Here is a 118,711-nt window from a genome sequence, read left to right as displayed (position 1 = left end):
GAGCAGAATTTTGATCTATTTCGTCTTTTATTATTCAAACACGTCTGCATAATTGTGTGTTTGCATGCACGTATGCCGCTGTGTAATGGAACATTTGTGCATTCAAATTCCTGTTTCTGATTCCTGTTTAATGATGCATGTTGTCTGTCAGGATCAGCTGGAACTCTGCGTTCTGTCTGCTTGAGTGCTGATTGGATCCCAGTTGAATGTAGTGATGCTGCCCTTGACTCTGTCCAGGCATGAGGCCACTCATGACACAGCCAGCCTTCACACTCCGCCGTCCTCACTTTAATATTAATTAGAACTGTTTGTTTTTTTTCACATGCATGCACCATGACTGAGACACACAGCTTCCCCCTCTGTTCCTAAAAATACTGCAGCACAGAAAACATCTTCAGAGAACTCAGACTCAGTTAGTGGAAAGGCATCACGGATGACAGACTACTGATTTACAGCAGCACTAAAATCAGCTCATAAAGTTCTCAGTTTTGCAAATTCACTTCACTGCTTCAACATTTATTAACACAAAGCGTCTTCAGTTTTGCATTTCTCGAGACTTACCTTCATTTTCAACAAAATATCTCATGTTTCCTACAGATTTTTGGGGTTGTAATTCTAAAACACAGTGTAATATTTCCCCCCGCAGCTCATTCACTTTGGATTTGCTTTAGGCTCTTTTTAATATCTGTGTTCCTTCACTGGCAGGCAAACAGTGTAAAATCTGTAGACCAGCAACTTTTAAACATAAATCAATAATGCGAGCATCTTTGTTGAGCTGGAGATGTAAAAGGCAATAATGTTAATGGATTGAGTACAGAGTTGCATAAGCACAAGCATGGTCAAGGCAGTTTTTAAAGTCTTTAACGAACGCTGCAGTCAATCAGTGCCACCGAGGCTCTGATGTGAGATTTAAGCAGCCAGCAAAGGAAAAAAATGGACAGAGGGGAGAGAGAAATAAGATAGAACGGTGCTCAGGGTTAGCTCCAGAGCCTCTTCCTCTCTCACTCTTTTTGCTCCTCTTCTCAATACTATGCATGGTTACCATGGAAACACACTTGCGGCGCTGGAGTCGTGAGGCCAGTCAGCTGAGATACCACGTCTGGTAAACAATCCTGCAAAACCAAAGCGAACATTGTCGGGCATGTGTCAGAGTTTGTCAGATCGCGTCGGCATCAGATAAAAGGTCGCGCATGGCAGGAAGGTGACCAGGGGTGGAAGTGAAACAGCGGATGTGACACACTTAAACTTTTCCTGGAGCACGTTTTATTCCACTGACAGATACAGCTTGGGCCTGTTCAATCGACTACACTGGGGACATTAGGACCTGACACCCATTAGAAACTGCAGTCAAAGCTTAATAGTATATTATTCAGTCATGCTGGAATACAAAAGAAAACAGGTCATACAGATACATAAAATTGTATGAATTTTCATGGGTTAGATAGCAAAATGTCCCAGTAAGTAAAGCTTATTTTGAAAAAATATCGCCACACATTTGTCAAGCAAAGTTTCACAAAACACAATAAACCTGCAGCTTAAAATGAAGACAAAACCAAAAAGTTCCCTCAACATCCACAGGCACAGCGACCGACACACTCGTCCAGTTACTTTTTAGTTGCTATTTATTGGGAGCTTGTTCATGCTTTGTCCAGTGAAAACCTAGATCTAGTAGAAAATACCATGAAAAAAGTGTATCTGTAACATTTCATGAAATAGTTTCCAGATACTTCTTGGTGACAGCTGAAAGTAGATTGTGTTAAACAGCACATTCAGTATTTAGTAGTAAATAGAATTTCATGGAATGTGACTCCTCCTGCATCATGAGTAATCAGATTTTTAAATGTTCCACTTAATGTCTGAAAATATATTTTGGATGATTAGACGAGCCTAGTGAAGATAATCTGTCTGTCATGTTGGCCTTAAAATGTTTTTCTGTGTGGATTCATTGAAGCACCAAGTACCATGGACGCCACCCCAATATTCAAATATACTCAAAACACCCCCTGATATGTAATTAAGCAACCATGCACTGCTGTTTAAAAATAATCCACAGCAAGTATAGTTACAATCATAATTAAATTTAAATCAGTATTACTAGCAGTTCTAGTACTACTTGTGTTGTTGAAGCTGCTGCTTGAAGTCTGTGGTTAAGTTTAATAATTTCTACTAAAAAGGGGAAAACCAGAATGTAATATGAGTGTTACTGGGATACACCTTGTTTCAGCATCTTTTATATATCCTCTCACTGACTTATTCAGCTGGACTAAACCACTGGTGCATGAGGACACTGCACACATACATACTGTCTTTTAGAAATGAATATCTACACCTCGTGCAGTGTGCTTTGGAGACCAATACATTTTGACAATATACAGCCCCAGAAACCATGCTGCATTTTAGAAAACACAAATTACCCCCCTTTTCCTTCTCAAACGTGGACCAGACAGGAAAGATAACATGGCTCTGGGCTCCACAGTGGACTCTTCTGCTTGAGAAAGAAGACATATGTGACTTATCCAGGTAGGACGACATCCACTGTAAATGTGTTAGCAGAGCTTAGTGGACCGTCAAACAGCTGATAGCTTGAGGTAGTGGCCCAATTGCTTATTTCTATGCCATGCTTTCTGTAAAACTGACTTCCGTGGCTGCCAAGAAGTGCAGGCCAATGAATCCTGTATTGCACAACATAACAACATGGATTACAATCTCTATCACAGGACCAGTAATGCTGACTGTAAATTAAGACAACCTGCACTGCTGTGTGTGCATGAGTCACCTCATCAGCACACAAACCCCATGAACTCTTACATTTACATCACAAAAACCCTGAATGCCAATAAAATGATTCTAATCGAGCGTATGTAAGTCCATTTATCATTCAGCAACCACAGTTATACATGAAACACACACCTTGTGCTGTTTCTAATTATCATACTGCAGGCAAAAACTATGCAAATGCCCCGCAATGCTTTGATGCACTGTAGAAAAGGCAGGGTTCTCTATTTAGCCCTGCCTTCTAAAAATATAGAAAGATGCCTAAAAGAACTAACCAGCAGATTCTAAAGACAACACTTGAAAGGCAGAGTGTCCTGAATAATCGTTTGATAAGTGAGTCAAAGTCACGCAGACCTTGACCCACCTAAAAGAAAAAGGTGTGCACAGATCAAGGAAACACCTACGAAAAGGAGCCTTAAAGCAGACGAAGCACATCACAGACACAGCTGACAAGAGATGCCAGAGCAGTTCCCCCGAAAAAAAGATTTTAAAAAAGAGTAGAAAAAGAAGCATTCAGCAAAAATGTAGTCTAAGATTAGATCCATTAGCAGTTAGTGTCGTAGCCCCAGAGCCTTTAAGTAGTGGCATCATGACAACCCCATTTGTCTCTGGCACCACAAACATGAGCCACACTAGAAGGAGAAAGAAATGAAAGCCTCTGGCAGCAAGTCAGAAATATCACAGCGGTTAATAATTGTTTGGCAGTGAAGTTTGAAAAGAACTATTTCTGACCAGACACCTGGATGAGGTTAGTTAGAAATACAAGCAGACATGGATCCAGTCAGCCTCACCAATCATCTGTTTACCTTCATGTTGGACCTCTGATGAATTCATGGCCGCATCCGTCCAATACAAGAGGATCCAAACAAATATGTTTGGTACAGTCCATCCATCCATCCATCTATAAGTCTGCCCATCCATCCATCCATCCATCCATCCATCCATCCATCCGTCCATCCATCCGTCCATCCATCCATCCTTCCATCCGTCCATCTGTCCATCCATTCGTCCATCCATCCATTCATCCATCTGTCATCCGTCCATCCATCCATGCATCCATCCATCCATCCATCCGTCCATCTATAAGTCTGCCCATCCATCCATCCATTCGTCCATCAATCCATTCATCCATCTGTCATCCGTCCATCCATCCATGCATCCATCCATCCATCCATCCGTCCATCTATAAGTCTGCCCATCCATCCATCCATTCGTCCATCAATCCATCTATAAGTCTACCCATCCATCCGTCCATCCATCCATCCTTCCATCCATCCGTCCATCTATAAGTCTGCCCATCCATCCATCATCCCTCCATCCATCCATCCATCCATCCATCCATCTATAAGTCTGCCCATCCATCGATCCATCCATCCATCCATCCATAAGTCTGTCCGTATATCCTTCTGTCCATCCATCCATCCGTTCATCCGTCTGTCATCCATCCATCCATCCATCCATCATCCCTCCATCCATCCATCTATAAGTCTGCCCATCCATCCATCCATCCATAAGTCTGTCTGTACATCCTTCCGTCCATCCATCCATCCATCCGTTTTTCCATCCGTCCATCCGTCCGTCCATCTATACGTCTGTCCGTCCATCCATCCATCCATCCATCCATCCATCCATCCATCCATCCATCCATCCATCCATCCATCCATCCATCCATCCATCCATCCATCCATCCATCCATCTGTTGTCTATCCACCCATCCATCCATCAGTCTGTCCATCCCTCTGTCCATCGTCTATCCATTTGTCCATCCAGTTTTCTAGCCATCATTTGTCTATCCATCCATCCATGGTTAGCAGCTAACCAGGTCATTCCAAACATCCGTCTCCACATCAGTGCTTTCCATTTCCTCCTGGGGACATCTGAAGGAGTTCCCAGGCCAGATGAGAAACCCCCATCTCCTTCTGGGGATCCCGAGGTCTTCTCCCAGTTTGACATCACCCAAAACCCCCCAAACGAAGTCACCTTGGAGGCATCCCGCTCAGAACCTGAACCGCCTCCTTTCGATGCCTCAGAACAGTGACTTTATTTTGAGCTCTCTGAGGCTGAGGAAACCATTTTCAGCCAGTTTAAATGCACAATCACACCGTCACTACTCAGAGCTAATGACTAAAGGTGAGGACTGGAATGAAGACTGACTCAAAAATTAGCTGCACCTTGATATCCATGAACATCACAGAGAGCATTGAGGAACAAATAGCTTGTACCAATGTTGCTTGAAGCTTATTCTCCTGCGGTATCCTCCAAAAGGTTCCAGAAGACATGTGATTCCTATTTATTTTATAAACCCAACCTATCTGCCATTTACAATCACCAGAAAGTCAGACAAGGTTGCCTCAGAAACACTTGAGACATCCTCGTGACGAAGCATCCTTAAAGCAAATAACTTGATTTTCTGTACATAGAACGTGTCAGTTTCATTGGTACTAATTCATGAACCATTTCCTGTTCTGTGCTGTATCTTCTTCAGTCCAGTGCTCTCTGTTTCCCCCTATCTCAGCTCACAGGTAGCTTAAGGCAATTAATTGGATCAAATTTGCAAGGGTAAAAATGGGGAAAAAAAACTTCTTTGCCAGAACTAATTGAAGGTGAGTCAGGAAATTTACTCGTCTCCTGATTTCTTCCTCACTTGCTTTAATATTTGCAATATTCTGTTCTTGTTTTTCTCTCTTCCAATCTGCTGACTTCATTTAGTTTGGGGAAATTAGCACATCGAAGAAATGCAGGCTGGACCAGATTTAGGGCTGGATCTTTCCTGGTTGAGCTTTTGGGGGCTTTTAAAAGTGTTGTACCTTCCAGATGATGGTGAAAATTAGGTCTTTTCATGTGAGAAATCTTTACTAATGGTTCCTGGTGCAGTCCACAGCTGTAGTCTTGTGTGCTATGCAGTGCAGGGTATTATGTGAGGGAGCACATGACTCCTCCCAACAGCAGCGATAGATAACACATTTGTAAAGCATCATGCCAAGACAAGCCCCTGTGCTACTGCTTCACACTACAGGCACTGATAATGAGAAAATATTAATAAGAGTCTCGGCACCAGAGCAGCCTTTGGAGCTAATAGTCCTCCACCGACAGTGAAAAAAGAGAGAGATTGAGAGAGACTGAGTTAATGAGCTGAAGTGCACATGTGTGTTTGCATGTGTCTGGCTTTTGTGAGGAGGCAAAAATAAAGAAAAGAGAAAAAAGCAAGTGAGAAATGAGGAGGGGAAGAGTGTTAATTGAGTATGATCACACCTTCAACACATCCCTTCATGAGAAGCAGGCAGAAGCATCCTCCCTGCTGTCCACACATTCAGAACATCCTCACGGCCTTTTCCCCACAGTTTGATTCACAAACTGCGGGGAAATTCTCCTCCCGACCCGTCTACAGCTTCAAATGCAAATAGAAATGGAAAACTTGCAATGAAGGTAAGAATGAAGAGGAAGTAAGAAAGGAGGTAGCTGTTGATAAGAATGGGCTGCGATCAACCTGACCCATTTCAATGTATGCCTGGAGCGGATGAATATTTCATCGCTGTAACGGAGAAAAATGCCACAAATCATTGCTCAAGCCAGTTGTTGCTTTTAGCATAGATGTTTTTAGTGAATAATTGAGATCTGTCAAGAACTGTTCATACAGCAATGCCCTGATTCCTTTTCCTATGCATCAGTTCATACTTTATACATAGGAAGTGTGAATTCAGACTTATAAAAGCATGTTTGCCATGTCCTCCTAGACCTTTAATAAAATGAAAGGAATATAAAACGTATATATAATATAAAAAAGATATGCCACAGATGTCCATCTCTCTGATAAGATAAGATAAGATAAGATAACTTTATTGATCCCTCAAAGGGAAACGTTACACGCTACAGCAGCTGGATACAGATGAGGCATGAAAGAAGCAGGACAAGAATTACAAAAGTACAATAAGACTGAAAATAAAGAGATCATAATTAAGACAATGTGATGCCAAGTTAGATTTTCAAAAGCATGTTTGTCTGCGTTTATAAAAAAAGAATGCAATATGGAATTATAAAGGCCTCCCTGATATGACTCTGATGCTCATGTCTCTGCTAGGAGAACATGATTAAACTTTACTGATCCCTCACTGGGAAAATTTACAAGTTACAGCAGCTGGACAGAGATGAGGCATAAAAGAAACAGGACAAGAGTCAGACAAGTACAATAAGACCAAAAATAAAGACATAATTAAGGTGTAATAAAGACAATTTAGTAGTGTGTGTCTAAATCCTAGGACTTTATATAAATGAAAGTAATGTGGAATTATATGGGCCTGTGTGGTAACAGAATAGAATAGAATAGAATAGAATTTCCTTATTGCCATTGCAGATGCACAAGATAAATACCTGTTTATGCACTTAAATCCTAAGAAGATATAATAAAGGCAGAATAAAGACACTGGAGGAGGCATGATGGATTTACATGTGGACGTGTAACTTCCTACTTGATGTGTGATTGGCATGATGTTGACTTGATGATTCATTCAGTTATATAGGAACAATAATTTGGTATTTATAAGAGCAGAGCACTTCATAAAGGTAAGTGGTGTGTCTGCAGGTACTCAGTCCACCCAGGAGGAAGCCAGCTGTGGAGGCAGATGCCCACTGCAGTTAAACTGTATTACTCTACGCAGAGGTCTATGCATCCTCCACCTCCCTCCCTCCCTCTCCCTCATCCTCTCTCTCTCTCTCTCTCTAGCCCTCATCCTCTCTCTCTCTCAGTCATCCTCTCCCGCCGTGGTGCTGAGCCTGCGACGTTGGATGGAAAAAAAAAACTAAAAACTAAAAACCGCCCTCTCCGCTCCAGCCAACGGACGCATAATTTGGAAGAGGAATAACTCAAGGTACTGTACCAGAAAAACTCATTCTCATCTTAACGTATAAACATCTACCGGGAAAAAATGATATTTTAATGCAGGGGAGCCTTCATGTGATAAATTTTTATGCAACCGCGAGAAGGCACCTGCAGCAGCGACTCTTCACGGTGCAACAGAAGCCCAGATGGTCGCTTCTTTCGGGGCATGGAAGCATGATTTTCATCCCGGTCTGAGCAGTACATGCTGATATTACGTGAGTGGAATTAGATTTATTTTTTAGTGCACATTTTCCTCGGTATTCCACAGTTGTTGCTGTGCATCAACGCGCTGTTTTCCTTCGGGTCTCAGAGAGAAGTGATTCAAATCTGTGCTCGTAGGTTGAAAGTGTCACGAAGCCGAGGATGCTGTTTCATTTGATTCTTATTTCTGTGATTTTTGGATCCTGCGGAGACAGGATGGCCGGAGTGGACGCCATGGACAGATGTGGAGAGAAGGGATTTAGTATCGAGGGAGGAATCAAGCAGGGGATAAACTGGTGATGCATGCGCGCATGTGTGTGTGTGTGTGTGTGTGTGTGTGTGTGTGTGTGTGTGTGTGTGTGTGTGTGTGTGTGTGTGTGTGTGTGTGTGTGTGTGTGTGTGTGTGTTTTCTCTTTTTTTGGAGTGTAAACGGGGTTGAGCTTTCCAGCAGTGCTGACTAGTCTGCTGCTGCTGCTGCACCACGGGCGCCACTTCTTCACCTGCAATCAGAGCTTTTGGTGTAAGCTGCCTTTTGTTCTACTGTGCTCGTGCGTGTGCGTATACATGTGTGTGTGTGTGTGTGTGTGTGTGTGTGTGTGTGTGTGTGTGTGTGTGTGTGTGTGTGTGTGTGTGTGTGTGTGTGTGGGAGAGAGCAAGAGAGAGATTTCCTACCAGCAGCAGCAGCAACAGTGTCCGACTACTGACCGACGGACCACACAGATTCCTTCGCCCACACATTTGGGGCTGCCAGGCACGAGAAAAGCAGCATCTCACAAGCATCATTTATCACCACGTTGCTTCCACTGGTCCACACGCAGTGGAAGCTCCTGCATGCCAGTGACCGGAGCTCCAGCACCAGGGACATCGGTCTGATTGTGCTGACCAAGCGCAAAATGCTGGCTTTGGTGATCTGTCAGCTTCACGTGTGGAACCTGAATGGGTCTGAGATCAGATAAGAGCGTGATGGAACACCATTCTGCATGGAGAGTGGAAGTGCACGATGCAAAGAGGCACCACTGTGGTTCACTTGTGTGATTAGAGGGCAGTAGGATTAAACAGCATCTAGATGGCATGTTTCCTGTTTGTTTTAGCCTGTGTGTGATCAATAGTGAGTAAGGGCTTCATCGGGTTCTCCTCAGAATGACAGAGAGGTGTATTGGTTTGCTAAGTAGGTGGATTCCTGTTTATTCCATGTAGTAAATTAGCTTTCATTTGTGTCAACAGGCAGAACCTTTTCTGGTCTGACCCCATTAGTCAGCGGCCACACCCACTCCAAATAAGCACAAACCTACATAAAACCAAACTGTATTTGCCTCACATTATTTCATTCTTCCACAATTCCTGTCTCCACCCGCTGCCCTTCCTTCATCCCATCATTCCTGATGTTCCCTCCGAAGGAATGATGAGCATTCTCCAATCAATTGCAATCACAGATCAGTGGTGTACCGGGGAAAAAAGAAAGAGGAGAAGTGGAAATCAGCAGGGGAGGCAGGCCGGGAGACCTAAATAATGACCACCTACCAGCCGAAGCTGCTGCCTTGTTGCTCTGAAATCTTCACTTCAGCAGAATACCGCTGAACTTCGCTGGCCGGGTTTCAGAGAATCCATGGGGCTGTCTGTTGGGCTCCATCTCAAGAGGTGATGGATGTTACACCGGTAGAAATCTGAAGTGCAGTTTTCTTCCTCCTTGCTTGCTCTTGTCTGAAAATGATGCAAACTGATATTGTGCAGGTTGCTGTGCATAAAATGAGATAAAGACGCTGGTGGAGGGCTGGATGGAGGCCAGATGGGTGGGAGTTTCCACGGCGGTTGAAATGTTAATGAGGACAGCCATCAGTGCTGTTATATTTACCTGACCTCAGCGCACGGAGACGTCAAGACACTTAAGGCTCCACAGACCTAATTAATTCACCTTCACTTGGATCCAGGTCAGACGGTGGATGGTTCTGACGGAAGTGCTGCTAGAGTAAATGCCCGACAGCTAGATGAGGTTTGGAGGATGTTCTGTAGAGGCAGCAGAATACCAGGACTGCAAACTTCCTCAGAGACATGGAGAAGAGGAGCAGTAAACATTGGAGCTGAATGGTCATGTGTAATGTGTGTCTGTGGTGGAATAGTAGAACACATGACTGGAGGAGTGACTGACTGAATCACGTGTTACTCTGTGTCGCTATTAACAGCCCACTTGGCTGAGTTATTGCCATTAGCGACTCCACAGAAATACAGCGTCGAATGCTCAGTCCTTGATCAGAAAAAAACAGAAATGGCTGCTTTTCTACACACAAAAGATTAAATTTAGAAAAAATCTAACTATAAAAAGAATGAATCACACCTAATTATGCTAAAATGCATGCATGAAAATGCTGATTGGGCCTTTAGCTGACATTGTAATTGCGATTATAAATAACCTCATGCATTATTCTTTTTCTGGGCTTTTTTTCATCCACACTTATTGTCGATCTAAGGACAGGAGAGGCTTCCTAAAGTCTGAGGAACTGTGTAAATATAAACCTCTGTACACATTTGTCTACAGAAAGCATGAAAATTTCAGTGCCAACCCCCCCAAACTGTTCAAATCGATGGCATTACACTGTGTGCTCACCATGTTCTAATCCAAAGACTCTATTCCAGAAAATCAGGACTGTCAGCTCGCTGGCACACAATCGGCAACCTCAGATCTTTAGCTCCACCTCTGCTGGCCTGCCTTCCCCAGCCACGCCCTCCAAATCGATTTCTGGATCCATCAGGAAGGATTATGCAAAGATCCTGAGAGGGATAACCCTTGGGAGACATTCACACTTGCTCACTCCTCCACAGCACAGTCTTGGCCATAGCACACTGCGCTCTCTTTCAGCCTACCAGCTGTTGCAGTGCTCCGTGCAATCAATACGACAGTCATGTTTCACAACAACCGTCACTCCTTCACTGCCAGGAACCTGTGGGAGGTCCCCCTGGGCGAGAGACTGAGAGACGGAGAGACGGCGGTTCGCTGACGAGGCTTCTGAAATGCCGGCGACAGATTGGAGAAATCTGGATGCAGTTTCATTCGCTGTACATCTGCGGGGTGTGAATGTGTTGATAGGGGGAAACCTTTGTTTGGGAGGAAGAGACGTGAAAGGAGTGCAGAGAGCTGAGACAGACGGAAGCTGGGAGGTAGGACAAATAAGGGGACGTGTAATAAAGAGTATTAGAGAACATGAGACATACACCACCGTTCAAAGGTTTATAGACACCCAGGCAATCTCATGTTTACCATGAAAACTCCCACTTTTATCCATGTGCTAACATAACTACACAAGGGTTTTCTAATCATGAATGAGCCTTTCAGCACCATTAGCTAACACAATGTAGCATTAGAACACAGGAGTGATGGTTGCTGGAAATGTTCCTCTGTACCCCTATGGAGATATTCCATTAAAAATCAGACATTTCCAGCTTGAATAGTCATTTACCACATTAACAATGTCTACACTGGATTTATCATTCATTTAATGCTATCTTCATTGAAAAAAACTGCTTTTCTTTCAACAATAAGGACATTTTCTAAGTGAGCCCAAACTTTTGAACAATAGTGCATTTCATGGAATACATATAAGAAGAAAGGACGAGGATGAGGAGTGAGTAATGAGAAGTTGGTGAAGCAGCTCCTCGGCAGCACTTTATCCCCCAAATGACAGCGACTTTCAGCTCCAAGCATGTGTCAGATCTGTCAGGGTAAGCAACAGAATGTTCTTCCTGAAACGTAAAAACAACGCTTCATTCGTGTCAGGTGAATCGGCAGGTTGCACGGATTTTCCAGTTTCTCATCACTTTCATGCACACATGCAGATCCTGTGGGGACTTCTAACCGTCTTTAGCTAATCCAGATTCCTCTGTTCAGTAAAGCCTTTCTTTCAGTCATCTGATTATGCTGCATTTCCTCCTAATGGAGTCACAACTAAGGGTTTTATGACTGTAATTGCACTGACAAACTGCTGCAGTGTGACCTGACACTGACAGAATGCTTCTGACGGGGAATAGCTGTCGAGTAGGAACAGGAGGCTGAAGCGATGCGAGGCTGCATGAGGGAAGGTGTCGGTTCTCTTGTGGTGGAAGCTAAAACGAGTGTGTGAGCGCTTTGATGGTTGTGTGGAAAACCAAGCTTCTCGGATTGTTGACCGCTGCATGGGCTACACTGGCAAACAGTCCTGCTTTTTACATTGCCAAGGAAGGCTGCGTAATTATGTGACAGTGTTGGTCTGTCTGTCTGTCTGTCTGTCTGTCTGTCTGCAACATTACTCAAAAACACACTAACGGATTTGGACGAAATTTTCAGGGAAGCTCAGAAATTACACAAGCACCAAGTGATCAGATTCTGGCAGTGATGCAGCTTATAGTCTGGATCCACAGATTTGTTAAAGATTTTTGTATCATTGCCAGATAGCAGCACATCGTCACTGTAACCATGACAACCAGGGAACGCTACATCAGCTGATTGTGATCCTACTACAGATCCACCTCTGAGGACCACGAATGTTTATAAAACTGTAACTGTGAATAATTCCTACTTTTTAAAGACTATTTTAATAGTTTGAAGACATTTTAAAGTAATTTTGACCCATTTTTAGTAATTCTTTTAACCCTTCTCAGCCATCCTAGACAATTAACTCATTTTGGACAGGATTTGAACAGTTAAGGAGGATTTTTTGAGTAAGTTCTGGACAAATTTGAGTAATTTCTAGTCATTTTGTATCTATTTGGGGTCATGTTTGACAAATTTTAACAACATTTAGAGAATTTTTTTTATGAGGTCAAATTTGAGTCATTTCGGACGTGTTTTCGTTGTTTTTAGTCATTTCTTGAACCCTTCTAAACTATCCTAGGTGTATAACTCATTTTGGACAGATTGTGAAATAGGATTTTTTGAGCAAGTTTTGGACAAATTTCTAATAATGGATAAAAAAATAGATAAAATGATGGGAAAAGTCCAAGCTTCAGCCATTTAGTGCCATTTTCCTGAATGGCAGAGCAAAGTCGTGTCTGACACCATAGAATGTAAACGTCCTGAATGTAACAGTGCTGTTTTTGTTGCTGGTTTGAGCAGAGATATTTGTGTTGAAGTGTTGCATCGTACAGTGACAGACTTAAAAAGCAGGACAAATGTGGAGATTTGTTAAAGATTTCTGTATCGTTGCGGCGTCACTGTAACCATGACAGCAGTCGTCCCTCGCCATATCGCGGTCTCACTGTGTTATGGATTTTTAAATTGTATCTAATTTTGTAATGCAGATTTTTCACTATATTGTGGTATTTTGTGGTATAGAGGTATTTTTTTACATATATATTTTTTGTTTTAATTATTATTGTGGTAAAAAAAGCATTTCCTATCCTAAAAATTTGAAAACAATATAAAAAAAATAATAGTTTAAAAATATTTAAAGAATATTAAATCTAAATAAAATGTACAGTGTACAGCACCGGGCTCTGATTGGCTGACCGATCGTAGCATCAGCCTCCTCTGTCTCCTGTGTGTAGCGGCATTCGACATCTCACCTTATCCCTTTCACATCGACACTGGATCTGCGCATAGTGTTGCTCTGCAGTGTTGTGTTTTTGTGAAATACAGGGAGGGTTTATAAAGCCTTAAAATATACATAAACAGTAAAATAAATATTATGTCGCTACTTCACGGGGGGTTCTGGAACCTAACCCTCGACAGACCAGGGACCACTGAACAAGTGAACACTACATCAGCTGATTGTGATCCTACTGCCAATCCACCTCTGAGGACTTATCAGGACTTATCCATCAGAAATGATCAAAGGAACAACTGATTAAATTGTGGGGGTGTTTCTGAGTACCATCAATTCCTGCCACCCGCTACATATTTAGGCCACATGATCCGGTATCCGTACATAACATACACATGCAGAACACACGCCTGTGCTCAGCTCAAGGCCATTTTGCTTGTGGGTACATCTATATTAAATGGCGCTGTGATTTCTGATCTTCAGTAACTAATAAACAAATGCTGTATTTCTGACGATGCCATGTGGGGAATGAGCAGCCTTGGAGGAGGACTGCACTGTCTAAGGGCCTTTCTTGTTCTTGACATTTTGTCTCTTATATGGTGCAAAGTCTGTGAGGCATTTCAGCTCCAGCTGCACTGCTACACAAACACGTGACACGCCAACACGCCTCCCAACATGGCGGTCTGTTTAAACTGCAGAACTCTCCCTCTGCTGTGCCGGTGCAGCTGCTGCTCTGCACCACGGTGCTGCTGAATGCCCACCACCTCGTCATCCACCTGCAGGCTCCGACTGGGAGGAGGAGATTTACTCATCGCTCCCCAATATCTCTGCAAAACAAATTCTGCAAGGAGGTCAGAGCTTTGATGCCAAACTCGAACTCTGCTCTTCTTTCCATAAATAAAGATTTCAAATGTGAGTCGATCAAAGTGAAGATCAAAGCTCCAAATGCGTGCAACTCCGAATTAATTCACCAATTCCAAAAAAACAACAATCCGCCCACAGTAAGTGAGTAATGTTTAGCTTCTCCTGTAAATAAGCTGATTCTACTCAGAACTTTGTGCTGTGGTCACATAGTACAGTCAAGTGCTTGCTTTACAAAGGAAAAATTAATTTAACGAGTTTGATCTTCAACAAAACCGAGCGTTTGAACGCATTTCATAATCTCCCAAGGAGGAAGAAGGAGCTGGAAATGACTCATACAATATGCAGCTGTTAGGAGGCTATTTTCAGTCTCTGGCAGTGAACTATACTCAAATACAGAACGGACTTTCAGCACACTGTGATATGAAATCGTTTAACTAATAAGTCTTAATCGAATCACCGTCTAGAGAAAGACATAATTGACAAATAAATGTGTAGGAGTGAGCAGCATTTCTTTCAGTTTGAATAAGCAATTACAGCCATTTGAAATGTATTATTAGTGATTATGAGAATAATTAAGGCCTGAATGGTGAAATTAAAGTACACAACTAAAAGTGAGCGCATCAAATTTATTATAAAATTTGATTGAATTAAAACTGAAGACCAGATCTTAGTAAAAACCTGAAGAAAATGACATGTATGTAGAGCGGAGCAGCTTCTACAGAAACCTGCATGCGTAATAGAAGCGGTGCATGTTATGTACATGCGTGTTTTTCTCTGTGTAGTGTGTATGTGTTTGTGCATGTACTGTATGTGTGTTAAGTAAGGACACCATCTGCCATCGTCTTCGCTCTGTGCCAACCCCCCACCCCTATTAACCCACAGCCACGCTCACAGAAACCTCTCAGAGTTTGATGACGGAAACAAACAGAGAAATATTTCACTGTGGATATCTGAGTGTGAGAAAGAGGCCGAGGAGTGGGAGTGATGCAGAGAGCGCTCTAATGGTTGAACGGTGATGGATAAAAAGCACAAAGACGGAGTGCAGGAACTAAGTTGTGGTGTTTCTAGTTGAGATTTCCACGTCTGGCGTGTTAATTTTGCATTAGATGACTGCTTCACACACTCTCCTGTATGCCACACACACAAATATAGAAATACGATTACGCACACATACTTGCACACAAGTGGATTTTGGAATAATGCCGTGTTTTTTTTGTTTTTTTTCCTCAACTGCCCTAGATTCATTTGGCATCTGTGCTGCACACTCATCTCTCTCCCTCTCTCTGTTGTTATCACTCTGCTTTTCCTCTTACTCACACACAAACTGACACTCACCATCGGCCTCTTTCTTCTGGCCTGCCTCCTTCTCTCCCTCCTCCCCCTACTCTCCCCCTCTCCTTCTCCATCTTTCCCTCTCACTCTCCCTCTCTTAGTAGCGACTGCTAAGATCTGGGTATAAATATTTTAGCTCTGTCACCCATTCTGCATCTGCAGCTTCACAGAGAGACAGAATCTCCAGTCCCTTTGTGTGTGTCTGTGTGTGTTTGTGTGTGTTTGTTTGTGTGTGTGTTTGTGTTTGTCTGTGCTTTGGCACAGTAGAGTTATAAGCAGTGTTGGGCACGTCACTTTAAAAAAGTAATTAGTTACAGTTACTTGTTACTTCTCCAAACAAGTAACTGAGTTAGTAATTGAGTTACTCCACTATGAAAGTAACTAGTTACCAGGGAAAGTAAGTATTACGTTACTTTTTTATTTTAAGTTTAGAAACAAAGAATTTGTACACCCCCCCCCCCTGTCTATCAAGTATAGCCACGCCCCCTGGCTCCGCCAACTTTAACGATTTATTTAAAATTCAGTATTGATTTATTTTAAGATCGGCCACCTGATCTCTCATTTTGACCATGAAAACTAACGGGGGAAAAATCCTGAGCTGTAGAACGTCAGTCTATCAAATTTTATTTTTTCCAAAAATTAATTGGGGTCTATGGAGCAAAAGCTTTTTGGAGCCAACCCTAGCGGACGGTGTGATATTGCAAGTTTTTGACACTTCCAGGTTGGCTTCAATTCTGGAACCAGATGCTACGTCCATCTATATATACAGTCTATGATTATTCCCATCACTGGTTATAAGAATACGTTGTGATGTGTTGCTTTGAAGCATCTGTTTGCACTTCAATTTGCACCGCAGAACGGCAAAATTGCAATGTCTTGGCCACAAAATATATCTGGAATCCTGTATTTTATAGTGTTTTTTTCTTCTTTCATATTCATATGAGGGCTGCACAGTGAATCAGTGGTTAGCGCTGTCACCTTGCAGTTAGAAGGTCCCACGTTCACGTCCCGGCCTTCCTGGGATCTTTCTGCATGGAGTCTCCATGTTCTCCTGCTGGGTTCTCCAGGTTCTCCAGCTTCCTCCCACAGTCTAGAAACATGCTGAGGTTAACTGGTGATTCTAAATAGTCTGTAGGTGTGAATGTGAGTGTGGTTATTTGTCTCTATGTGTAGTCCTGTAATAGACTGTTACCTGTCCAGGTGAACCTTCACCCTAAAGCTACATGTCCACTGGATCTGTTTTCCTGCATGCAAACACGCTACATCTAAAAATCACCCGCTTGGTGGGCGGACACCAGCTGGTCACATGACAGCCCTTCAGACTTTCTCTTTTGTTATGAAAGTACTTCAGTGAAAAGTGTTTCTGAAAGCATTTGAGGGGAGAAATAATCCGCAGAATCTGTCCTGGTTTCAGTTCAGCGACGGCTCATTTAGACGTTTGATGAAAGTTTCACGATGCATCCGACGTCCGCACTCTGGTTTGAATTTACATGAAATAGAAGTTGGTCTACTTTATGCAAATGGACTCCGGGAAAATGCACTGGATCACAGCTGGAAATGCACCGCATGCAGCATGGTGCGCTTCACATAGACAATGAATGGGATGATGACCTTTAGTCAGCTGGGATAGACTCCAGCCCCCAACCACTATGATGAGGATTAAAAGGTGTATAGATAATGGATGAATGGATGATGGATGGATGGATGGATGGATTAATGATGGATGGATGGATGATGGATGGATGGATGATTGTTGGATGGATGAATGGACGGATGGATGGATGGATTAATGATGGATGGATGATGGATGGATGGATATATAATGGATGGATGGATGGATGGATATATAATGGATAGATGGATGGATGGATGGATGGATATATAATGGATGATGGATGGATGGATGAATGATGGATGGATGATGGATGGATGGATATATAATGGATGATGGATGGATGGATGGATGGATGGATGAATGATGGATGGATGATGGATGGATGGATATATAATGATGGATGGCTGGATGGATGGATATATAATGGATGGATGGTTGGATGGATGGATATATAATGGATGGATGGATGGATGGATGGATGGATGATGGATGGATGGATGGATGGATGAATGATGGATGGATGGATGATGGATGGATGGATATTTAATGGATGATGGATGGATGGATGGATGATTGATGGATGGATGGCTGGATGGATAGATGAATTTTTATATGGAACAGATTGGAGGTGGAGCTTAAGCAACATCCAAGCATGAGTCACTTTAAAAAGCAGAACAAAAATCTGGTTTCCATGAAGTAGAGAGAGGAGGGGCTTTGACATCACTGATGATTTAATATTTATTTACTTTTATTTTTATTTTCTATTTTATTTGTAAATAACTGTGGGGTATTGCGTGACTGATGGGTCTGAGGAAATAAGCTCATGATGGGTTATTACTTTTTGCTTTGCTTGTTTGTTTTATTGTAGTTTTGAATATTTACCATTCATTCATTCATTCATTCATAAAGATGCACAGGATGTAAAAAATGCAGCACTTCTTTTTACTGTCATTTTGCTTCATATCCACCAAAAAAATCTATCTTAAACCAAAATTTTAAAACAGCACACCTGAATCGTAGACACATGAAGATGTCAGATGTGACAGCAGTTTGTAAGAAGATCTGAACTTACAACTAATGTTGGAATTATTTTGTCTTTTGTTGTAGATGCCATGTAATGAATTCAGAATTATTGTTATTCCTGGGTAAAGCTGCATTTTGTTGCACAAATCTGCAGTTTTTCATCGTAACACAAAAAGTCAAACATCTCAGCGACAGACGAGTGAGTATATTTTTCACCTTAAATCTACATTAACTTCTTCTGTTTCATTAAACACAGCAGAACCCAGTGTGTGGAACACCTGTGTGTGACTGTGGGCAGAATCATTTTAGATTATTCCAGGTTAGAGATTAGATGTGAGCTGCAGCCTGCAGACTCCAACAGCTCTGGGCTTCCCTGCTGATTTCTTAATATGATAAAACCTTGACTGTGTGTTCGCTTCATTCATATCTGAAAGAGGAAAGAGCAATGTTATTTTTCTGATATTTTCAAATGCTCAGTCAGGTTTTCAGGCTCACAGTCACAAACCATGGAGACAGAACTGCAGAAGGAAGCTGTCGGCTCGACGTCATCGACAGTCAAACAGATTCTCCTTCTCCCCTCGGTCAATAGAAATATTGATCACATGCTCAGTGAAGACGAGCCGAGGGAAGTTACAATTCTCCTCTTACTGCTTTGTTTCTCTGGTGTGTAGCTGAATCACACAGACACTCTGCAGGCCCAGAACACAACCAGACACGAGCTGCAAAACATATAACAAGCCGAAGCCAAATGCACACAGAAACACAATGACACACACATACAAACACACACACCCTCCATCTTTCACCCCCCAGGTTTCAAATGATTTCACAAATACTCAGCACTTATTAATCCAGCAGCCAGGCAACAAAGCTCAGACAAGGTGTGTGTGTGTGTGGTTTGTATGCAGAAATTAGCATATTTTCTTTATTTGTCGGTGAAAGTCTGTGATTATTTACTTACTCTACAGTATTTGTGTAAACAGCTCCTGTAAACTAAAGATAGTTGTTGGAATGTGAAGGCGTTGCAGCCGAGGGACGAGCAGAGTCAGGAAGGCAAACTTCTGAGGCATGAATTCATTTTTCTCTTCTTTAATTTAACCGACTGTAGTAATAGCGGGAGCCGTATTTAATGGAAGCTTTATTCTATCATTCTAAAGTTTTCTGTTTCTGTTTTGGTCCAAAGCAAGCAGTTCTGTCTACTATATGCTGTTTTATTAGATGGAACTGTTTGTTGACTTGGGGCTGCACAGTGGAACAGTGGTTAGCACTTTCGCCTTGCAGCAAGAAGATCCCCAGTTCAAATCTCGGCCTGGGCCTGGGATCTTTCTGCATGGAGTTTGCATGTTCTCCCTGTGCATGCGTGGGTTTTCTCCGGGTACTCCGGCTTCCTCCCACAGTCCAAAAGCATGCTGAGGTTAATTGGTTACTCTAAATTGTCTGTAGGTGTGAATGTGAGTGTGATTGTGTGTCTGTATATGTAGACTGGTGACCTGTCCAGGGTGTCCCCTGCCTTCACCTGAGTCAGCTGGGATAGACTCCAGCACCCCCCATGATCCTAGTGAGGATAAAGCGGTGTATAGAGAATGGATGGATGGATGTTTGTTGACTTCATGTTTGCTGTGGGGCCTTATTTAAAGTAACACACTCTCTCAGGTAGGGAAGGGGCAGGTACAGAACAGTGTGAAAGAAAGAATGTTTCTATATCGGCCTGGGTCATTCCAGAACTGGAGGACATTTGGGATTCAAAATGTTTGAAAAATAAACCTTCTCTTCTCCAGTTTTCTGCTTCATATTCATCAATAATAGGTATTGATTGGCTCAGCTTTCACATCAATGGTAGCATTTTTACCTCAGCCAGGAGGTAATGTAATCACCAGGGTTTGTTTGTCTGTCTGTCCGTCTCGGTCTCTGTCTCTGTGTGTGTGTGTGTGTGTGTGCGCGCGCGCGTGTGTTTGCGCGTGTGCCCGCGCGCGCGTGTGTGTTTGTCTGTTAACAGCATAACTCAAAAAGTCATGGACGGATTTTCACCAAATTTTTACAGGATGTCCGGAAGAACAAAAGTAATAATCGATTAGATTTTGGAGGTGATCCGGATCACCGTCTGGATCCAGGATTTTTTTGAAGGTCGAAGGACAATTGCGAGGCCATCTCTCAATTGTACAGACAGAGGTCGCTGGATCGATCCCAGGCGACGGCCGAATTCCGCGCGGCCGGTTCGACCTGCCCTCGCGAGTCGGGACCGACGGAACGCAGCGGCGTCGACGCGTACGGTACCGTCATGTGCGCGCGCAACGCTACCGTCACGTGCGTGCGGCGGCGCCGCCGTCAAAACACTGTGCTGTTACACTGTACATGCATGTTATGCTTTGTGCACAAACTGTTAAAACTAAATTAAAGCCGTCCATTACGTTTTGGGTTATGCTGTTAACAGACAAACAGACAGACAAACAAACTCCGATTGGTCATCTGTACAATTGAGCAATGGCCTGGCGGAGGTCTGCACTCTCCGAGTGCTTTTCTAGTTATTCCATGTTTTCTGTCTTGTTTGCTAACCCTACTCTAATCACAGCAACAGGGTTGCTAATCCATGCTAATGTGATCTTTTTCTCAGCAGTAGAAGCTAGATATTTAGCTAGCTGTTACTGCTGACCAAGAGGACAAACTGACTGATGGAAAACAGTCCAAAGAATGAGTCTGATCCTGACAATATGAGGTAGAGAGAGACATTCAATCAAGGCTGACAATGGATGAAAAGATGGAAAATAGAAGAGAGGACATAGCTTTGCTCTACACATTCTTTAGGAAAACTGTTGGATGATTTAAACGACAAAAATGAGACACAAAACAACAGAAATGAGACAGAAAAGACCAAAACGTCATCAACAGGTTATGCTAACATGCTGTGGGACATGTTTCGTGCAAACTAATTATTATTAAAAAATATTATGTTGATTAAAAAATGTTATTTGGCATTTTTAAATATTTTCAAACATTCTTTTCTCCCATTTTTTTTAAATATTTTGTCTCAGGACAAGAACATTTACACAACAGCTGCATGTTTTAGTATTTTGGACATGAATTATTACACATTTGATGTAAAATGTCCTCCAGTTTAACCCACTGAACTCTTAGCAGTCTCTTTGTGTTTAATTTGCTCATTTTTCACTGCAGTAAAAAGTCCTGCACCTTTATAGAAACATCACAGCCATGAAGAAGATGGAGCTCTGTGCAGCAGGACACAGTTAGAACACCATAAATCCCCCCAAAAAGAAAAAAATACATTCTTTGGGTCATATATTTTACAAAAACAGAGAAAAAAAAATCTGGAATCAACATTTTTTCCAGGTCCCTACAGGTGTTACTAATCCAAAGTAAAAAGCAGTGACTCTACAGATGTCCCACTACTTCCATTTTTAATGTCTTTCAGTACTCGTCTCCTCTGTGTGAACAGTTTGACCCAGTTCAACTAAAAAACCTCTACATTTTTTTGTCACATGAATGTTAGTAGCAGTTGTGTGGAAAAAGGCAGATTTCTTTGACCTTTTTTTTTAATGAAACCTGGTTACAGTAATAAATGAATTTTGTTCAGTTTTAAATGGGATGTGCAGAAATGAGAGGAATTTAAGCTTAGATTTGGTTAATAGTCCGAACAGAACTAGTAAATATCAGACATGGTTAGTTCAAGGACCATCGGAAAATGAAGATTCTTTGTCTTTTAAAATTTCTGACTCTAAAAAAATGGTGTAATTTAGGTGATTTGTTTCAAAGACATGCCTTTTTCACACCTTAGGATTTAGAGGGTTAGCTGTACGTTCCTAAAAATAACACAGTTGTTTTTAGAGATGACATCTGTTTCATAACTGTGCGTTTTCATAAGAATGAAGTGAACATTCTGTGAGTTTTGTCCCCTCGGTGACCCCAGTCTGTGGTCCTTTCTGTTAAATATGTTAGTAGGATGAGGGTTCATGTCGGCGTCTTCTGTGGTTTTTATCAGGTCTGAGCGTTCCTGTTTTTTTTCCCGTAAATAATCTGCTGCATGCATGAATTAACGACGAGGAGCACATATCTGTGGCCTGAACAGTTCCATATTCAGCTCCAGCGTTTGTCCAGACTGGCCCGAGGGAACGGTCGAGGCGGTGCGGCTCTCTGAGAGCCGTTCTTTAGTCTTACATCACATCATGTATTACTTGTTTCCCACCCACCTGACCCGAGCCACCTATCAGCAATCAGCCCACACCAGCTCCACCCACCCACCACCAATCATGTTGCTGCAGGAGGAACTACTTCTCCACCTATAGAAAGATCTTCTTGGTCTTTTCATGCACAAAGAAATTACCTATTTTGCGTAAATGACTCAGAAATAAACAGATGCGGGGTTATTTTAAGTAACCGGGGAACAAAAACAGCTCTCTTTGTTGCATAATTTATTCAGCTGTGACAAATGTAGATTACGCCTGTGATCTACATTAACCTCTTATTTAGAGAGATGGAGATTAAAGTGATTTTTTCTGCATTTATATCAGTAATCCCTGACTGTAAAGTATCCCTTTATAACGCACAGAGCTCCGTTATCACCAGGAAATAAATGGAAGAACAAACAGCCGATCAGTCTGGAAACAGCTGTCAGTAGGAAAACATCCATTCCTCTGCTTCAGAATCCATATGTGTTCTATATATGTTCACAGTGAATGACTTCTTTTAGTCAGACTTCTCTTTTCTCAGCTGAGCGTTGGTTTTGTTGGTGGAGTTGACCTTTAAGACCTTTATGATATGAAACTATCAAACAATATTACGTAAAATACAGATCAGCAACAAAACTAAAATGTTATTTCTCTGTTTAATCTTCAGTGTCGGACAGGAACACAGTAAAATATGACAGTTTTAGAAATTTAGAAAGCTCATTACAGTTAAGAATCCTAGAATCACTTCATTAGTAATCAAACAGTTAAAGAGTCTGAAGGAGGGCCGATGTTTCCTCACACATGTTCAAGCAGTGATTCTGACCACTGCTAACTGCTGAACTAACTACTGCCTATGCACCTCATTTACTGAAACTACTTGTTTACATATATTTACACTAAACTGCACCTTAGATCAGTGGTCTAGTGGATAGCACTTTCGCCTTGCAGCTAGAAGATCCCCGGTTCAAATCCCGGCATGGAGTTTGCATGTTCTCCCTGTGCATGTGTGGGTTTTCTCCGGGTACTCCGGCTTCCTCCCACAGTCCAAAAACATGCTGAGGTTAATTGGTTACTCTAAATTGTCTGTAGGTGTGAATGTGAGTGTGATTGTGTGTCTGTATATGTAGCCCTGTGACAGACTGGTGACCTGTCCAGGGTGTCCCCTGCCTTCACCCGAGTCAGCTGGGATAGACTCCAGCACCCCCCATGACCCTGGTGAGGATAAAGTGGTGTATAGAGAATGGATGGATGCACCTTAGATTTAATGTTTGCGCTATTTCAAGCCATTATTTTTTCATATACGTTCAGCAACATCAGTACTGGTTTTATAATTCTTAACACACCAAATAAGCTATTTTTTAAAAAAAGACTAAGCTGTCCTGTCTTCATAGATACACTTAAATGTGTATATATATATACATGCACACGCACACGCACACACACACACATATGTATGTCAGTAAAACTTCTAAGATTTTCTTTAAGAACATTCACAGAAAAATTTGTGGATTTTTTGTGAATGTTCTTAAGAAACATTTGTTTTTAACATTCTTTCTTTTCACCAAAAATTCTTCAAAATTGTTGAAAATGTGATCAGAAGTTTTACTGTGAAAATATATTTTTTTCCACATTTTCAAACTTTAGAACGGGTCGATTTGACCCGCAGGACGACACGAAGGTTAACTAGTAACATCGACTTTTACTAATAATTTCAACTTTAACTATTATAGATCCACTTTAATTCATGTACTGTATATTTTATATTGCATATTTCTTATAGTTCTTCTACAAAGATGTCTGATTGTGTAAATAATAATAATGGTTACATTTATATAGTGCTTTTTAAGACACCCAAAGCACTCTACAATAAATCCATTATTCATTCGCTCACACATTCTCACTCTGGTGGTGGTAAGCTACATTTGTATCCACAGCTGCCCTGGGGCAGACTGATGGAAGCGGGGCTGCCAATTCATGCCTACGGCCCCTCTGACCACCACCAACATTCACACGCATTCATCCACCAGTGTGAGAGCAGCACTGGAGGCAAGGCGGGTAAAGTGTCTTGCCCAAGGACACAACAGCACATGACTAGGGGAGAGCGGGAATCGAATCGCCAACCCTTTGATCATTGGACGACCCGCTCTACCACCTGATCCACAGCTGCCCCTACTGACTGTACACTGCGGAATGACAATAAAGGGATACTGTTTTATTCTCTTCTATGATGAATAATCATAGAAAAAAGCTCCATCCTGTAACTTGACAGGATTGGCTGTTTAGATTAGTAGTAGTAGACGGTAATGTCTTCTATTGTTGTGTCTGAAAAACTGCTTTCGTCATCAGTATGCTGCAGTTTTAAGGTGGAAATTCTCCATCAAGGTGTTGATTAATGCAGAATTCCACATATTTGATGTCTTCCTGAGAGAAAAAAGCAACTGTTGTCCTTTGGTTTTACAATATTGATTGGTCAAACACAATCAGATCCTACTAATAATAATCCTGACAGTTATCTCCTCATTATTCGCCACCATTGTCCATTTCTGCCTCTAGCCCACAATGTTCTAAGAGTCTAACAACATCAACACTCGGTCCAGAACCTCAGTTCTTGTGGTCCAAACATGTCCTTTCACTGTGGCTGCTATCAGACTAGAAAACCTTTGATTTATTCTCACAGACGGAAGTCACGGCGTGAACGATTATGGCTCATTCCTGCAGATTGGTTTACCTTCTAATGTGGTTTGTAGCGCTGGAAGGACCAATTTACTGACTAAACGTAAGCAAGTGCAATAAAAACACAAAAACATACTCAAGTGTTGCACTGAGACAAAACTAATGGATATGTTTGGAGGTGAAGCAGCTCGTTTGTTCCAGAAGGATTACTGGAGAGCAGAAGTGTGTGTGCACGGCTGAAATTATTCACCCCAGTTAACCTGAAACATATTCCACTTATGCAAATACAATTTTTACTTCACTTGCTGAACCCTAGGCGGCTTTTATTTTGCTCCTGTCACATTTTTTACTGCACTAAAAAAGAAATGTGTCCTATTCGGTAGAACACAAAAACAATGCCGTCAAGTATTAAAAAAAGAAAAGAAATAGAAGAAAGTTTGGGGTTATTTATCAAGAATGTCTCCTTTTCAGTATGACACAGTTAAAATGCCATAAATCAGGCTAAAAATGGTTGAATTTTTTGATTATTTAGACACATTTTTTAAAGACATGTAAAGCACTTTTCCTATATGTGTCACTACTAGGAAAATAAAAAATGACTCTACAAACTAGAGATGCTTTACTTTTTACACATTTTTGCAGAAATGTACTGCAGTAAAACCAGACATGGATTAATAGTTGCACCATGGAACGCCATTTCTGTTTGTGTGGGTTTTTTTTTTTACAGAATTTGGTAAATTTCTGCAAATCCTTAAACAAGACGCGTAAAGCACTTTCATTTCCTAGAAATACGATGATTATTAAGCCGATATTTGGTTAATTTTCCAGATATTTAGTGAAACTATGCATTTACTGGCACACAGCTGCACCTTGTGTGTCATTTTTACACTATTTGAAGTCATTACGTTTCATATATGTTCAGCAACATGCAACATCAGTTCCTGTTTTTAGAATTCCTAATACACCAAACAAGTTATTTTTAAAAGACAAAACCATCCCACACCTGCACATACTACGTCTTTTACTAGATGTTTCTATTTTATTTTTGCGCATTTCTCACTATATTTTTCTTTGTTTTTAAATGAATGATTGTGTGGAATCTCAGCTGAGGCCTTTTTCTGTCCCATCATTCCCTGCTTCACTCAGTTCTCCTATTTCAGACCCGAGGGTCATTCATTCTTCCTGCTCCTCCACATCGCACATCTCCAGAATTCTCTCATGCAAGTAAGGAAAACTCAGTATTTGGGGAATTGTTTTTACTTTCTGCCTCTAAAAAACTTGTCCAGCCGTTAAATCTGACTTCTGAGTGTCGCGTCTGTCCACTTCTCATCTTCAGCTCCTCCTCTGAACTCCATCAACTCCCTAAAATCCCACTTTTCTGAGCTGCTCTTACCCGTAATTCAACTTCCTGGTTCGATGCCTCTGTCTCCGCCCACCAGAGTGATGTCATAGCCGACCCACCTGAGCTCCGGCGCCCCCTGCTGCTGTGATCCTTTTACCTCTGTGGCCTCACACTGGGCAGATGATGATGATTCAGGTCTGTCGGCTTCATCTGAACCAGGCGGAGGAGGAAAAATTTCGCTGGTTGTGTTGAAACTTCAGGTATTTTTCAGATCATAATTCAGTTTAGTTCCTGATTTAAGGCAGCTTTTTGGAGTTTACAGAGATGAAGCTGATATTAGTGGTAGAGTAGCGTTGATCATTGACCACAGATCATGTCTGTTCACTCATTTAAAATGCTCCGTTAGCCAAAGATGCTTTCTGATGATGCTTCCTGCAGCATTGATTCAGAATTTAGTGAAAAGAGAAACTATGCTTTGGACTCAGACTGACTTTGGCTGGAGTAAAAAAAATCAGTTTAATCTCCACAATCATCCATGCTATAGGATCTTACTTTTAAATTTAAAATAGTTGGTTTAAAATCAATAATACTTAGTTATATTCTCCTTCTTCTTCTTATTATTATTATTATTGTAAATATAGCGTGCACCTCACTAATATGTTTTGGTTTCTGTGCTGTTTTCTCTAAATCCCATCAAAGATTTTTGAGATGGTTCGTCAAGGACTACTTAGGAAAGACTGAAACACGCTTTGGTTGATTTGAACGTATGATTGGAATCATTTTAATAATAACCAAGTACAAGGAATCAAATCACAATCGTATCAGAAAAGGGTTTTTCAAAGAAGCCAAGATGTCCGTCCAGTTTGGTCTCGTCTCTTTACAGGCTTTTTTCTTGCACATTGCGTTGACTTTTCAGTGCTTTTTGCTCAACATTGAAGCTCTGTGAGGTTTCTGGACATTAAGTCTGTGTTTCTCGTTTGCTGTTCTTCATCCAGCCGGGTAGACACTTCATCAGGTCATTCTGGAAGTTTCTGGCAGGAACAGTGGCTGTTTTTCTCAGCTGTTATTTTAAAATTCTCCTGAGAGAACTTTTTCTTCCACTCCTGCTGCACCACTGCAAACCTGAGTATGATTCTGTCAACCGAGCGTCTCAAAACTCTTTATTTTAGTGCAAACAAACCCCTTCTTCTTTGTCTTTGTACTCAGCATGAATCCCTGCATTTACATCCGTATCAGAGCTGAAGCTGATTTAGGTGTTCTCCCAGGTGTGTTTTTTAACTTCATGCTACACCGGTGAGCAATTTTAGATAGCGGTTCACTAATTATGAAACAGAGGTATGATATGAACCTCTTGCTAGTGAGAGGGAATATGGAACACATTTTTATTCATTTCATTACATCATACAACTCATGTGAAATAGAGAAATATTATCGCGCTTAACTTAATTGTTTTGTGCAAGTCTGAAGTGTGAACGGCCACAATGGAGTCGTATGGAAGCTCATTCTGAACATTCACAGAGACCAGGGGTTAGTTCAGGTCCCACATTCAGCCCAGTTTGATCTCAACCAGTAAAACCACAGCAGAGTAACCGATAAATAACCACAACTCCTAATGCTGCCTTTGTTTTAGTGCAGAAATGTTTACATTTAAGGAATCGTCTTTTACTAAACATCAGCAACAACCTGGACTTCTTCAGAAAAATACATTTAATTTCAGCAACATTCAGCCTCAGTTTATCATTTCCACATTACAGCTTCCAGATCACAGAGTGTCTACAAAGGAACACAACATTTAGTCACCTGGAACTGAACCCTGGAGGATTTTACTGCATGATCAAAACGACAAAAGTCTGACATAAAAGACACACAAAAACAACAAAAACAAGACAAAATATTACAAAAATGACGTGTAAAATGACAAAAACGAGATACAAAACAACAAAAAATGAGACAAACGACACGATCTGAGACAAAATGAAAAAAACACACAAAATGACACTTATGATACACAAAACAACAAATAAAGCAAAACACCAAATGACAAAAATAAGACAAAAAAACACAAGCGAGGAAACAGAAAACGAGAAAAACGAGAAACAAAACGACAAAAACATGAGACAAATGAAAAAGTCAGGCCAAAAACGACAAAAGAAAGACAAAATATTACAAAAATGAGACACAAAACAACAAAAGAAAGACAAAATATTACAAAAATGAGACACAAAACGACAAAAGAAAGACAAAATATTACAAAAATGAGACACAAAACAACAAAAGAAAGACAAAATATTACAAAAATGAGACACAAAACAACAAAAGAAAGACAAAATATTACAAAAATGAGACACAAAACAACAAAAGAAAGACAAAATATTACAAAAATGAGACACAAAACGACAAAAGAAAGACAAAATATTACAAAAATGAGACACAAAACGACAAAAGAAAGACAAAATATTACAAAAATGAGACACAAAATGACAAAAGAAAGACAAAATATTACAAAAATGAGACACAAAATGACAAAAGCGAGAAACACAATGGCAAAAAATGAGACAACTGGAAACAAAACAAAAAAGAGACAAAAAGTTAGGCGAAAAGTTACAAAGCGACAAAAAATGCACAAATGACACAAACAAGACAAAAAAAACACAAAATGGCAAAAACAATTCCCAAAACAACAAATAAAGCAAAACACAAAATAACACAAAAACACAAGCAAGAAAAAAGGAAGCACAAAATGAGAAACCAAACAACAAAAACATGAGACAAACGACAAAAAAAGACAAAAAACAACAAAAACAAGACAAAACATTCGAAAAATGAGAAACAAAGCAACAAAAGAACATTAAACAATCTAGTATTTTACTTTATAATCAAAACAACTTTTGATGGTCTAGAAATTATTTTAATTTATAGTTTTACTAATTTACAATCTGCAGTTAATGTCTTCTCTGTAGTTTTTCCACTTTGAGGGCCGGATTGGACCCTCTGGGGGACCACTTTTGGACCACGGGCCGCATGTTGGACACCCTGCTGTAGATGATCCTCATTAAAGCACACACACACTCCCTTACCAACTCACATGATTTAACAACCCACCCAAAAAAAGAACACACACATTCACACACAAAGCTGCAGAGTCTGCAGCCAGAGTTCAGAAATGAGGTGAAGCTTTTTTTTTTTTTTATAAAGAATCTTCTGCAACTTTCCATCAGTCCTTGTCCTTCCACTCTCCTCTCTGTCACTCCGTCTCTCCTCCTCTCTCGCCCAGAGCTCTGCAGTTCAGAGCCTCGGTGGCAGATTTTGCCTGGCAGTGCTGAGGACACATGGGCCTGGAAGGAAAGACAGGGAGACAGATGGGTGGGCGACGGGCAGAGACAGGGTTTGTTAGAAGATCAGCTTCAGTCTCTCCTCATCTCCAGTCCTCTCTCTCTGTCAGCGGTGGAGCACTGTCAGTTAGCAGGCCTTTACTGGAGGTTTACAATGAACTGCAATGACTTCCTCTGCTGCTGGATTGCAGTCATGTTTAGGTCTCTGCACCTCTTCTCATGCCTTCTCTGGTCTTATTTAAACTCTCCTCAGCATTAGAAAGTCTCAGGTTCACGCTACATTTGTGAATCCTGCAGGAAGGAAACAGAAAGTGGAGCCTGATTCAGCCTCTGGCGTCATTATCTAAGCATTAGTGACACGTTTACCAGATCTGAGCACCTTTTCACCCTTCAGCTCACTCATCCCACCTGCCTCCCGACTCTGATATCACCTCAGTTCTTTCCTCTCACACCTGCTCCGACTCCTGAACCGGAGTCTCTGTTAGCAGATTTTAACCCTCAACGCTCAGTGGCCCAAATAAAGGCTTCAGTAGATGTAGAAAGAGAGGAAAACTGCAGTTTCTTCTCTTTTCAGTCTCCTGTAGAAGCACAGAAAGTCCATTTGAACTGTCAGTGAATAAAATGCTTCCAAGCTTTTAGTCTTTTTTGAATAAAAAGCAGAGTGAAAGTTTGGGGATTAAGTCGTTTAAAGGTCCAGTGTGCAGGATTTAGTTGCAGATTACAACTAAATAAATACCCATCACCTCATCTTAACCCAGGACGGCAGCTAAGAATGTAAAACATCCTCCTGTCAGAGTCGGTGTTTGGTTCTTCTGTTCAGGCCTGCTGCAGAAACACGGCGGTGAAATGGATAATATGTTCATTTTCTGCTAATAAATGCTCCTAAATCTGTAGGTTGGATTTGCTTTATAGCGCCTTGTCATAACTATGAACGCAAAAACACAAATAAATGATGCTTTAAAAGGCTTTGAGAGCTGCTAAAATGCAAAATAGAAGGTGAAATAACTGCTGAGTAGAAACCTCAAACTAATCTCAAAAATAAAATGTTTTTTCCTGATTTAGGTGAAAACTAATAGACTTATATCAAAAGCAAAATGATCGCCTTTTTTCATTTTGAAAATGAATTAATTGAGTGTTTTCCTAATTATCACCTTTGAGTTGCATAAATGCAGATTTTACATGTAGGGATTATTTTTCTTCCCAGTTTTGCCCTGTTTTCTTTACAAATTGTAGATTTATTCTGTTTTTCTAGGAGTTCAGTAGATATTTTCTATAATTTAATACAGAATCATTTCAAACAAAAGCAAATATCTAATATATCTAAATGTGTAAAATATTTTCATTTTCTTCTACTTTTTTTAAAACTAGTTATCTCCTCTAATTTACAAGAATACAGTTAAAATAGTTTTTTAAATAGAAATTTTTCATGTAGATTTTTTTTTACAGTTTTGCCCTGTTTTTTTTTTGTTTTTTTTACAGTTAACACTAATATTATTTTCCAGGATGTAGGAAATATCTGTTATTTAACAAAACAGGGAAAATCTGCAAACAGGCAAAAATATGATTTAAATAATTCAGTCATTCATATGCAGAATTCCTGTTTTAAAATATACAATTATGAGCAAATGTCTATCTAAATGTGAAAAATATCTAATTTTTTTCCTGATTTAACAACTTCAAAAAATAGAGGAACTTTATAATTAAAATGAAATAAAATTAACACCTTTTCTTCTTCTTCTTCTTCTTTTTTTAAAAAAAAGGTAAAACATTATTTGAAACCCTTGTTCCATCATGTTAGCACATGAATAAATGTGTGAGTTTTTAGTGTCTGGATGAGCCCAGACTTTTGAATGGTCGCGTTTTATGAGCTCATTTAAACATGTGACTTTTAAAAATGTCCACAGCGATGCGATGGGAAGAAACTTAAAGTGAAGGTTTCAGATGTAATGATTCATATGTGAACCGGCTTCTTGTTCCAACAATCAGGCCTGATAACTGCATGTCTGCATAATCAGATCAGAAATAGGAAGAGTCCAGATGAACTCAGCTGACTGATCCTGTGCTTTTTTTCTGATTTCATTCTGCATTATTTGCTTGTTGATTGTGTCATGAATTTGTATGCAGCAAAGAGCTAGGAAGCGTTTCAGGCATAATTAGGCATCGTTCGCTGCTTTGAAAAAATTACGCAGTCAAATCACAAGCTTCCGTATCTCCCATCACCGAGCTAATTAAGATGCGTTAGCATGCTGAGATGCAGATGGAGAGGTCAAGACTGTCGCATGCTCAAGGAAGGATCGCTCTGAAACGAGAACGTAGTAAATCCTAAAAGTAACAATCAGAGACATGAGAGGTATAAAGCAGCTTTATTCATCAGATTAGTGACACCGTGGTGAGACAGAATTACTATTAAGGCCTGCTGCACATCTCATGTAATTTCGTTGTATACTAAAGAGTGCAATGACAATAAATTCTCTGATTCTGATTCTGATTCATGGAGGAAACTTTAACTCTGGGTGAGTTTATGGGAGCAGAGGACGTTAGAGTTCCTCCATATTCATGCAACAGAGAACAGTTATGTAATATAAAAATATGAGAATTAAACTCTGTGGTGTGAGACTGAGGTAAAGCTCGTTAGTTCCAACTAGTGGTGGAACGCCATTAAAAAAATGAAGCTAATTAATTAGAGGCTTTGGAATTTTTTAATCACAATTCACCACATTTTTGTTAAATGTTAATATTTGACACAATAACAAGGTTTTTCTATTCAAATAAATGTTGGTTAATGACTGAATGGATGAATATTCATATACATGAACTTAAACAACTAAAATGTTTGTTTCATTTTTATTTATCTGCATTTTTCATCAGATTACTGCAAACTCAAAGTGACAATATAGCGATTAGATTCAACATTTGAAGACTTTTTGTGAACTCAAACTCTTCCAGTGTCTTGAAAAGTGGTGTATTATGGGATGGCTACACCGTTAGTCATAGCTAATGTGTGGCGCATTACCCCAGAGACCGTTTGAATAAATGAGGCGCGAGGAGTGGAGGTCCAACACATCGCGAAACTTTTATTAAACTTTCATTAAACATCTAAACCAGTCGTTGTTGAACTAAAACCAGATTCAGCAGCTTGTTTCTCACCTCAGATGCTTTCAGAAATACTTTTTGCTGAACAGTTTTTGTAATGAAAGAGAAAGTTTGTGACGCCATGTTGGTCCGACGTTTCTACCGGACCGAAGGCTGTCATGTGACCCTGTAGTGACCCACCCAGCAGTAAGGCGATGTTCAGATGTGAGGCGTTTCCATGTGGGAAAAAACGTCCCTGTGGACACGTAGCTTGTCCATGCTAACAGCAGCATGTTTAGCATTCAGGTGATCAGAAAACAACCAAGCTTTTATCCAAGCTGACATCAGGAACATTATTAAAAGAAAACTTTCCTCCCAGCGAGCTCAGTGCGCCTCGTCTTCCTTCACTGTTCACCAAACTTTCTGACATCACTCAGTGCGTCCTGTGGATCTTCTTCACGGCTGGAAAACAGACTTTAGCGCCACCTACTGGGCTGGAGTGTTTATCAGAGTTACCGGGGTGATGGAAATTAGGAAACTGAGACGGATGAGATTAAATGTGTTTTTTTTAACGCACTATTTTTTCTGTTATTAATTGATCGAAATTAACACATCAAAGTCCAGACCCTAGTTCTAACTAAACTTTATTTTGAAAGCTTTTTTTAAATAAACACATAGAAGGCACTAAAGTTTTATTTTCATAACTGAATTGCCATAAATAAAAATGTTTGTTGAGTGCATTTAAGAAGCCTTTGTTTTGATAATGAAAAGGGAAAAGACAGATAACTTTTGGGTCTTTTGGGTTTAAATATGACAACAGCCATTAGAAACAGTTTAATCTGATGCAGAACAAAGGTCTGGATATTTACTGTAATGTAAATGAGGCTTTGATTCGTCACCTCTATGGATTATGTCTGTTTTTCTTTCACAGAAGACTTTATTTCAGGTGATTTTAACCACAGACCGTACATAAAGATGGGTGAACACACAGTATGGTGGTTCTGGACGTAAAACATTTCCAAATAAATAGAGTGATCAGAGCTAATGCAGGCCATCAACTGTCCTACCTTAATTCTGCACAACTTTAAGCCTCAGTACAGTTTAAATGGGTGAATTTTATCAGAATTCAGTCCTTGTGCAGCTGTCATAAGCAGAGAAATCAGCTAGAGAGACCAAAACTGTTCATGTACCAGACTGTAAACGGGTTCATTTCTGCTGTCAGTATGAGAAGTTTTTAGATGGCTGTCTAAGGGGATTGACCAGGCGTCAACTAACCGTAACGTCACCCGTTGGTTTCAACGGCGAGAAAATGAAGCCCAGATTTTGCTCCTTCCTGGTCGCCGTTTTGGATTTTTTGGAGCCAGTGATGTAAAAAGCGTCATCAAACAGACTGGACCGGAGAGCAACTAGGGGCAGGATTGGCTGAGGACTCTCTTATCCCCCCCACATTTTACCGCAGAGGCTTCTGTTGCTGTCTATCAAGTATAGCCACGCCCCCTGGCTCCGCCAACTTTAACGATTTATTTAAAATTCAGTATTGATTTATTTTAAGATCAGCCACCTGATCTCTCATTTTGACCATGAAAACTAACGGGGAAAAAATCCTGAGCTGTAGAACATCAGTCTATCAAATTTTATTTTTTCCAAAAATGAATTGGGGTCTATGGAGAAAAAGCTTTTTGGAGCCAACCCTAGCGGACGGCGGGATATTGCAAGTTTTTGACACTTCCGGGTGGGCTTTAATTCTGGAGCCAGATACTACGTCCACTATATATACAGTCTATGGCAGGGGTCACCAACTATATTTGCCAGAGGGCCAGAATTTTACCGGACAGTCACTTTGGGGGCCGGACCCTCAAACAAAAATTAAATAAAAATCGAATTTTGGCATAACATTATTATTTGATGTTTATTTTTTTATATTTTTTCCATTTCATTACAAAACTGAAGGCATTTTTAGCCTTTATGAGTCAGTGCTCCTATCACCTGTACCACAGTCAACCACGAGGAGTGATAGAGATATTTTGCCTCATCTCAAGTCAACTTTATTCACAGAGCACTTGAAAAGAAACACCGCAGAAGTGACAGGAAAGGGCCTCTTAACACGGGTAAAATGGCACTCTCTAAGGCCACGAAACAAAAAGTTGATGTGGAAAACAGATCCTTTAATAATGACTGGACTGACTGCTTTAATAGTGTGGACCACATGATATTTTCTCTTTGATCCTCACAATTTTGGAATCCAGTCGCGGGCCGGATTGGACGGTTCGGCGGGCCGGATTCGGCCCGCGGGCCGCCAGTTGATGATCACTGGTCTATGGGATTGACTCACTCTTGGAGCCTCAAGTGGACATCTAAGGAAGTGCAGTTTTGCCACGTTGTTGCTTTGTCCAGATACACCAGGTTGTTGGACTAACATGCCCACAGATTGAAGAAAAGACATCTACAGTCTCACCTTGATCTCCTCCTTCACCCATTCGTTCCCATTGTTCTCTACTTTCAGTTCTTTTCCCCTCAGTCCTCGTTTTTCAATCTTTCTGCTGCTGTAAAAATGCAGCAGCTGGAGTGACACACATGCAGAAACAGAGACATCACCTTCCACCAACACCAGTTTCTGGGTAACCCACCGGTGGACGGTGAGAGGGTGAGGGGGCTCTGAAAATGCTGACTGCAGCCGGCTATGAGTAAGACTTTAGTTTGTGCGTGTTGAGGACTGATTCATTTCCAGCCTTCTCATTGTGTCAGCAGATGCTTCTCTTTGATGTGATTCTGAGTGGGAGAAGAAGAGAAAGATGGAAGAAGAAAGAGACGGAGGAGATAGGAAGATGCTGCACGTGTCGGCCAGTAATATCCTCCCCGTTCCAGGCTGTATTAGGACGTGTTATTTCAATATTGATGCGTCTTGTTTATGCTGCATTTGGCAGTTTATAAAACACACACAGGAGGATAGAAAGCAGTCAGACACGGTGTCCATCTATTATTGAGGAAGCTGCTGGGACCGGAGAGAAAACACTCGTAAAGAGGAACACATGATTCCTTCCTCTGTGTTGGATTACAGTAAAAGATGAATTCATTTTGTTTCTTTAATCAGGTTTAAACTTTGGACTTTTTAAACAATTTAAAACTGCACCTTTCAGAGTGTCCTTTTATTGTGGGCAGTCTAAGGCACACCTGTGAGGTGGGATGGATTATCTCAGCAAAGGAGAAGTGCTCACTATCACAGATTTAGACAAATTTGTGAACAATATTTGAGAGAAATGGTGATATTGTGTATGTGGAAAAAGTTTTAGATCTTTGAGTTCATCTCATAAAAAATGGGAACAAAAACAAAAGTATTGCATTTATAATTTTTGTTGAGTGTGTGTGTATATATATAATGTTTTAAACTATTTTTTACTGATAAAGTTTGTGAGATATCTGATCGTCTCTGGGTCACCTGAGGGTTTCCCGTGAATCAAACTTTTACAAAATGATTTACTGCATTTGTTTCCTCTGCTCTCTGTTGATATGAAACCAGATAACCAATCTGCTGTCATTAAATTCAGGGTTTTTATTATTTTACTGCTGAAAAACAAATATTGAGTGTACCACACAACTTTACCTCCAGTGCTCCAGGTTTCCAGATATTTAATTACAGGAAGTTTTGTTTGCTGTGCAAATAAAAGCACAACCAACTCTGAAGTGGTCTGAGTTTTCAGCCTTGAATTTCTTCAGTTTTAAGCTTTTTTTTGTTCAGTAAATGAGAGTGCACTGAGGAGACGCTTCAGATCAGCAACACTTCACACCTAGATGTTATTTACCAAGAAAAGACTAAGGAGGAAAACAGGAACAACCTGATGGAAGAGGACTAGACACACTGTAAAAACTAATTCGACTGGCCTTTTCACATGATTGTTATAAGATGAACAAAATCATTTACAAATTTCCAAAGTATTTAGGCTGTAATCATTACTTTGATGCTTGGGCTGATGTAATGAAGTTGATAATTGTAATGTAAACTCCAGTTTCTGTTATTTGTGACTTAAAACTACAATTAGGTATTTTAATGACAAACCTGAAGAGTTTCAGAAGACTTTTTATTACCAAAATTAGAACATAATTTCATCATAAAATTGTCATAACTCAAAAAGACTGATGCAAACTGCTGCGTTCATTGTTTTTTTTTGTTGAGCTTAAACATTATTTTTTTGAGTATAGTGGATAACAATGAGTTACTAAATCAGAAGCTGAGATATTTTACAAATATTATGTAATAATCAGATATAAATGTCTGTAAAATAGAAGGACGACGACAAACTGACTGATTAATAGTCTCTCATTTTGTGGTAATTCTAGATAATTATTTAGGGGCTAATAACAAATACTACTGGTTTAAAAGTAAAGAATGTTTGAAACTCTTGTTTCATTATTTCACCTAGGAACGCTGTGGAGTTATGTGAGGATTGGTGACGGTTTGTTTGTCTGTCTGTCTGTCTGTGAGCAACATCACTAAAAAACGGGCTAACGGATTTGGATTAAATTTTTAGGGAAGGTCAGAAATGACTCAAGGACCAAGTGATCAGATTTTTGCAGTGATGCAGCTTATAGTCTGGATCCACGGATTAGTTAAAGATTTCTGTATCATTACCAGATAGCAGCACGGCGTCACTGTAACCATGACAACCAGGGAACACTACATCAGCTGATTGTGATCCTACTACAAATCCACCACTGAAGACTTATCAGGACTTATCCATCAGAAATGATCCAAGGAACAGCTGATTAAACTGTGGAGATGTTTCTGAGTCCCATTAATTTGTCCTCATCAGAACAAGCCCGTTGTCTGAGGAGATTCTCAGTCATCCAGGTCATGGTGATCGTAGGAGCTTCAGTAGAAATCAACTGGATGTCTCTGTAGGTTCTTGAAGAGGTTCCACCTCTCATCCAGGATGAGACATCCAGTTTAACACTCCAGTTGTTTCTCTACACAACTTCTAGTTTTCTTTCCTCCAAAATCCGTATTTTTACTCCCATCAACATATTTAACTCACATGATTCGGTATTTGTACAGACAGTACACATGCAGAACACACGCCTGTGCTCAGTGCAGTGGGTACATCTATAGTACTATATTACTGTGATTTCTGATCATCAATAACTCATAAACAAATGCTGCATTTCTAACATACGGGGGAATGAGCAGCCTTGGAGGAGGACTATTCTCTCTGAGGGCTTTTCTAGTTTCATATTTTCCTTTATTTCAGCTCCAGGTTAGTTTAGCACGTCGATGCTTCAGGAGTCGCCAGAAGAATAATGAGGAAACGTGTCAAAATCAGAAACAGCCCATAAAGAAACTGGTCTTCATTCCCCCTCATCACCTCATGGACTCTTCATTCCATTTAATTCCATCTCCTGTATAGTTTTAGACTCATGCTTGTCCAGTTTATAATCAGTGCTGTGAAATGATTCCCTTCAAGCCTCCATCTGGGCTGCTTGTGTGTCTTGTGTTTGTTTCGGTGTCTGCAGGCTGCATCTGACTGCAGCCGTGTCACTCCTGAGTACGTCTCACTCCCAGCTGATGGGATGTGTTGCCCGCGGTGTGCGTCGTCTTACATGCACACGCCTGCTTACTGCGGCGAGATTTCTACCATTTAAGTGGAGAAAGAGGAGCAGGCTCAGCCCAGTGTTATTGCTAAAAATGAGATGTCATGCTCTGCTCACTCCGGGGGCAGCCGGCCGGGCTCTCCACAGCTGATTTAGACCGTCTGAGTGTGACAGCAGAGACGGTGAAGCTGCTGCACGGGAGAGGGAAAGGGAAGGCTGGTGAGGAGGGAGGAAGGAGAGTGACCCACGGAGACGCCGAGTGTGTCACTTTCCCTGACAGTTATTTGCACAAATGGTCCATAGATGAGGAATGTGTTGTGTATCGGCAGCTGGAGGTGCGTTGAGGCAGGTGACTGAAGCAGCAGATAGGCAGCGTCTTATTACATCCAGGATCAGCTACACGAGGAGCCATCTGCCTCCTGATCATTACTGTTGTTCTGCTCGTGTGTCCAGGTGACGCTGATTTAAGTAAACCATAGAAACCCACAGATGGACGGACGGACAGACCTCTTCTGTTGCTTCATTATTTTCCTCTGCAGATTTATTTCTCACGCGTCACGGCTGTCAGTTGCACATTTCTTTGCAGCCTTCACGCAGAGAAAAAATCCCTCTCGCCGCTCGTACTTTCCCATCGTGTTCTTTCTGTCCTGCTGCAGCCTGGTCATTCAGTCCTCTGCCTTTTCAAACCCTTCGGTGCTGATTGGTGTATTATTTGATGCTATTCTTTTCTGCTAAAGAATACCATATTGTACTAGACTGTGTTTTGTTTTTAGCACTAAATCTGTCTTCATCCCTTCAATATTGAGCAACAAATTGGGTGTTATTAGCCTAACTGCTATTTCTACCAAAGCTGGGCTCAATTTAGCAACAGGAACAAATGCTAATAGACAATCTGTGAGTAAATGCATTGAAGTTTAATGGTTTTAAATTGGCCTGTTATGGTGCATGAGCTAGAAATGCAAATTAAAAAGTAAAGAATGCTTTGAAATGAGCAGTTTTTCATTGGATATTGAACTTGTCCTTTGTTTGCATTTTGCTTTATTTCCTCTCCAGGCCCAGCTTTGTCTCATATAATCCTGGTAGAAGCACTGAGGAGCAGCAGAACGTCCACAGAATCAGCTGATTTTGGTGTGAAAACGTTGGGATGACCTGATCTCATTGGAAAATCTTTATATAGGATAAACATCAAGGAAGGAAGAAACACTGAAGCACAGCAGAGAGGAGACGAAGAGCCAGAACAGGTAAGAAATTAGTTTGTTTTTTCAGTTTACTTCCTGTTGGGTGCTGATTTCAGACGCCGATAAATGAGCTCTTATTGAACACAAACATGGACTTCTTTAAATATGTTCTGTAAGGGATGTCAAACCTTTGTCTGGTAGAGATACAACCTCACTGAACAGAACCAACCTGCCTCAGGATGACTGTTTCTTGCCGGTTTGTGTGTTTTCTTGTGTGCATTTGCTTCATGATTGTTGACTTGCGCCAACATGTGTGCGACACTTCTGGCATACAGTTTAGCACTGGGGTGAAAAGCATCAGTTAGTGTCTTCACAGGCATATATTATGCCATCTTTCCTGCTTTTATTGCACTTATTTCACCGGCAACACTGTCATTAGCGCTGACAGGGCTTCACGTACTCCAGCTATTATATTCCATGTGCATACGTGAGCGTGTCAGGCAGAGATAAAGTAAAAGAAGTAATTGTTGTAATTATTTCCTCTCCGATCTCTCGCCGCCTACCGGGTTAGCGTCGAGGAAATTCTCGCTACTCTGAGAGGAAAGTAATGCAGAGTAGCCCTGCTCGGTTTATCCACCTTTGTATTCATGAGACGAAGCCTCATTTTTCCAGCGCTCATGTGTCATTATGTTAATTACTATTGTCGGAGGAGACTCAGTGTTCCTGACAAAAGCAAAAGGGAGGCCACACATCCAATCATGGCTTAAAGAAATGGATTCTGCAAATCAGAAAAGGCATTAAAATGTATGTGTGTGTGGGATATATGAGCATTGGAGTTAAAGTTAAAAACAAACAGAGACAACAGTTTTGGCATCACTTAGACCTTTAAGGAGTTTAAATTCAGTTAAAGTGAGCTCCTATTCCTGGTAACTTTTCTGGGATGTTTGTTCTTTCAACCAGACCTGGAACAGTCTCTGTGTTCCTTCGCACATTCGGGTTGTTTTTGCCAACGTGTTATCTTTCTTCAACACAGAAATTAGAGGAGGGATGTTTGCTTGGAGGAGGATATAAATACAAAGCCCTCAGCTCTGTTTCTTTGGTTTCCGTCTGATGCTCTGACAGACCGTAAAATAGAAACCTGAGATGTGAACATCCCTGCTCCGACTGTTCCTGGCCTCGTTTTTGATCTCGACTCTCCTCCTGTCAGGACTCTGATGATTGCAGGTAGACACTGATCATTTCTAGCCTCTGCTGTTTGCTGGCGTCCTCAGATACTCTGGTCAGATGTGTCTGTGCTGAGAAATTACTGCTATTGTCTGGGTTTGCTCTTTGAGAATTAAGCTTTCTAAAGGTGACTGTGGTTTACCCTTGTGGTTTTGATGTCGTGGAGGTTTCTGTGGTTTAGTTTGAGGTTTTGGAGCGGCTGTGGTTTGTAGTTCCAGTCTGGATAAAGGGGAGGATGAGGAAGAAAAAGTGCTGTAGATCTGCAAGATGTAGTAGAACTCTTGATGATTAATGGAGTGGTGAGTCACTCAATCCATTAAACAAGAGAAGATAAAAGAAATAATAATTATATAATATGCGTGGGAATGGCAGAGTCGCAGGCTTTTACCGACTGGCTTTCTAACTAGTAAAAGGGAAAATATGGAACCGCAAATGTACGAACTTACCAATGTTAAAGACAGAGCTGCTTCGTTCTGCTCGTCCGATGTTTGCTAACCGGTTACACAATCACTGCTGGAACGAAACGCCTTCCGGCTTTTTCCCTCTTTCCAACTTTCTTTGCTCAAACAGTGGGTTTGTTCAGACAATCGTTGCCTGGAAAGTTGAAATTTATCCAAAAGGAATCCAGGATTTAGTGCAGAGGACAGAAACTGTGTGATTCTGTGTGATTTACTGGATTATTGATTATTTCAAAAGTGAATCATCAGATCTATCATGGTTCATTCCAGAACTGGAGGACATTTGGGCCTCAAAATGTTTGAAAAATAAACATTCTGTTCTCCAGTTTTCTGCTCCATATTCATCAATAATAGGTACTGATTGGTTCAGCTTCCACATCAATGGTAGCATTTTTATTCCATGTTTTCTGTGCTGTTTGCTAACCCTACTCTAATCACAGTAACAGGGTTGCTAATCCATGCTAATGTGATCTTTTTCTCAGCAGTAGAAGCTAGATATTTAGCTAGCTGTTACTGCTGACCAAGAGGACAAACTGACTGATGGAAAACAGTCAATAAAAAGTACAAAGAATCTGTTCTGCACAAATCAAAGCATCTCCAAAGTCCTTCAGGACTGACTTCAATTATAACTCTGTTAGTGATGAATTCTAAAGGTGTGGATGGCCAAGAATGTTTCTGAGCGGAGTCTCCGCATGCCAAACATTTGTTATTGGTGCTCTTGTTTTACTGCCACAACAGTCTGCATGTCACTAATATTATGCCACATGTTAACGGTCCATTTCAGATCTGGGTGGATAATAGAGATGTTATTTGTGGCTCTTGAAGGGAGCCGGACCTTGAGGAGAGGTTCCTTTTCAAAGAGTTGTTCAAAAGACTGGCTCGTTGTTCTATTCATTTATTTTTGAGAAGTCAGCCAGGGGTTTTTATCAAGGAAACAATCACTGGTAGCAGTTATGAGATCAGAATAATTCAAATGTACACATCCCACCTACGTATACTCTATGTATATGTAGGAGGGATATATATATATACATATATATAAACAGTTCAAAAGTTTTTCCATGAAAACTCCCACTTTTATCCATGTACTAACATAACTGCAGAAGGGTTTTCTAATCATCAATGAGCCTTTCAGCACCATTAGCTAACACAATGTAGCATTAGAACACAGGAGTGATGGTTGCTGGAAATGTTCCTCTGTACCCCTATGGAGATATTCCATTAAAAATCAGATGTTTACAGCTACAATAGTCATTTACCACTTTAACTATGTCTACACTGGATTTATCATTCATTTAATGTGATCTTCATTGAATGAAAAAAATGCTTTTCTTTCAAAAAGAAGGACATTTCCAAACTTTTGAATGGTCGTGTACATAGTTTATTCTTATTTATAATTTTTATATTTGTTTCCTCTATTGTTAAAATGTTCTTGTGTGGTTTACACTGTTTTTGTTATTGTTTTGATATATATTTATGATATATGGCGGTGTAACTTGTTTGCTGACTTGAAACAGATGTTTTCCTGACAGAAATTGCGTTGTGCTCGACCTTTCATGTCGTCCCAGAAACGTGCACCCAAATGCTGCTACGTTTCCTTTCTCCTGGCTCATTTTATTTTTTTGTTTCTATCACTAATCTCTCCTCCCCCCTGATAAAGTGCAAATGTGGCTCCAGTTTCCAGTCAGTCGGACTCACTCCTCCTCCTCTAAGTCAGCTGCAGCTGCGTTCACGTGAATGCACTGCGGACAACTGAAACTCGGAGATGTTGTTCGTCGCTCACGTGAAGGCAGCGTGGACAGCTCAGACTAATGGGGCACACACGTGACACATGAAGAAAGTGTGGGTAATTTACACATATGAACGGCTCGAACCGGTTCTCTCAAACGACAGACTTGTTGAAGAACGTCACATCTCTAGTGGATAACAAAATTTCCATCATTTGGACAGGGACACAGAGTTTTGTAGTTCCTCCTGCACAGTCATGAGGTGTTTCCAGGGTAGAAGAGTTTTGAAATCCCTCCAGTGAGCTCTGTGTCCAACCCAGGGTCCCCTACTAGTTAGGCATGCCTGGAAAACTTTCAAAGGAGCCCAGTAGGCATCCAAACCACCTCTGCCGGCTCTTTTCAGCGCCAACGAATAGTGACTCCTTTAAGCTGTCTGAGCTCCTCACTATCTCCGTGCCTAAACCTTCTATTAATACATAGAAATACAATGAAAGACTTAGAATACCAGTAAGTTAATTGTTTTTTCTTTATTTGGTGGTCTGGAATCTGTAAAATTTAGATAATCTTGTTTGTGGTGCAGCTACAGGTTTTGAGAAAACAATGACAGCCTCATTTCCAGAAGGGCTTAAAGCAGGGCACCAAACATGAACACCACGGGCCAAAACCAGCCCTCCAGAGGGTCCAGTCTGTCCTTCAAAGTGTAAAAATTCAGGTCCAGGTGACTAAATGTTGTGTTCCTTTGTAGATAAACTGTGATCTGGAAGTTATAATATGGAAATGATAAACTGAGGCTGAATGTGGTTGAAACTGAATTTATTTTTCTTCAGAAATTTCAGGTTGTTAATGTTTTGTATAAAGATAATTCCTTTATTTGCACTAAAACAAAGGAAGCATTAGGAGTCCAGATCACCGGAGATCAAACTGGGCTGAATGTGGAAGTAATCAGCACTAAAATGAGTTTAACACCTGGTTTAAGGTAAAGAAATAAAAGATGCTGATTTAGCTGAATCTAAACTTGATCTTAAATCATTTCTGTGGATGAGTACCTGGAAGATTATTCCTGTTTTGCTGCATCGGACACACGAGGATCTTGAATATTGATTTTGCTTGTTATACTCCTTGTCTTCATAAGAAATCCTTCAGTTCTGTGCAGTCCATCCTCCCTCTGGGTCTCTGGGCTGAATTCACATCTGTCTGTACTTTCAGTCTGTTCTGACTTCTTTGGAGCTCTTGCACCAGAAATAGCATCACCACAATGATGCTGAACATAATGCACATTTACTGTTGCTGCAGTATAATACAGTATATTTCCACCAACATGTCAGTCAGCACACGTCTGGTTACGGCAGCATTTGAATACCTTTTGCACCTCAGTGTCAGACATGGTTTCAAGCAGAGATTATACGTGGTGGGCATTAATTTCAGCATCCATGACGACAGCCTGCTCACATGCAGCTCCAGTCGCCTCTCTGCAGCCGGTAGTACTGTCTCATCACAGGGAAACCCTTGAATCACAGCGGCAGCAGCTTATTCTCTGTGATTTTGTTTATTTTATGACTGCAGCAGTGAGTGCAGGACCCCCGAAATCAAACAAGCCTGAAAATATTGTTCACGATGTGTAAGCTAGAGCTGATCCCTGCGTCAGCTCTTATTTCACTGGATGATACCACGACAGAACAGAGGAGCGGAAACAAGGGAAAAACAAAAGCCAGAGCCTAAATGGTAACATTTTAACTTTTAAAATGACAGCGATGTCAGCGATCTCATCACTGTTTACTGAGTGTGTACCGCTGTGTGAACACAAATGAATAAATTAGATATTAGTCTCTTAAGACAGTGGTTTCCAACCACCGGAACGTGGACCATTACCGGGCTGCACAGAGAGCATAAAAATAATTTATTTTACATTTTATATTTGGCAGAGTCTGCAGGGTGTTTTATTTTGAAAAATGACTAGCTCATCTTACTGTCGTTTCCATCTCTGCTTGTTTTCTGCACATGATGTTAAATGAAGCCATCAATCTGCCAAAATTAATTTTAAATAAAAGCCTCTGGAGAGATTATTTTAAAAGAGGGAGAGACTGGAAGCTGACAGAAGAAAAGGGAAGTAAATATTTAGCGATAACAAGTCATTTTATTAGTTTAGGACTCTTTAAAAGAAAAAAAATCATTACTACTCCACCAAGGAAGTCGACAGAGTCATGTGACGATCGACGTCTGTCTGTCTGTCTGCAACATTACTCAAAAACAGACCAACAGATTTGGATGAAATTTCTCGGGAAGGTCAGAAATGACTCAAGGACCAAGTGATCAGATTTTGGCAGTGATGCAACTTATAGTCTGGATCCATGGATTTGTTAAAGATTTCTGTATCATTGCCAGATAGACGGTGTCACTGTAACCATGACAACCAGTGAACACTACATCAGCTGATTGTGATCCTACTACAGATCCACCACTGAGGTAGCCTAGCCGTGCTAGACAACCCACGGCAACGAATTTAATTCTCTGCCAGGGTGGGTCTAGTTACCCTCCATAAGACTTGAGGCTGGATTCTCCTAAAACTGGCCGGACCAATCACCATGAAGTGTAGAGTCAGAAGGCGGGCGTAACTAAGTGACGACAGAGGCATGACGATTCTGACAGAAACAGCCGGTGCACAATAAACAGTTATCTTTCAACTCGGCTTTGGCCACAGCCCTTAAAGATTTGAAGCTAAAATTCAACTTGAAAGATAAACAAAGGACGGCACTGAAGTGTTTCATTGAGAAGAAAGACGTATTTGGACTTATGCCGACGGGATATGGCAAATCCTTAATATACCAGTTGGCTCCGCTGGTTGGGAAGCTAATGGGACTTAGCCACAATCCGCCGGTGCTCTCGGAACTACGTCAGCCTATTCGTTGCGCTGATTGGTTGTATACCTACCCAATTGCTGCAGAGGGATTTGATAGACAACCTTTTAGCCCGCCTCCCTCCCTGTCGAGCTTCCCTAGACCCTTGTGCCGTCAGAAACATGGGTGTAGCATGGCTAGGCTACCACTGAGGACTTATCAGGACTTATCCATCAGAAATGATCCAAGGAACAACTGATTAAATTGTGGGGGTGTTTCTGAGTCGCCCGCTACATATTTAGGTCATGTGTTTTGGTATCCTTACATAACGTACACATGCAGAACACATGTCTTTGCTCAGAGCAAGGTCATTTTAAAGATTTCATCTGTAGGAAATGATTCAGTGACTGAGCAGCCTTGGTGGAATGCTGCTCTCTGAGTGCTCTTCTTATTAGTTTTGTGTGCGATGACCGGCCCATAGAAAACTGTTTTGCTTGAATCCAGTCTGTGTTGCATAAAAGGCTGGAGACCGCTGTCTTCAGGTACTCGATGTGCAGTGCTGCATACACACATACCTGCTAATAATCAGCTGTGGCCTGCTTAATCTGGACCTGTAACCCTGTGAAATGTTTCTCCGGATGGCCACACAGTTACAGCTGTGATATTAACCACCTATATGAGTAAATCCCCCTGTCCTCTTACATTTAAAGCTTCCGTTAAGTGCTGGGCCCCGAGGACGTCGTTGTCATTTAGTCTGTCTTTTAGAATCTCTTAGGTCCTGGTGGGTATTGAAGTGGAGCGGCCTCTTGGGGGCCCTTAAAGGGGTTTTTGAGTTTGACAGGTGAGCTAATAAAAATTTCTGATGGGCTCAGGGACACAACAGGAGAGTAAAACATAAAGCTGCTGCTGCTGATTCATAAAGCAAAAACAACGGGTGGAAAGTGACTAAATGGTGCTGCACAGGACACAGGAGCATCGCTGTCGTTCTTCTATATTTAATGAGCTCATTTGCAGGATGACGTTGACTGCTCTTGCATACAGATTATCTGTTTAGAAGCAGAGTGCAACTCACAAAGATCAAGGCCAAATTCTCAATTAAAATCCAGCCTCTTAGCAATTAAAGACACAGGATGCATTTACTGTAAAAGGGCTCAAGTGTAGCCTGAAAGAGAAGTATTTTTGTTCATTAACAGAGAAACGAATAGTCATTATATACCCTCTAATGGAAACAGTTATCAACTTACTTGATGAGATTGAGGAAGACATTAAGCCTGCCACTGAAACATCCATGCCATTATCAGTATTGTTAAAGTAAAGATTTCAGATGCTCACATCTACAATCATCTGAAACATTAAGTACAGAAGTAAGTATACGACTGATCCAGACAAGAAAATGCCCTTTTTTTAAAAACAGCGTCTATGATTCAAGATATATTCCATACAATGACACATAAAACGTATATTTTGTCGACAGTTTCATATTTTAGGTAAAGAAAAAAGGACTTCCACAGTAACGAGAGTTTTCTTTAAACCTCTAATATCTACTGAAGCGTGGTGTCATCCTGCCCAGAGCACTCTCAGGTCTTCACATAAAAATGAGCCTGGCAAGGAATTTAAAAAGATCTACAAATGATTTGAAATAAATTGTTCCACTGTGAGGAAAATCATCTCCAAGTGGTTTAGATTTCAAATGACTGCCAATTTGTTCAGAAATAGCCGGCAGAATCAGCCAAAAGAACAGTCCAAGTGGTGCCAAAAGAAGTCTTCAAAAACCCTCAGATTTCATCCCAGGATCTGCAGGTAACTCTGTCAAAGTGCTGCGTCTACGATCAGAGAGAGGAGCTGCCTGCCAGGAAAAAGCCTCTGCTGTCCAAAAAGACCATTAGAGAAAAACTACAGTTTGCCAATGAACGTATAGATGAAGAGGAGGAGGCGTTCAGAGATAATCTACCCTGGACTGATCAAACATGGAGTGTTTAGCCACAAGAGCAGCGGACATGTTGCCAAAGAAAGAGTTTAGTAGAAGAACCTTATGGACTCTGTTTACACTACACAGTTCAATCTTCTCCTCTGTTGTCCAATGAACTTTCTGTTGACAAAAACAGAGAAAGTCGGTGTTTCTTTTTTGCAACTGTGGAGCTGAAATCAAACTGTTGACTAGATGTACCAAAACAATGCAACAAACCATGTCTCCAAAACTAAGGAAAATCATGAATTTGTGAATGAATAATGGCCTGAAATATCGCCAAGTACAGTTCCATGCTAATGTGATCTTTTTCTCATCAGTAGAAGCTAGATATTTAGCTAACTGTTACAAACTGCAAAGTGACTGATGGAAAACATCCATCCATCCATCCATCCATCCATTCTCTATACATCGCTTTATCCTCACTAGGGTCATGGGGGGTGCTGGAGTCTATCCCAGCTGACTCAGGTGAAGGCAGGGGACACCCTGGACAGGTCACCAGTCTGTCACAGGGCTACATATACAGACACACAATCACACTCACATTCACACCTACGGACAATTTAGAGTAACCAATTAACCTCAGCATGTTTTTGGACTGTGGGAGGAAGCCGGAGTACCCGGAGAAAACCCACGCATGCACAGGGAGAACATGCAAACTCCATGCAGAAAGATCCCAGGTCGGGATTTGAACCGGGGATCTTCTAGCTGCAAGGCAAAAGTGCTAACCACTGTTCTACTGTGCAGCCCCCTGATGGAAAACAGTCCAAAGAATGAGTCTGATCCTGATAATATGAGGTAGAGAGAGACATTCAATCAAGGCTGACAATGGATGAAAAGATGGAAAATAGAAGAGAGGACATAGCTTTGCTCTGCCCGTTCTTTAGGAAAACTGTTGGATGATGAAAATGACAAAAACAAGACATAAATCACAGAAATGAGACAGAAAATGACAAAAATTAGTCACAAAAACACACAAAATGACAAAAACAAAACAGAAAACAACAAAAACGTCAACAGGTTATGCTAACACGTGGGACACGTTCCATGTAGAAAAATTATGACTTAAAATATGTTGATTAAAAATGTTCCCACAATTACAAGAGACATCAATGAAAAACATAAAACCAAAAAAAGGAGATTTCATTTGAACTGTTTCATTAGAGGTTCAGTTTGGTCATCAGGGGGATGGACAAGAGAAAGATGTCATTTTAGGGGAACTCCAGACTTATTTGGTATTTTTAAAAATATTTTCAGACAGTCTTTTCTTCTCAGTTTTTAAAATTTGGTCTCAGGACAGGAACATTTACACAACTACTGCATGTTTTAGTATTTTCTACATGGATTATCACAAGTTTGATGGGTGGGAAGCTGGAACGGCCTCATCAAAGTCCACATTTGAATGCAAATGAAGTGTTTCAAGGACATGAAACCCTTAGATATATTACATCTGTTGATATTTTGTCATATAAATGGTTAAAAGAAGATGATTTTCCCTGTTGTTGTGATCAAATATACCACTTTTTGTCCTCCAGCGATAATGCAGCTTTTCACCTGCCATATCTTATCTGTCATTTTTCCAGAAACAAGGCAGGAAACTGAGAAAAGTTTTGGATGCTGAAGGTCCAAGTGACGGCAGTTTTAGAAACTGCAACATTTATGCAGGTGGAAGGGACACGTTCAAGGATGTAGAGACTTGTCATCATGTCAGCTGATCGAGTCCGTCAGCAGCAAACACGAATCAAAGCTCAGTTTGACTTGGTGGATGGTCTGGAAGCTTGAAATGTTTATTCCCAAAGCAGGATAGCAGTGGTGAAATAATTCAAGCTATTTTATTCTGACGTCAGTGGCTGCCTCTGTTTTTTTGGTTTGTCCTCATACTACTCCCTAATTCCTTTAAACATGTTGTAACGTAGTTTCGTGCTTTGGGCTTTTGTCAGGCAGGATAAATATCACGTGTTGAAGCTGCGTGAAAGTTCAGGAGCTGAAAGTGACTGAACTCCCAGAACTGGTTGAACTTGAGCTGCTGTTTGGCTGCCGGCGTCGTGTCCCCCATGTGCAGTAAAACCATATTGTGGCTGCCAGCGATGCGGATGCCAACAGTGACAAGATTGTTGCAGCAGCAGCAGCCTCAGGGAGCCGTAGCACTGGGAGAACTCACACTGACGCTCAGCCTCATAACAACCGGCCAGCAGACGCACATTTGTTCTTCTCAAATATCTGCAGAGGGAGATCCACTTTGTGTGTTTGTTGTCCTCATAAACGGGTGTTCAGGTGGACGCTCTGTGTCTTTGCTGCAGATTTATGCTGATTTCTGTCCAGTGCTGAGTGTGCAGACGCTGTTGGAGTCGAGCACGACGTTGTGACTCCCATCCGGGCGCTCGTTCTCAGCGAGAGCTTCCTGGCAGTCGCCCACGCTGTTGAACATTAAGGAGGAGAAGTGAAATACGCACTGAGATGAAGCAGGGTGGAACCAGGAAAAAGGGGGAAACGGAGAAAAGGCGAACAAGAGGGGCCAAATTGAAGCCCGTGTCTTTGTAAAATGGATGCTTTATCTTAGTGTTTTTAGACGAGCCACAGCCCTAGTGTCTGCTGAAATTACGATCCGCCCCATTTAACCATCAATCTAGCAAATCCTGCTTTAATTATGAGCCATGCCTCTTCCTCCTCCCAAACTCAATCACAACAAATAAAAGAGCCTTTTCAGCCATAATGGGATTATCGATTGGGTGGCAGCCTAGAACTGAGACTTTGTGTGTGTGTGTGTGTGTGTGTGTGTGTGTGTGTGTGTGTGTGTGTGTGTGTGTGTGTGTGTGTGTGTGTGTGTGTGTGTGTGTGTGTGTGTGTGACAGCCATTTGGGCATGTGTTTCCGTGCATGTGTGGAGCCGTCTGGGGCTGATAAATGGAAAGTGTGTCTAAGAAAGCATGTGTTTGTCTGGAGCCGCTTCCATGTATGTGGGTGAAGGAATGAAACCCTAACTTACCTCACAGTTTCACATCGTTCACTGTTTGACACGTTGTCCTGGTGAATGCCGGCCGTTTTTTTTCATTGCTGCTTTGCTTTCCTGTTACCTAGTGGTTGAAAGGTGTCCTCGACAGGTTCCTGCAGACAGGTTTAGATTTTATTATCACCAGTAAAAAACATATTTCCTGTCATTTATTTCCTGGCAGTCAGTTCATTTAGGAACAGCAGATCTACTTTGTGAATTTGTGCCTCTGCCAACCAGCCAAGTTGCATTTTACGACAATATCTGTTCAGATTTTACCTTTGGCCTGGATATAAGATGCCATCACTTCATCACTTCATCTTATTCAACATTTTTGTGATGATTAGCAGATAAATTCTTGTTTTATGTCCCACAGTGACCTTTGACTTCCAGATTCTAATCAGTTTATCCTCGAGTCAAAGTGGACAGTTGTTCCAGATGTAATGAAGTTTCCTCCAGGATGCATCAGAACAACAGCACAGAAGAATGCAGAGGATGGACTGTATCTCTGTGTAATTGTATTTCACATCACTGAGAATATGTCTGCTGTTTTTCACACGTTGTACTGAATAGTTCCTCCACCAAAAACTAATCCCAGCAGCCTCGGGTCGTGCTGCTAATCAGTCAGACTTTCTAAACTTCACCCCTCTACATGTAGTGAACCCGCAGTGACTACATGTAAGGAGAATATAAATCCAGCTTACTGCCCTGCATTGAGGATGTTCGGCGCTGTATCGGCCGTCCATATGTGTGGATGAGCTCCGGCTGCACCGTTCCCGTCCCAGACACATTTTAGAACAACTGTCAGTTGAAGCTGTTTGATTTCATTATGATTCATTAGTTCTGTGATGCACGTAAATGCTTCAGCCACAAACTGGCATCACAGCACTGAAAACCCCGATCTGTAACTCCTCATTTTATTCTAACACCAGTGATGAAAGTTGCATTGCAGTAAGGCGTTCAGGTTGAGAAATATCCTCCCGGCTCATGTGTCTTTCACTCATTTCACACCTTCAGGTTCAGCTGTGATTAACCCATACATGATTATCTTATACCAAAGTACGACACGATGATAAAGAATTGTCTCTATTTGGCTTCTTGTTCCAACGACACGATGGACAGCAGCCGAGTGTTTTCTGTGTTGGTGACAGCATGTACCTGACATGTTCCTGAGAATAATAATGATGGAAAATTACTTTTGGGGCTATTCATGAGTCAATAATATTAAAGTAGAACTTTGGGATAGAAAAGTACTCAGTGATTCATGACATTTGAGCTCCCAATGGCAGAGAATGGTCAAAATCCCTCTAATAAAAGAGAAGTTATGTTGGATGTGGGAATCTCAGTCACACCAACGGCTTTAAAACTCTTCTTATAAATGCACAAGCAGTTCTCAAAGCCAGATTTACAACTCTGGAAGCCAGAGGATCTTACACACTTCTGGAAAATGGTGCAAAAGTGGAGAACAGAAGAGCGGTAAAAACAAGAACGGCTGAAAACAATCAGCAGCATGTGACTGTGATTAATGATTACTGTGTAGATTAAATTAGGTTTAGAGGCGTTTACAGTGAGCTGAGTGCCAGATAGAACAGTACAAACACCAAAGTATATCATTTTCACTGGAATAGTCATTAGCCAATGGGGACATGCTCCTAAAAATCCTGCCCATGCCCGCTTCAAACAAAAGGTCAGCGAGTGCAAACAAGACAGCTGGCAGCGAAACCACAAAGCCGACAGAGAGGGCAGAAGTCTGATGAGTGAGAAAAAGCAGAGGGAGCGATAAACCTCAAAAAACAAGTCTCCCAAAAAAGACATTTTGCCTACAGGCCTTCTGTTTATTTTTACTCCTATTCATTTTATCAGATTAAGTTATTTTGTTGGCCTTTTATTGATAGGTGCAGTGGAGAGAGAAGACATGCAGTAAAGGGTCATGGGCGGGAATCAAACCCAGACCGCCACGTTGAGGGCCAGCCCCTGAACATGGTACCCCCCTAAACCCGATGAGCTATCCAGGCGCTCTCAGATTCGTATTTTTGATTGAATTTATTACGTTCCACACATTTTTCACTTGATCTCCGCCTCTCCTGGTCTTTTATTTGGGTGCAGCAGTCAGTGTGCCAGTATGCTGCATCTCTAATCCTGCTCACTTTAGCTTACATCATCGGCCTTCCCTCCTCTGACACGGCTTCTGCTTTCAGTTCATCTGCTGTGCTGAGAAAGAGCCAAAGAGATGATCGATTTTGTTAACGTGTCGCTCGTCTCTCGTGTCCTTTTCAGTCCATTTCTCACCCTGTCTCTGTATTTATGGATGTTTCTGTCCTGCGCTTCCCTCCTGCGACTCATCGGTGCATCAGATGAATGCATCTCACACAGAAACAGAGACAGTCTGATGAAGCTGAAAGCAAACAAAATAATTCACTCTGTACGTGTCACATGCTTAGATGTGTCGCTGTTTGTGCTCATCTCTCCCTCTCCTGTAAAACTTTTTACCATTACCTCATGTTTTCGTGGGTTCCTCCCTCTTCCTCGCTCTCCGCTCTTTGAAGTGTTAATCCGCTTGCCAGGTCTGCTGGCTAATGAAGCTGCCGCCTTGAAGTAATTATCAGTGCCTTGTGTGTGTGAGAGCGCCAGTGACAGAAAAAGAACTGAGGAGAAATTGCAATTATCGCCGTAATTGCATTTCTATTTATGAATATTGTTTTCCGTGTGTCTCACCGTCAGACCGTCCGTTATGCTTCTCCAGTTCTAGCACCATACACTGGCAACCCGTGCACCGAGGATAGCGACTACAGCGGACCACTTACGGTACTTACAGCTACCTGCACACCTTTACACATATCGCCTGTAGCTTCAATTACAGGAAGAGAGGAGAAGAGAATTGACGTGGTGATGGTGTGGAGAAGGAGAAACAGACGATCTGAGTGGAGGAAAGACAGGAAGAGACTGTGCTGCTTTGATGACAGGGTTTTTGTCCGTGACGTGCAAACAGAGAACATGTAAGAAAGGAAGGGCAGGAGGACGAGTGGAGCAGTTTACACGAGCTTCTTTCATCTGTGCTAATCTATGCTGACACGTTCACATTACGGCCCTGCTCTCCACCAGATGCATTGTCTGGCCTACAGAGGATGGAAGGAGCTGCTGGTGGTTGTTTATTACGGGATAATGTCGAGTTTCGATGTTCTTTCTGAGGAATCCTAGTAATCGTGCTTCCTACAGACCGGAGGTGTCAAACTCATCTGAGTTCAGGGGAAACATTCAGCCCAGTTTGATTTCCAGAGACCAATAAAATCATAAAATAATAACCTATAAATAACCACAATGTTTCCTTTGTTTTAGTGCAACAAAGTACATTGTGAAAATATATACAGGAAGGAATTATCTTTTTACAGAACATCATGAACAACCTGGAATTTCTGGGGAAAAACAAGTCCAGTTTCGTCCACATTCATCCCCAGTTTATCATTTCCACATTACAACTTCCAGATCACGGAGTGTCTACAAAGGAACACAACATTTAGTCACCTGGAACTGAACCATGGAGGATTTACTTTATGATCAAAACAACAACAGACAACCACACACAAAACAATGAACATAACAAAACACAAAATGACAAAAATATAAGACAAAAACCACACAGACAAAAGGAAACACAAAACGACAAAAACATGAGACAAACGACAAAAGTCAGACAAAAAATAACAATAACAAGACAAAACATTAGAAAAATGAAACAGCACGACAAAAGTGAGACACAAAATGACAAAAGATTACACAAACGACACAAAGCAAAACAAAACAGAGACAAAAAAATTATAAAGCGACAAAAAAATGGACACAGAAAAACAAGACCAAAAACGACAAGAGACAAAAAAGACTAAAAAGTAGACAATCAACACAAATGAGACAGAAAAACACAAAATGACACAAACAGTACACAAAACGAACAAAGAAAAACACAAAAATGTCAAAAAAAACCCAAGTAACACAAAAAGGAAACACCAAATGACACAAAAGGCATGAAACAAAACAATAAAGGGACAAATGACACAAACAAGACAAAAAATGACAAAAGTGAGAAACAAAATGATAAAAAATAGTAGACAAAAAAGCATGAAATGACACAAAAATAAACAAAACAACAAAAATGAGATGCAAAGCGAAGGAAAAAATGAAAGAAATGACAATAGTCAGGAAAAAAAACAACAAAAACAGATAAAATAAGACAAAAATGAGACACAAAACTACAAAAGAATAAAGAACAATCTAGCATTTTATTTTATGATCTAAACAACTTGTCATGGTCTAGAAATGATTCTAAATTTATAGTTTTATAATTTACAATCTGCAGTTAATGTCTTCTCTGTAATTTTTACACTTTGGACCCTCTGGAGGACCACTTTTGGCCCACGGGCCTCATGTTGGACACCCCTGCTGTAGACGCTGATCAGATCATTTGTAATATTCAAAATGACATAAAAGCACATAAAAAAATTACCAACTGAATGCATAAAATAGCACTGGATTCACCAGGTTTCTGATCATGAAACCAGGAGAACACAAAGGAAAGACTCAGTGGGAGGCTGAGTGAGAGAGAGACATCCCATAATGCAATGAGCCGAACATGTTGCATAAGCTGACCTATCTAGTACTATAATCAGATCAGTGTGCCTGTGAAAACTTAATCCAGAGGCAACCGCAAAACAGCTGCACTTCAGCAGAGAAAGCAGAAAGAAAAGACGATCAAAAAGAAAAATAAAAGATGAAAAATCACCCAGACAACCGTCCCATCCACACCCAGCCCGGCTTCTTTTCTCTGAGCGCTTCATGGGCGGATGCGCCGCAGCAGGGGGCCGTGGTGTGTGAGGGGCCGTGGTGTGTGAGGGGCCGTGTGTGTGTGAGGGGCCGTGGTGTGTGAGGGGCCGTGGTGTGTGAGGGGCCGCCGTGTGTGAGGGGAGGAGCCGTGGTGTGCGAGGAGCCGTGGTGTGCGAGGGGCCGCCGTGTGCGAGGGGCCGTGGTGTGCGAGGGGCCGTGTGTGTGAGGGGCCGTGGTGTGTGAGGGGCCGTGGTGTGTGAGGGGCCGCCGTGTGTGAGGGGAGGAGCCGTGGTGTGCGAGGAGCCGTGGTGTGCGAGGGGCCGCCGTGTGCGAGGGGCCGTGTGTGTGAGGGGCCGTGGTGTGTGAGGGGCCGTGGTGTGTGAGGGGCCGTGGTGTGTGAGGGGCCGTGGTGTGTGAGGGGCCGTGTGTGTGTGAGGGGCCGTGGTGTGTGAGGGGCCGTGGTGTGTGAGGGGCCGTGGTGTGTGAGGGGCCGTGTGTGTGTGAGGGGCCGTGGTGTGTGAGGGGCCGTGGTGTGTGAGGGGCCGCCGTGTGTGAGGGGAGGAGCCGTGGTGTGCGAGGAGCCGTGGTGTGCGAGGGGCCGCCGTGTGCGAGGGGCCGTGTGTGTGAGGGGCCGTGGTGTGTGAGGGGCCGTGGTGTGTGAGGGGCCGTGGTGTGTGAGGGGCCGCCGTGTGTGAGGGGAGGAGCCGTGGTGTGCGAGGGGCCGCCGTGTGCGAGGGGCCGTGGTGTGTGAGGGGCCGTGGTGTGTGAGGGGCCGTGTGTGTGAGGGGCCGTGGTGTGTGAGGGGCCGTGGTGTGTGAGGGGCCGTGTGTGTGAGGGGCCGTGGTGTGCGAGGGGCCGTGGTGTGCGAGGAGCCGTGGTGTGCGAGGGGCCGTGGTGTGCGAGGGGCCGTGGTGTGCGAGGGGCCGTGGTGTGCGAGGGGCCGTGGTGTGCGAGGGGCCGTGGTGTGCGAGGGGCCGTGGTGTGTGAGGAGCCGTGTGTGTGAGGGGCCGTGGTGTGTGAGGGGCCGTGTGTGTGAGGGGCCGTGTGTGTGAGGGGCCGTGGTGTGTGAGGGGCCGTGTGTGTGTGAGGAGCGTGTGGTTTCGCCGTGTGTCCACCATGTATATTTTATGACTGCTATGATAGTTCTGGGTCTGTGTAATCTTCAGCTGACGGAGGGAGAGGGGCATGTGGGTGTTTGTCAGATATCAGAATAGGACCGTAAACGGATGCTCGGAGCACCACCTGCATGGGAGGATTCTGTACTCACACGTCTGTTCAAACCAGCTTTTACGCCGGTTAAATCCTCTGATATAAGCAGAAACACCCCGTCAGAACACAGCACACAGCGAGCCTTCTCTGTTCAAATGAGATCTGTACTTTCTCCTAGGCATTAAACTCATCTCTACACCAAACAGGCGAGGCGTAGTCGATGGTAATGTAAAGTGAACTAGCTGTCAGTCACTTATAGCTGTTAATTGCCATTTTCTGCCAGTTTAAAGCATCCACACGCGGTGAAACTATATGCAGCTATTCTAAGAGCAGAGAAAGGAGGGATCACAAGGTCCCGTTTTGTTCTCCCAGGTAATTTTAGTCTCCCCCGCAGGCGGGAAAGAGATTTTTGTTGAGCGAAACTAAACTTTCTAATTGGTTGCAGCATGTCAACATTATTTTGCTGTGGATTATCATTAAAAAAAATGTGAATGTGGTTCTGCTTTTTAAGAAAGGAATGTATGGTTGAGAGGCGACAGCCTGAAACGTGAGAAAGAGGATGCAACAAACAGTTTATTATCCGCCCTGTCAAGTGATCAGAGCTGAGAATATTAATAACAGCTTGAAGCTATTATTAAACTGAAAAGAAACGTTTGGACATGGGTCAGATAGTCAAAGTCCCTGTCTGGGCATTGATTAAACTTGAAAACTCATCTATGGGTGTCAAAGTCATCTATTTAGAAGTTTGTTTTCCCCGTTAAAATAATTCATTTCTGCCCTGCAGAAAGTCATGCAGGCTGACAGGATTGGTTCCTTAGATTTGACTAAAATGTTAAAAACGAGCACCATACTGACATGTTAACATTCTAAAAAAAGATTTTCATTCAAAAGGGTCTTTAAATGTCATGTTTAAATAGAATGTGCTGATTTTGTTGCAGGTTTTCATAAGTCTTCTTGGAGGTTCTGCTCACCCGTTAGGTCAACTTATCTTAGTTCAGGACCAGATTCAGCCCAGTTTGGTCTCCAGAGACCCGTAAAATAATAACCTATAAAAATAAACACAACTCTTAATGTTTCCTTTGTTTTAGTGCAACAAAGTACATTCTGAAAATGTTCACATTCAAGGAATTATCTTTTTATAAAACATCATGAACAACCTGAAATTTCTTGAGAAAAAATTTTTGTTTCATTCAACATTCAGCCTCAGTTTATCATTTCTACATTACAGCTTCCAGATCACAGAGTGTCTACAAAGGAACACAACATTTAGTCACCTGGACCTGAACCACGGAGGATTTTACTTTATGATCAAAATGACAAAAGTCAGACATAAAAGACAAAGAAAACAACAAATCAAGACAAAATATTCCAAAAATGAGACACATAATGACAAAAAATGAGACAAATAACACAAAACACAACAAAAAAGAGGCAAAAAAATTTGACAAAAAAGTTACAAAGCAGCAAAAAAATGAACAAACGACAAAAGTTAGAGAAAAATAAGACAGAATATTACAAAAATGAGACAAAACCGCAAAGAACAATGAGTAATCTAGTATTTTACTTTATGATCCAAACAACTTGTCATGGTCTAGAAATGATTTTAAATTTATAGTTTTACTAATTTACAATCTGCAGTTAATGTCTTCTCTGTAGTTTTTACACTGAGGGCCGGATTGGACCCTCTGGACGACCACTTTTGGCCCACAGGCCTCATGTTGGACACCCCTGGGTTAGTGTGATGAAGAATTTAACATTAGACAATTTAATAAATGTTCCTGTTATGCAACTTTACCATTCTCTAGATTTTTTCCACCCATTGTCTGTCTCATAAAAACCCACATCCGTGTTCTCCTGCACCTTTTTGCGCTGGTGTTTCTGCATTCATGAGGGACTGCAGTAAGAGCTGCTACTAAAGCAGGAATCCTTGTTTGGTTTCCGTCTGGCCGACTGCTCTCTGGGATTTCCCTGTAATATTTCGGTCCCATCGATCTACACGAATAAACAGCAGCTTATCTTACAGTGGGATGAGACAAATTGCAGCCCATTTAAGCAAAGAATAGCTCCTCTGAACTAATGCCCACATTATTTCGGTAAACTTCTCGCTCGTGGAAGATTAAATAACAGCAGGCTTTGGACTGGTGTGCTCGGTAAACAGAGGAGTGATTCAGCTCAGCGTACACTGACTAGATTCACAGAGAGCTGCTTGCTGATTTTGACAGCGTATATATGGGTTTCTGAGCCTTTTCCTCTGTGCTGGTTTTCATGTCACTCCCTGCTGCAGCTCAAATAAGCAAATGTGCTATTAAAAAGTTTGGATATACTGTATTTTTAGAAGAGTTGGAGAAAGTTATTACTGGGTCATAATTTGTGTGTGGTGAGGTCTCAATTAAGACATATACACACACACACACACATTGACAAGACGATGAAAGTGGAGCAGCGAATGAGGAACAGTGTGTCGTCTGAGACCTAGCCTCGTGTTATTTTAGACCTGGGAAGCGTGTCAGGGTTATACTATCTAGGTAGCCTAGAATGGGAGCGACCTGTTAGCCACCTAGCATGTAGCCTCCTGCACGGGTTGGTAAATAGACGTAAAGGTCGATTCAAAGACGATCCAACCCAAAAACCTCAAACACAGCGTTAGAACAAAACAGATCCACAAAGAAATCAGAAGCTCTGAAGTCTAATACCACTGGATCGGAATGCAATATCTTCATCAGTGCATGCCTTCATAGGATGTTTCCTTGCAGCTGTCAGCTGACATCATCCTAAACTATCTTCCAACAGGCAGACGCTGAAGGAGGAAGACATGCCAGGACTCTCTGCTCTGATTGAGGTTAGTTATTCTCTATTCTGACGTGGCTAAGCAGACGCGTTGTCTCCATGTTGGTCTGTAATCTAAATTTCTCCCAACTACAATATAAACCCAAAGATCAGAGAGAATCCTCAGAACTGATGCTGGCATTGCTTGCATGAACTGCTGCTCTGTTGGTGTCACTCCTTCTGATATCAGTAAACCTTACTCTCCACCTGAACCCTCTGAGTCTCTGGTGAGCTTTTCTGCCTCCTCATCCTCTTTCGTCATCGCATCAGTAAATACACGTAAAGGTTGATTCAAAGACGATCCAACCCAAAACCTCAGACACAGCAGCAAGACAAAATGGATCCACACAGAAATCAGCGGCTTTGAAGTCAAATGCCGCCTGATCGAAATGCAATATTTAGAATAATATTACATTCTGAATTATTGTTATTTCATCAGATCCACTCTCTCTGGTGCACCATTAATAACCTCATTTTCATTCTGCACCAAATCAACAGAGCAGTAAGAAGCAAGCAAACACTATTCTCTGATGTAATATTAATGAAAATCAAGTTATTTACATTGTTAACGTCTCCATACGGTGCTGTTTTATCTGCTACAAGACTAACTGTGTGGAATAAGAACTTAAAACCATCACTGCCTCCTTCCTCAAAAACACATTCAGACTTCATACCTAACAAATGTAACTTAACCTGAAGGGTGGGGCTTTCTGTGTTATTATTTTACTTCAGAACATGGCTGAATGATTACAATATTATGTCTAACAACTGCATAGCATGGTCCAGGGGTGTCAGACTGATGTTAGTTCAGTTCCACATTCAGCCCAGTTTGATCCGTACCAGTAAAACCACAGCATAACAAAATACACATAACCACAGCTCCAAATATTTACTTTGTTTTAGTGCAAAAAAAGTACGTTCTGACAATGTTCACATTTAAGGATTTATCTTTTTACAAAACATTACGGACAACCTGAAATTTCTTGAGAAACATTCAGTCACAGATATCTGGAGCTGAATGATGTAGTATTTTATTTTGTGATCAAAACGACTAAAATCGGACAAAAAACAACAAAAGCAAAACAAATCATTACAACAATTACACAAAAACAAGAAACAAGATGAAAAAATATGTGACAAATGACACGAAACAAAACAAAAATTAGACAAAAAAGTTACAAAGCAACAGAAAAATGGACAAACAACAAAAATGAGACAAAAAGACACAAAATGATACACAAAACAATGAACAAAGCAAAACACAAAATGGCAAAAAACAAAAGACAAAAACCACAAGTAAGACAAAAAGGAAACACAAAAAGACAAACAGGAGAAACAGAACGACAAAAGCATGAGACTAATGGCAAAAATCAGACAAAATAACAAAACATGAGACTAACGACAAAAATCTGACAAAATAACAACAAAAACATGAGACTAACGACAAAAATCAGACAAAATAACAACAAAAACATGAGACTAATGACAAAAATCTGACAAAATAACAACAAAAACATGAGACTAACGACAAAAATCAGACAAAATAACAACAAAAACATGAGACTAATGACAAAAATCAGACAAAATAACAAAAACATGAGACTAACGACAAAAATCAGACAAAATAACAACAAAAACATGAGACTAATGACAAAAATCTGACAAAATAACAACAAAAACATGAGACTAACGACAAAAATCAGACAAAATAACAACAAAAACATGAGACTAATGACAAAAATCAGACAAAATAACAAAAACATGAGACTAACGACAAAAATCAGACAAAATAACAACAAAAACATGAGACTAACGACAAAAATCAGACAAAATAACAACAAAAACATGAGACTAATGACAAAAATCTGACAAAATAACAACAAAAACATGAGACTAATGACAAAAATCAGACAAAATAACAAAAACATGAGACTAACGACAAAAATCTGACAAAATAACAACAAAAACATGAGACTAACGACAAAAATCAGACAAAATAACAACAGAAACATGAGACTAACGACAAAAATCAGACAAAATAACAACAAAAACATGAGACTAATGACAAAAATCTGACAAAATAACAACAAAAACATGAGACTAACGACAAAAATCAGACAAAATAACAACAAAAACATGAGACTAATGACAAAAATCAGACAAAATAACAAAAACATGAGACTAACGACAAAAATCAGACAAAATAACAACAAAAACATGAGACTAACGACAAAAATCAGACAAAATAACAACAAAAACATGAGACTAATGACAAAAATCAGACAAAATAACAACAAAAACATGAGACTAACGACAAAAATCAGACAAAATAACAACAAAAACATGAGACTAATGACAAAAATCAGACAAAATAACAACAGAAACATGAGACTAACGACAAAAATCAGACAAAATAACAACAAAAACATGAGACTAACGACAAAAATCTGACAAAATAACAACAGAAACATGAGACTAACGACAAAAATCTGACAAAATAACAACAAAAACATGAGACTAACGACAAACATCTGACAAAATAACAACAAAAACATGAGACTAACGACAAAAATCAGACAAAATAACAACAAAAACATGAGACTAATGACAAAAATCAGACAAAATAACAACAAAAACATGAGACTAACGACAAAAATCAGACAAAATAACAACAGAAACATGAGACTAACGGCAAAAATCAGACAAAATAACAACAAGAACATGAGACTAACGACAAAAATCAGACAAAATAACAACAGAAACATGAGACTAACGGCAAAAATCAGACAAAATAACAACAAGAACATGAGACTAACGGCAAAAATCTGACAAAATAACAAAAACATGAGACTAATGACAAAAATCAGACAAAATAACAAAACATGAGACTAACGGCAAAAATCTGACAAAATAACAACAAAAACATGAGACTAACGACAAAAATCTGACAAAATAACAACAGAAACATGAGACTAACGACAAAAATCAGACAAAATAACAACAAAAACATGAGACTAACGACAAAAATCTGACAAAATAACAACAAAAACATGAGACTAACGACAAAAATCAGACAAAATAACAACAAGAACATGAGACTAACGGCAAAAATCTGGCAAAATAACAAAAACATGAGACTAACGACAAAAATCAGACAAAATAACAAAAACATGAGACTAACGACAAACATCAGACAAAATAACATCAAGAACATGAGACTAACGACAAAAATCTGACAAAATAACAACAAAAACATGAGACTAATGGCAAAAATCAGACAAAATAACAACAAAAACATGAGACTAACGACAAAAATCAGACAAAATAACAAAAACATGAGACTAACGACAAAAATCAGACAAAATAACAACAAAAACATGAGACTAACGACAAAAATCAGACAAAATAACAACAAAAACATGAGACTAATGACAAAAATCAGACAAAATAACAACAAAAACATGAGACTAACGACAAAAATCAGACAAAATAACAACAGAAACATGAGACTAACGACAAAAATCAGACAAAATAACAACAGAAACATGAGACTAGCGACAAAAATCTGACAAAATAACAACAGAAACATGAGACTAATGGCAAAAATCAAACAAAATAACAACAAAAACATGAGACTAACGGCAAAAATCAGACAAAAATAACAACAACCGGATTGGACCCTCTGGAGGACCACTTTTGGCCCACAGGATGCATGTTTGACACCCTTAGTTTAGAGTATGTTTGCAGGTGAACTGGTGTACTTGAGCTGCAGCAAAATGCACAGGACTTCATAGAACAGCACATTTTAAAGTACGTTACGGTGCAGAGTTACCTTCCAACCATTTCAGCATATTCAGGGATTATTTTCATTGAAAACTGAGCTTTTAAATGTTCAACTTTGACACACAGAGATGAGTTTTTATGGGTTTGATCTGCAGAGACTTCTCTATCGTTTTTAGGAGCAGACATTGCTCCAGTTCCACTTTTTATTTTAAAATTTGAAAAACACGATTTGCTTTGACTGTCAGGTCTTTAATTAAAGAAAGAAAGCATTGGACGACACACCTGAACGTTGAGTTTGTCTGGTGTCTGCAGAATAAAAAAGTAAAAAGTAAATTCTCTCTCCTCATCTTGTATGTTAATTGAAGACTCATTATTCAGTTTTTCGTCTTCCTGACAGCTTTTCGCCACCTCCTTTGTGTAGCTGACTTGTTGTTTTAAAGGCTAGCTAATAAACGGGACAAACATGACAACCTCTCCAGGGCCAGGAAAGTTCTTCCTCCTTCTGGGTAATTAGAAATCAGTGACAGATCATATCGCATCTACGTGCGCATGTTTGTGTTCCAGATAAGACTGGTGAAATGTGATGGAACTTCAGTCAGCTGGGATAGACTCCAGCCACAACGACCCTCATAAGGATGAAGCGTTGTGTAGATGATGGATGGATGGATGACGTATGGATGGATGATGTATGTATGGATGGATGGATGATAGATGGATGGATGGATGATGGATGGATGGATGGATAATGGATGGATAGATGATGGATGGATGGATGGATGGATGGATGGATGGATGGATGATGGATGGATGGATGATGGATGGATGGATGATGGAGGGATGGACGGATGGATTGATGGATGAAGGATGGATGGATGGATGGATGATGGATGGATGGATGGATGGATGATGGATGGATGGATGGATTGATGGATGGATGGATGGATGGATTGATGGATGATGGATTAATGGATGGATGGATGGATGATGGATGGATGGATGGATGATGGATGAATGATGGATTGATGGATGGATGGATTGATGGATGATGGATGGATGGCTGGATGGATGGCTGGATGGATGGCTGGATGGATGATGGATGGATGATGGATGGATGGATTGATGGATGGATGGATGATGGATGATGGATGGATGGATGGATGGATGGATGGATGGATGATGGATGGATGGATTGATGGATGATGGATGGATGATGGCTTGATGGATGGATGGATTGATGGATGATGGATGGATGATGGATTGATGGATGATGGATTAATGGATGGATGGATGGATGATGGATGGATGGATGGATGGATGATGGATGGATGATGGATTGATGGATGGATGGATTGATGGATGATGATGGATGGCTGGATGGATGGCTGGATGGATGATGGATGGATGATGGATGGATGGATGGATGGATGATGGATGGATGGATGGATGATGGATGGATGGATGGATGATGGATGGATGATGGATGGATGGATTGATGGATGGATGGATGGATTGATGGATGGATGGATGGATGGATGGATGGATGATGGATGGATGGATGGATGATGGATGGATGGATGATGGAGGGATGGACGGATGGATTGATGGATGAAGGATGGATGGATGGATGGATGGATGATGGATGGATGGATGGATGGATGATGGATGGATGGATGGATTGATGGATGGATGGATGGATGGATTGATGGATGATGGATTAATGGATGGATGGATGGATGATGGATGGATGGATGGATGGATGATGGATGAATGATGGATTGATGGATGGATGGATTGATGGATGATGGATGGATGGCTGGATGGATGATGGATGGATGATGGATGATGGATTGATGGATGGATGGATGGATGGATTGATGGATGATGGATGGATGGTTGATGGATGGATGATGGATGGAAGAATGGACTTGTGATATGCAGCCACGTTATTTTACGATGAATGCTTTTCTCGTCATTACTGAGCTGTTTTGCTAAAATTGTGAGCTGCACGTCTATTTCTGTACGTGCGATTGAAGAACTGTTGGCTAACGGAACGGTGATCGCGTGGCAGCGATCATTACTGTAGCAGCCAGCAGTGTGTGAAAGCATTGTTCTCTCATCGAAGCCATTGTTCTAGCAGCTATCTTGTGTTTCTGTATCATGGCAGGCCATATGCTGATATGCCTACATGTCGAGAAATCCTGACGCCCACAGACGGGCAGATAGATGGATGCTGTATGCACACTGCTGCCTCTCCACGCTGTGTTTACTCACACATTGTGTACATCGCCGTCCTTCCACCAACAGCGAATGTTGGACGCTGTTTTGGCTCTGAGAAAAAGTGCGAGGCTTTTTTTTTAGAAGTGGATCTCCTGCTGTGGCCTGTAGGAGGGCGTCAGGTAGGAACAGAGAGAGACAGGGTGAAAAAGAAAGACGTCATCATTGGAGCGTCGTCTTCTCCTCGCCAAGCTGTCAGAGAGGTGTGAGAGGAGAGGGCAGGAGAGACGGAGGGAAGCAGGTAAACTGATAATGACTGCCTCTAAAATCTCCTCGGCAGCCCAGGGGACAATCCGACTTCTAATGAGGCTCGTTTTCGTTATCTGTCTCCCGGTGTCATGTCAAAAACAGCTGTTTACTTTCCCCCAACGCTCCTCTCTGTCATCCTGCTCTCCTCTTCCCTCTACATTTCCCTCGTTCTGTATCTCTCTCTCTTTCTTGCAGCACTTTTCTCTTTTTATCACAGATGCTTTCTCTCCTCCCCGTGTTTTTTATTTCATTCTGTTTGCCTCGTCTTCTCTGTTTGTCTTTTTCTTCCTTTCACAGCTTCTTTTCCACCCCCACCCGCAGCCTACTTCTAACCTCATCACCTTGCATATACAGGTCTTCCACTACCTTCCATCCACTTTATTCTATAATTCATTTCACCACCCTCCATGTGTGGGAGCGCATGCTTGAGTACAGTTACATCTTTCCTCATACTTACAGCTTTCACACTCACTGTCAAGAAAGACTGACGGAGAAAGACAAAAAAAAAAAACTATTAGAAAGATGCACTTTTCCTGGAAGAATTTTGGAAAGTTTAAATGAAAGTCACATAAAATGGACAAAATTGACATTTCATCTGAAATAAGCTGCAATTTGAGAAAAAAGAAGACGCTTTCATTTTAATTTCGTTTTACGTTATTTATTAGTGTGGAAACTTGATTACTAGCTCAGTTTTTCACATAATTTGTTCACTTGTTTGTTTTCTTAACCCTGTAAGATCTGCCATTGAGCCGATCCACCAGGACAGATTCTTACATTTGTACATCCTTTAGTGTCATTTTTTGGAGTATTTTTATTTGCTTTACATCAATATAACACTTATATCCCAACTTTTAATAATATGTACTGACTTATGTCTGAACTACTACAATAAATTGCTTAAAAGTGCAACAAACCTAAATAAATGAAAATCGTCTTTGTTTTTTTCACATATATTTCAAAATACAGAAATAGCATAGCTGTATATCTTATTAGAAAAAAAAAGATTTTTATGTGCGCTTTATTGTGGTTTTTACAAACCCGTCACTACAACCAAAAAAACGGTGGAGACGAGCAGACTGGTTGTCTCCATGTTGGTCTGTAATCTAAATCTGACCTTCTCCAGCTTAAATATAAACCCAAAGATCAGAGAGAATCCTCAGAACTGGTGCTTGCATGTACTGCTGTTCTGTCGGTGTCATTTCTCCTGATAACCTAAGTCATCTGAGTCTCCAGCGTGTCTCTCTTGATCCTTTCTGAGCCTCGCTGAACTTCCACAACAACAACACAGAGGCTTCATATCAGCTGATATCTCTGTTATGTTCACAGGTTGTCCTTCCATTCCAGTTTTGTTGCATTTCAAGCGGGAATCCTGAAGGAAATATCTTTAAATCCGGCACAAACATCCAGATATTCTCAAGGATGAGTTCATTAGATTTGGAGGATCAAAGGTCGAGACAGAAAAGCACGTTTTGGGCCATAACTCAGGGATTTAAATGTTAATTACGACATTTTCCACATAAATGTCTAACAGGATAAAATGACGAAGTGATGACATTTTACACCCGAAAGGTCAACGGTTAATTCCACTGTGACATCATAATGTTCTGCAAAAAAACACTTTTCTGACCATTATTCAGCCTCAGAACTCAGGGGAAGATCGTGAGCATATTTAACATTTGGTTTTTATTCTGAAGTGGTCTTAGCTGCTCCAAACTCTACTGATCATATTGATCTTCTGCTGCTCTGCTGATCGATCGATTGTTTTCACCAATATTGATCTTCAGCTGATTGTTTTTGTGTCATGCCACAAAGCTCTAAGTAAAATCAACATGTAAATAATATATCTCAGTGTAGTAACTATTTCCACTTATTACCTTTTACTATAATCCTTCAAAGCCATTTATTACGAGTATTATGAGTCTAAACGGAGGCATTTAGCTTCAAGGCGATAATTCTAGTGTTACAATTAGTAAAAGCATCTTCAAATGCCCTTTTTTATTTAAACAAAGGATAAAAAGAAGGAGACAAAGTGAGACAGTGACACAGAGAAGCAAGGTTAAGAGTGGAAGTGGCATGAAAATGTGTGAAAGTGTGGTGGAAATGAAAGAGAAAGGGAATGGAGTGTGAATATTTGCAGTCCTCTGCTGCCAGAACGGTGCTAAGCTAACACTTTACAGATTCCTGTAGATGTGGCTCCTTTGACATGCACTGCAGCAATTATGTGTGCAGAAAAAGTAAGAAAAAGGGGTCTGAGAGGGCATGAATGTGGAATCTGTGGCAGTTCTTGTGCTGCATGTTTGTGCTTTTGACAAATTCAGATTTGAGACGACTGATGAGCTTCCATAGATCTCTCAGTAAAATCAATGTGTCCATCTTGATCCTATATGTGTCTCTCTTATATATTCAGCGCAGTTTCTCTTGACAACATGGAGTTTCAGCTGTAATAGATGTAGTTAGCTCATTGAAATGTCGACCTGCCACATCTGAACCTCCTCTTTAACCCCAGCAGCTCTCCTATTTCAATTCCAGTGCAAAGTAACGGCAATTATCAGTGTGCTTTTTCAATTCCCATCATCCTTCAGCCATCCAAACAACCAACATTTGACACGTCTGAGCTGCAATTACAGGATCCCACTGGACTTGATTAAAGGGATCACTGGTGGCATTTTACCATATGAAATTCGAGACATTGCAATAATTACCATGTGCAAACAAAACCGTCCTTTAGATGCTTGACAGCCTCCACTTTCCTCTCACTCTGCAATTTTAGAAGCAAAATGAGGGAACCAGAGGAGCAATCAGCACGGCGGCGTTGTCTGCACGCAACATCGGGAAGTAATTGAGTTTTCGTGGAAATCTGTGTTAATTTGAAAAATGACATAATTTGTGGAAATGATAGTAGACAGAGTGTTTCATGAAGCATGTCACTTCACTGATGGTAACCCTGGACTTAAATACTACGTTCTGGAGCCCATGAAAGAGCAGCACAGTGCTAAAGTCTGCTGATGTCTGTTACATCAAGACTCTGACTGTCTGTGTGGATGTCAGTTGTTCTTTAAGGTTATTCCAGAACTTGAGGACATTCTACATCCCAACCATCAAATGTACAATAATCCATGTAGAAAATACTAAAACATGCAGTAGTTGTGTAAATGTTCTTGTTTTGAGACCAAATCTAAAAAAATAAGTGAAAAGAATGTGTGAAAATATTCTACAACTAGATGAGCCCTCAGTAGAGGGCAGAACCACGCCCTCTGCTGGTGAAAACCCTGTCCTCCCTATACAACTGATGCAATATGTATCAATTTTGATCATCGTACGTATCTCCCTTCCTACTTGATCTGCTGACCTGTAACTCCACAGCTGAGCAGGGGACCTTAGGCTGATCTTCAGTGCCAAGTTTGATTATCCTGACTTCAGCGATTGCAGAGATATCGGACTGGAAATAGTCACATACATACATACATACATACATACTTACCCAGCCAGATACCGCACCGAATGCAATAATCCCGCCGACGTACCCGTCGGGGGGGTTAAATACCTAATAAGTCTGGAGTTCCCCTAAAATGACATTTTTCTCTTGTCCCACCCCCCTGATGACCAAACTAAATCTCTAATAAAACAGCTAGAATCAAATTTAAATCTCCTTTTTTGTGGCATTATTTTTTTCATTTATGTCTCTTGTAATTGTCATTTCCATCCTCCAACAGTGTTCCTAAAGAATGTGTAGATCAAAGCTATGTCCTCTCTTCTATTTTCCATCTTTTCATCCATTGTCAGCCTTGATTGAATGTCTCTCTCTACCTCATATTATCAGGATCAGACTCATTCTTTGGACTGTTTTCCATCAGTCAGTTTGTCCTCTTGGTCAGCAGTAACAGCTAGCTAAATATCTAGCTTCTACTGCTGAGAAAAAGATCACATTAGCATGGATTAGCAACCCTGTTACTGTGATTAGAGTAGGGTTAGCAAACAGCACAGAAAACATGGAATAAAAATGCTACCATTGATGTGGAAGCTGAACCAATCAATACCTATTATTGATGAATATGGAGCAGAACACTGTGAAAGAGAAGGTTTATTGTTCAAACATTTTGAGGCCCAGATGTCCTCCAGTTCTGGAATGATCCTTCACTTCTGTCAGGAGTAAAACATTAATTTTCACCTGATGCTAGTTTTACTGCATTAAATGCATGTTGGAGATTTACGTTACTGTTGTTCAGTATTTGCTCTCTGGACTCCAGTTTTTTTTGGTTTTTTTTTTGCAAGAAGTGGATTTAATGCAGCAAGACAAGATGGAAAATCTCAGAAAATTGCTTAAAGTTTATTACTTTTCATACATTCTGTGGCTTTATTAAAGATGTGCAGTAAATCAGTGTGGATGCTCTTCGATGGTCAGGCATCGAAACAATTCAGTTGTTACATGAAAAGAGAAGAAAGCGAAAGGAAATCTTTTAATTAATGTGATTTGGTGCACTCTGTAATTACCACAGACATCCACACTCAGAGCAGAGCATGTCTACTGTCTGCTGTAGCGGTGGTTTGGATAATTGGACTGCACCTGTTCCTCTCGTGTCACACCAGGTAACTTGGCCTTCCAACTCGGCAACAGGTGGTGCAGCGACCAGACAACCTGTCAGAACCCTGCTCTGTATGTTACTGCTGCAGCTTTTACAGGAACTATATTAGGAACATGCATTGTGTCTGCTTAAATCTGTTTTCAAGAATCCAGCCATTCTTTTTCTTTTGCTGATCAGCTGCGTTTTCCATTTCCTCCTGGGAGCCCCCGAGGCGTTCCCAGGCCAGATGAGATATGCAATCTCTTCAGCAGATTCTCAGTCTACTCCAGGGTCTCCTGAGGAAAACCTCTGAAGCACAGTGCTCAGGACACATCCTAATCAGATGCCCGGCGGAGCAGCGACTCTCTCTGAGGAGCTCCTCACCTTCTATCTGAGTCTGAGCCCAGCCTCTCTGCAGAGGAAACTCATTTCAGCCGCTCGTATCTGCATTCTCACTTCCCAGAGCTCATGACCATAGAGGGTTGGAACGTAGATTGACTGGTAAATAAATCCTCCTCACCACGATGTTTCCATCTCACACTCCATGTTTCCACCAGCAAGATCCTTAAACTCCTTTATCCATTCATTCATCCATCCATCCATCCATCCATCCATCCATCCATACATACATACATACATACATCCTCTATATACCGCTTTATCCTCACTAGGGTCATGGGGGGCTGGAGTCTATCCCAGCTGACTCGGGTGAAGGCAGGGGACACCCTGGACAGGTCACCAGTCTGTCGCAGGGCTTTTAACTCCTTTATGAAAGAGGGACATTAGCAGAAAAATTTGTTGTCTGAAAGTGATTGAGTGGCTGAAATACACTACCGTTCAAACGTTTGGGGTCACTTAGAAATGTTCTTATTTTTGAAAGAAAACTTTTTTTTTCTCCAATGAAGATAACATTAAATGAATGATAAATCCAGTGTAGACATTGTTAATGTAGTAAATGACTATTGTAGCTGTAAACGGCTGATTTTTAATGGAATATCTCCATAGGGGTACAGAGGAACATTTCCAGCAACCATCACTCCTGTGTTCTAATGCTACATTGTGTTAGCTAATGGTGCTGAAAGGCTGATTGATGATTAGAAAACCCTTGTTCAGTTATGTTAGCACATGGATAAAAGTGGGAGTTTTCATGAACTTTAGACCTGCACTGCATGAGCTTTACAGGAGACACATCATGAGATTTTATTCTAAGGGTTGTCGGTTGTGCAAATATCACAGCAGTATGGAGGTAATTCTGATCCCATACTAAGAAGTTGCGTCATCTTGACATGAGCTCAGTTTTATTGAAATACGTGAGCACGATGTGATGCATGCATCAATGGATGGAGAAAATGAAGCACTTGTAACTTGTACATGTGTAATCATGTGCAGTGATTCAAAGCTTAATGAGACTCGAGGGGAAAGAAGGAAGTAGCACCAAGTAGCAATGAGAAAGAACACAGGAAGAAAGACAGAAGAAGAGCTGCTGAAAGAGTCATTCTGAGGCCTGCAAACATCAAAAACATCTAAAATATGTCATGGAGCACCAACACTGGACTGTAGATGACTGGAAGAAGGTTCTCTGGACAGATGAGTCCAAGTTTGAAGTCTTTGGTCGGCATTGTTGGGTTTATGTCCGCAGAAAAGCTGGAGAACGTTTTGATGCTCGATGCATCACAGGGAAACACGGTGGAGATTCCATTATGGTTCAAATCCATCATGAAGACGAAGGTCGACCACAACATCTTGGTGCATCATGGAGTCCATTCTGGGTTGAACCTGATGGTCATAGGTTCATACACCAGGAAGACAACGACCCCAAGCAGACTTCCAAGCTGTGCAGATTCTACTGGACCAAGAGAAAGGAATCTGGAGAACTGGAACTGATGGACTGACAAAGTCAAAGACCAAACTGGAATCCTACTGGACAGATCTGGGATTTATTGAATTCAAAAATAGATCAAACAAAAGTTTCACCCAAAACAAGTCTCTGGGAACAGCTAGAAACTATTTGGAACTCAATAACAATAGAGACAAAAGACGAGCAGTCCATAAAAACAACGGTGGCAACAAGAATGCAAGCTGTTATCAGGGCCAAAGAAGGAAAACTGGTTCATATATGTGAATAAGGAATATTTGGTTCTGCCAGTTTGTTATTTGCCTGATAAATACCAATACAGTTTTTAGTTTGAAGTAAGTTTTAGACAGATTCATAAAATCTTTGTGTGTCTTATAGAGTTGTGAAGCACCATATGTGTTTATATCATGAGTGAAATAAGCAGTCGGTGCCACAGTGGCATTTTTCTGTCTTTAAACTGCAGCGTATCGATGAGACACAAAAACATGAAGTCAGACTGATGTAACTTTAATCCCGTCAACTTGAAGGGTGAGACTTCCCACAGAATTGTTCTTCAGAATTGTTTCCTGGTTCGACCATAGTGGCTGAGCTGCTCCAGTTGTACAGCTTGTCTCTGTAATAGTAGATATATTATGAGCTGGAGTGCTCGAGCTGCAGCACAGAGTGACTGCAGACAAGCTTTGCCAGTGCAGAGGTACATTAAAGCCATTTACAAGCAACAACAGATTATTTTCATGCCAAGAAAAAGGCCAAATGAGTCAATTTTGATACACAGACATGCATGATTTTATTCAGTTATTCATGTGGGACTTAAAATGAACACCAGGAGCAGCAGTAATTCAGTAAAGAACTAAAAAGAAGGTTCCACCTGACATCTTTCACCATCTCCACCGAACAATACCGGCACAGAATTCATTCAAGGCCATGAATCGAATTCATTTAATAGCTTTCAAATGGAATCCAAGCAAACCTGAACAACTTGAGTTAGTACAGAAGTACAGAAATGGATCAGTAATAGTGATTTCAAAACAAAAAATGATACCTTATTTAAAGAGAAAGCTCTGGAAAAATCTGCACCCGCACCACTCCTCCATCATGGAACATGTGAGTTAAAACAGAGCATCCTTACCTCCGTTATTTTCTTCTCTGGGATCAGATTCCTCCTCTAATAACATCCAGGTCATCAGATCTTCATTGTGTGTTTCATTTTAATTAACTCTGATTAACTTAGCAGCTGAAATGGTGATGATAACAGTTTCTCTAACGACAACATGATAGATATGTGAGGAAAGTGCAGCCGTTTATGTTCACAAGAAGAAATGCATCCATGAATTTCCTTCTGCATGAAACCTGACACATCATGAATAAAAACATGATTAAATCTACACAGCACCACTTTAATGCAAAGAAAAAAAACATCTAAAGATGTCATTTTGTTAAAGAAAGAGAAAGAGTAAAAGCAAACCTGAAAAACTGTTGTTTAGAGCTACAAAAATGTATGAATATTAATGATTTTAAAACAAATGATCTGAAGACAGACGTGAAATATCTGCAGCAGCATCACAGCTTCATCATGGAGTTAAATCAGGAACATGTCAGGAATAAAACAGCCTCCTTACCTCCCTTATTGTCTTCTCGGGGATCAGATTCCTCCACTAACAACCTAAAAGACACAGAATCTTAATTGCGTTTCATTTTAATTAACTCTGAATAATTTAGCAGCAGAAAAACAGTTTCTCTAATGTGATTTACACGTGTGAGGAACATGCAGCAGAAAAGTTATTCTCCTTTCCTTCTATAAGACCCGACACATAATGAATGAAAATAAATAAATCTCTCATGGGCATAAAACAAATCAAATTCATCTAAGACTGTCAAACAGAAAAAGCAAACCTGAAAAAGTGAGAAGCTCAGTTTGTTGTCAAACATGCGGTTATTGTCTTCTCTGGGATCAAATTCATCCACTAATAACATAAAAGACAGAATCTTAATTGTGTTTCATTTTAATCCGATCTGAATACCTTAGCAGCAGAAAAACAGTTTCTCTAATGTGATTTAAACGTGTGAAGAACATGCAGCAGAAAAGAATTCACGTTTCCTTTTATATCACATAATTGATGAAAAACAGGCTAAATCTCTGCAGCTCTGCTCGGCCGGGTGAAGCTCGCCGGCGTAGAAGGCGCTGAACGGTCTTGGCTGCAGACATGAGAGAGCAAATGAAGCGGCGCTTGTTGCTCCTGGGGGGGGAGACAGGTGCTGAAGGAGCGCTGGTGCATGCAGACGCTCACATGCATCTAATCCTGGACCGCTTCCAGTCCACCGTCCTCCCAGGACCGCGATTGTATGTGACAAACCCTGTCGTCTTAAGAATGCTAATTGGGGAAAGTGGCAGTTAGTAAAAACTCTTAGTGTGAGATAATACGCTCCGCTGTGGGGGGGAGGACGAGCTTCAGGGGCATCAGGGGAGACGGCAGCTAAACAAGCAGGGGATCTGGGTTTAGGAGAGACGGATGACGAGGGAAATTACTTAAAAAGTAGCTGTGGCACGAAGCAGTTTTCAGATTTATGTTGTGTTTCAGGGCTGTTTATGTTGGATGGCATATGAAGGACAAACAGAGACATGATCTGGATTTCCAGCATTTTGTAGAGTTTTTTTTTTTTTTTTTTGCACATCTGGATATGCACATTAGACATATTATTTTACCTCAGTTAGTTTAAAACAAACTAATTACACAAAAAGATGAAAATTGTAAGCGGTGTTGTTTGTGCTGCATGCATCACTGAGCTCCTCACTCTTTATTTTCCCTTTTCTTACCATCTATAATTAAAACATACTGAAGACAACAGACTCCTGAGTCCATGCAGGCTGCTGTGTTTGTGCTCCTCAGGATGATTTATCAGGGCAGGTGAGGTGACTTCACGCCAGGTAAAGCCTCAGGTAGGGCTGGGCAGCTCCACATAAAATCAATACCGCAATTAATCATCACATTTATCTCTGTCCGCACAAAATCTGTCTTCACACTAGCAGTTATGGTTCTTTTTACATCAAAAATATTCATTTTCTCCTCTTGGTTCTTGACCAAAAGGTCAAACAGTTAAAGCAGACAGACATCTGGAGCAGCATAATGAACTGCTTTATCTTTTTTTTTACCGCTATTTTCTGCAACTACCATCTTCTGTGTAAAAATTGTGTTTAAGTTACAGTGTTTGCATTAAGCTAGTGTGCTCACATGACCAAAAAATCCTGATTTTTCTGCACTCCTGATTCAAAACAGCCTGATTTTGTCAGGAAATGAATACATTCCTACTGGTTTGAGAAGTCATAACATTAATCAATTTATTCAATTAACAGAACCTGAACCAGAAGCTGTAAAAACAGGAAAAATCTGTGGATTTTCAACTTTCAGACAGTCCTAGTCCTTTGGTGTACCACTCAGTCTAAAATATTAAGCTTTAAATCACAACATTTCTTCAAAATTCCTTTATTTGATGTCTCGTTTAATGCCATTCGTGCTGAACATAATCTATAAAAAAGAAAAAAAGGTCCTGCCCTCCTCAGCTGAGACCAACAACCATGTGACAAAAATTCAGGCTGAACTGCAGGCAGTGTCTCATAGAGAACAAAGTATGTAGACAGTTCAAAAAGAAACTGTAAAAACAGAGAAAATCTGCAGATTTTCAACTTTCAGACAATCCTTCAACAAACATCTGTGACATACCATTTTTAAGAAAGAAATTTAGGCAAGTCTAAGCTTAGAATTGTAATCGTTTCTTTATTCTACACGTCTCATTTAAGAATAGGCCAAAAATAAACATTTGTACTAAACTACTTTTGCTAAAAAAAAAAAGAAAATCCTGCCCTCTTCACACTCCTAACAGCCATATGACAAAAATTCAGGCACACTGCAGCTGAATTAGGATGAACTGCAGTCAGTGTCAAGCATAGGATGATACTATTTTGGAGTCGAGATATGTGTGTAAATACGTGGTCATTTGTGTTAAACTTCTGTGTGATAGGTTTGTTGTTTTAAAAATCGCCAAAATTACACCATTTATCTGAACCAGAAGCTGTATAAACAGAAAAAAAAACTGCAGATTTTGAGGTTTCAGACAAGCTTTCAACTAACTACCTGTGAGAAAACCCCTTTATTCTACATGTCTTGTTAAAAATGTGACAAAAAGGAGCAATTTCTGCTAAACATATTCTTTTTTTTTTAAAGTTCTGCCTTCTCCACACTCCTAACAGCCAAATGACAAAAGTTGAGGCACTTTTCCGCTGAATTAGGATGAACTGCAGGCGGTGCCGAGCACAGATGATTCTAGTTAGGAGACAGTTTAAAAATGCAACCAAAATAGCCTGTAGTATGTAGGATCGCATCATTTTTGAAAAGCATCTATGGCTCTATGCTTTTGTTATCTTGCACCAAAGACATTTTAAAGCTCTTTCTACTTCTAGCCATGCTCTTTCTGTTTCCATAGAGGTTCAGGACTTTACATTGCTCTGAAAAATGAGCCCACAGTGAGCAAAAATGCCAAAAAAAAAACAAAAAAACAGCCATAAACTACTGTTGTGTCAGGACTTAGATGGGAGATAATAGCATAGTTTTAAAGGCTGTATGTTTTCTCACCCTCACATGAACCACAAAAACCATTAAAAAACACGTTTTCCCGCTCATCTCCGAGGTTTCTTGTAAATGCTGTATGATGGTGAATCGATGTTTGTGTGCCCTGAACTCTCCTTTTTTCTTCTCCACCTCATTTCTTCTCTCTTCATCTTCATTACTTTTTCTCTGCGGCTTTTTCCTTCCCTGCTGTTTGTGTCTTCTGAAAGACTCAAACTGTGAAAGCGAAGCTTGGTTTACGCCCTGAGTGAGGAGTCGAGGCGAAGAAAACAAACATCCCTCTTATCTCTCTCTCCTGACATAATCGAGTCCTTGCCTCTCCTCTTCACTCATTTTTTGCGGGTATACCTCCTCTTTTCATCTAACCTTTTATCCGTTTCCGACTCTTCGGCTTTCATCGCCGCCGTCTCCGGGCTGCAGATGAGGACGGATGTTCTTGACCCCTGGACCGAAAGTTCTTTGTCACTGTCCATGTTTCACACACTCTGTAATTCTTTGTCTGTCTGTGCCACAGACACAGCGACTGTCACTGAGATTTAACAGGCGAGGGAGAGTTTCATAACATCATCTGTCACATTTGCTTTTTTTTATCTGGTGCCCTTTGTTCTCTGCATCAGCTCCACTCCTCTGTTCTCGTGTCCTTGCTTCTCCTCGTTCCCATGCTTCCATTTTTGCCACGATATCATGACGTAAAACTTTAAACATCAGTTGACAGTTGATATGACAATATTTGAACAACATTTTTGCATGTTCTTGTCCCGAGGGTTGAAAACTCGCCATTGTAATGACTTGCTACTATAGTGTGAGTGAAAAGAACCGTGGAGTTAGCAATGCAGCGCGTTCAGGGTTCTGTTATATCCAGGTAGGTTTGCTTTCTAGGTGTGGCTTCAAAAACGTAAAAAATGAAATTTATACAGGGGCTTGTGGACTTACATAACTGTTTTTATGGATTGATATAAGTCAGAATTTCAGCAAAAATATAAACAAAGCCGTGCATCACGATATCTATCAGTCATTCTGAAAAGTCATAAATGCTAATGACTGTCATGCATGTAGGAATCATTTTACGAGAAGATAACAGAACATGTTGCACTGTTTTTTCACCTTAAGCGTTTTATTCTATTTAATTTCACTTCCATGGAGACGGCTTTCCTTTTCTTCCAAGCATCAGAAGAGTCTGACTTACGCTGGGAGCCATAATGAAGGGCACAAAGTTAGTGAATGCAGCACAATCCAAGGTGGAGTACAACCAGAGAATGGAAACAAAGCCTTCTGATAGCGCTGCGTGACGACGTATTCATCCGCTCCGCTCGCCAACTAGTCCAACATAACGATACTTTAGGTCGAGGACATCATGAACTGAGGACCTCTGTAATCATAACGACACTGAAGATATCTGGTATTCCTTTTTGTCTTCTTATTATTTCTTCATGGCTGAAAGACAAGAGGCGGTTTGGATAGATGTCCACAAACACATAAGAAGCTCTGTTGTCTTAAATACCGTTGGCTAAGATGAATAATTAATAGATTAAATGATGTAAACTACCAGTCAAAAGCTTTAGAACACCCCAATTTTTCCAGTTTTTTATTGTAAATTCTGCATGTTAATCTTTCATTCTACTCTGAAATGGAAACTGAACAAAAAAACAAATGAAGTTAAAAAAAAATCTATTTACAGTATAAACCAAAATGTCTTCTTAACTTTGGACTCATCAAAGTGTGTGTGTATATATATATATATATATATATATATATATATATATATATGTAACAGTTGAACACAATTATTCTTTCCACAATGGAAATCAAATATTATTCAGAAAGCTCTTCCAGCTCTGGAGCAGAAGTTCCCATAAATGTGTGGTTCTTGTAGGTTCTTTGGAGTTTCCTCCAGTTTCTGAGGCTTTTAATGGAGAAGAAAACTGGACTCACTGACACCTGGACTTTCTTCCTCTCTGAAGGAAAGACCGACATTTTTTTAATGTTCTGATGGTCGGTCTCTCTTCTATTGTTAATTACCTTTCCTCTCATTTTTGTAGCAACTCACTACTTTCAGCAGTACAATTCTGTTCTAATAATGCTCTGGAGGGTTCCACGGTGAGGTTGGAAGTAATCTAGAAAAGTTGGGACACCTGTAGGATTTGGTAGCTCCAACTTTCAAGGCTTCATCAGCCTCCATTGCTGCAGAACAGCTTTAAGCTGTTAACCCATTTCTGTTCCCTGAAAAAGGTTTTTTCATAGAATTCTGAATTGTACATTGTGTTTCAGTTTTGGGTAATCTTACCTTTTTTTTTTAAACTTCTGGCAGTTCTCCACTTCCCTTTGTACCATTTCGAGCTCTTCATTGGACTTGAACTGCTTGAATTTCAATAGAAAAATGGCATTCTAAAACTTTTGAGCGGCAGTGTAAATGAATGGAAATGGAAAATCATGACAGGAAGATCTCCAGCACTGAACGCCGGCCAAAGCTTTGTTTACAATGAGTCAGATATGTTGGTTTAAGGCGGCCGACCTGCATTCATCAACCACCGTTTATCGAGTAATAAATATTCCAAACGGCTGAAAACAACCTGGCAACATTTATGAATCCCATGAGTCATTAACACCACGCAGGGCATCATGCAGTGATACTACATGTGCCTCACTGAGTGTCACCGAAGGAAACAGGAAGTACCGGGTTCTGGCTCTGCTGTCTGCACCACCAGCAGAGACGACAGAAACCAGCACCCAGGCCAATAATGGACAACCCCTTTGTTCAGCATTGTAAAAAAGGACAAAATAATACTTCTGGTACGAAGACTTGTCAAGAAAATTCTGTTCTACAGCATCAGAGAACAACAGTAATTTCATCCGGTACTCAAAGTAAAGAAGGCTTTAAGTTAAATCTTTACAATTCTACAAATTCATTTATCTTTTATTCAAAGCAACATACATCTGATAGTAGATACAACTTAAACAATAGATGGTGGGATGAGCAGGAAAGCCTCTAAGGCTCGTAACACTGGGATCATTACGGTTCACTGTCTTAGGCACTGAGATGATGGATCTTAACTGAGTCACCCATATGTCATTCTTTTCTCCTTAGTAAAGCCTGCTGGCAAACTGTGACCATCTACCTCCTGCTATGGGTCAGTCGGCCTCAACTGCATCTTCAATTTGACAGATTTGACCTGATTGAGTTGCAAAATCTGGCCTCATCGTTAGTTTCTGAGTTGTCATGTCAATTTTTGCATCATTTTTTTTGCACCAATCTATGAATCAGTGTTTGAAGAGCCATAACTTAAGAAATAATGCAGCTGGAGTCCTGAAATTATTAAGGATCATTGATGTCTATAAATGTGGTCTTCAGTCCTACAAAGACAGTCCTTCCCTCCTCAGGACAACGGAGACCAACAGTCACATGACAAAAAAATCTGGTACTTTTCAGCTGATCTGCAGTCAGTGTGAAGCAGAGACCAGACAAGCATGAAGACAATTTAAAAATGTAGAGCAGGGAATGTTACATCAAAGACATTTTTGAGTTCTAGTCATGGTTGTGCTGTTTTCATAGAGGTGCAGGACTTTAGATTGCAGTGAAAAATCTTCAAATGGTACAGCTGATAATGCAAACCAATAATTTGGTATAATGCAACATGTCGATGTTTCTGTCTAACCTTTGTTTTTCACCCTGAGAGGCTGATTTGTTTTGCTGTGATTCGCATCAATAGGAGCTTTAAAAATACAGATTTTGATGTCAGTCAGAGGCAACTTTATGAGTAAAAACTCATCAAAATTACATTTGTTTTGCATTTATTGCCAACATTTGAGCATGCATTGAGCAGGTATGATGGTGAAACCACTCCAAAAGTGGTCCCAGATGGAAGAGTTATATAATAATGGTTCTGGGCTGAAAGAAAAATCATGATTTTCCAACTCATAGTGCTTCAAAGAATTTTATGAAAAGTGAATCCATAAGCAAAGACTGAAAAGGTCTCTATCTATCTATCTATCTATCTATCTATCTATCTATCTATCTATCTATCTATCTATCTATCTGTCTGTCTGTCTGTCTGTCTGTCTGTCTGTCTGTCTGTCTGTCTGTCTGTCTGTCTGTGTACCTGTTTTGTTTGTCTGCTGTGATGAGGCACTGCCAGCCGTCTGTGGGTCACGCTGACATGTTCGCTGCACCTCGGTGGTATTTTATGCCATTACGTAATTTTTTCATTACCTCCTCTCCTCACTCACTCTACTTCTCCCCCTTCTCTCGTCTCTCCATCTCTGTTCCCCCTGCAGCCAGGCAGTGGCCTAGTTTAGCGGTTGCAGAAGGTTTGTTAGCATCAAAACAATGCTAATGTGGAATCATGTGAGAACACGGGCCGGAACGTAAAACCAGGCGTGCTCCTCTTCCGTGTGCGCGGCTCCGTTTACGTGTTCCGGTGCAGATGTTCAGATGTTCTCACGGGCTGTCTCCGTCTATTGCAGAAGCACGTGCACAAAAACAAGCACACTGCATCACTGCCAGTTTAATAGATTTGGAGCATGTACCATTTTGCTGTGAGGAAAGCACACCTGCTCCCGGACACAGAGCTGCAGATTCGCATGAGGACATTTATGAGAATAATCCATTTACATACATTTAACACCAGCTGCTCATCTTATATTAATGCCTTTATTTCTATTTCTAAGCAATGCACACCTCATCCCAGCAGGGCAGCAGACAGTATGATGGTAGAAAGTATGTTAACCTTTCAGAAGTTTCTCTATTTCTGCACCAATATGACCAAAAACTTCAGATTCCCACGCATAACCCGACCCAGTCAGACAAACGAGACACAAATATTAAAACTGAAAATGCTCCAACATGCATGACCTCTAACTGTTGATCCGTCCTGCACATCTGCTTGAAAAAAATTTGGTCCATTTCTCTGTGCAAAGCAGCTTTACCTCCATGAGCTGTTTCTCCAGAATACCTTCTGGACTGATGAATGTTTTGGACTTTCACTCCAAAACGTTAACTTTCTTCTGTACCAGTTTGTTTGTTTGAGCATCTTGTGTGCTCAGGGTTGTCTTGCTGCATGACCCACTTTCTGTTGACATTCAGTTGGCGGACAGATGTCCTCCCTCATCAATGATGAAAAGCCGTCATGGCCCAGATGCAGCAAACACAGACCATGATGCTGCCTCTGCCGTGCCTCCGCTGTGTTTTCCTTTTCCCAAACATCTCATTTAAACCAACAAAGTTCAGTTTTGGTCTCATCTGTACATATTTTCCAGTGGACCTCTGGCCTGTCTGTTCTTTTTGGAGAGTGTTGTCATTCTCCCGACAACCCTGGTGGTAGAATCATAAATACTAGTGTCAGTCAGGGTGAGAGAGGCCTTCTGTTGCTTCAAGGTTAGAGGTTTCTTTGTGACCTTGCAAACTTTCTGTTACGGTCGTGGACTGACCCTCACATGCAGGGCAATGATGGGCAGGCAGGTGTAAACAATTATAATAAAAATTATAATAATTTATTTACACACTTAGGTATTTATAAAAGAACGGATGGACTAAAACTGTGGCTCCATACTACAGAATGTAGGCTTTAGGATCAGCAGAGCAGAAGGGGCTGGTGGAAAACCACAGCAGAGAAATACAAAAACTGAACCAGAAAATAAACTAACAACATTAGGCCGAACAACAAACAACTGAAGAGTTGCTCACAGAAAACAACACTGTAACAGACGGCAAGGGAACGGGAAGCGAAGTGTAGCAGGCTGGGGTGGTTGTTGGGGGAGAGGGCAGAAGTTTGACAGATGTAGCTGTGGATCCAGGCAGTAGAAGCTAGATATTTAGCTAGCTGTTACTGCTGACCAAGAGGACAAACTGACTGATGGAAAATAATCCAAAGAATGAGTCTGATCCTGATAATATGAGGTAGAGAGAGACATTCAATCAAGGCTGACAATGGATGAAAAGATGGAAAATAGAAGAGAGGACATAGCTTTGCTCTACACATTCTTTAGGAACACTGTTTGATGATGTACACGACAAAAAAACAAAGACAAAAAATGACAGAAACATCGTCAACAAGCTCTGCTAACGTGGTGGGACACGTTCCATTTATAATAATTATTATTTCAAATATTATGTAGATTAAAAAAATGTTCCCACAATTACAAGAGACATCAATGGAAAAAATAAAACCAAAAATGGAAATTTAAATGTGATTTTAACAGTTTTATTAGAGATTCAGTTTGGTCATCAGGGGGTGGGACAAGAGAAAAATGTCATTTTAGGGGAACTCCAGACTTTAGTATTTTAATAATATTTTAAACATTCTTTTCTATTATTCTTTTTAATATTTGGTCTCAGGACAAGAATATTTACACAACAACTGCATGTTTTAATATTTTCTACATGGATTATTTGAAATCTGATGGCTGGAACGTAGAATGTCCTCCAGTACTGGAATGACTCTTAAAGGTTCCTTGCAAACTTTCACATGTCCCGCTCTTAGGCTCTAGAATTTCCTCCATTTGTACACAATTTATCAAAGTGTGAATCTGTGCATTTACAATCCATTATACACTTTCACAAACATGCATTGTGAAGGTCTGGCTTTCATAGATTGATGAACAAAAGTGTTTCGAAGCACCTCCGTAGCTGTTATGGTAATGTGTAAATGTTAGAAAAGGCTGTCATGGCCTCATCATCTTGTCACATCGTCCGTGTTTACGTAGCTTCTTAGGAGTAGCGTATGCATCAGTACATAAGTCACATGGGTCAGAACGTGTCGCTCAGTTGTTGGATTTCAGTTGGCCCATGCTATAATCTGTTGTATAGGATGCCGTCCCGCATGTGGCTGGATGAGAAACCGTCCATCTGAGGCCCCAGACAGTCATCTCCATCTCCGTTATTATTAACCATGACTCATTGCCTGCATTCACTGCTGACTCACTGCTAATAAAATGAATCAATAAACATTGGGAATAAACTAGCACCACTCCTCAATAGTGGTAGTGGTTGGTAAATTAAAAACAGTAATGCTATACGTTTTAGGAATACAGATGTCTTTAGCTTTTAATTTTGGCTGATACTGGAGTGAATGAAGGAAAGAAATGGTGATAATTGGGGAAATGCAGCGATTCGTTCCTTTTTAAAGCAATAAAATGCAACATATTGAGAGTTTGGATGCACGTTGCTGGATTTTTCTTTTTTGTCTTTGCACACAGCCGGGCTAACTCCCTCTGGTTACTGTCTTTGTGCTAAGCTAAGCTATCGAGCTGCACCTTCGAATTCACTGCAAAAACATGAGAGAGGCATCGATCTGCTCGTCTAGCTCTCAGCCAGGAAGTCAGCTCCTCTGAAGGAGAAGAAAAGTAAAAAATAAAATGGGGAAATATTTTTTTTCTTTCATCTATAAAACCCAAAAAGTACAAAAACTTTGAGGCAGCTAATCCTGTCAAGGAAACGACGAACAGAAGGAAAAAAGTTCTGTTTCCTGCAACGCAACAAATTCAGTGCTTAATGCCTGAAGCAAGCTCGGGGTCTCGTAGTATCTGCGTCCCATTCAGAGACTTACAGTACAACAGCTTCACCTCATGCTTTGCATTCGACTAATATTCAGCCGCTGTGGTATTAAAAAATAAATCATTTAAAACAACGGCTAAGAAATACGAGTGTTTGACTGGAGGGGCTTGGTAGTGAAACAGCAGACCGTCATCGCTCCCTGGAGCAGCACGGCGGCACATTAATGTGTAATTATGTGAAAAGAGCAAAGTCAAGTCGGGTTATTCTGTCAAACTCGGCTCATTGTTTATTTAAAGTTAAAAATGTGATTTTAAAGGTCACATTTTAAACATGAATAGTTGCTTAACCCTTAGATGCATCAGAGGTGACGTCGTTTTCTTGCAATATATGTGTCGTTAAAAATGTTTATCATTTCATATTCCAGGTATTCCTCAAATTACATGTCTTTGATATCGTTCCATTTACATTTTTAAGTTACCTTTCACACTTTTAAAGAAATTAGAAGATTTTTATTATTACCCCAAGCTTCCATAAGTGGGTCCAAATCCTGCAAAATGCTGTGGGATGAATCTATGTGTCAAGAATATTTAGAAAAAATAAAAATCAGTAAAGTGTTTCTAAGAGAACCAAAGAGGATATCACACCAAGTATCGATTTGATTGAGATTCATTTTAATTAACTGCACCTTCCATGAAGTAGCAGGACAGATGGAAGCGTTTTCTTCCATTTTTAAGAAGATATTCTCACTTAAAGGAAAAGGTTTTAAAAAATTATGCACTTAAATATCTAATTTCCATGGATAGTTTGTCGTGGTAATAAAGCCTGCAGCTGAGTTTACTAAAAGAAGTGAAGGTGAAATGCAGCTTTAACGTTCTATTCATCTATTGAGTGTTTATTATATTAACCTTTAGATGCATCAGAGGTGATGTTTTCTTTTAATATCTTTTTGCTGAGTTCCATTTCACATTGCAGTTGTTCCTCACAAAACATGTTTGTGATGTCATTCAGATGAAATTCTTAAGTTGCTTTTTATACTTTTGAAGAAATGATCAGATTTGCAGAATCTCATGGAAACCTGTGATTCTTATCAACTGTGGCTGTCAGGAATAGATTTACTGTTCCATTTACACACACTATGTCAGAAATGTCATCGATCAGGTGGATTATTATAGATGGAGAGCAGCAGCAGCTGGAGGGAAAGAAAATGGATACTGACTTTCTTCCATTGATGTTCTGTGTAATATTCTTCTTTTTCAATCATTGAAATGTTCAAAATCTGTTATAAAATGAAAAATAAGCACATTTTGAACATGAAATCAATCTTGTGTGGACAAAAATAGAATAAAAACTATAATATAAATGATTATTCTAAACCACAATGACTAAAATCACTAAAAACACTTTGATTCTTATGCGGTTCATATCTTATTATTTTTGTAGGATCTGATCACTGGAGCATCTGAGGGTTAATGTTTGTAATTCAGCTGTTGTGGACAAGAACCTCATTAAACCTAACCAATCCACCGTAACGGGACTGTTTGGATCAAACTTTGCTCTGTTCTGATCTTTTTTCCTGTATTTTAATCGTACAGAGCTGGAAACTGGCCATAAAGCTGCCTTAAACTTTCCACTTTTAATGAACAAACTGCAGCTTATCTGCACAAATTAACACATGCATGCATAGATATGTGATGATACACATGTAAAAGCACTAAAACGGGATGTACAATGTGTGCAGTGGTAATTAAGGTGAGCTGAAGGTACATATAGACATTCAGAGATGCTTTCCTTATGAAGCTGTTTTAACTTACAGATCTCTGCTTTTGTTTCCTTTATTCTCATATCTGCCTCTGCAGCACCTTCCACCAGCCTCCCTCTTTATTGTGTGAAGGTTCAGATATCTCTCTGCAGCTATCTCTGAATTCTGCATACGACAGTTAATATGCTTATTATTCGGGCAGATTAGTGTTCCCAGCAGAATCCGTGTCGCAGCTCAGATTACTTCAGACTCCAGCCTCTCTATTCCAGCAGATAGAACTATGTGACGACTGCAGTAATTGTGCAGCTCCTCTTTGCGGGTGTCTCTGACTAAAGCATGCATGGCTGATCAGAGGGGCACGTCGGGGAGAAGGTTTGTAAGATAAGAAAGGGAGACATTGGCACATTCTGCCTCTCCGTTTAAATAGAACATGAACTCAAGCCACAGTGTGAACTCAGTGAAGGTATTCATTCGATTTCAGAGCTCACAGAGAGCATCCAATTTCCAAAACTTCCAACTTTGTCAAAGTTCGTGCAACATTTTCAACCCACAGAGCTAAATGAGTCAGCCCAGACATTCACATCTGCAGAGTGGTGCATGAGGAATGGGTCCAGAAAATGTTTGATTTATTCGCTTTAAACTGGATTATTCGTCTGACTTGTGTTTGTAACACTGTGGTTTATGTCTGGGCTTTCTAAAGAAATTTCTAAACACTGAAAGACACGATCAGGTGTCAAGAACCTCCATGACTCCTTCATGGATGTGGACGCCACTACACACGTCTTATCCTTCAGAGTTTACCTAATTTGACAGACACATCCCGTTGGATTCTTATGTCTGCCAGATTAAACATTTTCAGAAAAAAAGCAACAACACACAAAAAAAACCTTTTCATTTATGTTTTTGCTCCTGTCACATTTTTCCTCACCTTGGGCTAATTCTTTACTCCAGCATAAAAGCCTGCAGCTCTATAGATTTACTACTATTTAATTAAAAACTCATTAACTAGTCATTTTAATTTGTTGCCATACTTTTACCTTCTCTGCTCTATGAAACTTTGAGCTACATTCAGCTGTAAAGTCCCTGATTTTTCATCACGTTGATGTTGGCTTCAGAATTTTTTATATTTTACAGAATCAGGTTTGAGCATTTAGTTAATCTTTGGAGATTTTTTAAATGAGACATGTAGAATAAAGGATTTGGATGAAATATCGTGATTTTACAGACCCGTAAGTCGCACATTATCACCTCAACGACCAGTAAAAAGCTCTCTGTATTTACAGTTTCTGGCTTTGATAAATGTTGTCGATTTGGCAATAATAAAAATGATTATGCCCTTCAAACTCACTGGAGTGTTCTGGTTTAGTGACACTCTTGGTGACCTTTTTGTTACCTCTTAGGCAGAATAATTCTCACTCTTCTTAGATTCAAACCTAATCGTCCATTTTCAAAACTACAGGTCCTGTCCTTGGCTGTGGAGATCTGAGGTACAAACCGGATGAGTTCAGCCTCCACAGATCAGCAGTTTATCACAGGGAAGGCTAAACTAATCGCAGTAGCAGTAACACGTTATGCATGGAAGTGCAGCTTCACTCCACCTTTATTGGATCTGTGTTGGAAAAATGATGGCCGAGTCTGTCTCAAAGTTGTGAGAAAAGCTTCTAAAAGACTTGAACATGATCATGAAGCAGCTTTTTATAATAATAATAATAATAATAATCTTTATTTATATAGCATTTTTCATACAGCAGTTGTAGCACAAAGTGCTTTACAAACAGACAAATAATTAAAATAAGATGAAAGAAATTATGACTGCTGAATCACTGCTAGCACCTTCATCCTTTATTCCTTCTCTAAATCTCTGTCCCATCTCCGCCACTTATTATTTTCTTTTCACTCTTTTCATGCATCAGTCTCTCCTCTGCTCTCCTTCATTTCTGTCGTCTCTTTTCTCCATCTAAAAGCCTTTTTTAGCTTTAGCTGTCTCCGTCTGGTCCTTGTATCTGAAGCCCCATCCACACGAAGACGAAACGAGGTCTAAACTCATCAGTTTCTTGCCAAATCTGCGTATCATCCACACGAAGACGGCGTTTTGGGGGTCTGTAAATGATCATTTTTGAAAACGGGTTCCAGAGTGGAAAGATTTTGAAACACCGTTTACGCAGCTCCGTGTGTACGGGCGATCCGCTGGTTTTCAGTTTCGTATCTTCATTGACACGCATGCGCCACACGCGGCCACGACAACAACAATGGCGGCGTACAGTGTAGCAAATGCGCTGATGAAGCTCTCTGTTTACAACTTTTGCCACAAGTGTGCATGCCCACAGTTTTTTTCTTCTGTTTGCGTGTTTCCGTCATATTGTTACAGCGCCCCTAGAGGTCTGGCATGTGTTTTACAGCGTTTCCATGCGTATCGAGTGCATTCGTGTAGACGCATGCATTTTCTGAGACGCCTTCGTGTTTACAGCGATCGTTTTTGAAACTGTTCAGCGTTTCGTCTTCATGTGGACGGGGCCTGAATCTTTCCATGCTACCTCCTCACCGGCTCCTCTGAGATCAACAAGTGAAGTCGCTTTAGCACCTCCAGCGTTAATCCTCGGTTGCTATGGCAGCACTTGGGTAGGCCTGAGGATAATGGAAGCGTCAATAGCGGCCAATGTCTTGTGCTTTGAGCGAGCAGCGCGCTTCCACTTGTGGTTTCGTGTGTCAGAAGGCGTTTTTATTAAACCTGGAGCTGCCTCCATGACGTATACACGCGTGTTTGTGTGTTCAGAGCGGCGTTCGTACAACATTACAGCGGCTCTGCCACGGTCACGTGAGCAAACAGGAATCCATTAAGTTTCTGCACATGAAAAACCTGCAGGATATTAAAGCCAGAGGAAAATGAAGAGACCCTCTGACCTTTAAGTGTTTGATGCCTGGATTCTGTGAAGGAAAAACTGAGGTATGATACCACAGAGAAGCATGTTAGAAACAGCCGGAAAGCTGTGGGGTTAATGAGAATCAACAGAAACTCTAAAGAAAATCTAAAGAAGTGCTTTAACTGTTGCTGAATTAGTGCTACTTAATCACCACTGACTGACTGATTGACTACCCAGATTATTGTGGATAAAACCTTGCAGCTACAGATGTTTTCTGATCACAGTTTCTGTTCGTTTTCACTCAATACATATTGGAAAATCGCATTTTTTGTTTAGTTTTTTTCTTCAGTGAACATGACTGTTTAGTGTTTATCAAACTACTAATCCTGGTTTTTAATGCAAAAGCGTACACCAGAGGACACTGTCTCCATTTGGAAGTGTAATTAACACCAGGCAGACGATTTACACTCTGGGATTAAAGTTATTGATCAGCCACATTGAAATGACCTGAACTAAGAATCCTGTCTGATTGCAGCTTTTTTTTTTTCCACAGTCATTTCCATTTGATCTCTTGAGCTGTAATTTCAATTCCACAGTTAGCTGTTGTTTAATTTGCTGATCCAAAACTTGATGAAAGAAATGTTTCCAACCTGTGGCCACACGGAGCTGACTGATGTAAACTAATAAGGAAGTTTAACTGATGCTGGAATATGACAGCTTGATCGGCCGAAAACTGAAATTAATACTGTCTCCGGCTGTCGTGTCGTTTTTCTTCTGATCCATCTTGAAGGTTTTGTTTTGATCGTCTGACTGCTTTCTGAGATCTCATGTCTAAACATTTCTCACAGGCAGCTCATGTCAGAACATTTCAGACGCGAAGCAGACGGAGCCCATCATCTGTTGGAGGGAATGGGGCTTTAAACGAGGAGCTGGTTCTGTTACCAGGGCAACGCCGGGGCAGCAGAGGATGATTACTTTTCGAGATGTGGATCCTTGTCGATAATGCGTTTCAGTGTTGAACTCGCTGACCTTCCACACCTGCTGCAGCTGAGTTTATGTGAGCTGTCAGTCATTTTTCTGACCAGAAGTTTTGTGACTTTTAACCTTCACATTGGAGGACTTGAATCTGTACCAGACCAGCTAAAATCTCGCCTCTCTGACATTTAAGGAGGTGCAGTTCTTGAGAGTCAGCAAGAACATTTTGGAAGACCTTAACTCGCTCTAATCCACACTACTAAGATATGCAAAGGTACTGCAGGGAGCATTTTTTATCATTTTCTGCCACATTTTCTGCACTCGATGGCACTATGTCCCATGCTGCAATCTGTGACATTTCACTGACCTCAATCAGTGAGTTTTTCTCTTTGTAGTTCACTTCATCCGGTCTCTATTTTCCCTTGCCCCACGTCCAAGTCACATGTCCTGCCTCTCTCTGCTGCTATTCCCCAGATCCTTGCCTAGCTTCCAGCAAAAGACAGTCTTCTTCTTGCCACACGGTTGCAACACTTGAGCTTCAACATCAGTCTGCGCGAATGGGCACAATTTATTACTGGACCGTGGACCAGTAAACAGTCATTTTTTACTGGACCGAAACAGTTTTTACTGGACCGAATATTTTATGCACAAATGTACCAAAAGTTAATGTATAATTTAATTTTAATAATTGTTATACAAATTTACTACTTTATTAATTATGTCCCAGATACAACACGACACCATGGGCGAAGAGAAATTACCGCTTTTATATAGAATAAACCATACAAAGTTAACCATTGGATAAAGAAAAGCACTCATTTGAGATCAAAACATAAATCATGTACTCAGCCATGCTAGAAGTATAAATCACAGAGCAATGTGGCTGGGTCAAGCAGAGCGACCTTGTAGAAGCGAAATGAGGTGTGGTTTATTTATTTTCTGTTTATATCATGTGTTTTTATCGCGTGATATCGCTGTTCACACGAGAGCCTCTCTGAGGAGCAGCCCTCCCCATCCGGACGGCGCGCCGCTGCGCTGCGCTTGCTGTGTGTTTTGACTTTCGGAGCAAGACAGCGGCGCTTCATTCTGTTGCGCGGCGCGATCACATTATGTGGAACTTCGGGGTTACAGGAAAAAATTACACCGGACATGAGACCAGTAATGTAGTAAGTTTTACCGGACTTTTGGTACACAAATCGGATTTGACCGATGATCCGACGTCGTTGGCGCACACTGTTCAACATGCATCCATCTGGCTTTGGCCCAAGCTCTGTGTGGCGCTACGCTGGTTCCTGCTGCTTACTGTCTGAGGAGCCACGTCCCTCTGGCCCTCTGCCCGGTCATCTGGGAGGGCAGGAGGAGGAAAGTGTGTCACTAGTGGTGCCGTCGTGGTCACTAGGAGGGCTGAGGTGCTCTGCTCCATTTAGCCCCGGACCTCCAGGCCTCTCCGTCACGCTTCACCGCTTCTTCCTGTGAGGCATGGAAGAAATGGATATGATGTCATGCATGCGCAGCGACAGATGACAGCGGTCTAAACGACGCACGCTGACAGACAGACAGAGATGCAGAGAAGGTCAGAAAGGACGCAAAAAAGTGAGGCGGGCATGAAAGAAGGAGAAAGTTGAAAAGATGTGGAGGAGTACGTGACGATGAGCGATGAATTATAGATCAAACCTGAGAGAGGTAGTTAGAACACTCCAACTATCCTTTCCCTCCTTTCTGTGGAGCTACTTCACTCTGTAAAGTTGTTGTGTGTTTTTTTCTCGCCGCCTGGATCCTCCTCATAATAATGCATCCGAGGTGATTTGTGTTTCGGCATCTGTGACTTTGTCTCTGTTCTTTGTGAATAAGGAGATTGTGGAGGAACCGCAGATCAAACGCAGCCTCTCATTGGCTCTGTCTCGGCTGTCTCTCACGCTGCCCTCTCTCTCGCTTCTTCTCATCTTCCTAATTTATTTATATCTTCCTACATTTTCTGTGTCCTACTTGAGCAACAAAAAAGCTGCTGAAGACGTGGGATTGAAGAGGAGACGATCCAATTCATGCAGCTTATGTATCTGCAAAGTGTTAAAAAATGTAAGCAGAGACATATTGCACATGAAGGTGCACACTTAGAGAAACAAATGCGTGTCTTTAAAGGCCGGCAGGAGTGAACAAGCAACATTTTGCTCAGCGATGCTTTACAAAGTAGTACCGCTGCTTTTAGCAGGTTCCTCTTCTGGCCACTGAGAAATCATCTGTTCCACTCAGACGTACACATGGCGAAGCTCTCAGAGGAGCCTCATCCGTCTGTAGTTGTGTTTGTCTCATCCCTAAGCCCCGTGTGAAGTGGAGAGGAAAGAGTGTTTTGCTCACAGCCCCAACCTCTCCACACTACACTGACTGTACTCCAGGGAAATGGCGTGGACAGCAGGGAAGTGTAACAGCAGAGAAGGCTGATGGCGAAGACAGCGATATTGGGTGAGGTGAGAAAGAGACGCACAGAAAGAAATTAGGAGACAGGAAGAAATGTTAGGCTTGTTGAGGGATTAGAGGAGTTAGGAGACGAAAAGGGGTGCAGGAAGACCGGGAGTGGGAGACTAAAAAAACTGAACCTTGGAGGAGAATGATAAAGAGGAAAAGCTGGAAAACACAGAACAAAGAGAGATTATGGTCCGTCGGGTTGTTTGTGATGAAATGTGCTGGGGGTAAACAGACACACTTACACAACACGCATTCAGATCTTTCCAGCATCATACATGTCCTGATGGAGTTCCACATCCACTGTGGGCATGCATGGCTGTGAATCTGTGCATGAGGAGCTGAAGATGAATCTTTTGGAAAAGCGAAGCGTTGAGCAGCTTGTTGATGCTGTGGCTGCAGACGCTGAATAGCAGGGTTTGGGTGAAAAGGTTGACAGACAGCTAAAACACATCGTATTCTTCTTCTGTCTCACAAATCTCTGAAGCATCCGCTAAACCCTCATCAGGCCACTTTGGAATAACAGCAGCTATAATGACAAGAGAGAGCAACAAATCACTGGAAATAAAAACTAGAAATAAAAACTAGAAATAAAAACTAGAAAGCACTCAGCACTCCATCAAGGCTGCTGAGTTGTATCATTTCTGACTGATGAAATCTGTAATGAAAAATGACCTTGTGCTGAGCACAGGCTTGTGTTCTGCATGTGTACGTTATGTACGGATACCGAATCATGTGACCTAAATATGTAGCGGGCGGCTCAGAAACACCCCCACAGTTTAATCAGTTGTTCCTTGGATCATTTCTGATGGATAAGTCCTGATAAGTCCTCAGAGGTGGATTTGTAGTAGGATCACAATCAGCTGATGTAGTGTTCACTGGTTGTCATGGTTACAGTGATGCCGTGCCACTATCTGGCAATGATACAGAAATCTTTAACAAATCTTCACATTTGTCCAAAATTTTTAGAAATTTGTCCAGAACTTGCTCAAAAAATCCTCTTCTCCAGTTCACAATCTGTCCAAAATGAGTTAAACATCTAGGATGGCTTAGAAGGGTTCCAAAAATGACTAAAACAATAAAAACACGTCCAAAATGACTCAAATTTGACCTCATAAAATAAATGTGTTCTCTAAATGTTGTTAAAACTTGTAAAAAGTGACCTGAAATGTGTGCAAAATTAGTAGAAATTACTCAAATTTGTCCAGAACTTGCTCAAAAAAATCCTCCTTGACTGTCAAAGCCAGTCCATAATCAGTTAATCGTCTAGGATGGCTGAGGAGGGTTAAAAAAATACTAAAAATGATGAGTCCAAGTGACTTTAAAATGTCTTCATACTATTAAAATTTGGTCTTTATGTCATTTCCGACCTTCCCTGGAAATTTCATCCAAATCCGTTAGTCTGTTTTTGAGTAATGCTGCTAACAGACAGACAGACAGACAGACAGACACCGATCATCCCGACTCATTTAAATGTCATGACGTCAGCCTGTGGACACTCAGATGTTTGTTTTCTTCATTCAGACTTTACTTGAATGAAGGGAAACTATGAGGTTGGCCTTAGAATGAAAACAAACTAAGAATAGGTTTATTTTTAATAACTGTTTGTTACGCTTGCTTCAGATCAGCTCTTGAACTGAAGTACCTCCGCTTTCAATCAATCCTTTATGTCTGTCCGAGGTCTTCTGACTCACCGTGTGTTCAATCCAATCAGTTCACTTTGCAGCATCGTGATGAAAATACAGAAAAACTTACCCGTCAATATCGAAAACATACTGAGCAGAAAATCTCATTTCATTGTGTGTCATGCACTATTCCATTTATCTGCTTTATCTCTTAGAACAAGTCAGGAAACGATCCCAGTTTGGACATAAACATCCCACTACAGTCAGTCAGAAGAGATTCATGCTGGAAATATTTGCTGCTCACAGCCAGAAATCTCTTCACCTGCCAGAATAATTACTAGACTACTGGCAAGGATCAACAGGCGCTGCAACTTAAACAGATATTTTATTGTCATTTCGTCGATGGGACTGTCAGACCTCATTGGATGCCCTTCAGAGAGCCTGGCAGGACATCGGAGCTGCTAAGTGATTTCCAATATTTAGCTTCACTCGCTTCACAACAGGTGTTTCTGCTCCTGCGTCTCCTTTTATTTATTTATTTCTCAGTTACAATTTTATCCCCGCTCCGGTTTTTGTGTTTTTGTTATTTCTAAATGGAAAACCAGCGAGAATAAAGCTGCTGTGGTCACCAGCACCAGAGGAAATGTCACGGAACACCGACAAATAAGAATTCACCATATAGAACTAGCAGATGATTGTGTTTTAGAACTGGGGAACATTTGGGATTCAAAATGTTTAAAAAATAAACTTTCTCTTCTCCAGTGTTCTGCTCCATATTAATCAATAATAGGTATTGATTGGCTCAGCTTCCACATCAATGGTAGCATTTTTATTCCATGTTTTCTGTGCTGTTTGCTAACCCTACTCTAATCACAGTAACAGGGTTGCTAATCCATGCTAATGTGATCTTTTTCTCAGCAGTAGAAGCTAGATATTTAGCTAGCTGTTACTGCTGACCAAGAGGACAAACTGACTGATGGAAAACAGTCCAAAGAATGAGTCTGATCCTGATAATATGAGGTAGAGAGAGACATTCAATCAAGGCTGACAATGGATGAAAAGATGGAAAATAGAAGAGAGGACACAGCTTTGCTCTACACATTCTTTAGGACAACTGTTTGATGATGGAAACGACAAAAACAAGACATAAACAACAGAAATTAGACACAAAACGACAAAAACAAGACACAAAATGACCAAAACGAAACAGAAAAGGACAAAAATGTCATCAACAGGTTATGCTAACATGCTAACATTTTTGTTGAAAAAAAATGTTCCCACAATTACAGAGACATGAATGAACAAAATAAAACCAACACAAGGACATTTAAGTTTGATTCTGTTTTATTAGAGATTCAGTTTGGTCATCAGGGGGTGGGACAAGAGAAAAATGTCATTTTAAGGGAACTCCAGACTTATTAGGTATTTTAAAATATTTTGACACATTCTTTTCTTCTATTTTTTTAGATTCAGTCTCAGGACAAGAATATCATGACTACTGCATGTTTTAGTATTTTCTACATGGATTATTTGATATTTGATGGACGTAAAATATCCTCCAGTTCTGGAATACTCGACATGAAGCCTCCCATCAGCAGCTGAACACTCCCACTGCATTATTATTCCAAAGCGCTCCATAAATGAATATTGTCTTCATTTAATCAGTGATCATTGATGATTATTTCTACTCCTGCGTCACCAAAGTTGGATTTGTGATTTCGTTTAAACCCGCAGAGCTCCTCTTGGCTCTCAGAACGCACCTAGAAGGCAGAAGGTCCTTGTCTGATTGTGTAATGAGCTGCTGCCTGAGTAAATCAAAGCTAATTACACACAGATTGTGAGCACAAATTGAATGAAAGGCGCAGTGCAAATTTACCCAGCGTTTTCACGTGGGTAAATGTGCGTCTGTTTGTTTCAACATGTCAGCTCGGAGAGCACATGTAATCCACAGGTGACACGATTCAGAATGACAGCATTATATGCAGCCAGATGCACAAGGGGTCACAGCAAATGAATTTACATTTGGACTGACAGTGGCCCGGCTCCAAGAGTCATGCTGGTAATAGTGCAGAAGAGATGTGGAGGCTCTCCAATCCCAACACCTGTCACAGCCAATGTTCACTGGATGCTATTCAGGGAGGAGAGTTTCATCATCGCGGCTAATGAAGCGGACCGGATGCGCTGATTCCATGCAAATGCCAACAACATCCCATTCTCTTAGCGTTGGCTTTTAATTGGTAGTGTCAATCATAAGTGCATTTCCACGGCAACAGCAGGGATCAATGCGCTTGTGCAGCGAGTAACCCAGATCTGTATCTGGAGAGGGAACGTGGCTGATGGAGTGTGATACAGAGTGTGTCTGAGTGCGATTACATTTACAAAGTAGGCGCTGAAGATGCCAATTCAAAAACTTTGCTCCAAAGATGAGCACAAACTGCTCCAGAATATGTTGGTTAAAGGGAATACAGAGGGTCCTGGACTTATGTTGGAGCTCCGTTCCTACAGATCAGTGTAAGTCAGTTTTCACTGTGAGTCGGAACTCCAGCGACAATATAAACAAAGCTGTTCCATGCATCACGAAATCGATCAGTTCTTTGGAAAAGTCATGATTACCGACGACTTTATGCGTGTATGAATCATTCTGCAAGAAGATAACAGAATGTGTTGCACTGTTTTTACAGTTTGAGCGTTATATTCTATCTAATTTCACTTCCGTGGAGACGACTTTCCTTTTCTTTGAAGCATCAGAAGAGTGGGAGCCATCATGAAGGGCAAAATGTTAGAATGTAGCACAATCCAAAGTGGCGTACAACTGGAGAATGGAAACAAAGCCGTCTGATAGCACAGCATGATGACGAATTCATCCACTCCACTCACCAACTAGTTCCACGTAGCCAGTTCTGATGTAACGATGAAACGCTGTAAGTCGAGGACGCCGTAAACCGAGGACCCCTGCATACAGAATTTACTACATATTTCACAACAGTCATTGAGGTTTTGTTTCAATGTTCTGGCCAGATTTTTAAACTGTCAGAAAAGCACACAATGAAATGTCTGTACGTACCTTTGGCCGCTAGACAGATTAAAAGGTTCTCTTCAGTCATTGATTTAAATCTGCAAACTAAACATATGTGCATATTTACTCTATTTTTCGCTTTAAAATAATCTCTTCCTGCCTTGAAATAGCTCAGATATAACTCTACACTGGTGCTTCCTCTACACCAGGGGTCAACAACCCGCAGCTCCGGAGCCGCATGCGGCTCTTTCATCCCTCTGTTGTGGCTCCCTGTAACTTTGGAAAATAAATAATCAGCAGGCTATTTAATTAAAATTTCTTCTATTTTAGATTGTTGATTTTTAATAATTTAATTCTAAATTTTAAGATTATGGTGATCTTGTAACATCAAAATAAAATGTCTTAATTTTTGTCTGTCAAAATATGCGTCCCAGCCGTCAATCTCCGACACTCGCTGCCTGTGTGTATTTATTTGGAGTGCTGTTGATCTTTGGATCCCAGTGTTTCCTCTGCATTCATTCAGCAGCAGCGGGCCTCCATTCCTAAATCCTAGCCGTCGCTCCTTCAAATTTCTTTCTTTTTTTTATTGTCGCAAATACACCACTGCCGCACGTCTCCGCCTTCACAGCAGAGTCCTGCATAGTGTCGGGTACTCGTGAGTACTAAGGTAAACTACGGATAAATGTCTTGCTCAGATCTACTCTTTGATGTGTCAGGTTCATACCACGTTACTCGTGAGAGCACTGCTCGATGTGATGTCCAGCATCCAGGCAGCAGGTCAGAGAGTCAGAGGAGTGTCGTCTTGGAAAATAGGGCAGCGACTTACCGGAGAAAAGTTATTAGCTTAAGATAAATAGATTTTACAAGTTAAATAGACGTTGGCAAAATATTGATTTCCAGCTAACATTACGTAACATATGAGGTCCAGGAGCAAAAATGACATTAACCAAGTAAGATAAATATTAGTGGAAGGACACAATTTAAAAAATGAATCTATCTAATTAGAGGCTTTGTAATTAATCACGACTGATTAACAAGGGCATAGAGGTAAAAAAGCGATAAATGCAGTGTTGTCTTCATTTTAAATGCCAAAAGGATTTTGCGGCTCCTGGTGTTTTCTTTTCTGTGGGAAACGGGTCGAAATGGCTCTTTGAGTGTTAAAGGTTGCAGACCCCTGCTCTGGAATCTTTCCTCACCTTTTACTCCATCCATCCCTCTCTGCAGCTCCATCGCACCAGCTCACCTAAGACTCCATTCAAACACTGGAAAACTGTTCAACTCCACAGAACGACACGCTGCAGAAAGCTGAAATACTGCAGTCATTCATTCATTCATATTAGAACCACAACAACAACCATTTGAAGGTGAGCTGACGGGATTAGTTCCTTCGATTTTAAACCTTGAAAGTCTCGTTCTTGTTTCTTTTTTAACCCTTTGATGCATTTTTATCTTTGTAATGAAATGTTGTTTCATTTCATTTCAGAATGTTCAAAATCTGTTATAACGTGAAAAATAAACTTATTTCAAACATGAAATCATTCTTGTGTGGACAAAAATATAATGCAAACAATAATGCAGATGATTATTCTGAACCAAAATGACAAAAAATGGAATGAAAACACATTGATTCCTGTATGGGTGATTTGGAGCCACTGATGGAGGAGAGTAGGGTCCAATCACTGGAGCATCTGAGGGTTTTAAAGCTTTGTGATGGTTACTGACTTCTTATTTGTCTGGTGACACGTCTTCCAGCGTGTAAACCCTCCATGTGGACGTTAGCGCGGTCACTAACTTCATTTTTACCAGAATCAGTCCAAATAAAAATGCTCTTCTTCTGCACACTTTGAATTCTTTCATTTGTGTGAATTAAAGAGAGTTTCACCGTAAAACACCAGATAATGACCTGAATAATCAAACTTTTCTGCTTCTAGTTATTGTTCTCAACACTTTCATTCTTCCATTAGTACAGCTGAGAGTTTGCTCATTAAATTTTTGAACAGACACAGAATATTATCAGACTTCCCTGAAACAAATCACCCACAGGGATAACGCAGCATGTAACACTCAGTCAAGATAACAATTGGTGGTGCTGGTTGTATTTTGTGACTCATATTTTCAGCTGAAACAGTAACTAAAACGTGAAGTGTTTGTTGGATTTTATTCCTGGACTGCTTTAGTTTCCAGCTAGCAGCCAGCCATTCATTTGTAAGAGGAGGCTTTGTGGATTTGTGTTTCCAGACGTACAGTATTTTAGATGAAAGTAGGGCAGACACCTACAGGTTCCCTTTCACCACCTGTTCACCTGCTCACATCTGAACCGTTTCTGCTGCTCTGACCTACATGTCAAACGTAGAGCGAAGCAGGAAGCTGTCCCGTCCGTTTAGCTGCTCTTCACCGTGTCATCAGGAATATCTGCCTCGTGCATGTGTGAGATGGTTTAAAAATACGTTCTCTCATAAGTGTGTGCTGCGTATTCATAGCTAGGAATGGACGGTGCTGTGAGTCATGTATTTCCCTATGAGACAGGTGTTCTGCATGTCCCACATTCCTAATTATGTAATCATATCCCTGAACACATGCAGACGTACCGTGTTCCCTGCCTCCCCACGGCTCTCGCTATGTAGAGCGCTGAATGAGATCACGTCTCATGTGGAGGGGAGAAACCTCAGACGGAAGACAATCAATGGAGAGGGAGCGTCCCCCAACGAGGAGGCGACATTTATCCCACCAGGGAGCGGCGGAACAAACGAGCAGGAGAATGTGTTGCACGTAATGCATGCAGATATGAGGACACCGAGGTGGAAATTACCCACAAAGATGATCGTAAATTGTCTTGCTATGATTGCAGACCTAATTCGTGGCAGATTTTTAGGGCTTCTAATGCTGGTTTAGAAGGAGAACGGAGGTGATTGGTGCTCACTGGAGCATTCAGGGTGGAGAAAGCTGCAGAATCCCAGAGCTGGTGTTGGTGGATTATAATGTAATAGTGAGTGTTTTTGCCCCTAAACATATTCTAAGTTGTTTGTAACTGTCTCATAGACGAGTTAAAGAACTTCTAAAGACAGATTACTGTCCTCCTTATACAGCCTATGTAACATGAAACCATCTTATTTGAAAGCAAAGAACACCGGGAAGCACTAAGTCATGTGCCACATATGATAAAGTTTATTTATTTATTTATTTCGAACATGAAATCAACAGACAGCCGATGCAGCTTATACAAAATAAAACCGCAGCTAAAACAAGGCATCACATGAATTTACAGATCATACATGTTCGAAAGGGAGTGGGAAGAAGACCAAACTTATTTAATCCCACCCCGAACAAGGTTACTTTATTAACAATTTATTTCTATATAACAAAAATGAAATGGCAATAACATACAGCTATCCAACACACCACACACATCATTAAATAAATATTAACTCATTGGGCCAATTACTCCTACTGATTTATTTGTTCTTTATACTTTCCAAAAACTTTTTGTTTATATCTCTGTTTAAACTGGACGATATTGAAGCTTTGCTTCAGTTCTCTATCCAAATTATTCCACAGTCTCAACCCCTTGACCGTGACACTAAAGCCTTTCCTCGTCGTCCTATATTTTGGAATGATAAAATTGAATTCCTTGCGTAATCTACGGCAACATGTTCGATCTTGAAATTTATTTTGTAAATTGTTGGGTAATAGTTTTTTTCTAGCGAGGAATAAAAATGGAGCCAGTTGAAATTCCACAATGTCACACATTTTTAGAAGTTTGGATTTTGGGAATAATGGGTTTGTGTGTTCCAGAAAGTGGGCCTTGTGGATTAAAGGAACAGCTCTTTTCTGTAGTATGAGTGATGGTTTTAATGTACTCATATATGTGCTTCCCCACATTATAACACCATAATTTAAGTAAGGAGAAATCAGAGAACAAAACAGTAAATGAAGGGATTTGTTATTTAAAAAATGCTTCGCTTTGGCCATAATTGAAATGCTTCTCAATATTTTAATCGAGATATATTTTACATGTTGTTTCCACGTAATTCTGTCATCAATTATGACTCCAAGGAACTTTGTCTCATGCACTCTCTATATATCTGTACCATCAATCTGAACTGTATCGTGAGCATTAAAGCTACTATTACCAAATATCATTACTTTACTTTTATTTACATTTAGTGATAATTCATTTTGCTTGAACCATTTGCTAATTTTTCCAACTTCCAATGTGACTTTCTGTAATAATTGCTGTAAATTATCTCCTGATGCAAAAACATTTGCATCGTCAGCAAATAAAATAAATCTCAGGAATTGAGATGTTTTACAAATATCATTAATAAAGAGATTAAAAAGTTTAGGGCTCAGTACTGAACCTTGTCACCAACTTCAAGGCAGTTTGATGTTCACCCATTTGCAGGCATTGTTTCCTGTTTTTTAAATAACTGCTAACCCACTGTAAAGCAACTCCTCTGATATTGTTCAAGTTTTCTAATTAACATTGTGTGATTAACTGTGTCAGAGGCTTTACTTAAATCAATAAATAACCCTACAGTGTGTTTCTTCTTATCTACTGCACTGGTCACTTCCTCCAGTAAATCAAAAAGTGCATGTGAAGTTGAGCAATTGTTTCGAAACCCGTACTGATAGTCAGAGATTAATTTACTTTTATCAATAAAACTGTCAAGTCTTGAGTTGAAAATTTTCTCCAGAATTTTTGAAAATTGTGACAAAAGTGAAACAGGCCTATAGTTGGTAAATTGATGTTTGTCTCCTGCCTTGAACAAAGGAATTACCTTTGCTACTTTCATTTTACAGGAAATTGACCAGTTTGTAGTGACAAATTGCACAGCATACATATGTTTTATTGGACCATGTTTTCTATATTTGTCCTGTAAATGTCAGGATCTACTGTAGTTACAGCCAACTGTGATTAACACGGATCTCCAAAAAGACAACTAATAAAAGCCTAACTAAAATATTTAGGTTTATGTCATCTGTCCCACAACTATTCTTGAGCTAAAAGTTATTTTCTGAGTCACTTTGAATCATTTGACCAATTATTCAGCGTAGAGAATCCACCCTGACTGGGATGTCGGTCGAGCCGTAGCTTACCGCAAAATTGAGTAAATGATCCTTTTAGTGCCTTCACAGAAAACCTCAAATTACATTATGTGTGCAGCCAAATAGCTTTGTGACCAGCACAGAGGGTGGTTTGAGTAATTAGAACTAAATTCATGCTGCACGCTTTTCTTCTGACCAAATTGTGGCCTTTTATGCAGCTTTTTCTTTCTATCCAACCGTTTAACAAAAGCCTGAGACCACACTGACCTCCACATGTCTTCTGTCCTGTTTCTGCCTAATAAGAGGACCCTAACAGGTACCTACGATCATTAGACACATCCATCCATCCATCCATTCTCTATACACCGCTTTCCGCTTTATCCTCACTAGGGTCATGGGGGGTGCTGGAGTCTATCCCAGCTGACTCGGGTGAAGGCAGGGGACACCCTGGACAGGTCACCAGTCTGTCACAGGGCTCATTAGACACATGATAATGTACCATTGTCCATAGGATATACAGTTTTCCTGCAGTAAAAGCAGATTACAGAAGAAGGTGGACCTGATTCCCTGTCAGCACCTCTGGGGAACGTGGACCAGAATAAATCATAATGAGTTCATTTCTTTGCCAGAATTAGAAAGAAGTCTGAATTTGGAGCACAAGAGAGAAATCTGGCTGTTCCTGAGAGAAACAGAAAGAGGTTTTTGTTTTGTTGTTTTCATGGAATGATGATGTAAATCAAGAGAATGTAGAATGGGGAAGATGTGGGATGAAGAATGAGAGTGTCCTACATAAAGACAGTCAATCTGCAGCATAAGGAGACTGTGTGCATGTTATCAGGAGGACGTGTGCGTTTGTACACATCTGTCTGAGAACATGTGCGCATGCTGTGTGCATGCTGTGTGCATGTTGTGTATACTGTGTGTGTAATTGTAAGCATGTTTTTCCCAGCTGCTGAGCCGGCAAGAGGACAATGTCTGTCATGATGCAACAGGCGGCTAATCCTCTCCTTATGTAAACGCTTCACTGTTATTCAGCCGACATGCAGATGGGTTAGAGAGCTCAGGTTCTGGCAGGATCGTGTCATAAGAAACGTCTGCAGAGACAATGTGCTGTCAGCGTTTGGGTGATAAATGCTGCAGTCGGTGTCTAAAAACAGCAGAGAAGAGACGGTCAGGTGCTCCAGACGTCCTGCAGGTTTCAGCCTGGACTCTGAGCTTTACGAGGAGGAGGAGATGCAGTCGTTTGGGGCAATGCGGCATGCATACATTAACGCGATAAGAAATAACCAGAAAGTAACTGGCCCAGATGGAAATTGATTTTGTGATGCCTGCAGGTTCTGTAAATAGACCGGTTCTGAGACGAGGCAAAGTGACAGAAATGTGAATTCATTGGCTGTTTACCGTTCATTTAGATTTATGAGTCCAGGGTGTTTATGGTCACCTCTGTGCATGTTTGTGCAAAAGGTGTATACACTCAGTGTATACTGTAAGAAATCTGTAATATTACAGACTTTGTCCTTTTTTATTTTGCAGATTTAAAAAAACTAATTTGTAAGAAGATTGATTTTTATTGACATAAAAAGGCACTGCAACGTGTCATCACTTCCCAAATAATGACTTTACGTTAAACAGATGAAACAGTTTAAACTGTGAACATATTATAAAATATTATATACTATTAGTGGAAAACAACTGTTATTTAATATCTTACATAAATATGGATGTTTTCACAACACCAAATGTTGAATGAATGTCTTTTTGTCAGTGTATAAATAATATAAATAAACATGGGGAATTGGCCAATTAGCACACAGTTATCTTTGTGTTTCATTACAAAGATAACTGTGTTATCCACTTTCTTATTTCATTCAAAATAAGAAAGTGGATTTTGATCTTGGAAAATGACTGCATTTTTCATATTAGTATGCTTATCGTAAAATCTGACAAAAAAAAGAGAAAAAGAAGTGCTGGTTCTGTTATTTATTATCGTACATAATTATTGATGTTTTTCCAACAAAAATGCTGAATAAAATAATTTTCATCAGTGTGTATTATTTATACACATTGGAAATCATTCAATCAACATGCAGTTATTTTTGTGTTTTATTACTCAAAAGCAAGGAAATGGATTTTACTGTATTTTTCACAAGATGTTTCTTTTCCATTATTTTCTAGTTGCTTTGTGTCACCAAAAGTGTTCGAAATTCCATTTAAAAAGAAGTATTAAAAATGAGCCTCTGCCCTCTTCTTTATAATTTATTGCATTCTGTTTATGCTTTTTTTCTCTCCTACAGATTCCTCTGAGGGTCTGTCCATTTGACTCGGTCACAGCTGAAGCTCAGGATGAAGACGATCTGTGTCGCGTCACGCTGCAGTCCGACCAGATATGACGTAACACGGGTCCCCTGCTAATCGCCACGATGCTGAGACTGGCATTGTAAAGCCTTCACCCCTTTTTCAGACCATCCTCCTCTCTGGAAATCCTTCCTTTTCTCCTGCAAACACATCCTCCTTTCCTGTCTCTTAAATATAACTTCCCTACCTTCTCATTTCCTTCTGTTGGCATCATGCAGGGTGTTCCTCCCACCTCCACTCTCCTCTTTCTCATTCTCCCCTCCCTCCTATTTTTCTCCTATTTCCCCAACCTGGTCAGTGGGGACTGCTGGCTCATTGAGGGGGACAAAGGCTATGTGTGGCTGGCGATATGCAGCCAGAACCAGCCGCCGTACGAGACCATCCCCCAGCACATCAACAACACGGTGCACGACCTGAGACTGAATGAGAATAAGCTGAAAGCCGTGCTCTTCAGCTCCATGTACCGCTTCACCAACTTGACTGACCTCAATCTCACCAAGAATGAAATCAGCTACATCGAGGACGGAGCCTTTGCAGGACAAGCCAACCTACAGGTGAGGAGGAAACGGTGTGAAAACCTTCGAGTTTAACGCAAGAATACAGCCAAGGATGCATCAGACCTCAGCCTGAGACCAGCCTTTTCATTTTGAATGTGATTTTGAATTAAGTCTCTTCATTGCAGAGATTTTTTTGCTTAATAAAAGAAGCATTCAATAGAGGAATATGACGTTAAACCGGGGATAGCTGCATTTCACCATCACTTCAGTCAGTAAATCCAGTTACAGACATTATATACCACTAGAAACTATTCATAGAAGTTAGTGTAGGTATTTAAGGGCACAATTTTTCAAGACTTTTTTCTTTTAGTGAGAATATCTTCATAAAATGGAAAGAATAGCTTTCATCTGTCATGCTACTTAATACAAAGTACAGTTAATTAAAATGAACCGATATTTGGTGCGATATCCTCTTTGATTCTCTTAGATACACTTTACTAATTCATATATATATATATATATATATATATATATATATATATATATTTAATATGCTCGGCATGTATATTCATCCTAAAAAATGTTGCAGAATTTGCAGCAGATTTTCTGTTGATTTGCAGTTGGTTTCGTCTCTTTTTACGTAATTCCCAAACTGACTGAATGTTGTTGGGAGCAGGGCTCGCTGGGGACCAGGCCATCTGGTGAAGAACTCCCTGTTCTTTAGGTCGCTAAAGATAGCTGTTTATGACTCCTGTTTTATGTTTGGAGCTGTTGTCCTTCTACAAAATATATCCGAACCCAATCAGACACGTCCCTAATATTGTCCTTAGAACAGTTATTTACTTATTCGAGGATTATATGATACATAAAAAACAGTTGTACAAGTATCTTAGTAGTTAAAAGAAATGCTAATTTGCAGCACGCTTCCCAAAAATGTCCAAAACATTTCCACTTCACTTTACTAAGACCTATTCCAAGTAATTAATTATCAAAATGTATTATTAAAAGTATAAATTATGGTGTTTACATTGTTTTGTGTCTTTCTCAGGTTCTTCAGCTGGGCTACAACAAGCTAACAAACCTGACAGAGGGGATGATGAGAGGACTCGGCCGCATGCAGTGCCTCTTCCTGCAGCACAACCTCATTGAAGTCATCGCCAGCAATGCATTCTGGGAGTGCCCGAGCCTCAGCAGCATTGACCTGTCGTCCAACAAACTTGCGCGCATCGACCCGTCCACGTTCACGGTTCTCAGCCGCCTGATGGTGTGTGAACTGGCAGCCAATCCTTTCCACTGCGGCTGTGATCTTTACAGCTTCCTCACCTGGCTGGAGTTCTTCAACAATGTCTCGCACACCTACGACCGTCTCCAGTGTGAGACGCCGCGGGAGATGTTCGGCTTCCCCCTTCTGAGTCCCATCGCTGCTGGTCATGCTGGTCGGAATGCCAAGAACATTTTGTACCACCACTGCCGGGATGGTGTGATGATTCCAGGAATGACTTCTCTCCCGCCAGATCTGGATGGACCTTCTGGGATCGGACCGGAGATGTTCGGTGGCGTTGGTCCTTACCACCAGCCCACCACCTCCTCCTCATCTACTGAGGACAGCTTCAGTCCCAGCATCAAGCTCCATCACGTGTCTTTGTCGTCGGCCTCTCTCCTGGTGAAGATTCCGAGGCCATACACCAAAATGTACATTCTGACACAGTACAACCACACGTACGTATCTGATGTTATGAACTTGAAGAACAAGAAGGAGATGATCACCCTCAACAAGCTGAAGCCGCACAACAACTACACCTTCTGCGTAGCATCCATCCGAAACTCTCAGCGCTACAACCACACATGCCTCCAGTTTTCCACTCGGGGTCAAAATGTAGATGATACGCTTCCCACGCCTTCCACCACCACTCACTACATAATGACCATTGTGGGCTGCCTTTTTGGCATGCTCATTGTTTTGGGCTTTGTGTACTATTGTCTACGTAAGAAACGGATGCATGACGAGAAGAAGAAGTCCATCTGCGTCAAGAAAACTATCCTCGAAATGCGCTACGGGCCAGAGGTGGCGGCAGCGGTGGCTAACGATCCATCAGCAGTCCACAAGCTTCAGGAACAGTCCAGAGAACATCACCAGTATCAGCATCACCACGGAGGAAAAATGCCCATGTCCACATCCTCTAGCTCGGGGATGCTCCACTCAGCCAACACCACCTCCTCTAGACTCTCCTCTATCCCACAAGTGGAAAAGATGGCCACTGCGTTTTCAGAGGCCATGGCTACGAGTAAAGGAAACTACATGGATGTCAGGACTGGAGGGGCAGGGATGGAGAGGGTGGTAGATGGAGGCCATGTAGGGATGAGGGGGGACGACTTGAGGGATGACGATGGAACCGATCTTGGCGATGACTCCGATGATGATGGACATGGCTCTGCATCAGAGATCTCTACCATTGCCATGGAGGTGGACAAGGTCAACCAGATTATTAACAACTGCATCGACGCACTGAAACTGGATGCAGCAGCAGTTGCAGCTTCGGGGGCTTCTACCAACCCCACAGCTTCCTCAAACCCAACCTCCCCACCACCCACCAGCACATCCTCCCTTACTCGTGGCCTGATCCCGCTCTCTCAAGGGGTGACAGAGACATGCCAGGTCATGGCACCCAACAAAATACCCCCTCCACCTCCACTCCCTGCCCTGAACGCCCCCCTCTCTGAGCGCCCAGGGATCAGTGGTGGTGGCTTCGTCATCACTCCTCCCTACAGGCCGCCTCCTCCCGCCACTGCTGTACGTCCTATTCAGCGGCAGATGAGTGCGGACGCAGCTGTGGTTATTGTAAATGCTGTGAAGAAACAGTGCAGCACCACATCTTGTGGCTCCATGGGTCGAGACAGGGAACGTGGTGGAGCCAGGGTGTATAGTCTGGATGTTCCTGAGCCGAGGAGTCCAGACGCCTGTAATCAGCAGCAGCAGCAGTATTCTGACCGGGCCAGTCCAGTGGGCTGTGGGGAGCCCCTGGAGAGGCTGCCTTTGGTCGGGAGTGGGAGCTGTGGTGGAGGGGGTGGTGGTTGCGACAGTGGTGGTGTTGGTGCCCAACATCAGGACAACCAGATGACGCACCATTACCATCAGCAGCAGCAAATACAGCAGCAGCAGCAGCAGCAGCAGCAGCTGGAGGTGCAGCAGGACTACCACTGCTCGGAGCACCGCCACTCCGTCCCAGCTCTCTATTATGAAGGGTCCCACCAGGGCTCCCCTGCCCAGAGAGTTTCCTTCCTTAAGCCTCTGACACGTTCCCGCAGGGACGCAGCTTCTTACTCCCAGCTTTCACCGGCTCGCCACCATTCCAGTTACTCTGGCTATTCCTCGAGCCCAGAGTACTCCTCAGAGAGCTCACTGCGGATCTGGGAGCGTTTTCGTCCCTACCGGAAAGGCCAGCGTGACGAGGCCTGTTATGTGACGGCTGGAAATGCCCTTCGAAAAAAGGTGCAGTTTGCTAAAGGCGAGGACCTGCATGACATCCTTGATTACTGGAAGGGTGTGTCGGCGCAGCAGAAGCTGTGATCGGGGACCAGAGTGAAGCGTTGTTGGAAAAAGAGTTAAGATACTTCTTTTCCTGATCGGCCCGTGGGCCAGAGAAACCATTTGAAGTTCATGGGGAGAAAAATGTAGGACAAAATTTTGCCTTTGGGTTTGTGTTATTTTTTGGCATGCTAGGTGTATAGAATATTGTGCTACGAGCAAGGACTGTGAAACTGTGCCTGGAATCTGAGAGTCATTGCAGTGTTTTGTTTTACACTTCATTGTAGCACCTTTTCTGGATCATTCTTTTTTTAGTGGGTACAGATTTAATTTTTATTACAGGGAGCAAATGCCAACTGTGTGATTTTCTTTGGGTGGTCACATTTGGTGATCCAGTGGACCATCTTTACCAGTGCCATGTTCTGATCTGTGTCCAGTCACAGAGGATAAATGCTGATATCCTTCATTTTAGGCTTGTGCAATCCCAGACTTTTCCTGTTTCGCATCGGGTGCTGCATCAGTTGGCAGCATCGGATATGCTTAGACTTCTGTGATGGGGTGGGATCTGTGATCTGTGCTCTGTTCAAACTAACAACATGCGGATTAGCGAACAGAGTTGTCAAATGCAGGCGCTGTCTCTCTTCTCTGAGATCCCTCTTTGGGCTGAGATTTTTGCATTTCCAAGGCATCTGTCACACAAGAAGAAAGGGATGATAGAATAAAGGAATAAAAGAAATGAACACATGAGCTTGGAGAGAATAGTGAAGTGGGCATGAAGGAAATAATGAAAGAGAGATTAAAGTGGAGCCTCTGCTTAAAGCGGAGATTGCTATCGAGGTGTTGAATAAGAAACAAGAAACACTCTTGCATGGTTTTGAAGAATGAAGTGATTAAAGAATGTTCCCCTTCAGATGCACCAAACTATTTGAAACCGAATTTGCCTGATTAAATGGTCAGAAGTATGGTCTGAGTTTGAAGCATTAAAGAGGACGGGTTAAAAAATGTGGTAGTAAAGGCTGTAAAGTTGTGAGATGCGACAGATTATTTTTCCCTTTCTTTCTTTTTAGTGGCATGCATCCATTTCATGTCAAGTAAGTCTTGAATATCTTCCTTTTTGTGCATAAAAACAGCAACAAAGTTCACATTAGGAGAGTGGTAATGAAGTTAACTCAACACAGATGTACTTCCGTTTATGCTACAAAACCATCTGATTAGTTTGAGGATCAGATCATGGTGTGGGTTAGAACCCACCGCTGTTGTTTTCTAGGTTACTAGAATACTAGTCCTGCCACAAGAATAACCCTGAAGCATCTCACAGTTTTACAACTTCCAGGGCTGACGTAGCCGGCGACAGGGCTGGGTAAGCTCACACAATCTCCTTACAAAAAGCCACAAGAGACGTGACCCATATGTGAAAGAGACCAAGAGAAATTGAAAGCACGAGGGGGGCGTGAGAGGGGAAAAAAGCGATCAAGAGGTCAATCGTGGATACAAATAATTTTCAGCAGCCACAGAGAATGTAAGTAGATTACAAGCAGGTTACGGGGAAATCTATTTTCATCGTTCAGCGTGAGCACCGCGGTACATTCCAAATCCTTCCTCTGACATTAAAAGTGAGCGGGGCACAGAGGGAAAGGACACTTCTGATTACTGCCAATGTGTCTGTTCTGTTCTGGAAATTATTGCTGTTGTCGTCTATAATTGATAACTCAATTAACCAACGTGTGACAGGCATGTCTGCTTGCACTTTCTGCCTCATGGTTGTGTGTGTGGTGCACAGTGGTCCTTGTCAGCGGGTGTCGGCATGCCTTGTCAGATTATACTGTATATGCCCAAACTAACTTCAATTAATATTTGTCAATATTTTGCCCAGTGGCTGGTTGTCTGAACAATACTAGACTATTAATGGCATGTACAGATGTCAAACATGTTCACTGTGTTTTCTTCAGATGACTGTCCTTCTCGCTAACGAAGCCGTCACCTGATCTCTGTTCATGCATACGATTATTTGGCCTTTTCTTGCCTCTTTCTATTGAGATGATGCTCCTAAATGAGAGGCTACACCCTGACATCCTGCTTACCTAAAGCACTGCGTAACGGCTAAAGTTTTGTCACAATCAGAGACATCCTCCCTTAAAAATGTGAATTAATGCTCCTAGAATTTTGTTTTTGTTCAACTTTAAGGTCAGGAGCTTTTTTATTATTATTGTTCCTGTTTAGATCTTCACTTTTATACTGCCCGTAACACCCATTAGCTCCTCCCTGCTCCCACAGCTCCGGTGGGATATATCGTGTGTTCCAAACACGCCCGGCTGTGTTTCATTAAGTTTGAAATTGTGTTCCTTGCAGGCAGGACTTGAGTGTGTACAGCACATATCAACACTGCTTTTGTGTTTTTTTGTATTTTTAGCATGTGATTGATTCTGCAGGGTGAATGATATGCAAAAGTCCGTTCATGTATCTCCACGCTGATCCGTGTAAATCTCGCTGTTTGTTTCCATCCAACTCTCCCTGTTTTATTGACATGTGTGGATATCTGTGGGTCCACATGAGATCGAGGTTTCTGAGACGCACCGCCTCATCCGCCTTCTTTCTGTGATAAAGCACCGTGTGGTGAACATACAGGACAGTCCTGGAGTTTCTTTGTTTTTTTAGTCTCCTGCTTATCTCCTGTTATCTGAAGTTTCCAAAGGAACATGTTACTGTGACTGACTTTCACCAAAACAGAGCGAAGGATTTACTTTTCTTTGTGTTTTTGCTCTCAGACTAATCTAATGCCGCAGAAGGAACTCGATGCGTTTAACTCCCCAGATCCACAACTGCCATAACGAGTTTACAGAACAGGACGCTGAGGAAAAGGAAACGTTGAGGAGCACCAGGACGCTCATCATTTCAGCTGCCATTTCCATCTACCTGACAAAATACAATGTGACAGCAAATACGGTGTTTTACTCTTTCCATGGATGGACTCTTAATTTCTTACATTTTCTATTTTAGTTAACATGTTTAACACATCAGTGTGTTTTTCAGGTAATAGATTTTCAGGTGACAGATTTTCAAGTGCTGCTCTGCTCAGATCTGATTCAGTTTCAACGTCGGTGTGAGAACATTTTTACTGATTTCTAAGAATATTTCACAGCAAATGAGCTCCGTTGCTGAATTTGGAGAGGATATTGTGTTTGGAGCCGCTGCCAGCAGAAATACGAGGGTCATGCAAAATGGAAATGAAAGCCAGATTAAACAACAATTAAATCTGATGAGCCAAAACTGTCCGTCCTGTGAGCGATTTTCAATAAAATCAGCTAAAAATGTCAGCAAAGCAGTCCTCCAGTGTGGTCAGCGCTGCTCTCTGGAATAAACCTCTGCTGATTATTATCATTTGCAAAGCCCTATTTAGTGTTTTGTGATAAACAAATGTGTTAATTGGCTTTGGCGCTTAATTAATAATGATAAAAAAAATTACTTTTCTGTTCTGCTTACTGGAGAATTGAGGATGCAGCTCCAATAATCTAACAGTTAAATGGATTAAAAGACCACAGATACTTCAGCGTTTCTGGTCCACAAAGACAGCATCAAATAAATAAACTTTCTTTTTCCTTCCTCTCTGCCTGCATCCTCAGTGAACCCCCGGAGGCTGGCTGGCTTGGAGATGGATGGTCCATTTTGAAGCAGCATCCTTGTTTGTCTGAGACCCACAGGAAGGCCAGACGTGAGAAAAACATCTGATGCACTATTGATGTTGAATCCTTTTGTCGAGAGACCGGCTCGGGTTTCTTCTCCAGTCGTCTGTAAAACGCCACGAAATCACAGACGTTTTGAGTTTCTAACGCTTTAACTGACGCGCTTTGATGCGCTCCGTATTTAAAGTCCGGCCAAAATGAAATTAAATTCTGGTTTCTTGAATTCGGGGAGTGGGTTGAATCAGCATCTAAATGACTGCAGGGAAAAGTTTCCCACAACATCGTACACTTTCATCCATGTTATTGGTGTTAAAAGTAAAGTTATTTCTGTAGATACACATCCACTGGATACTATGGGCTGTAATTGTGATTAGTGCATTATTTACTAATTAATAACATTAGTCAGAAGGATCACTCAGAACTGGAGGACATTTGGGCTTCAAAAATTTGAAAAATAAACCTTCTCTTCTCCAGTGTTCTGCTCCATATTCATCAATAATAGGTATTGATTGGTTCAGCTTCCACATCAATGGTAGCATTTTTATTCCATGTTTTCTGTGCTGTTTGCTAACCCTACTCTAATCACAGTAACAGGGTTGCTAATCCATGCTAATGTGATCTTTTTCTCAGCAGTAGAAGCTAGATATTTAGCTAGCTGTTACTGCTGACCAAGAGGACAAACTGACTGATGGGAAACAGTCCAAAGAATGAGTCTGATCCTGATAATATGAGGTAGAGAGAGACATTCAATCAAGACTGACAATGGATGAAAAGATGGAAAATAGAAGAGAGGACATAGCTTTGCTCTACACATTCTGTAGGAACACTGTTGGAGGATGGAAACAACAAAAACAAAACATAAACAACAGAAATGAGACACAAAATGGCAAAAACATCATCAACAGTTTTTTCTAACATGTTGTTGGACACATTCCATGTATAATAATCATTATTTAAAATATTAATTAAAAAAAATGTTCCCACAATTACAAGAGACTTGAATGAAAAAAAAAATATGTCAAAAAAAGGAGATTTAAATTTAATTTGAACTGTTTTATTAGAGATCCAGTTTGGTCATCAGGGGGGTGGGACAAGAGAAAAATGACATTTTAGGGGGAACTTATTTGATATTTTAAAATATCTTCAAACATTCTTTTCCTCCTAGTTTTTATAGATCTGGTCTCAAGACAAGAACATTTACACAACTACTGCATGTTTTAGTGTTTTCTACAGGGATTATTTTAAATTTGAAGGGTAGGACGTAGAATGTCCTCCACTTCTGAATTGACTCATAACCTAAAATACAGAATGATTATTAATCCAAAAGCAGCAGCAAACCAAACACGTTTTCAGCTTGTTTTTCACTCCCTAAGCCCCTCCTCTCACCACATCACACACACACAACAACAGTAGAAGGCAAAAATGGAGCATAAAAATGTGAGTCAGAGTGATTCACGGGCTGACGAAACCAAAATGAGTCTTTTCCTGAAAGGCAGGTAAACGGGAAGGTCTGCAGAGAGGAGGACGATGAGGAGGGACTTTAGCTGAACGCAGGCGGGAATGAATCAGCTTCACATGAGCCGTGACACAAACACACACTCCTGCACAACAGAAGCACATTACAACACTTATTACTGAACTTATTACCAATTCAGAATTTCTTGCGACTGTTTAAAAGCCTGGAGGAAGGCAGCTTCGTTTCCACTTAGCTTGGCGGCAGGTGACAGGCAGGTATTAGCGCTGACAGACAGTGGGCTGCAAATCCTTTCATTTGGTGTCTTTGGACCTTTTGTCTAACAGTCTATTAAGTCCATTAGCTAACTGTGTGGGAGATTAGCTCGTGTTTGATTAATGAAAACTATCCTGTGTGTCTCCTCATGAAAACCACACAAGGGCTGATGTGATGAAATTAAATGCATGCCATTTTTGGTGTCACTCTAATGTGAACGTGTATTTATCTAAATAATGAAGAAGGAAGCCGGTGGAGATAAATGAAATGACGGATTTCTTGGCTCAGACGTTGCCAGGGCTTCCCTTCTGACTGCCAAGCAATTGTAAAAACAGATAAATGTTAAAAGCATCCACTGACAGCTGAAAGTCTTTGTGAGTTTGTGAGCAGAAGAGCATTTGAAAATCCTGCAGGTGAAGCCACAGTGGGCTGAGGTTTGCCACCTGATTGGACCCAGTTTCCAAAGAGGGACAAAGGACTTAAAGAATCTGTGAAATATCTGTGAATTTTGTATACTAGATAAATGAAAAAAGAAAAAAACACTAAGGTTAAAACGCTTCTATGGATGTTTTATACTCAGCCTGATCTCTTGATATGTCTGTGTGTTTCTCTACTTTCAGTTGGTCGTTTGTCTTTGTTTCTTTCGTTCGGGGTTCTTTTGGAGGGGAGGGAATCACGGGACGACTTTTAGTACTTGCAACGATAAATGTTATAAAGGTTTAAGAGCAGAGAAAGCTTAACATAGTGTACTACATAAAAGAGAAGTTGTTATATTTGCATGATTCCCTGTATTTTTTGAGAGACAAAATATATTGTTGTGTACAATGAGTGGACGTACGTTGAAAACAAAAACTGTAGGGGCTGAATACAGTGTTGTCTTTGATTTGAACATCTAGGTTTTAGCCGTTTTTTTTTACTCTCGGTGATGTTTAATCTTTACATTCTTGCCTACTGGTTTTCATTTGGGTGATTGTATTATAAACTGCAGTGATGCTGCTCTGGAGGGCGTAGAGACGTTTAAAGCTGCCGATTGTTTACATCCATCTACACTTTATTCTGCATTAGAGACATGGAAAAGCTACCTTCCTACATCAGTTTCTTTTTTTCTGATTAAAATAAATTAAAATCTAATTTTTTCTCAGAATGCTGGAGTGATGCGGGCCCACACACAGCAGACATCTAATGGTCTTAATCTCAGTCCATCAGTTAGGAGTCAAATGAATGCAGCATCAGCAGCCTCTCCCTGAGCCTCGGCCCACTCGCTGTTAGCTAAATGAACGATTTTCATTCCTCCTCCGTTGTTCTCTGATCCTGCTGGCTTTCCATCCAACTAGTTAATTGAATTTACCTTCTATAAATCAGTCTTTTATTACAACACTAGTTCATCCATAACTTTTTCCGTGCATGGAAAGGAGAAAGAAAAGGGAAAAAGTGCGCCACTGCAGAGGCTGAAACTGAAACGGACATCTTTGTTTCGATTTCGGGTGTAAAGCGCCTCACTGACGATGAATTTAAGCGTTAGTCCCACCACTCAGACTTAGCTCCGTCTCTATAGCATGTTAGTAAGACCTGCTGCCGCCCTGTTGGTGCATTAGTGAGCGCATTCATGCACTGACAGCGTGCCATAAGTCATAACCATGTTTACTTTCTGCACTGATAATACTGAGACCCTCCAGCTGAGATATTTATGGCCTATTCCATGGCCCAGCCGCTGCCAGAAACCCTAAGAGGCATCCCTTGTCAATTACAAAGAGAAAATGAAATGCATTAACCTCTGGGCTAAGTCTGCTCTGTGCCGTATCAGGCTGCAAATGTGCAGAGTTATGTTTTAATTGGGTAAAACTGCACCGCAATCAGATGAGGCGGCTGTTATTTATGGGTTCTGGGGCCTCATCCGTAACTCAGAGCTCTCGTTGCTCCAACCCCAGGTCCGGAGCGCTGAAACTCACTAAGAGGTCTCATCGCGATGAGACCAGCTGCCTTTCGGTGTCAGGAGCCCATAATTCTGATCAGTGCTAATGTTTCTGCGCTCACAGCTAGAAAGCCATTGCTATTCCGAACACACAGGCCGGCGCCGCGCTGCTCCAGAGGCAGAATGATTGGCCTTGTCAGTGCCAGAGATTGAAAACTTAGCGGCTTCCAAAAATGGCTGTCAGAGCAGAGAGAGATGGCCGAGGAGAAGCTCCGTCCTCGGCTGCTGGAGGAAATTAAATGTCTGCAGACTGATCTGCTTAGAAGCTAATGGTGTCTCGGCCTCGCAGCGGCAAAAGCATTCAGCGTTAACGTTCGCCTGGAGGTCTGCATGATGCACAAACATGATGCAGAAAGTTAGGAGAAGTGATTCAGCTTCTGCTTTGATTCTTTACATCCTAAAAACACAACTTAACACAGCTCAGTGCTGAAAAGAGTCCAATGCAGATTCATGAAACACGGTGTTAAGACTTTATTTTCACTTTGTTAATTAGTTTTTTATCCCTTTTAAAAGCAATTTTTTTCACTCATTTTTCCAGGAAATGCAGATTTTACAGGTTGTACCAGCTGAATATACATATAAATAGCATGAACAGCCCCTAAAAATAGCAGTATCTGTGATCACAACTGTGTAATATACAATAGTATTACTGCAGTGCTCAGGCACAGCTGCCATCTGTGTGACTCCAAAGCAGTTTCTCACAACATCACCATGTCATTTCCGTTAGATCTGAACATGTATGTAACGTTTGTGTTGATTTATGGCTCTTGCCCAGTCGACGGTATCAGGAGGTCTTTAGGTTTTTAAAGGCAAGAGAAAGGAAGGGCCATCGTTGTATTAATTAGACTCCTGTAGGTGTTAATTCTATTCAAATCTAATGCGACTCTCCCCTCTGGTTTAACGTTCAGAGACCAAAAGGGAAAGACAAAACAAAGGTTTGGATTTACGGGAACAAATCTTGGCTTTCTGTTTTCTTTAATTCTTTGTTGCTGATAATGACATTTTCCCTTTGCAATTTCTGTACAAAAGATCTATTTATATATTTGCAATAAATTTGTAATTAAAAATGAAACACATGTGCAAGGTCTCTTTTATTTTCCTGAGGGACACTGAATTATTTTTTGTTTTTACAGAGTCTGATTTGGACAAACATTTAATTTTAGAGGAAAGCTTTTAATAAGATGTGAAGAATGAAGTGAGTTTGATTGATTTTCTGATGGAACAGGAACTCACAGATGAATAGTTGAAGGACAATATTTGACTTGAGAGGTTTCAACTGCATTACAAAGTGACAGAAAGTGTGCAGATGCAAATCAGTAATAATTAGAAAAACACAGTTTCATGCAGGAAACAACGCTGCACATAATAATGAACAAACACACCAACACCTGGACGGATAACGGTCCATCACAGGGCTGCATATAGAGACAGACAATCACACTCACATTCACACCTAAAGATAATTAGAATCACCAATCAACCTCAGCATGTTGTTGGACTGTGGGAGGAAGCCGGAGAACCTGGAGAAAACACGGAGACTCCATGCAGAAAGATCCCAGGAAGGCCGGGGCGTGAATTAGGGATCTTCTAGCTGTGAGGCGACAGCGCTAACACCGTGCCTTTCTCAGGTTAGTTTTCGTTACTGAAATAAAAGATGCATGATTGTGGATAATCTAACGCTTGCAGGTGAAACATTTTCTGCCCTTTTTATTTTCTTAAATAACAACCTTCAAATATTTAAATGTTCTGTTTGCAAGAGTACTTTAACCACAAACTATCACATGCTTTTTGAATCTGCTGCTGGCATAATACACCCAAAAGCATCCAATAAAAAACTTGCTTTTTTTTTTTTTAATGGTCAAAGTGCATTTTGGGTAATAATGGGGAGTCAGACATTAGTCCATCCATTATTTATACACCACTTAATCCTCATCAGGGTCACTGGGGGTTGGAGTCTATCCCAGCTGACTGAAGGTTCACCTGGACAGGTAACAGGGCTACACATAAAGACAAACAATCACACTCACATTCACATTCACACCTACAGACAATTTAGAATCACCAATTAACCTCAGCATGTTTCTGGACTGTGGGAGGAAGCCGGAGAACCTGAAGAAAACATGAAGACTCCATGCAGAAAGATCACAGGAAAGACGTGAACCGGTGATCTCCTAGCTGCAATGCGACAGTGCAAACCACCGAACCACTGTGCAGCCCAAACCGGCATATCAGCCCGATCTCACGAGGATTCGTGAAACTGTCACGTAAGTTTTAGTTTCGGTTTCGTGCGCACCAACACGATTTCGTCATGTTTTTCGTGCCGCTCACCACGAAATGCACACCAATGTATTTTAAACGGCGGACTTTTCGTGCCACTCAGAACGTATTTCAAAAGAATGTGTATATTATATTTTTAATGTAAAACCGTGACGAATCCAACGCTATATTTTGCATGACATCGTTCCTAAACATAACCCTAACCATAATCCTAACCATAACCATAACCATAACCTAACCATAACCCGGTGGTACACTTACCAATTTGCATAGGAATTTCAAGAATGTCCGGCGGCCGGCGGCCGCAAACGCAATCACACAAGCAGTATACGCCGATGGACAGCTTAGATTGTCATGAATCCGCCGGTATAAACCACTTTCAGATGTGATTACCACAGCGAAAAACATTTCGTGGTGAGCGGCACGAAAAACATGACGAAATCGTGTTGGTGCGCACGAAACCGAAACTAAAACTTACGTGACAGTTTCACGAAT

General features: G+C 41.0%; 1 protein-coding gene across 6 annotated transcripts; it reads left to right on the top strand.

Annotated features, from left to right (window-relative positions):
• Positions 1-7,496: 7,496 nt before the first annotated feature.
• Positions 7,497-117,011, top strand: LOC110965689 (protein phosphatase 1 regulatory subunit 29). Of its 6 annotated transcripts, XM_051940873.1 has the most exons (6): positions 7,497-7,640; positions 39,433-39,620; positions 59,569-59,617; positions 98,359-98,498; positions 104,475-105,089; positions 106,081-117,011. In XM_051940873.1, exons 5-6 carry the CDS (start codon positions 104,748-104,750, stop codon positions 108,598-108,600), a joined length of 2,862 nt encoding a protein of 953 aa, XP_051796833.1. In that variant the 5' UTR covers positions 7,497-7,640; positions 39,433-39,620; positions 59,569-59,617; positions 98,359-98,498; positions 104,475-104,747; the 3' UTR covers positions 108,601-117,011. The 6 variants fall into 6 exon arrangements, with proteins under 6 accessions (XP_051796833.1, XP_051796834.1, XP_051796832.1 ...); XM_051940874.1 differs by lacking the exon at positions 59,569-59,617; XM_051940872.1 differs by lacking the exon at positions 98,359-98,498.
• The last annotated feature ends 1,700 nt before the right edge of the window (positions 117,012-118,711 follow it).

Source organism: Acanthochromis polyacanthus, chromosome 21, assembly GCF_021347895.1.
Source record: "Acanthochromis polyacanthus isolate Apoly-LR-REF ecotype Palm Island chromosome 21, KAUST_Apoly_ChrSc, whole genome shotgun sequence".
Classification (NCBI taxonomy): domain Eukaryota; kingdom Metazoa; phylum Chordata; class Actinopteri; family Pomacentridae; genus Acanthochromis; species Acanthochromis polyacanthus.
Note: the sequence above shows the minus strand (reverse complement) of the source record. Positions and strands in the feature narration are given on the sequence as shown.

Coding starts and splice junctions, on each gene's coding strand:
- LOC110965689 (XM_051940871.1), top strand. CDS start 104,748: ATGCAGGGTGTTCCTCCCACCTCCACTCTCCTCTTTCTCATTCTCCCC. Junction 105,090..106,080: donor CAGGACAAGCCAACCTACAG/GTGAGGAGGAAA, acceptor TGTCTTTCTCAG/GTTCTTCAGCTGGGCTACAA.